Raw genomic sequence first — 144,179 nt, forward strand, 5'->3', positions numbered from 1 at the left:
TTAGATCCGTTTATGCTGTGGCTCCCAAGGATGCTTTCAAGGTTGTCTGTCTGTTCTGCAGTAATAGGATTTATATCGTGGAGTGTTTTTTGTCTTATTTATAGGTATTACATTGTTTATGCTGTTAAGTTGCAAAAATGGTATTTACTCTGTAGTGATTTATAATTTCTTGCCCCCTTTTAAAGCGGTCTCTGGTTTTGATGTCATGTGAGACTTTTGTTTAGGAATAAAATCACGTAGGCAAGAAGAAACAAAGATATTTACTGTATGTTTGTTTGGTTCGCCTTCATGTCTGGTTTCTTCAGCAAGCTCTTGGTTCAAAGCATGCATGGGGTAGAGATGGATGGTGAAGAAAAATGCTAATGGGACGCCTAGTGACTGGATGAATTTCAGAAAGCTCTTTCCTATAATGGAAAGAAGATTGCTCAACTCAGAATCTTTCAGGAGCCCTTTTAAACACGCTCTATCCTTCCTAAGAAATTATGTCCCACAGGTGCCTAGAAGTAGGGAGAAAACAGTGAGGCAAATGAAGCATGGGTCTCCCCTCCTCACCTGCACACAAGGAGCGCTTGGGGGATAGATTCCACATGTGCTTTTTCACAGACGCAAGTGGGTCAGATCCCTCAGGGATGATCAGGAGGGGACTGGGGAAGTTTGAGAACCTATGTTCTAGGGTGCCTAGTATTTCTTAGAAATCACAAAATTTTTGTGTCAGAAATGATCACCTTGAAAACTGTTCATAAGGTAGAGAAGAGTATTTTGAGCTTCTCTGTTTAGAGGTAATTTGAAACTGTGGAAACAAATATATATGGTCTAAATATCATGTCAACTGGAGTAAAAAATTTTCCCATTTCTTATAAAACTGGCTTAATTATAGGAAGTGAGAGCACATACTTTAGGGTCTTCAGCAGCTAAATGAGGCTTTTCAGGTTATTAAAAATAGAAAGAAATACGGTGCATCTCTTTGTCATTACTCAGCTACAGAATTGTTTTTGCAAGAGCACGTGGTCAATGGTTAACTTGTTAATTAGCTTTTCCCTTGGATCCTTAATCTTTCTTCCTCCACTTCCTTCAAAAGCAATGAAATTAAGTGTTGAAGGAGTACATTATGAGGAGGATCTTTTTTTATTATTATATTTTAAGCTTAGAGAAGGAAGGTGTCAATTTTTAATAAAAATCATATTGTATTTAACTACAGATTTTTGCAATCTCATGACTGTGCTATCTAGAGAGTTTTCAAAGTCTTGACTTGAGTGCAGGCAGTAATTAGGAGGTATTACTAGGTTAATTAGAAGCTGCGCCTCTTAATGATTCAAAATTGTTCAGGGGAGAAAATTGCTAGAGAAGGGAGAGTTCAGGGAAAGGATTTGTCCCTAAAAGCTGTTCTCCCGTGAAGGTCGTGCTATTGTCACAGCAAGATATGCCTGTGTTTTTGTTAGGCGTGCTCATTATGCCTGCTTTGTATCAGCTGTGTTAAATGAACAGTGATGTAGTAAAATAATTTCTGCTCATTGACTAAATTAAAGCTAAAATACTAAACCAGCTTTGACCCTACATTACTGGTTACTTAGTCTCCTTGATATTCACACTTGTCCAGTACTCCTTCTACTTCCTGGACTGGTGTCTCCTTTGCTGGATCTTCTTCCTCTGCCTGTTCTTGCTGCGAGGCTGGACCTGCACGCTCTCTGCATGGTTTAACACCACTTATGTCCTGATGACCAGAAACCGCTTTCCCAGCCCAGACCTTTCTCCTGAGCTTCTGATCCACAAATATGACTGATGCCTCACTAGCCTCTCAAACTCAGTAGTTCCAAATTGAATTCATATTTGCCCCACCTTCAAATCTGCTCTCATTTCAGTAGAAATAAGGGTATCAACTTCGACTTTTCTCTCTCCCACATCCAACAAACCCATTCAGTCACCAAATCCTGTAGATTTGGTCTCCACAGCTCTTTTAGACCTATCCCCCAGCTTCAGTTCTGGTGACGTTACTGCCAATCCCTTGTTCTACTTCTGACACAGGCTGCTTAGACGGCTTCAACCCCTGGCCAACCCGTAAGGCCTCAGGAGCACGACTATTCCTCTTGCCCCTTCTTTGGTTTCTTCCATGCAGTGAAAGCATCTAGTAAACACAGCCTGGCCTTGTGGATATGGTTTACTATCTGTGGACTGGCTTGGAATCCTTTGGAGAGTGAACAGAGCTCCAATGCCCCGGGACTTGTCTCACACGTTGGCAGTTCCCATCTGGGGCCTTCCTCTGGGTGGTCCAACAGAGTTAGTTGCTTGTGTATGAGGTTCTACCTCCAGCGATTGTGTTTCGTATTTCACAGAGGGTGTGGCTTTATCCTCATTTAGCACCTGTCCAACTCTTCCTTGGTCATACCTCTGATAATCCAAAGGGCCAGCTGATTTCCTTCCAAATGGTTTGCTTCTGTGACCAAAACTATAAGAACTGGATACTTCCTTCTCATTATATTTCTCAAATGTTAGTTGCAACTGACCAGTCTTTTTTCTTTTTGTCTTCTTCTCCTTTTTCTTCTTTCTCTTCCTCTTCCCACTTCCCTGCCTTCTCCTCCCCCTCTTCCATGCCCCTTCCTCTCCCCACCTCCTCCTCCTCCTTCTGTTGGTACTACTGTTACCTCTTCAACCTCCCCTCCTCCTCCCCCCTCCTCTCCTCAGTTATATCCTCCATCCCCCTTCCTCTCCCCCTCCCCTCCTCACTTATATCCTCCATCCCCCTTCCTCTCCCCCTTCCCCTCTTCCTCACTTATATCCTCCATCCCCCTTCCTCTCCTCCCTCCCCTCCTCATATCCTCCATCCCCCTTTCTCTCCCCCCTTTCCCTCTTCTTCACTTATATCCTCCATCCCCCTTCCTCTCCCCTCCTCCTCCCCCTCCTCTCCTCACTTATATCCTCCATCCCCCTTCCTCTCCTCCCTCCCCTCCTCACTTATATCCTCCATCCCCCTTCCTCTCCTCCCTCCCCTCCTCACTTATATCCTCCATCGCCCCCTTCCTCTTCCCCTCTTCCTCACTTATATCCTCCATCCCCCTTCTTTTCCCCCCTTCCCCTCTTCCTCACTTATATCCTCCATCCCCCTTCCCCTCCCCTCCTCACTTCTACTCCATACACTTTTGTTTTATGTTTTTGTCAGAGGCCCTTTTGAGGGGAGTTTATATTTACTCCTTTCTGAGGTATGTTTAGTTTTTCTTTTATGTTTTCCTTTAATGTCCACCATTCTCTCACTTATTTTCCTCTGTCAAATACTGCATATTCCATAATTTTGTTTAATTTGCCTCTACTTTTATCTTCCATTATGACTACCTCATAACTTCCTATCCTCTTCTTCCTATGCTGTTAATAACTGGTCTTCCTATCTTGGGTTTTGCACCCTCTTCGCCCTACATTTTATAGCAAAAGGAATCTTTCTGAATTGCAGATCTGATTAGGAGGCTCCCTGTATAGTATACAAACCCCTTTATCCCTAAACCCTCCTGTCTCTCTCTCCAACCCTCATTCTTGCACTGACCTTCTTTGAAACTTATGTTTCGGCCATAAAGAATTATTTGTGGTTCCTCTTATTTTATAGCTGATTTGATCTTTCTGGAGCCCCTGGTGCTCAGGCTTTCCCTCTCTTGGTGGTAGTGCTCTTTGCCATCCTCCATCCCATCCAGTTGCCTTAAATACACCTACTCAGTTTTCAAAAGTCATCTCAAGTGTAAACTCAATAATCTTTTGCCTTAAAGACTTTCCTGCTTTTGCTTCTCCCGCAGTAGAATTGACCACTCTCCCTTTTAAGTCCCCACTCTGCCCTGGCACATTCTTCTCAAGAACGTTAGGCAGCACCATTGAGCTTAATAGACTCTAGCTCTTCATGGTCCCTACTATGTTCCAGACTCCATTCTGAGCACTTTACACAAACCACTTACTTGATTACTTATCTGTCTCCCTTTATGGACAGGGAATGTCTTAATAATATTTTTAAGTTATTAGCTTTCAATTATAGGAATGAAAGATGCAATTAGAGGAGAACTATCAATTCCTACCGCAAATCCTAACTACTTGTTATATACTCTGTGTACCATCTACTTTTGTTGCTAAGACCCATCCCTCTGGAGCCCACTGTCTCTCACCTTTTCAGGGACTACTTTTCTATAATTATTTGCTTTCTTTCTTGCATCTTCTTCTACTGCAGCAGTAAAGAGCTCATATTGCCAGTTTTCAAATCATAGCTTTGCAACTTACTAGCGGTGTATTTTTGGGCAAATTAATTGACTTCTCTGTGTCTCAGTAACTTTATCTCTAAAATGGTGATACTTCGATAATTAAAAAAGCAATACAAGAAAGTATGTGGAACAGTGCCTGGCACAAAGTAAATGGTGAACAAATGTTAATTATCAGATTATTTAAAATTATTTGCAACAACATATGAAATGCTTTATCATCATATATTAACAAGTATTCCTTGGGCTTTTGTCCCCATCCAGCTACTGCCCCATTTTTATCTCTGCTTCATAACAAAATTACTCTAAAGAGTTGCCTATGCTTGCTGTCTTTCTCTCATTTTCCTTCTTAACTCATTGGAGTGGGGTTTTTATCCAAAGCATGCCAGTGAAGCAGATCTTATGACACTTATCAAGGTCACCAGTGATTTATACCATGTCAGAGTCAATTGTCAGTTCTCTCTCTTTGTCCCAATCGACCTCTCACTAGCAACTGACATGGTTGATAACTCCCTCCTTGAAAAGGTTTCTTCTTTAGGCTTCAGGGACATGGTAAGCCTGGTTTCCCCCACCTTTTGGGCCCCCTCTCTCAGTCTTGTTGCTGGCTCCTCTCCTGTCCTTTCTTCTACAAGATCCCTGAAAGTAAGAGTCCTCCAGGGCTCAGTCTTTGGTATTCTTTTCTTTATCTATATTCTCTTCCGACCTGATCTGACCTGGTCCCATAGCTTCAGATGATATCTATATGTTGATGAATCCTCAAATTTATATTTCCAGCTCAAGTCTCTTCCCTGGGTTCCTCACTCAGATATTCAGCTGGTTACTGGGCATTACTACAGGGATGTCTAGTAGGCAACTGGGATGCAACATGCCCAAAATAGAACTATTAACTCCTCTTTTCCAAAGTTGTCCCCCCCAGTTCTACCCCAAGTAAATGGCATACCATCCATACTAAGCTGCAGCCTCGGATTCATCCTGGATTGCTTTCTTACTTTTATTCCCTATTAGTGAAAGTCCCCTGATCTCTCTTTGCATTATTTCTACAGTCCCTGGCTCTACTTTTCATTCCTCCTTTAGTCTTCCTGATGAATCTTTCTAAAGCTTAAATCAGATCATGTCACCCTTCCTGAAAACGCTCTAAAACTTCCATTATGCTTAGAATAAAAGCCAATCTCCTTGACATGGCCTAGAAGGTCTCTCATGATCTTGTTCTTTTCTAGCTCTGGGACCTCATCTTCTACTTTCTTCCTTGATCTCTTCACTATAGACACATTGGATTTCTTTGACCTTGAGCATGCTGAGCCCATTCCAGTACTGGTGCCTTGCACTAGTTTTTCCTTCTATAGTGATGTTCTTTCCTCAGATCTTTTCATGGGTGTTGCCGTCTCATCATGCAAGTATCCACTCAAATATAGTAATAAGTATCAACAGAATTACCTATGTTTATTTAGAATTCCTAATTAAAAGATTGGCTCTTTTATTGGTCTGTATTTTGTTTTTATAACTGTTCTGAAATAGAGGTTTAACTTAATTTTCTCCCAAAATTTAGCCAATTGTTCTAACACCATTTATTTAATAGGCAATTATTTTCTCCACTAATTTGAAATGCCAATAGTGGACACCTAGACTGCTTGTACTGGCATTTCTTGTGAAAGAATTGGTGAGTGTACTTAACCCAGATCTGAATTTCACAGGATGGCCAGCAAGTCCTATGGATTGTGGCCAAGGTTTATATTTGGTTGAAAATTCTTCTGTCTTCAAGAAATTTTAATTTTATGCTGGCATCTACTATCCAAAGGAATTTATTTGTGAACAACTATCACTATCTTGTGAGCATTATAAGAAATGTCCAAGTTAAGTACCTGTTAACTACCTCCTTATCTGTAAAATATTTTTCTAGCCCCTTTAGCTCTAAATCTCATGATTCTAGGCTTGGGCTTTTTAAAAGCTTTTCTTATATATTTTTGAATGAACTCTACCCACATATACTGATATTTAAGATATTCTGTGTTTCCATACTGCATTTTTTGCTTTAGAGATTAAGTTCAACTGTTTCTAGGTATTTCTTTTTCTGGAAAAACATTTGTCAACATCAAAGACTTAGTGTTTGTCTTTAGCATTTTGAGCTTCTAAAGTTTCCCTCACATCTATCTTTGTTCTCTTTTTAGCTCAGCTGCTACATTTCTTTTTTAATATATGACCAGACAAAATGTTGATAATAGTGGGGCCCCTGGGAATACGCTGGAGTTGTGTAAGCTTTACTCTTTTACTCCTATTAATGCAGGAAATTTCTGATCTTTAGAAGAAAACTGAAATGCAGAAATATCAGTGTTTGCTCAAGGTCTTTTTTTCCCAAATAGCTGTGCTGAATTTGTACCTTATTTGGACAATTTCCATATTGAAGGGCTCAGAATGCTCTACTATGTGACTCCTCTTTTGCCCTCTAAGGAAAAGGTCTAAACATTTTAAATGGAAATAGCAAGGCTATTATGTGGGAAGTGTGGTTGTAGAGCAGAATGTCATTTTGATAACAGAAAGCAGGAAACTCCTGAACAGAGCCTGGCTTCCTTCTTCTCAGTGCTAAATAAATAATGCATTTCTCAAAGCCTGTATCTTTGGATGCAAACCTAGGTTTGGGTAAAGAAGAAAAGCATTTCAACTCTATTATTGGCCTTCAGATTGTTTCTGTTTTCCACCAGTTCTGAAATTGCAGTCAATTAGGTACTTTTTCTTGTGACAGATTGGAAACCAGAAGGGAGCTTTATGAATTCAAACAGAGAAATTTGAGCTAAAAATGTCTGTAAAGCACTCCTTTGCACATTTTCTCTTTAGAATTTGCAGAGTACATTAATTTTCTGATATAAGTAATTATGAGATGTTTTAGGCTTAGCCTTATATCAAGTTAATAGAAGGCATGCTTTATTTTGAATTCCTAACTATTTTAAAATGTATTTATTTTAATCATTTGCATTCTGTTACAGAATTGGTAGACTGATTGGAATGGGACTTCTTAAACCTGGATTTCCACACCTTCTCCTTGATTGTCAATTCCTGTGTTTTTAGACTTGATTCCATGTTGATGATCTATGAGAGCTAACTGTTTTTGAGTTTGTAGCACCGTCCAGGTTTCTCATTCTAAGTCCATGGAGTGAAAATGATATATTTCTTTTTATGGTTGGCCATAATTTTTTTGTTTGTTTCTGATGAGCAAAACTCCCATTTCAGTATCTTCATTTTGAAGAAGATATTTCAAATCCAGCAAGTATCAATCTGGGAAAGTAGTGCTCATGTTTGAAACATTTAGTGGATGGGGGATTTGGTAGACAACTTTGATGCCCTGCTCAGCTCCCCTTTTTCCATGAATTTAAATCTCTGGTTCAGACCCTGCTTCTAGAAAAACTGACCTATGATGGTTGGTACCAGAAGAAGAGTCCTGGGAAACAGATTCTAAGGGATTCTGAAGTTGGCTCTGTTCCCAGGTGGCTGGCAATGAGTCCCTATCACTGCTGGTAGGTGAGGTACTGATAGTCCCTGGTATGTAGCAGCAGTGCAGTTATTAAGCCTTTTACTTATGGTGAACTGGGGTAGGAAGGAGATGCACTGGCTTGTGTAATATCTCTGGCATTTGAGAGGTTCAGAAGCAAAAGTATTATAAGGACTGAATTGGGTGCCTGTTGCTGAATGCCCTTCATGCTCATGGCAATCAGTCACCAACTCAAAAGAAAGTGTGACAGTCAGAGAGCTACCTTGGCAGCACTTAAATGTATGGCAGAGTTAAAGACCAGACTTAATTGTAAGAGTGACAGAACTTTGGAGAAGGCTGAATTCTCAACTCAGGCAAGTCTTCTATGACAAAGTTAGTTCCCCTTAGGCAGGGAGTAGGACTCTGAGATTGAGGTTGGAGATACCTGGGTAGATATACTTGAATATGTGTAATTGCCAGATTCCTCTGAACTCGTGGAACTCTCCTCCTGCTTGCTGGAATACTGTAGAGGAGCTCTATACGATAGAAGTGCCTACAGGACTATGCTGGCCTTCTCAGAATCTGCCTCCATCTCTCTCCCTAGCCACCCGACCCATAACTAAGGTCAAGTGTCAGCATGACCCATGGAGGTCATGAAGGGGAAGTGCTATATGCAAAAGGAGCTGTAGGACCTGCCAAAAACCAGGAGAGTGTGCTGAGATGCTGGATTAAAGGTGATGGAATTTAAAGCTGAATAAGGGAGGTTTTTGAATCTATGAGATGCTTTCTTTTGAGGCAGGATTTAACACCCTGGCAAAGATCCTGGAGCTAGTTCTATTAGTCTGCTGGGATGTATCTTGGAAGCTTGGGAAAAATGATAGCCCCCATTAAATTGGGTTGAAATGCCAGTGCTGCCGTGGCAAACCGTGGAGGTGTTGCAGTAATGCCCCTTCCTAGCTCACACCTGTGACTTCATGGGAGCTGCTAAAGGTGGGAAAACCTGAACTTGATTCATGGATGGGTAGACCTGGTATACTGATTAGAGTGAAAATTTACTGATACTGTACCTCATCCTCATTCAGGGGTGGTTTGGAAAGACTGGTGTGGGGAAATACTCCCTATGGGCAGAGCGTTGGGCAGTGCACTTGATCATCCACTGTGTGGGAGGAGAAGTAGCCTAAGGTAAGGTTATACATGGATTCATGAGCAGCGGCAAATGGCCTAGTTGATCGGTCAGGGGTCTGGAATGAGTAAGATCGAAAGGTGTGAGAGAAGGAATTTTGTGTAGAGGCATATACATAGATATATGGGAGTAGTGATGAAGTGTGAATATCTTTGTATCACATAATAATAGACAACAGAAAGTGTCTACTGGGGAAGAGTCAATAACCAACCAAATGGGCAGAACGCCTCAGCCAGTTGATGTTAGCCAACGTCTGTTCTCGGCCACCCCTGTGCTCATACAATGGGCTTTTGAATGAAGTAATTATGGTGGGAGATATGAAGGCCATGATGGACCCATTAGCATGCGGTCTCTCCATTTGGGCTTATCTAGCTGCTGCTGAATGGTTGACCTGTCAACAAGTCTGATGCTGAACTCCTGTTACGGTAGTATCCCTCAAGGTGAACGATCAGGTCCTTGGTGGCAAATTGGCTAAACTGAATCCCTTCTACCCTGGAAAGAGCAATAGTTCATCTTGGCTGAGATAGATACATAGTCTGACTATGTGTTTGTCCTTTCCACCGCAAGGCCCAGTCAGAACCACTAACCAAGGGCTCACCCCCAATGTTTGACTCACCAACATGGGATTCTGCACAACATCACATAGGACCAGGGACATACTTTACAGTAAAAAATGTGGGCGGGAGGCATGTGGCCATGGAATCCACTGATCATACCTCATCCCACATCATTCATAAGCTGCTGGAATGAAGGGCCACTTGAGTTCTCCAGGAAACAGATGCCGAGTTGGAGCAGGAGTGCAAGAGGGTACTGGAAGTGGCTATAATACCTTTAAAAGATTAAGGGGGCAAGAAGTGGGCAGGGAAAGCTTTCAGACTATGATGCAATTTGACATTTGTGAAAAAAGAGAGGAAGCAGGTTTGGGGAGAGCAAGACAGACCACAATGTAGATCTGACAGACTCAATGGGGAACATTCTAGAGTCCCTCATGGGGCAGAAATGCTTAGTCATTGGCTGAGGGCAGCTGAGAAGAGTGTGGCCTTGACTCAAAGGCTGAGGCAGAGCTTGAAGGTGCTAACAGGTGGACACTGTCACCTGGATGCCCTCCTGGCAGCTGAACAGCCAGTGTTTTTCTTGAAGGGAAGCTGGAGTGGCACACTTCCACTGCTGCCACAGTCCACACCTTGTGACCCCTGATCCACATGTTCAGGGAGCAGCTTCTTCCAGGTTTCAGTGGCCTCTGTTCATGAAGGGAAACTTAGAAGAGGGAAGTTAGGGATGATCTACAGCCCTCACTGCTGCAGTTGATCCTGGGGCTGCATCTGGTGCTCGCGGTTTCCCTCCTACACCATCCATTCTAAATTCCCTTGCTTTCAGTTAGCATTTCTGCTGGGTTTGGTGCCTTACCTGGTGGTGGTGGCTCAAGCTGTCATTCCTGCGGAGTTTGAGCCCCTGATAATTCTACCCTTCTCCGGTTAGTGCTGTTGCACTTGTCCGTTTACAGTCAAAATTAGACAAAGGAGTACCCAGAGATGTCCAAGTGGATCACTTGAATTCCACACATATTCCTCCTGGTCTCCACCTCCACCTGCTAATCAGGGTCAATTATCCCTGCCGTGATGGTGGCCATTCTTTTTGTCTCTTGGTCCCTGGTCACAGGAGTTCGAAGTATCCAGGTTACAGTCTTGGCTTGTGGTTCAATGAGCCCTTTATTGTGTTTCCTGACAAGAGCGTTCTCTCCCATTTTTGGACTGGGACTTTAACCCTGCAGAGCACAGAGCTGTGAGAACAGGAAGCACAAAATATCCCAGTGAGACATTGGGAATGATGACCAGTGGGGCTATTTCTATTTCTATGCTTTGGTCCTGGACCCATGTAGTCTTTTTAGTGAGGAGTAAAGGTCTCTGATTTGGTGTGTCTACATCCTCAAGGATGACACCCATTGTCACAGAGTATTGCCTCTGAGCTGGCATTCCAGCCCAAGCGATACACAGTGGAAGGCAGAGGTGAAGCTCATTGTTGAATACAATAGGTTTAAAGAAAAGACTGCATACTGAGAATGGGGCTCCCAGTTTCCTTCTCAGGATGGGCTGATTCTCGGGACAGATGTAGCCAGAGAGGAGATGGGAAGTTTTGATATATTGATATTTGATAGCACCTGAATAAATGTCCAGTTCTCTGCTGGTGGAGAGATCTCTTTTAAAATCAAATAATCTGAAATGTTTGAGCATTTGAAAAATAATAATTGTAGGCATTTGGTAGATATGATGGGGCACACAGAGAAAAGTTAAGCATAGTACATAGGAAACTAAGAAAATAGGTTTTTAAGAAAAAACTACTTACTAACTTCTAAATTTAATTATTTGTTGTATTTATTGTCTCCTACTGGAATATCAGAGCCAAGGGGCCCAGGAACTTTGTTCACAAATCTTCCGGATGCTTAGAATGGAGCCTGCCACTTAGGGGAGTTGAAGAAACAACAGTTGAATAGTTGAACAACAACAAAAAAAAACAAGCCATGTTTAGCTCTGGTTTTCATTTTCATAACCCCGTGGTGCCTTGGAATATAGTAAGTGTCAATAGATATTTGTTGAATGGGGTTGAATTATTTGATAAATGCTGAGGAGTAAAATATACCTTAAGCTTATATTTTATCCTTTCAGTGTCACTTTGACCTCTTTAAAAATTAATTTAGTTATCGCCATATATATATATTGTAATAACATAACATTTAGTTAATATAATACAATCCAACTATATGACAGTAATGGAAAAGGAATTCTTTCCAACAAAGATATGTTGTTCAATATAAACACTTATTCTTAAAAGCATTTGTTTTATGAGTTGCTTGCTTGCAGGCAACACAATGATGTAGCTGTGAAATTACAGGCATACCTCGTTTTATTGCACCTCATTTTTTAAAATTGTACTTCACACATACTGTGTTGTTAACAAATTGAAGTCTTGTGGCAACCCTGCATCAAACAAATTTATTGGCGCCTTTTTTTCCAACAACGTTTGGTTTGCTCACTTTGTGTCTCTGTCACATTTTGGTAATTCTCAAAGTATTTCAAACTTTTTCACTATTATTATATTTGTTATGGTGATCTGTGATCAGTGATCTTTGATGTTACTCTCTAATTGTTTTGGGGCACCACGAACCATGTCCATATAAGATGGTGAACTTAATCAATAGATGTTGAGTGTGTGCCGACTGCTCCACCAACCAGCCATTCCCCACGTCTCTCCTTCTCCCTGGGACGCCCTGTTCCTGAGTCACAACAATATTGGAATTAGACAAGTTAATAGCACTACAATGGCCTCTAAGTGTTCAAGTGAAAGGAAGAGTTGCACATCTCTCAATTTAAATCAAGAGCTAGAAATGATTCAGCTTAGTGAGGAAGGCATGTTGAAATCCAGGCTCAAAGCTAGGTCTCTTGCACCAAACAGTTAGCCAAGTTGTGAATGCAAAGGAAACTAGTTCTTGAAAGGAAATGAAAATTGCTATTCCAGTGAACACACAAATGATAAGAAAGCAAAACAACCTTATTGCCCATATGGTGAAAGTTTTAGTGGTCTGGATAGAAGGTCAAACCAACCATAACGTTCCCTCAAGCCAAAGTCTAATCCAGAGCAAGGCTGTTAACTCTCTTCAATTCTATGAAGGCTGACAGAGGTGAGGAAGCTGCAGAAGAAAGGTTTGAAGCTAGCAGAGGTTGGTTCCATGAGGTTTAAGGAAAGAAGCTGTCTCCATAACATAAACGTACAAGGTGAAGCAGCAAGTGCTGATGTAGAAGCTGCAGCAAGTTATCCAGAAAAGCTAGCTAAGGTAATGAGCATGGCTACACTAAACAAGAGATTTTCAATGTAGAAGAAACAGCTTTCTGTTAGAAGAAGATGCTATCTAGGACTTTCATAGCTAAAGAGAAGAAACCCAAGCCTGACTTTAGTGCTTCAAAGGACAATCTGACTCCCTTGCACCTGGTGACTTGAAGTAGAAGTCAGTGCCAGTACTCATTGATCATTTTGGAAGTCCTAGGGCCCTTAAGAATTATACAGATCTTTTCTGCTTGTGCTCTATAAATGGAACAACAAATCCAGAATGACAGCACATCTGTTTACAACATGGTTTACTGACTATCTTAAGCCCATTGTTGAGATCTATTGCTCAGAAAAAAAGATTCCTTTCAAAGTATTACTGCTCATTAACAATGCACCTGGTCACCCAAGAACTGTGATGGAGATGTACAGTGAGATTAATGTTGTTTACATGCTTGCTAGCACAACATTCATTCATTCTCTAGCTCACAAATCAAGGAGTCATTTGGACTTTCAAGTCTTATTCTTTAAGAAGTACATTTTGTGGCGGCTTCCCTGGTGGTGCAGTGGTTGAGAGTCTGCCTGCCAATGCAGGGGACACGGGTTCGAGCGCTGGTCTGCGAAGATCCCACATGCCGCGGAGCAACTAGGCCCGTGAGCCACAACTACTGAGCCTGCGCGTCTGGAGCCTGTGCTCCACAACAAGAGAGGCCGCGACAGTGAGAGGCCCGTGCACCGCGATGAAGAGTGGCCCCCGCTTGCCACGACTAGAGAAAGCCCTCGCACAGAAACAAAGACCCAACACACCCAAAAATAAATAAATAAATAAATTTAAATAAATAATTAAAAAAAAAAGAAGTACATTTTGTAAGGCTATAGCTGTCATAAATAGTGATTCCTCTAATGGATCTGGGCGAAGTAAATTGAAAAGCTTCTGGAAAGGATTCACCATTCTAGATGCCATTAGGATCATTTTTAATTCATGAGAAGAGATCAAATATCAACATTAACAGAAGTTTGGAAGAAGTTGATTCTAACCCTCATGGACAACTTTGAGGGGTTCAAGACTTCAGTGGAGGAAGTATCTGCCGATGTGGTGGAAATAGCAGGAGAACTAGAATTAGAAGCAGAGCCTGAAAATGTGACTGAAATGCTGCAGTCTCATGATAAAATTTTAATGGATGAGGAGCCACTTCTTATGGATGAGCAAAGAAAGTGGTTTCTCCAGATGGAATCTACTCCTGGTGAAGATGCTGTGAAGATTGTTGAAGTGACAACAAAGGATTTAGAATATGACATCAACTTAGTGGGTAAAGCAATGGCAGGTTTTGAGAGGATTGACACCAATTTTGAAAGAAGTTCTGTGGGTAAAGTGCTCTCAAACAGCATTGCGTGCTACAGAGAAATCGCTTGTGAAAGGAAGAGGCCATTGACGCCGCACACTTCATTGTTGTCTTATTCTAAGAAATTGCCAGTCACCCCAACCTTCAGCCTCCACCACCTTGATCAGTCAGCAGCCAGCAACATCGAGGCAAGATGCTCCATTAACAAAAAGATTTCAACTCACTGAAGGCTCAAATTATGGTTAACATTTTTTAGCAATAAAGTATTTTTAAAATTAAGCTATGTACATTGTTCTTTTTAGACATAGTGCTATCACACACTTAGACTATAGTATAAGGTAAAGATAACTTCTGTATGCACTGGGAAACCGAAAAATTTGTATGGCTTGCTCTATTGCGATACTCACTTTATTGCAGTGATCTGGAACCCAACCCGAAATATCTCTGATGTATGTCTATACATTTTCCTCAACAAGTTCAAAGCACTTTCCATGCTTAAAATTCTCAGAACAGAGTGACAAAGGCATTATGTCCCAGGAATTCTTATGCATATTTTATAGATGGGAAAGTACAAAGGCAGAGCCAGGCACTGGTAGAGGTAGAGGACTCCCTAGTGAGAAGTGGGGTACTGAGTTGTGAAAAAATGTAGCATTTAGGACACTCTGAGGACAGAAAGGGAATGATAAGCTAAAACATCCAAAACCTAGTAGGAAACCCATATGAAAAAGACTCAGCTTCCTCTGGATCCAAAGGGCAGAGAGATACAATTCTTGCCTTGCAGTAAAGAGTGAACCAATAAGGAAGGACAGATCTGTCCAATCGTAGTTTATAGCTGAGAGTTTCCTGAGTTGTAACAAAGCAGATTGTGTAATTTAAGTAGCTGATTCTGTTTGCTTTACTGTAGGAGAATATAGGTAAAGTGGAAGGGGATAATGCTGTGGATTATAGGGAAGGCATCCTAGGATGGACAACTTCTCTGCACTTCCTGTGCTACAGCAGTCGAAAGACACCAAAGTTGCAAATTCCTTGAAGACTTGAAAGCGAATCATGCAGGGAAGTAGCCTGAACTTCCTGAGATGTATGTTGTCTCAAGAACCTATTAATTCTGTACTATAATTAGCAGTAGATGATTTTGAGTAGAGCCAAATTTGATTATCTTTTCTTTGCTAGTGCAGATAACAATTTCCAAGTTGGTTAGTGGAAACGGGAGTCAAGAAGGAGGGTAGGAGGCAGATGGACACCTGGACACCCACAGTGACCACCATTTGGTGGAGATCCTTCTATTTGAGTATTACGCTGCATCAGATGTTCAGACATATTTCTTTTATAAAAGAGGTCTAACATCATAATAGCCTAATAAATCTTACTTCTCAAGGGATTGATATTACTGAATAGAGTAAGAACTGTTCTAAAACAACTCCTGAATAGGTTCCCTTTTGAAGATGTGCAAATGTGGAAGTAACAAAGAATAATGTAGAATTTCTTTTTAACACTCAGACTGAAGATTAGCTTCCATTTTGCAACTGCATCTATTTATTTGATTATATTAATTAATTTGTGTTTACATATGGAAACAAAATCTATGCTATTGAGATCGGCCCACATCTCCTCAGAATCGGTTCCATTTCCCTGTGTACTGTTTCCTTTGTGATTTCTCTCTGCAAGGGCTGCCCTCAGGCTGCTGAACATAGCTTTGCTTCTGTGCAAAGAGAGCAGGGAGTGCCTGGGAATTTAGTCCCCAGAGCCAGCCCTTAACCAGTGATGGACAGGTGTGAGGTAATAAATTTCAATCTCCCTTGCCCTTGATGGGACAGCGGGCTGCACTAGCTCCAGAGTTACCCTGCGGGATTGAATGGAAGCTACATCCTCTCAGACTTGGCTTGAAATCTCACCCTTGCATAACTCCCTTTCCTGTCCTGTCTCCTTTCCCCATATCCCTATTGTTTATTTCAGAATACTTCCTAATAAATCAGTTTCACATGAATCTGCATCTCAGGGTCTCCCTATGGGGAACCCAACCTCAGACACTTGCTGTATGGAGTTAGAATTGGAATGCCATAGAGTGGAGGATTGTTGCATTATAACTCTTAATGTTTCCATTCTATTTCCATTCATTCCATTACTGACTTTCCTCTTACCACCATTCCTGCTTCCTTTTTCTACAGAAATTGCCCACTGGTCTTCTGTAGGGTTTAGGATAGGTATGCATTGTTAAAGATTCATACTGTATTTAAGCAAATCTCCAAATTTGCCTATTAGTAGGTTACCTGCTAATAAATGAGAGACTCGATATATTTTTATACTTGGGAAGGGAATTCCTCTTTAGCATTCACATCCATGAATCTGCTTTGTAAACAAATTACTTCCTATAGCATAATTTATTACAGTGCGTTGGAAGCAGCACTAAAAATATATCTGATATCTGCATAAATCTGTAAATAGAAGAGGGAAAAAGAAAAATGAGAGGTGGGGGAAGGTTGCTAATATTTATTGAGAATCTTCCATGTACCAGACACTGTATATGTGAACTGAAGAATGACAGGTTAAGGAACTTGCCCCAAGGTTACACAATTAGTGAATAGCCAGACAGGAATTTAAACCCAAACAGAACAGAAGTGAGTGAAATTAAGCTCCTGTGTTGTTTGAGGGAAACCTGTACTCTTACGTATTATGATCATTCTGCTTCTCCCATCTTCATGCAAGCACATCAGTCTTCCTGGTTTAATTGCCATTGATCCATTTTTTTCCCATTCTTACAGCCAAAAGCCTATATCAGTTCTCAGTGGACTGCTGCCACCCTCTCTGCTTACTCCCTTTTGCACGGGAGGACCAACATCATCTTTTCAGAGTGCTGTGGCATCTCCAGAGCACAGCTGTCATTCCCCAATTCCTTTTTCCATAAAATCAAAAATTTTAAATTATGGTCTTATAGACTCTCCATCAGGCGAAGCAAAGTCCTTCTTTTGCCAATTGCTGTCATTGCCCATTTGCTTTGGCACACACTTTTGGCTTAGGAGGATAAACCAATTTGCTTTTGAACAATGCACAAGCCAAACATGGGCTTTGGACACCATCTAAATTCTTCTTTTCCTCCTGCCCCTGCTGAAACCTGTGCCCTTTCCACATGACGTCCACCAGGCCCTGGTACCTGAATCCTTACCAACAGAGAAGAGGCCATGGTCTTTATTCACCCAGGTCCCCACCTGGAATACTCCTCCCAGTCCCACTCATACACTAGACTGAGGGTCTTCCATGCCTGTCACTGGCCCTGCTCTCTGTTTTCCTCTTGTGAATATTCATGCATTATTATTCGTTCTTCTCAAACCTTCCATCACTTGGTCAAACCTCTGATTTCCTTGTAGCTTTATGCTATTTTGATAATTTTGTGTTTTTTTAAGTGAAATATCCGAGTTTAGAACTTAGAACTGGGAGCACCATTCGAGGTCCTCTAATCCAATCCTCTCAATTTAATTTGTCCAGTTTATGATATAAAGCATTTTGTAATTTCAAAAGTCATATAATTTTCAGTTCAGGAAACTTTGAAGACAGAAAGGAATAACAAAAACAAGGGTCACATGTAATATTACTGTCCAATGATAACTGTTACCGATATTTTGATGTACACATTTAAATATTGTTATGCCTGTTATTAAGTATAACAATATAAATATTGTTATACTTTTAAAAAATGTAAGTATGAACATTTTCTGTCCTTCATGTATGTTTTTCTTTTAAGATATTTTAATTAAGCATGTAATAAATAAGTGCATACTCATTAAAAATTTTAACAATGTAGATAAATTGAAATTTCTCCTTGATTCCTTTTCCCTGTTCACCTCCCCAATCTGTTTTCTCCTCAGACATAATAGCTGTTATCAATTTAGTGTGTATCCTCTTATGTCTGTTCCTCTATATTTATATACACATATATACATATAGAAATATTTAGTTTTTCTTACATATATATTTACATTAACTGTGTCATTATCTGTGCATTGGTCTGAAACTTGCATTCTTCACTTAGTAATATGCTCTAGACATCTAACCATGTCAATCTATCATTTCACTCTGGATCCTGACAGAGAATAAACGGCTCAAATAAAATTCAGTTATTTCAGGAGAGTTTGATAACCTGAACGTCATGGCCAGGGTGTAGGGAGACCATGGGGGACAGTGCAGTACCCTGAGATGAGTAATAATGAGAGCATTGTTGTCACCTCTAGACCGGGACAGAGGAGTTATAGGGGGTGAGGGAGATGGGGTGTGGGGATGGCGGGAGAGAGAGAGAGAGAGAGAGAGGTGTGGAATAGCCTGCTTGGCAGGACCGAGATCTTCAGTGGAGGGAGGCAGTCAGTATGCACGGATTCCATAGGAAGAGAGCCAGGGAAATAAGAATCCTTCCCTCTCCCTCCTCCCTCTCTATTATGGATTAAACATCGTTTATCCCCAAATTCATATGTTGAAGCCCTAACCCCCAACGTGACGGTATTTCGACATGGAGCCTTTGGGAAGTAATCAGTGTTAGATGAAGTCATAAGGGTGGGGTCCTCATGATAGGATTAGCACCCTCATAAGAGAAGATGAAAGGGCTTGCTCATTCTCACTCCACACACAGGCACTGTGAAAAGGCCATGCTAGCACACAGTGAGAAGGTGGCCATCTACAAGCCAGGAAAAGAGCTCTCCCTAGAAACCAAACCCTGCTGGACCTTGATCTTGGACTTTCCAGCTTCCAGAACTGTGTGCTAATAAATGTCTGTTATTTAAGTCACGCAATCCATGGCATTTTGTTATGCAGCCCCTCTGATCTTGGAGGGAGGTCCTTGTTGGCTGAATCCATTGGGAAGCTGGAGAGCTAGAGAGTTGTTGATGCAGCCCATCTATGTCAGCCTCCCAAGACACAGCAGGCACATTCATGCAGATTTAACTCTTCTGTAAATTTTCAGTGCCTGTAGATGACAGACATTGTTCTAGGGGCAAGAGAATAAGGTAAAAAAAAAAAAGCCACTGTCCTTCAGGAGCTCACATCCATTAGTATTGGAGTCAGTGTTCCATAGAATGCAGAATATTTCTTAGCTTGCATGTGTGAGTTTGTTAATGATTTGTTACTGATAGGAATTTATGCCACTTTAACTTTTCCTTATTTAAACAGTGCTTCATGAATATTCATGTTTGTGCATCTTTCTCTACATGTAATAATACTTCTCTCTGGTAGACACTAAGAAGTAGAATTGCTGGATTAAAGGAAATAAGCATATTTAATATTAAATAGGCTGATCTAAATTACACTTCTACAAATAGGGTATGAGTACTTACCCCTCTTCCCTCAGCGATAGTTATTGTCATTCTCTCAAAGTGTACCAATCTGATGCAAGGCAGAGGGAGGCTGGGGACCGGCATAGTCAGTGATTGTTGTTTGAGTTTGAATTTTGCTGACCTCTGGTAAGAATTAGAACCTTTTGATGTATTTATCGCTGTTCGTGTTTCCCGTTTTGTGAATTACCTTGTTTGTTCATATCCTTTGCCGATTTTTTATAGAGTCATTGTCTTATTTATTTCAAAGAGTTCTTTATCTATTTTAAGTTGTTCTTACTTTAAAGTCTTGTTCTGTTTGCTTTAGTAACACTGTTTAGTCAGGCCTTAGGTGGTGCTTATACGTGGGGTCTCTCAGTCATTGTGCTGATTTTCCTCAAATGTTAGTCAATGTTTGGCTGAATTCATCTTGTAAGTAAGATTCCCTCTTGACTCCCCTGTGAATGCTTCATCTCTTTGTGACACTGGTGGGTAGACTATGCCAGCAGCTACTCTCCTGGGAATGCAATCCCCCTGTTTTCCCTGGGACGCTGTTCTACTGCCCTGACTCATGTACCCCTCTTCCTGCTCCGTCTGGGGCCGTTGCGTTTGCTGCCTCAGCCCGGCATGGTGGGGTCTGTGGGGGGCAGGCTCCTAACCAGCCACACTGCTGGCTGCCCTCTGTCTGTCCTCTCTGTCCTGCTCCTGTGGGCTGGGCCTTCCTTGGAGTCACTGCCGCCTCCCACGGCTGTCCCTTCTTTTATTTATTTATTTATATATTTATTTTTAAGTAATAGACTCTTTTTTAGAATAGTTTTTGGTTTACAGAAAAACTGAGCAGAAATTAAAGAGTTTCGATATACCTCTCCCCCACCCTTCCTCTCTCCACACATTTTCCTCTATTATTACATCTTGTATTAGTGTGGTACGTTTGTTACAGTTGATGAACCAATATTGGTACATAATTGTTATTAACTAAAATCCATAGTTTACATTAGGGTTCACTCTTTGTGTTGTACATATTCTATTGGTTTTGCCAAATGCAAAATGTCACGTGTCCACCATTACAGTGTCATACAGGATAGTTTTACTGCCCTAAAAATCCCCTGTGCTTCTCTATTCACTCTCCCTCCCCTAACCTGTAGCAACCACTGATATTTTTACTGTCTCTCTAGTTTATTTTTTAAAATTTTTATTGAAATGCAGTTGATTTACAGTGCTGTGTTAGTTTCAGGTGTACAGCAAAGTGATTCAGTTATACATATAAAAATACATATATATTCTTTTTTTATGTTCTCTTCCGTTATAGGTTATTGCAAGATATTGGGTATAGTTCCCTGTGCTATACAGTAGGAACTTGTTAGTTATATTTTAATCCCAAACTCCTAATTTATCCCTCCCTCCCCTTTGGTAACCATAAGTTTATTTTCTATGTCTGTGAGTCTATTTCTGTTTTGTAAATAAGTTCATTTGTATCATTTTTTTTTTTTAGATTCCACCTATAAGCCATATCATAGGATATTTGTCTTTCTCTGTCTGGTTTACTTCACTTAGTATGATTATCTCTAGGTCCATCCATGCTGCTGCATTATTTTATTCTTTTTTATGGCTGAGTAGTATCCCACTGTATATATGTACCACATCTTCTTTATCCATTCATCTGTTGATGGACCCTTAGGTTGCTTCCATGTCTTGGCTATTGTAAATAGTGCTGCTATGAACACGGGTGCATGTATTTTTTGAATTATGCTTTTCCCTGGATATATGCCCAGGAGTGGGATTGCTGGATTATATGGTAACTCTATTTTTAGTTTTTTAAGGAACCGCCATACTGTTCTCCATAGTGGCTGCACCAGTCTTTATTTCCACCAACAGTGTTGGAGGGTTCTTTTATCTCCACACCTTCTCCAGCATTTATAATTTGTAGACTTTTTGATGTTGGCCATTCTGCATCTGTCCCTTTCTTGTATGTACCATTTCCGTCTACTGCCATTTGCCTTCTGTCCTTCAGGGAGTCCTCAGAAATTTATGTGTCCAAGAATACCCCTTCTCATTTTTCAGGACTATTACAGAATTCAAATACGTTTTTCATATTGTGTCATTACCAGAGATTTGGGATTGGAGGGAGAAGCCTGGAGCATGAACTAACTTAGCGGTTGCCAAACTTTTGCTGTAAAGGGCCAGGCAGTAAGTATTTGAGGCTTTGCAGACCAGATGGTATCTGTCACAAGTACTCTGTTCTGCTTTTGTAGTACAGAAGCAGCCACAGACGATAAGTGATGGATGGATGTGGCTGTGTTCCAATCAATCTGATTCGCAAAACAGGCGTTAGAAAGAATCTGACTCTCAGGCACTGGTTTGTGGACACCTGACCTAGACGCCTTCTCCCTTTTGTAATAGATGAAGACTCTGAGCCATAGAGGAGGTCAAGAGATTTGCCCAGAGCTGCTCCACTTGTGAGGGGAAGAACTCAATTGATCGCTTCATCCGCTTACTCATCTGTGATCTTGCCTCCACTTTGCTCTTTTTGCAGTGTTAAAGTGACTCCTAAACATAGCCAAGTTCCCCCAGAGCCTTGGAAACAAGGAAGTTGCTTTCAACTTTTTACTTTTTGTTCTGTGACTTGAAGGCAAATAAAGCCCAGGCCAAGTTGCCCAGCTATGGAGCGACTGGGGAATCAGAGAGCTGAGGGTTGTATGGGCTGTTGGCATTAGGACTGAGAGGAGGATTACTGTCCACATTTTAGTCTTGCCTTTTGTCAGCTGTAGAGACATTATGCAAGATTAATGGAGCATAAACTATTTGAGCTCTTCAGAGACAAGTTTCTTTGTTATGATGTGATTTCTTTTGTGTTGTGATTCCTACTCATCTTGTGTGAAACTGATAGGATTTAAGCTATGTTACTTAAATTCAAGATGGAGTCGCAGAGGCCAGTGTGACTCCTACACTAGTTGTTTTGAAACATCCGGTCTAGGACTGCGAGTGATAGATTAAGAGTGTTACTTTAGATAAGGAACTTGTTTAGTAACATCCTTGGGAAAACTTCACGGGAACGGGAGGGGCAATTGATAGAGGCCAGACTCCCTGGTGACTAACATTTACCCCATACTGGCAGACCCTTTCAAATGAGACCACTGAGCCCAGTAACCTGAAGGCCCTTGGCTGTAGGACTGACTCCAGACTGCTGGAGCCATTCCAGACGGATGCTGCTGGAGCAGAGGGCCACTTCCTGCTTATGCCTGTTGGAAGACCCAGAGCTGGACCAGGGACCCCTGCTCGTCCTGAGATGCCTGCTTTCCACACTTCTCCTTGGAGTGGTTCGTGACCCCCTTTCTATTTTTTCTACTTTGATAACCTGTGTGTGCGCTAATTGTATGCGGTAAACCAAGTGATTCATGAATTGAATATGGGCTCTGTTTCATATATCTCCAGTCCTGTGATTCTTACCTGGTCTTACTACTGGGCCCTGCAACAAACACATTCTAATTTAACTATAAATATTATTCCCAGTTTTAGTCAATGGGTCCACCAGGGGTAGAATTTGATAGGGTTGAAAGCTGTTTTTCTTTTTGTCTAGCTTTAGGGCAATAGGAAAGGGATTATGCTTGGAGTCTGTTTTGAGGGTTGATCTGTATTCTGTCACTTACAAGCTGTGTGACTTTGAAAACATTGCTTAAACTCTCTGTTTTCCATTCAATTCATCCTAAAATGAGAATTATAATGCCCACCTCATAGGGTTGTTTTGAAGATTAATGAGATAGTATATAAGAAGGTAATTTCTATGTTGAAAGGCATTGTAAAACCTGAAGTTAGTAGTAGCTGGTTGGAGAATAGAAGCCTTGATATAGATAACAAATTAGTGCCACTTGCTGTGATTTGTTATTTGAAATGCAGGAAATGGGCGATATAACTGACACAGTACACTCAACACGTTAGCTAGCAAACCAGTGTAACGTTTAATAGGAAACTAAATGTTAATTTATTTCTGTTTAAATTTTATTATTCCTAGGAGCTTTATTTCAAGTTAGTGCATCTACTTTAATCTTCTTACAGTTATCTAGGAGAATAAATTAAATCTTCCTTCCATTGGGGGGAGTTTAAATGAAGTGTTCCATTTAAAAATGCACTTGTACAAAATACAGTACTGCTTTGATCTGAGGAATGTGATGGTGAATTTCACCTGTTTATTTGATAAAGTCATTCTTCATGTTCCTTTCATTCAAAACGAGACAATAGGACATCATTGTCAGAGTACAGGAGTTTAGATCTAGACTACTTGGCTTGAATTCCAGCTTTGACATTTACCAGCTTTGTCACTTTGGACAAGTTACTTACTCTCTCTGTTTCTCACCTACTTCAGCCATAAAGTTGAGATAATAATAGTGCATACTATTTTTTATTTGCTAGTTTTAAGAATTGAATGAGTCATTGCATGTAAAATATTTAGAGCAGTGCTTGGCGGATAGTAAGAGCTCACTGAATATTAGGTATTATTACTTATTGCCAACATTATGCTAAGCATGGTGCTAAGGATCTAAGAGAGCTGATCCATGTGTTAAGAGCAAAATGAGTAGATCTGGGATATTGAAAGAGTATTCTACTCTGAGTGATGTGGGGAGAAAGAATTGGAGGTGCATAGAGGCAAAATGGGGAAATGCTTAAGGTATGAAACTGATGCTTAATTTTAAGAAAACCTTCTCAACAAGGCTTCAAGGCATATGTCATGCTTTGCATTTCCTTTTACAGCTAAGGAGACCAAAGGTCCACAAATTATGAGTGGCAAAGCCTGGTTTTGACCTCAAAAATCTGTCTTCCACTGTGGAAGGTCATTGCCAGGCCTGCTCTATGGAAATATCTGACAGCCCAATGGCATAGCAAGGAATAAAACGTGGCAGTAGCTATGCTATACAAAGTGCTTTGTCAGTGCTATTAGCTGTGTTATGTTACTGTCATGCAGTGATACATTTTGAACCTGAACCTGCATAGTAGCTCACTTGACACATGATAATAAGGTATACCCTTGAGTGCTGGTGCCGATGTGTCCTGCCAATCTCCAGTGCAAACTCCCAGGTCTAAAATGAGACAAAGAAGGTGAATCTGCAGTTCTTGGCCCTTCTGGATCCCAGGCAAGCATCCCTTGACCCATGCAGGCTGCTGAAAACACTAAAACTCAGATGCACCTTCTTGGGGAACAAGAGAGCTGCAGGGGAGTTGCATCCATACACAGTATCATAAATTCTTGACCTTGTATGTACTGTTGCATCATTTGTTTGCTTGTTCAGTGATAAAACAAAGTGGAAGGAATGAAGCTCAAAGCCAGTCATTGTTCCCACCAGTCCTTGCACCCTGAACCATCTTTGGGCTGGCCTGTTTCCTACTTTAGTGCCTAGTACTGCACTTCTATTGAGTTCAGACCTTCCCAAGACTCTTCATGTTGGCGAAGAGTCTCTCTTCACTACTGCAAAGTTGTGATGTTCACCACTGGCAAAGAGTTCAGAAGGACCACCTCACTGTGGGAAAGTGGAATTAACTGAACAAGAAACCTGACCCTCTCCATAGTTAACTTTCTCTTTGGAGCTTTCTCTATGGACCCTTCTTAACGATCTGAGAATGCTACCCTTAAACCTGGGTCCAAATATGAGAGAACTAACATTTTTGTTGCTTTATTCTCTTTGCATAGCTGAGACCAACTAAAATTTTCTAAAAATATTAATACTTATAAACTAGGGGAGGTCAGTTTCCAGTTATGGCAGGATGAAGATCACGGTGATTCCTTTCTGCAAAAACAAGTACAGAACTGGAAAAAGTTGCCCAAGATATCCATTTAAGGGCACTAGAAATTGACCAAAAGCAGACAACAAATTGAGAAGAGTTTATCCTTGAAAATGAGAGAATTTAACATAAGAACAGCAGGCTTATGTGGCCTTCCTGCGTGAGGTTCCCTCTCACAATAACCCTAGGGTTGCTAGATAAAATACACATTGCCCAAATTTGAATTTCAGATAAACAACAAGTAATTATTTTAGTAAGTATGTCTAAAGTATTGCATGGGACATACTTATACTAAAAAATTACTCATTATTTATTTGGATTTTAAATTTAACTGGATAGCCTGTGTTATTATTATTGTTATTTGCTAAATCAGGCAGCCTTCCATTTCTATCCAACCACACCCCCTCACCTCAACAGCTGAAGCAGCAAGAATGTGGGGCTAGATGGGACAACCAGTAGCTTTGCTGCCAGAGGGGGTAGATTTGATTTGGGGTGGGAGGTGGGAGTTAAAACCTGTGGCTTTGTCTGCTAAAAGCGATGAACTTGATTGGGAACTGGAAAAATCATCTGCTTTACTGACCTGAGGTTGCAATTCTTATTGGGGTGAGTGGGTTTTTCTCAGCGTTCCCAATTCACCCTTATGAATGCCTGTGTCACAAAAGGGTTTCTTTCTACGCTCTTACACCTCCCACACTGTATGCTGCCATTATTGGTTATTTGGTGGGAGGTTAAAAATGGTGATGGGCTGTTCTCAGTTCTCTTGGTTCAGCCTCACTTAGATCCTGGGTACAGAGATCTCAGGAGTGGGGCTTTTTCATCATTCTTATCCCCCATATGGTACCTCAGGCTCTGCCTAGTATCTGTGGCGAGCTGGGGGCAGGAGTGAGCTCCCTGGTCTTCTCCCACTGGTAGCTGACTTTGTGCCAAAACAGAAGCCTGGACCCTGGGGGATTTCCTGCCCCGTCCCCGGTGGCAGCAGCTATAGCTTTTAAGCTTCCCTCAGCAGCGGTGATCCTTTGCTTGAGATCAGACGAGTGGTTGCCCTGTACCACTGCGCCCCAACCCCAGTGGTAGATTGGTATCTCTGTGCCAGCTCATGGTTACTGGTGGGCTTGAAGGGGGCCTCCTGCCTCTGCCCTCAGAATTTACCTTTGCCTGGGCCCCAGGGAAGGATGAGTCATGTTGACTTCTATCCCAGCCCAGAGGCGATGAACCTTTGTCTGGCCTCTGAGGTGGGAGCACTCCCTGCCCCAATCCCCAGAGACCTACACTTCTTGGCTCTTACTTTCAGAAGGGTCTTCTTCAAGAAGGGAAAGTGGGTGGGACTGTGTGTGCCAGAGGGCTGGGGGGTGGGGCTGGGATGGGGTGGGAAGAGCTTTGACAGAACGGGACTTCCTGTGTCAGGATTAACCAGGGATCTCAACATCACTCTAGCCTACACTTTAAAGAATGAAGAATTCCTTAAATTTTACCTGTTTCCTCACTATCCTCTTTTAAGGTGGTCACCTCTTCATGCTGTACTTTGCCACAGGTGAAGCAGTTTGTGCATCTGGCCTCTCCTCAGAGAAGTCTGTCCTGTGAAAATTAGTTCACCTGTCTGCCTTGCTGTCTCGGCTCTCTGATGAGCTCAAGGCAAATCATGATTTTATTAATTATCCAACTTTTTCTTGCTTTCAAGGTGGGAGTCATTTTTTGGGGGGTTTTTTCTGGTTTGTAAGTCTAAAGGGGAGAGAAACAGGATCCCTCTTTAATTAGTCTTTATTATTTCTGACTTTCTTTCTTCTTGGCTCTCCTATGCCACAGAAAGGTAGCAACTCCTCATACTTTTTGGGAGAAGATATCATTAGGATTCTCTGTACCCAAAAAGAAACTGAAGCCATGAAGACACTTTATCTCTTCTTCTTAAGAGTTGAATGAATAGCTAAATCTTCTAAAGTTCATACATATTCTCATGTTTAAAATTGTACTGTTTCAATACTAAACAGTTAATTTCTTTTAAAAAGGGGGTTATGAAAAAATGTGGGACATGGCTGCAGATTTTGACTGGCTCTTGCTTTGAATAATTTTAGATTCTTAAAAGATGCTTAAATTTTACTGCCTTGTAATATATAGAATATATGTTTTAAAATGTTAGAACTTTTTGTATGACTTGGATATATGCACCATAAACATTTGGAAAAGAGTGGATGAAACAGCATTTGGAAGGGATTTTAGCCAGTAGGTGGAATTTTATTTGATCTTAATATCAAATGACTTTTAAAATGAAATGAAAAGTTTCAGTTTTCCACTTTTCAATTCTTTTGGCAAGATATGATTAAAAGAAATCCAAGAGGAGTGCATTGAGTGGGATGATGTACTGTGAGATGCCAAGAACACTAATGACTTAAGAATGGAAAAAATAGGAAACCGTTTTGAGGCAGAGCAATTTAAATATTAAGAAAAATATCTCACTCGATTTGATGAGAGGGAAATTCTGGTGATTTTATTTCTCTCAGTAAAGAATGGGTCAACTTTAGCAATCTGTCTTTCATCTGGGAGTACAGCTCTACTTAACAGATAAAACAAGCATTTCACATGAACCTCCTACCCATTTGTAAAGATTTAGGTGTAGAGAAAGAATGGTAAACCAACAAGCAAAAAACTCATAAAATTAATCCTAAGAAGGAAATATTGGGTTTAAATGCCTACAAGGACTTGTGGATGTCCGAGTCACCATTGCACAGTAGGGCAGTTTTTTTCTGCAAATAAGAAATGTTTATTCAAAATACTCACAATAGCTCTAGCTCTTCAGTTTTTATGTGTGAGGCCAGGTTACATCTGCATGGGACTGTATCTGGGTGATGGCTATGTAAAGTTGAACGCTGAAGTTTTATTTAGATATAGAATAAACATAATCTTCACAAAGGACCTTATTTTTAAAATTGTAAAAATTTTTACAATTTTACTCCTTTACTCTCTAGGTTTTATGGAGCCATCTAATACTCTTACCTACAAATTTTCTAGAATCCTCCTAGAATAAGACTCTTCTTTACTGTGCATGTGACATGTAAAAATTACATAGAACTCAAATTTCAGTGTCATAAATAAACTTTTATTGGCACACAGACACCTCATTTGTTTTGGATCATCTAGGTCTGCTTTGCTGTACAACAGCAAAGAAGTTGGATAGTCTTCTCAGGGACCATGCAGCCTGTAAAACCTAAAATATTTACTCTCATTTTCTACAAAGTTTACTGACCCTTACTACAGATCACTATGTCTCAAACTTTAATGTACATACTAATCAGCCAGGCATCTTATTAAAATGTAGATTCTAAGAATCGGGGTAAATGGTATTCTGATGAGCGGTTAGTGAGAAGGCCTGGAAAGGAGTTACAGCCTTCACCACCTTCTCTCCTGGAGGCTACAGGCCTTTCCCTTCTCACTTCTATTCCCTTATTGGTCACCTGGACCCAGAGGAATGTGGGTCAGCCAGACAGATCTAGGCTGAGTGCAGTCACATGGAGAGAAGAAGAGCAGCCAGCACAATCCCCTTGGTCAGCCCAGCTAGCTGAGGGGACTGGGGCAGGATGGAGTAGGGAGTGAGTACGTGGAGGGAGCTGCGTCCTACTCTGACACACGCCCCCACCTGCTCCATATGGCATCCTCTCCTCCCCTCCTCTCCCTGGCCTAACGCCCCCATCATTACATCCCTGTAGGTATAGAATAGGATTCCTTTTGGTCTCTGTAGCACAGGCTGACAGGGTGAGAACTCCTGGCTTTCTTCTCTTTCACAGTCTTCTTTGCTTTATCCTTTTCCTCTATTCCTTCAAGCTTCTGTCTTGTTACTCTTCTTACTCCGTATTCTCTTCCCAGGCAATGTCACCTGTTTCCATGGCTTCAATTGCTATTTTTATATTGAGAACTTCCAAAACGTTTGACCAAGATTTCTTCTGAATATTGGTTTGCCTGCTTGAGATTTCTACTTGGATGTATCATATTTAATATTCAGGTTTCATCAGTTCAAATGGGATATTCTCCCAAATGCTTCTCCTCCACTACTCTCTCTAATAGTAAATGGTTGGCACCTCCCACTCAGCCGTTCATGCCAGAGACGTGACAGTTGGCTTTGCTTTTCCCTCTTTCTTAACCTCCTCGACCTATCATTATTAGCACCTCCTAAATATCTTTCGAATCCATCCATTTCTTTCCTTTCTTATTGTCACCATTCTAATCTAAGTCAGCATCATTTGTCACCTGTTCTTCTGCAGTAGTTTTCTGTTGAATCCCCTATATTTAATTTTACCACACTAAAATCGATTGTCTTCACTGTGGTCGGAGTAATCTGTTTAAAATGAAAACATGATCATATCTCACTTCCCTAGAATAAGGTCCAAACTCCTTATTATGACCTGCAGGTCCTGCCTACCTGGCCCCATCCCAAGTCTCTGGCCTCTCTTATTACTTATTCCCTTGCTTCCTATGATCCTGCCATATTAGATTTTCTTTCATGTTCTTTTTCAGCCAAGTGCTTTAAACATACATTGATTATAATCTAACATCACGGCACTGTAGGTAATCCATTTGAACACTCATATTACTCTGGCCCCCCGTAGGGCATAAATGCTTTCCATGGGTGCACTGTGCAAACCAAGGTTAGGTGCAGAATTTCCTGGCAGGAGATAAGCTTCCTGCTTAGACATGTGACATGCTGTGGGCTCAGAGGGAAGAACAGCATAATAGAATTTCCAGATCTGTGTGGCCCTCATGTTGCCAAGTTGCCCAGCTCTAGCCACACTTCTACATGAGGCTTTGAGACAACATTCATTCTCAGACACAATTCCATGACATAGATTTTCCCTTTAAGGATTTTTTGAGATTTAGTTGTTCTTTTCAGGCATTAGAGACATTGTCTCAAGGTGTCTCAGCTTCAGTCATGCTTGTACTTCCATTCTAATGGAACACAGTGGTACACCCAATGTAAGGTGGCAATTTATTGAGAATTTACTGTGGCAGAAAATATTAATCATAATCCTAGATATTAATAACATCAAGATTTATTGAATGATCACTATGTAATTCTTATCCAACCATATAAGATACATACCATTGTTAACCGTGTTTTCCGATGAAGAAATTGAGGTTAAGTAACTTGACCAGAGACATATGGTTATTATGTAGAGGAGCGTGGATTTGAAAAACTTATTGGGAAGTAACTTATTTTCCTGTGTACGCTTACACTGTAGAGCAATGAGAGATTTTGCAGCCTCTTCGTCAGATGTCACCCCCAGCCCACCTCCCCATCCCAGGCTAGGCCAGTCTTTCCTTGTGCTCTGAGCTCCTCATCTGTGTCTCACCCATCCCCTCAACACCCCACCGCATCTTGTAGTTTACCATCTGTGTGTTCCAAGGTGAAAGTAGAATACTCTCACCCTGAGGCAGGCCAGGTGGGCTAAGTGTGGACTTGTTCTTGAGGGCTTTTTGCCCATATAGAATATTAACATGGATTGATTGGATGGGAAGGGGATTGCAGACTTAGCACTTCAAGGGTTGAAGGGAGAAGCATCCATCCAGGAGAGCTGTGAGGATTCTGCCAGGTGGAATGGAGACAGGTGGGAATCTTTGAGCGCTTAGTGCCACCGAGGTGGGAGGAATGATGGCTGCGTGGTGAGCCCACCAAGAGTGGAGGCAAAGGTCCCCAAGGCCAAACTGGGCCTCGAGTCCCCAAATGTAAATGGATCCTGGCTTGGGCCAGCAGCAGGTCACTGGTGACCACACAGGCTGAGTAACAGGCCCTTCCCTGTGACCCAACATCCCATAAACCCTGGGATGTTGAAAGGTACAAAGTGCATGGAGAGAGGCTTGAAAATTAACTAGCATATTTGCCTTCCAGCCTTTCGTGGTGGGTTGGAGCTGAAGTGGACACAACTGAGTTGTATCTACACATTTACAATAAAGAGATGTGATGTTATTTGCATCTTGAGTGCACAGGAACAACTTGCCCTTGTTTCAGCAGGCCTTGCTTAGTCCCCATCTTGCAGGTTGGCCCCATTGAAAATCTCAGCTTCTGTATAAAAGTTGGCCAGCTAGCCATTGCTGAGTAAGCTTATATAATGAGAGAGGAGATCTTGTGAATCTATCCTGGGACAGTGTTCTCCGAAGGACCAGACCTTTGGTATTGCAGTTATATGTCTAGGCTCTGGAGTAATTGCTGGAGTTAACACTGTTTTCTCAAAGGCAAAAGTTACTAAATTTAGTTGAAAATACTTCATGTCAGCTATAGAGGGAGAAAATACAACCTTTGAATTTACCTGTAGTACAACACAATGTGATACGAACAACTGTGAAATCTTATTTTTATTTAGCTTTATCTAGTCCACGAGTAATTTCCATCAGACTGAGAATGCTCCCAGTGTAATTTCCTGATGTTGAATTATCTTAGATCAATGATAACTGTACCTTTTAAAAGATGTCTAGAGGACAGTTAAGCATTCTTCAGTTTAGAAGATTAAAAAAAGACATAGATTTTTCACCAGGGAAAGTTAAATAATAGACGGATTTTTTTTTTTAAAAGGTGACCTGAGATCTTTGTGTTTTATCAGTTGAACCTCTTCATGCAAATGTGAACTCTTTCACATATTTGTAAAGTATAATTTTTAAAGAGGTAAAATAATGATTTCCAGGCAATAATGAAATGAACATGTGTCATTAATTTTATTTAACTCATTAATTAGTGAAGGAACCAGTTAGATGTTAATACTAGTTGAAAGAACCTTTAAGAATCTAGGACATTTATAGGTGACGTGATAAAGAAGTATTATGATAAGATTGCTGAGTTAGTTATAAAACTCTTTAATGTATAACACGCCATAAATCTTTGGGGGTTGTCTGTTATACTGAATAGAAGTCTACAAGTTAATAAGTTCATTGTATCTAGAACGTTTAATCTGTGGTAAACAGTATATTCCTGTGTACAATGCTTGGGTGGTCATTGCCCCCCTATGATTCTGAAAGTATGGGATGTGCACCCCTTTTCCCTTTCTGATATATTATTTCAAAAGGACTATTGACTCAGCTTATTTCCATGACTGCAGTCATGGAGTGGGATTGCTGGATCATATGGTAATTCTATTTTTAGTTTTTTGAGGAAATTCCGTACTGTTTTCCATAGTGGCTGCACCAGCTTACATTCCCACCAATAGTGTAGAAGGGTTCCCTTTTCTCCACACCCTCTCCAACGATTTGTTATTTGTAGACTTTTTATTTATTTATTTTTTTACTGGGGTATAGTTGCTTTACAATGTTACGTTAGTTTCTGCTGTACAGCAAAGTGAATCAGCTATCTCCTCTTTTTTAGATTTCCTTCCCATTTAGGTCACCACAGAGCACTGAGTATAGTTCCCTGTGCTATACAGCAGGTTCTCATTAGTTATCTATTTTAAACATAGTATCGATGGTGTATATATGTCAATCTATACCCAGAGAAAACCATAATTCAAAAAGACACCTGGACCCCAATGTTCATTGCAGCACTATTTACAATAACCAGGGCATGGAAGCAACCTAAATATATGTTAATCTTATATCCTGCTACCTTGCTTAGTTCGTATATCAGTTCTAGTAGTTTTTGTGTGGAGTCTTTAGGGTTTTCTATATATAGTATCATGTCATCTGTATATAATGACAGTTTTACCTCTTCCCTTCCAATTTGCATACGTTTTATTTATTTTTCTTGTCTGATTGCTGTGACTAGGACCTCCAATATTATGTAGAAATGGTGAGAGTGGGTATCCTTGCCTTGTTCCAGATTTTAGCAGGAAGGCTTTCAGCTTTTCACCATTGAGTATTGTATTAGCTGTGGGTTTGTCATAAATAGCTTTTATTATGTTGAGATATGTTCCCTTTATACCTACTTTGGTAACAGTTTTTATCGTGGATGGGTGTTGAGTTTTGTCAAATGCTTTTTCTGCATCTATTGAGATGATCATGTGGTTTTGTCTTTTGTTGGCGTGATGTGTCACATTGACTGATTTGCATATGTTGAACTATCCTTGTGAACTTGGGATGAATCCCACTTGATCGTGGTGTATGATTGTAGTTGACATTCTTAATGACTAAATTCAATTAATTATGTTGAGACATCATGTATATAATCATTACAAGTAGGGAACATTTTTAGCTTTCTAAAAGAAATTGCTTGTAGGAATATGAAATACTATTGTCACTATAAGACTATCTACCAGAATATTCATGTATTTATATATGAATGTACATATATATGTATAGGTATGTATACAGAACATTTAGAACTGTAAACCCAGATTTTAAATGAATGAGAAACCTAAGAAGAGTTCTTTAGCTGAAAGTGTTGTATATTGCTCTAAATCACTTAAATATGCCCGGGGAGGTATATCATTCCTTCTTATAACAGCCTTCAGTTTGACTTTCAGGAAAAACAATTAAAAATGGCTCAGTAAACTCTGAAAAAACTCCGTGTGATGGGTGATTGCACCACTAAATAAGAAACCATTACCTGTGAAATAGTCTAATTGAATTCCTGATGCCATGGGTCAGCTTTATTGTTTTTCAAAAGAAAGCTACATTTAAGATAGATTGAAGCTTTAAAATACTTATTAAGCTACCAAATATTTTTGCTTCTTTGTATAGTGAACATAAAACATTTGGAAAACAAATAAAATGTTTGTGAACTCAGTCTAATAACAAAATACATTAAAATCTTTTAAATGATGGAGTCTTAAATCACTTGCTTTATGGCAGACTGGAAATTGTATCCTTAACCCTTTTCAATATTTTCAATGGCATCTGCTTTTAAAATTATTATTGGTTCACTTCAACTGCCATAGTGCTTCAGATTCTATTCTTGGTTACTATGAGACATAAAAGATATGAATTTCTTAAAGTATCAGTTCTCAAACTTTTTTTAAAAAACTGTTACAACCTTCCAGTGGAAATTAGACTCATTGATAACAGAGAATTGATGATGAACAAAATGGTATAAAAATTCATGCATAATGGAGTTATTAAAGGGTTTGTTCTTTGGTAGGATTTGTGGAGTGTAAAATGAAAGTATTTGGAATTATAAATTATTCTCCTGTAGTGACAAGGGAAGGACTTGCATTTTTGGTTTAGTTTTCAGTTCAGAAGGAAGACCCTCATCTCTTCCTAGCAGGTCGTAGACTGTGCTTTTCAAGTCACTAGTTTAAAGCAACAGAAATAATTCCAGTGGCAGACCTGTTCAGTACAGAAAAAAGAATGACAGAACTGAGATGGGAAGACATTTTTCTGTCCCAGAAGAACAGTAGCAATTTTGGGGACACTATTGGAAAGCCCAGGATAAAAGACTGCAAATGAATACAGTGTTAAAGATTTGGCTTTTAAATATTGATGGGCCGGAATGGTTTTCTTTCTGTCCTGCCTGATTTATCTGTGCATGTGTATTTGGGGAAGGAGGGACAGGATAGAGAGGAGGAAGATGGAAAAAGAGATGAGGAGAGGATAAAGAATTTCCAGGGAGACAATCAGATCATTTGTCAATAATAACAAGTTTGTCTTCTCTTTTTAAAATTGGTGTTTATACCTTTCATTTTTAAACTTATTTCAGAGGTAAATAACAGTGGAGTGAGCAATTTTTCCCTAATCCTTGATAAGGAGATGCCTCTGAGTTTTCACCATAAAATGAAGAAAAAATTGCTCTTGCTTTAAGGTAAATATTCTGTATCAAATGAAGGAATCATTGTTTATGCAATCATTTGATAATTATTTATTGAATACTTCCAACATTGTAGGCGCTCTGCTAGGGGCTTGAAATATCCTTCTGGGTCTAGTTTACTAACAGTTTTTAACGTACATATTACAAAACCAACACTGAATGCTGAGTTTTATTAAATATCTTCTCTGTACTTGTTTCAAAAGACTTAGAACTTTTTTTCAAGTTCAAGTATGTGATAACTTACATGAATACATCTCATTTTAGAAGTAATTAGAAGTGGTGTACATAGATTCAAATGTACATAAGTAATGTAAAATTCCCATATAGGGAATATAGTTAATAATATTGTAACAACTTTGTATAGTAATAGATGGTAACTGGTCTTATTGTGGTGATCATTTCATAATGTATAACTATTTGAATTACTATGTTGTACATTTGAAACTAATATAATATTGTATCTTAATTATAACTCAATAAAAAAGACACCAAAAATACATCTCGTGTTAAACACTGTAACATTTTTTCAATAAATTGATTTGGCCAGTTTTTAAAAAACATTTTCCTAGATTTGACTTGATATATTTTTATTTGGACTTACTGACTTTTGTGAATTACTGAATTATAAGTATGCCAACTTTATTTTTTATTGAGATATAATTGATGTATTACATTATATTAGTTTCAGATGATTTGCAAAATGATGACCATGGTAAGTCTAGTTAACATCCATCACCACACATACTTACAAATATTTTTTCTTGTGATGAGAACCTTTAAGAGCTACTATTTTAGTGACTTTCAAATATACAATACAATATTATTAACTATAGTCACCATGCTGTACGTTATAGCCTCATGACTTACTTATTTTATAGCTGGAAGTTTGTACCTTTTGACCCCCTTCACCCATTTCGTGCATATCCCAACCCCACCTCTGGTAACCACCAGTTTGTTCTCTGTGTCTGTGAATTCCATTTTGTTTTTTTGTTTTTTTGTTTGTTTAGAGTCTATATATAAGTGAGATCATAAGATATTTGTCTTTCTCTGACTTATGTCACTTAGCATAATTCCTTCAAGGTCCATCCATGTTGTTGCAAATGGCAGGATTTTCTTCTTTCTCATGGCTGCATAATATTCCATTGCATATATATGCCACATTTTCTTTATCCATTTATCCATTGATGGACACTTAAGTTGTTTCCACATCTTGGATGTTGGAAATAATGCTGCAGTGAACACCAACTTTATTTAAAATGATTGAATCCATATTTATAAGAGAGACAGACATAATTTTCTTTCTCATTCTATTTTGGCAGATTTTGTATCAGGAATTTGCTACTTTTGTATGATTCACTGGGGAGTTTTTCACCTTTTTTATGTTCTGGAATAATTTATATGATAAGAGTATTATCTGCTCTTTGAAGGAATAAAGAGCTTACCTATAAAACTGGGTCTAGTGTTTCTTTGTGGAGACAATTTTGGAACATCCTTTTAATATTTTTACATTGTTACTGATATATCTTCTTTCAGCAATTTTGGTAATTTCTGGTTTTTTTCTAGAAAATTTTTCAGTTCATTGAAAAATTTCAAATTTACACTCTGCATCTGGCCAGAGACAGAGAAGAGGGGATTTAAGAGTCATGTAGTAAGCCAGGCTTAGAAATGGAGTATATTACTTTTGCCAGTTGGGTTAAATATTCTATGAGATTTTCTTTTAAACTTAATACTCAATGAATTAATTATTATTACCTCTGATTTATAAAATATTTACAAATATTTGTACTATAGTATACATCATACTGTTTTGCAACTTGGCTCCCCCCTCCGCCCCCCCTTAATATATCAAGGGAATCTGTCTTTAAAGTCCATGTAGAGCATGATTTCTTAAACTTGGCACTATTGACATTTGGGGCTTGATAATTCTTTGTTGCAGGAGCCTGTCCTGTGATTATAGGAGTTTTAAAAAACTAATTAATTAATTAATATATATATTTTAATTTTGGCTACGTTGTGTCTTTGTTGCTTCGTGCGGGCTTTCTCTAGTTATAGTGAGCGGGGGCTACTCTTTGTTGCAGTGCGCGGGCTTCTCATTGCGGTGGCTTATCTTGTTGCAGAGCATGGGCTCTAGGTGCGTGGGCTTCAGTAGTTGTGACCCATGGGCTCAGTAGATGTGGCTCGCAGGCTGTAGAGTGCAGGCTCAGTAGTTGTGGCTCGCGGGCTCTAGAGCACAGGCTTAGTAGATGGGGCACACGGGCTTGGTTGCTCTGCGGCATGTGGGATCTTCCTGGACCAGGGCTTGAACCCATGTCCCCTGCATTGGCAGGTGGATTCCTAACCACTGCACCACCAGGGAAGTCCTATAGGATATTTATCAGCATCTCTGGTTTCTACCTGCAAGATGTCTGTAGCCCGTCCCCTCCACAACTGTGACAACCAAAAGTGTCTCCAGATAAATGGCCCTTGGAGGGAGGGGCAAAATTGCCCCCAGTTGAGACCCACTGATGTAGGACCATGCTACTCTTTTTAAATTTTTAAATTTTCATTTTTTTGGCCACACGGCATGTGGCATCTTTGTTCCCCGACCGGGGAGCGGACCCGTGCCCCGCTGCGTTGGAAGCGTGGAGTCTTAACCACTGGACCACCGGGGAAGCCCCAACTACTCTTTCTTTAAAAGCTGCATTAATAACCTACTGATGAGTTTTTAGTTTCTTTTCAATTTTCCACTATTACAAATACATTGAAATCAATAGTCTTTCACTCTCTTGTAAGTATTTTTATGGGATAAATCCTAGTTCTGGAATTGCACACACGATTTTCACTTTAATATTGCCAAATACCATCAAAAGAGGTGATTCCGATAAACACTATCGTCAGCCAAGTATTACAGTGGTTTCCCCCTTATACTCTCTGAAATAGATTATCAATCTTTCCAATTTTAGTTAATCTTACTGCTTTAATTTGCATTTCTTTGCTTAATGTATGTTGATCAAACTTTTGAATCTTTTCCTGTGAGGTATCGTTGTGTTCTTCACCCCTTTTCGTATTAGGTTATTAATCTGTTTATTTTTGATTTGTAGGAATACTTTATGTGAGTATTAATACCCTCATTTGTTGAATTTTCCCTCAGCTCATTGTCTCTTATTCTTATCGAATTTATTTTTGCATAAATAATTTTACCTTTTACGTAGTCAAATTGATGTCAGTCTTTAATCACTTCCCTGCCATGCCAGGAAAGACTATTCACAACCGGAGATGATTAAAATATTTACTCATTTTCTTCTGGTACTTTTATGTTTTTATTGTTTATATTTAAATCTTTGATCCGTCTGGAATTTATGCTACAAGTTGTCATATAAAAGTGAACTTATTTTTTCCTCAAATGGTTACTCCATTTTTTCATAGCATTTATTTAATAGTTTGTCCTTTTCTTTCTATTTAAAATATTGCCTTTATTATACACTTAATTCCCAAGTACCTATTCTCTTCCATTTATTTATCCATTTCAAATCCCATACTGTTTTAATTACTAAATCTTTAGAGTAAAATTTGGTATTTGGTAGGAAATTTCTCTTTTGTCTTTCCCAAAATTGTTAAGGATATTCTTGCACATTTGCTCTTCTAAGCATTTTGGAACCCATTTTTTTGTGTGTTCCATGAAAAATCTTGTTGGCTTTTTACTTGGATTTTATATATTGTTTGGGGGAGGATTAAAAGGTTGCGATATTCCCTTACCTTCCATTATCATGTTTTACCTCTCCATTTATTCAGGTCTTTTTTTAAGGCCTTTAGGAAAATTTTTCTTCAGTAGTTTTGTTCAGTTGGTTGTATCTCCCTCAGGCTACTGACTTTCTTTAAATGACTGGTTATTTTCAGTTTTACATTTATTATGCTGATTAGAATAGGCAATTGATATTTGTATGCTCACCCCAAATACTGATCCCTTGCTCGAGTTTACACACTAGGTTTTGTGGTAGCAGGTAGGTGCTGCTTCCTAGGTGGACTTCCCTTTGGTGTGTGTGGAAGGTCCCCTATGATCGCCAAGTGACTGTGCAGGTGGGGTGTGTGTTTCACTCCTGGAAGAGCTGGATCAGGCTCTAACTAGAAATTGACTAGCCAAGCACAGCTTTCCCTTTGTTTAGATTTAGGAAGTAGTTCTCAGCATTCTGGCTGAGGGCAGGTGCTGCAGACAGCTGTTCTGTATCCACCCAGCAGAGGATGGACCGCCTGATCCAGCCATCAAAGGCAATCCTTTACTTAATTACCTTTAATGCTGCTCCACAGCCCATCTGGCTTCTGTTCCTGCCAATTCTGAGCCTAGAGCTTTCCTGGGAGGAATAACCCCTACTTCTGCTGAAACCTTATCCTGTGCTTATTTTGCATTTTGGTTTTCTCTGCTCTGGTTTATCTCTCATTACGATCTGTTCTGCTTTTTATTTTCCAGAAAGCCATCAACATTTCTGAAAAAAACAGTTCTTACTTTCACTATTGCTCTGGTTTATCTTTGTTAGTATGGATTTACTGCCATTTAAATGAAATTTTAGTGTGTATGTATGATTGGGGAGGGAGCATCTAAATCAGAAATCTGTAATTTAAAAAAAATTCTCTTTTCTAATAAGTTGCTTTTCCTACACAAGAAAGTAAGTGAGTTAGGTAGATTATATATGTAACTAGGCACCTTTCTGAATGTTCTTTTTATTTCTAATGGCTTTACTAGTTCATTCTTTTGTGTTTTAGGAGTTGCTTTCCATTAATTTAGTCATCTTGATTTGCAGACTCCAGACTTTCTTCTTCTGAGGAACATTTTCTTCTGAAACTGCTTCTGCCTCATCTATTCTGTTACCCCTGTCTGGAAAAAATATATATGTACATATAAATACATACCTATATTTTGTATCTTCTAGTCTCTCATTATTTTTATCTCTTTTCATATTCTGAGTTCTGGGTACACAGCAGACGTTTATTGAAAAAAATATATGCAGTAGTTACTACAGCAGCTTTGCCAAGCAGCAACTCATGCGAATTCTTGACTATTTTTCATAATCAGTAAAATTCTAAACATGTAGGTAATTGATTGCTAGGTAGTTTGAAAATGTCATAGTAATACTTTTAAAAATCATTCTTTTATTTCTCTTTTCCATCATTTTCACTTAAATATAACTTATTGTTTCAATTATTCAGTCTCAGTTTTCTCAAAAGGAAGCAAGAGGATATTTACTGAATGGCCACTCATAAGATTTTCCAGAAGAGGGAAAGTGGGGCAGAGTAGACCCATCTCTCCTCCAGTCCCACCACTACGTGGGTCTCTGCCAGACCAAAGTGTATGTGTATGAAGTACTTTACTGAAGGGTTAGACGTACCCAAAAGGGTATTGCATGGTAGGAGGGTCAGCAGTTGAAGTGTTAGTTGGTCTAAATGTTTATCTTTATTGCACAAGGGAGCATATTTCCAGGCTTTTGGCCATCATATGTTCAGTGTCCCTTGCATGTTTTTTCCATCGCTGACCTCACTTCTCTTGCATGTGACCCTCTCCTGTAACACACACATTTCTCAGTTTAACAACTTCAACATCTCTGAGGAAATTCTACCCTTTTCCAAGGAAGCCTTTATGCCTTGATGTTTTCTGGTGCTGCCTTTAACTGGAGAACATAGGGTGAGCATGGGCGTTCATCTCTGAGCAGTGGTACAGAATCCAGAGGTCATGGGCTCCAGTTCCAGGAGGGGGAGTGAGTATGTTCTCCCACCCTACTCAATTCCACTTCGCCCCCTCTGTTAGTGAGTGTATTAGGCAGGGTCCAGTTAGGCAAATAGCATGACATGTGCTTTTAACAGAAACAAGAAATACAGGGAATTGGTATTGGAGGACAGAAGGATAATAAGGGATGAGTGGGGTAATATAGAGATAGGCACTGCATGGAGCTGCTGTCACCCTAGGGCAGGGGAAATGGAAGAGGGTGAGGTTAATAGGACCCTGAAGGTTGGCAGTTGGGGCCTTGTGGAGCTGGGACCCAGAACTTGAAGAAGGGGAGCTGCCTGGTGGTATCTCTGAGGGAGTGCATTGAGGCCAGCTCTGGGAGTGTGGAAATAAAGCCAAAACTGGAACCATCTGTAATTAAAACCAATTGCTGCTGCTGCTATAAAGAACCATGGCTGGGCAAGACGGATAGGAATGATGGGTAAACAGGAAGGAGAAAGTTCTTTGTTCTTCCTCCAGCTTCACATTCTCCCTCTAGTGATCTCTGTTGGCAGAAACTAACAGGGAGCTGCTGGGACAGGAGAACTGTCTACAGAATCCGAGCCCCAGCGTCACACAGCTGAGTAGAGAAGGGAGGGTTTCGAGGTGAAACAACAGTTAATATCCTGCACAGTGAAGTCAGTGAGGGTTTGACGTTAAGTGAGGTAAATTTACATTCATCAGAGATGCACAAGCTAATCCCACCTCCTGGAAATAACATTTTGGTGCAAGGATGGATGAATAGAGCAGTGGAACAAATAGGGTACAGAAATAGAGGTGTACATATATGGTTACATGGTTTGATAAAAGTACCATTGTAGTTCAGTGGACAAAAGATCACTCTTCAATAAATGGTGCTGGAGAAAGTAGTATCTGTTTGGGAAAAAAATGAATCTTGAACCTGACCTTACATCATACATAAAAATGAATTCACGGTGGATCATACTCTAAACGTGAATGGTAAAACAATAAAGACTTTAGAATGTAACAAAGAAAAATGGCGATGGAGTAGGCAAGATTACTTAAATAAGACCCCAAAAGGCATTAAGTCATTAAAAAAAAGGGAAAAAGATAAATTGGACTTCATTGAAAGTAAGAACTTCTGTTCATCAAAAGACATCATTAAGAAAGTGGACAAGGAAAGATAATCATCAGTAAAGATATATATATGTATATATATATGACAAAGGACTCATATCCAGTATGTATAGATGTTAAACATCTGTAAATCAATAAGGATAAGACATAACTCAAACGAAAGCCGCAGTGAGAGAATATTAGAAACGCATAGAATGGCTATAATAAAAATATTCAAAACACTGGTGAGGTAGCAGAGCAGCTGGAGCTGCTGATGGGAGTGTAAATTGGCTCAGTCACTTTGGAAAACTAGTAGTTGTTCTTTATTGAACCTAAACATACTCCAACCTTGTGATGCAGCAATTCTACTTGCATGTATATTTCCAAGAGAAATGAGTGTCTGTATCCACCAAAAGGCAGGTCAAAGATTGTTGTTTGCAGCTTTAGTTATGATACCCCCAAACTGGAAAGAGTACAAATATCCAACAATAGAAGAATGCAGAAGCCAATTGTGGGATAGTCATGAAATGGACTACTATGCAGCCGTAGAAAGAAGGGACTGATAAACACAGAAGCATGGATAAATCTCAAAAACATTCTGTTGGAGAAGTAAAACCAAACATGTATTTACTGTGTGATTCTGCATATGTGAAGTTAAAGACAGGCAAATACAAATGATGATGATGAAAGTCAGAGTAGCGGTTGTCCTTGAGGAGAGTACTGCACTGGGAAGAGGCACAAGGGAATTTTCTGGAGTGACAGAAATGTCCTCTATCTTGATCTGGGTGTTGGTTACATAGTTTGCATACACAAGTAAAAATTTACCTAACTGTGCAGTTAAGAATGTACACTTTACAGTAGGTAAATCATACCTCAAAAAAAGAAAGAGACCCTAAAAAGGAAAGAATATTTCTTTTGTTAGCACGTTCATGGCTTAGCACGTTAGGAGGAAGGGGATTCCCATTGATTGTGCTGAGGAGTATTTGGCTCTTTTCTGTCCTGTGGAAGGCCTAGCATCACACAAAACAAAACAGAAATCATAACAGCTTTTGGGTTGACCTTTTTGTGACTTGCAAGGAGTGGCATCACTTTCAAATTCAATTAATTTTAGGACTCCTTCTGAGAGAGAGCAAGGGGGTGGGGAGTTTGTTCATCACACCCTGGCCTATATAGAAAGATGAAAAAGACTTCACAGCACATAGAGGATGAAGTGCCCAGAACACCTTGGAAGGAAGGACAGAGGGAAGGCAATGAAGCAATACAGGGAGCAGTGCTATAGGGCACAGGTATGTAGTGAGATTACCTCACACAGAAAGCACTTGACAAGTAATAGCTACTCATTCAAATCTTAGGCTTTTAGTAAAGCCAAGAAATAGCATCTTTGAGCAAATGGTGAAAAATTGTCTCCCTTATTTTAATCTTTGGGCAACTGTATGTATGGGAATATGTGTGTGTGTGTGTGTGTGTGTGTGTGTGTGCGCGCGCACGCGCATATATTCACTTATGCACTATGAGAAGAGAACTATCTTTGTATTAATCCGATGATCCTTTCCTATGAGAGATCACCTCTGCTGGATTTCTGGGGGTGATAAGTAGCCTGTTTGCATCCTAACGCTTGCCTGCAAGGAGCCCAGTGGAGAGTCAAGCCCTTTTGTTGGAGAGGTCATGGGCATTCTGCCAGAGAAATTTGGGCACTCTAGGGGAAGGGTGATTGTAACTGTAATTAAAGAAACAACAGAACTGGAACGACCATCATTTGGAAGCAAGGGGAAAAACCAAGGAGGAGTGAATGAAGACTAATGATGTAATGCTAGCCGAAAGCTAAGTTTCTAGCATAGCCTGAATAATACATAAACTTGTAATTAAGATTTAAGATGATCCCCTGTGGGAAATGTTCTTTTGGGCCAGAAGAATTCAATATTTCTTGTGACCATTAAAGGCAAAATGATAAATCATCTTTTCATTCTCTGTTGGAAGTAGGAGAGTGGTAACTTAAATCACAAAGTAAGTGCTAAGGTATTTAGAAGAAGAACTGAGACTGCTGGGGTCAGTGCCAAGTGGATAGAAATTCATAGGAGTCTTGGTGAGTCCCATCAGCTAAACGTGGCAAAACTCAGAAGAGTTGTGACTTTTTGGTGTGGGTGTGGAGCGGAGGATGAGGAAAGAATTGACTTGGAGTTTTGAACTTTTGGGAGTTTTTCTTAGGAGAAGATGAACTAAACATTTTCTGGTCTGCCAGTCTATATCTGTTGGGCTGAGATTTTAATTTTGAGATCTTTGCCATGAAAGGGTGAGACCATCTCGATTGCATTCTATAGAATAACTGTGAAATAATTGGCCCTTGGGTGGATGCCAGTTCACAACAGTCAGGAAGGTGAAGAGGGAGCTGCAAAGGGATGGAGACTGGAGTTGTAAAAATGAACTAGCTCACTTGCCTCTTTTTATACACAAGGAACCAGAGTAAATTGTCCAAAGTCACACGGCCAGTTAACGGCAGGGCTAGAACTTGAATGCACATTTCCTGACTCAGCACCTAAGGTCCTGTCCATTTTGCACAAAGCTCCACAAAGGAATGCTGTCCACCAGAGACACTGCCCAATGCAGGAATCATCATTTTGTCATGAAAAGGTATTTTCTGGTGCCTTCTTGCCTTCTAATAGATGGGGGTACTGTGCATAGATGGAGAGAATCATAGACACCCATTTTTTAGGCTACAGGTTTAGGGAATAGAATTTTATTGGTTTCAGTAAGTTATGAGATACAGTTTTATTATATTGTCAATAAGGAAGAACATGGAGAGCTTTCCTCCTTCAGTTTTGTTTGTCTGAAAATGTCTTTATATTACTCTCTTTTTCTAATGATAGTTTGGCTGCATTTAGAACTTTGGAATGATGCCTCTTTTTCCTCAGCGCTTGGAAAATGTTACTGAATTGTTTTCTTCTGTTTTTTACTATTGAGAAGTCTGTTGTCAGTCTAATAATTAGTGTCCCTTTATAAATAACTGATCGTTTTACTCTGGCCTTTTCACTTTTTGTCCTTGGTTTCTTGTAGTTGTACCATGAGGGCTGATGTATAGATTTAGCTGTATTAATTCTACTTGGGACCCACTGGGGTTCCTGAAACTAAGGTTTCCTCTTTTATCAATTGTGAGAAATTCACAGCCATTATCTTTTTCAATATTACCTCTCTCCCATTTCCTCCATTCCCTCCTCCCATCTCTTTAAAGACACATGTTGGACCTTCTCATTCTCTCTTCCGCTCCCTTTAACCACACTTTCATGGTTTGCATCTCTCTTTTTATCCTTTCTTCACATCTATCTTCCTCTTAACTGATTTTCTCTTCAGGTTTTGAATCTGCTGCTCTATCTATTCATTATGGTACTCATTTCCTAAAGTTCTATATGTTACCTCAACAAATATGTTTGTCCTTTTGTTTGGATGGTTAAAATGATCTCTTTCTAATCCACTCTTTCTTGAGGGTGAATCCCTTTGAAGATTCCAGGTGTGTGTGGAGTCTCTTCCATCACCCTGACTTGCCCAGGCCAAAGTTTATCACAATTTGGCTGTTAACATGCTAATCCTTCTAGAACCACCCCTTCATTCTCTATTTCCTGATATCAATGAAGCTTCAGCTCCCATTTACCATTTCAGCTTTCTACTGAATTTCAGTTTTATAGTTTTTCTCTTCATTTTGGGCTTTTCTCTTACTTTAGGGTCCTTTGTCATGCATGTAAGTGGAATGTTGTTGTCAAGCTCCTCTAGATGCTTTGCATGGAAGGGTTTTTTTTTTTTAAATTTATTTATATTTATTTTTGGCTGTGTTGGGTCTTCGCTTCTGTGCGAGGGCTTTCTCCAGCTGCGGCGAGCGGGGGCCACTCCTCATCGCAGTGCGCGGGCCTCTCTCTGTCGCGGCCTCTCTTGTTGCGGAGCACAGGCTCCAGACGCGCAGGCTCAGTAGTTGTGGCTCACGGGCCTAGTTGCTCCGCGGCATGTGGGATCTTCCCAGACCAGGGCTCGGACCCGTGTCCCCTGCATTGGCAGGCAGACTCCCAACCACTGCGCCACCAGGGAAGCCCGGAAGGGTTTTTAATGTTATTCAGACCAGGGTTTCTTAAATTTAATATACATACACATCACCTGTGAATCGTGTTAAAAGGCCAGTTCTGTTTCAGTAGATCTGGGGTGGGGCCTGAGATGCTGCGTTTCTCACAAGCTCTCGGATGACACCATTGCTTCTGCTCCCTGGACCACCCTCTTAGCGGCAGCATCCGAGATCACATATTACTGCAAACAGAAATCCGTGGAAATTTACCTCTTTTTCAAAGAAGTAAAGGACTAGAGGATAGAGAAAAAATTCTAGTACTTCTATTGGTTAGACTTGTTTGGCTGCAAGTTATGTCATACAAAAACTGAAGAATCTCTTGGAATCCTAAGACAGAATTTTCTTTTTTTTTGTCTGTAGAATGACCGGAAACAGGAACTTGAATGTGATCAACTTTGCTTCTTTGCTTTCTGCATTATTATTTTCTCTCTCTTATCTGCTTCCTTGTTAACGTGGAGGGCACCAGCCACTGGAGAGCTCTCTCCTCTTCTCTCTCTCAAAATCAAAGAAGTAGTATATCATAGTGGACAAAGGAATGGCTTATTGAACTAAACTGTCTGGTTTGAGTTCTGGCTTTGCCATTTGCTAGCTGTTTAACTTTGGGCAAGTCACTTAACCTATGTTCCCCTTAGTTCTCTTATATGTAAAATGGGGGTATTAACAGCTCCTACAGCATGGGATTAAATGAGTTATTATATAGAAAATGCTTAGAACAGCTACTGAAATAGAGTAAGCATGCAACAAATGTTGCAATTTTTATATTTTCTTCCATTTTATATCTCATATATCTTCTAGAAAATGACTCATTAGTTCAACTTGGTTCAAATACACAGACTTGGACCTATCAGAGGTGGCTAGGAGTTATATTGTATGAAAAGACTTCACCTGCAGTAGTCATGTGGATGAAGGTGCTGGCAGCTCTTTGGAAAGAAGACGGTCTGATCTCATGGACTAAATAATGGGCTCAGTCAGTGGTCCACAATACAGTGCCTGTGAACTAATTTAAATAAACAAGTATTTCTTTATTTCTTCCAGGTGAATTATATTAATTCCGTAGCCTTTCGTTTTTAAAAACAATTAGAGGCTGGTTACTAGAAACTAAGTATTATTTTTGATTACTAATATTTTATTTTTATAATTTAAATTGGCATGTTTCTCAGGGCTGTTCTATATGGCATCATTCTATATTCTATATGCATGTATAGTCCATGCATATTTCCAGAGGGTGTTATTCATATGACTCTGATATGGCTGGTCACCTACCTTGATGTCTGCTAAAACACAGTGTTTTGATGTCTGCAAAAACTCTGGCATTCCTGGAGCTGACTTGGGACACTCTTTCTGTATGCTTTAAGAAAATTGGATCCCATAATTCTTAGCACAGTTGCAAAGGTCCTATTGCACATGTACAAATGCAAATAGTTGGATTTCTTGTTTTTTTCAGGAAGGACTCTTTTTAAAATCAAGGCACCCATCAGTCACCAGTGTTGTCTTGAGTGGTTCACTGCTTTCTATTACAGTTATTCTGGTTTTTTAACTGTAAATAATTATTAGCTTATCTTTTTATACCAATTAAAAATTTTTTGTAGATTTACTGGTTAACCTTAAGTATGTATTGATGCAGTAATTTTCTAAAAGCTAGATATTTAAATATGAATATCATGTAATTCAGATATGAATCACCCACAATCCTATTGCTAATGTAAATTTCTACATAATTTCCCTAAACTCTATATTACAGTTACATTCACTATTATTACTGACTTCATTTGCCACTTGAATGTGGGAATGAGTGGAGCCAAGGGCCTATGGTTTCTCTTTAACCTGCTAATATGGGACTTTATGAGAAAAGTTGGAGAAGATAGTGTTATGGATTGAACTGTTCTGTCCCACACCCCGCCACCCCACCAAAAGATGCTGAAGTCTTAACCCCCAATACCTGTGAATGTGACCTTATTTGGAAATAAGATCTTTACAGATGATCAAGTTAAGGTGAAGTCATTAGCATGGACCTATGTCCTTATGAAAAGGAAGAATTTGGACACAGAGACAGATACATACAGGGAGAATGTCATGTGAAGATGAAATCAGAGATCAGAATGACGCATCTATAGGCAAAGATGCCAAAGATTGTCAGCAAGCCACCAGAAACTAGGAGAGAGGCATGGCCAGATTCTCTCTCACAGCCCTCAGAGGGCACCAGCCCTGCTGACACCTTGATTTCATACATCTAGCCTCTAGAGCTGTGAGAAAATAAATTTCTGTTGTTCTAAGCCACTTAGTTTGTGGTACATTTTTACAGCATCCCTAGCAAACTAATATAGAAAGGAATATAGGTAAACAGGAATATAGATATATAGGAAGATAGGTAGATACATAGGTAGGTAGATGGTTGGGTGGGTGGATGGATGGATGAATTGATAGGTAGGTAGGCAAATAGATAGATAGAGAGATAGATAGATAGATAGATAGATAGATAGATAGATAGACAGACAGACAGACAGACAGACAAACAAAGAAGAAATCAGGAGAGCTGAAGAAGGTGAGGCCCTGTTCTATAAGATAAGAATGAATACTAAGGCTGTATGTTTTGCCATGAGCTGTGGATTTGCTGTTTGCAAAGTCTGTCACAAGTCACCTGCTTTGACTTGCATGAAGAGCTGGAAAATCATAGTGGTCCTATGTATCAAAAAGACATCCTGTGTGACACTATTCTCCTGGGGAGCTCCTATCTGTGGTCCAGAAGTTCAGTCAGGCCTACTGGGCATTGCAGAGTGACAGTTATTGGCTGGAGAGTAGCAGATGATTTCCATTTCCTGAGCGCTATTAGGAATTTGCTACTAAAACACCCTGAGCTGGGCTGTCATTGGTTCTGGTTGCTGGTGGGACTGAACATTCAGGTGCCGCCTTTTGGTATGTGCTAGTTAGCAGAAATAGCCAGTATTGGAGTAACAGTGGGAGAGAAGTGGTTATGAGGATATAAACTTACTCTTTCCAGGTAGGTTGGCTATCATGAAACTTAGACTTTAAAAGGCCAGCAACTTCTGGGGTTGGGATTGCTGCTCTCCTGTTGAGGGGGAATAGGCGGTGTTGGGAGTCCATTCTTTATCTCTTGCTTAGCTTATAGAAATCTGGGTCCAGATTCTGAAGTTTGGTTCTGTTCCCCACGTTCATGATGCCATTCCTGCCTTTGTGCCTGGCTCAGTGTGTGGCGTCTTTGTTTTCTGACTTTCTGACTTGGGCCCTTTCAATGCATTTGCATCTTTGACTCATTCTGCTTCACTCCCTTTGTATAGGACCCCTCACCCTCAGGGGACCAAGCCCTGGTCCTCTGACTAGAGACCCAGCTGGCCTTGCTCAATCTTTTGTGTAACTATGTCAAAAAGGAAGATTCCACTGAATGCTGAGGTAGGATAAATGTGAAATTCCAAAGTGTGCTGCCAATCACCTTAGAGCAGACTTTCAGAGGAAATGTCTCGAAGCGGATCCATGGCTCGGGACTCCCTCACCCACTTCAAGAATTGAGAAAGTAGAAGAGGTGGTGGTGTTATGGAGGTTTCTTTGGAAAGCGCTGTTGCTGTGAACGCTCCTTTCTGCACAAAGCTCTGTGAGGGTAGCCTCCACAGGTGCACTCAAAGAAATGGGGATGTGCTGGGCTCTGCATTTAGGAACCACTGTAGACCAGCTATGACTCCAGCCTGGGAAATCCAGATAGGGAAAGCAGGGTTGGCTCACTGCTGCTGTGGGATCAGCCTGCTGTCCCAGAGTTGTTAGGGCAAAGGATGTAGAAGTGTGTCTGTGGACAAGATGGGGGCCATGCGGGAGGGGGAGTAAGCTTGGGGTTTTCAATAGGCTTGCCTAGAAGGGCAGAGAGACCAAAGCCGCAAGCCAGAGGAGGGAGCCATCTGGTTACTGGGGGCTAAGGAAGAAGTTGCAAGGGTGTGGAAAAGCTAGGAGGATGTGACCTATAGGAGAGAGGTTCCCATGGTGGAATTTTCGTGGAGTCCATGGAGGTGTCCTGTGAGCGTGAGAGAGAGTTGGTTTAAATATCTGCCAGGTCCAGAGAACACAAGTCTCACTTAGACAGAACCACCTCAAGCGAGACCTTTCCTAGGACCTTCCAACCAAGGTGTTGGGAGCCCTGGGGTGGCGGGCTTTCTGCTGCCCTGCTCTGTCTTGAAAACTGCTCACAGTGGCTCCAGCCTACAGCCAGTCCAGGTGCAAGAGGGGAGAAGATGGGGTGTTAAATTATAATATTGATGAATGTGGTGGGCTGCATGGCCTAATTTCTCAAGTGTAGAACTGTCTGTTATATAAAAGATGAGACAAGTCATGGGTTTGTCCAAATCTTTATCCAGGGGCTGGAGAAGAACTTTCCCCACTGAATAAATTTTCAAGGGACAGTGAGAGACTAAAGTCATGTTTTGATTACTTTCTAATGGTGTGTGTACCAATTACTGGTTACCTCTGTGGGATGGTGCTTCTTTCAGGGCACCACTAGGAAGAAATTCCTCAGATACTTTAAAGTCAGAGGAGGAGGATGGAAAGACACTCATGGCCTTAAAAAGTGTAGGGCATTTGGAATAATGCTTATGGGGTTACATATTACCTTCTGTTTCATAACAATTTTTAAAAAATCCAGTAGGTGAAAATTGGGCACTGGATTTCTTGGATGACTCATGATGATTCGTGGCATATAGGTTTCATTTATAGGGGCAAGCACTGTTGTTGTTGGCACACAGCACTGCAGCAGAAGGCGTGGTTCTCAAAGTGTGGCCCCTAGACCAGTAGCGTCAGCAACACCTGGGAATGTGTGGAAACTAGATTATTAAGCCCCACCCAGAGCTACTGAATCAGAAACTCAGGTCTGGGTCCAGTAATCTGTGTTTTAATAGGCTGTTCTGGTGATTCTGGTGCAGGTTTAAGTTTCAGACCCAGCTGACATTGAGGTTAAGTTTCCTGGCTTTGGTGTTCAACAGCTCTGTCTTGAATATGCCATTACAACTGTGTAACTTTGGACACATTCCCGAATTTCAATCTTTTTGCTAATCTGGAAAATGAAGATGGTAACTTTATATCTTTCATTGGACTAGTGTCAATATCAAATGAGACAACATAATTGAAGAGCTCTTTAGTACAGTCTCTAGAAAATAAACTTTTTGAATTCTTGTCTGCTATGAGTATGGATTATTAGTTCTTCCTAGGGTTACTGGAAATAGCAAATAAAAAGAGAGGACTCCCAGTTAAATGTACATTCCATATAAACAGTTGTATGATGTTGCATTTTTTAACATTAAAAAGTTTAAAAGAAAGTTTTTTAAAAATTTTATTGAAGTATAGTTGATTTACAATGTTGTGTTAATTTCTGCTATACAGCAAAGTGATTCAGTTATACATATATATTTTTTCATATTCTTTTCCATCATGGTTTATTGCAGGATATTGAATACAGTTCCCTGTGCTATACAATAGGACCTTGTTGTTTATCCACCCTATATGTAATAGTTTGCATCTGCTAATCCCAAATTTCTAATCTATCCCTCCCCCACCCCCTCCCCCTTGCCAAGCACAAGTCTGTTCTCTATGTCTATTAGTCTGTTTCTCTTTTGTAAATAAGTTCATTTATGTCATATTTTTGATTCCACATATAAGTGATATCATATGGTATTATCTTTCTCTTTCTGAATTACATCACTTAGTATGATAATCTCTAGGTCCATCCATGTTGCTGCAAATGGTATTATTTCATTTTTTATGCCTGAGTAGTATTCCATTGTATATATATACACCACATCTTCTTTATCCATTCATCTGTTGATGCACATTTAGGTTATTTCCATGTCTTGGCTACTGTGAATAGTGCTGCTGTGAACATAGGGGTGCATGTACCTTTTTGAATTATAGGTTTTTTTCTGGGTATATGCCCAGGAGTGATTGCTAGATTATATGGCAACTCTATTTTTAGGTTTTTGAGGAACCTCCGTATTGTTTTCCAAGGTGGCTGCACCAATTTACATTCCCACTGACAGTGTAGGAGTGTTCCATTTTCTCCACACCCTCTCCAGCATTTGTTATTTATAGACTTTTTAATGATGACCATTCTAACTGGTGTGAGGTGGTATCTTATTGTAGTTTTGATTTGCATTTCTCTAATAATTAGCAGTGATGAGCATCTTTTCATGTGCCTATTGGCAACCTGTATGTCTTCTTTGGAGAAATGTCTATTTAGGTCTTCTGCCCATTTTTCGATTGGGTTTTGTTGTTGTTGTTGTTGTTGTTGAGCTGTATAGTATGATTGTATATTTTGGAAATTAAGCCCTTGTTGGTCACATCATTTGCAAATATTTTCTCCCATTCCATGTATTGTGTTTAAGTTTTATTGATGGTTGCCTTTGCTGTGCAAAAGCTTTTAAGTTTGATTAGATCCCATTTGTTTATTTTTGCTTTTATATTCATTACTCAAGAGGTGGGTCCAAAAAGATATTGCTTGATTTATGTCAGAGAATGTTTTGCCTATGTTCTCTTCTAGGAGTTTTATGGTTTCAGGTTGTAAAATTAGGTCTTTTAAACTGCTTTGTGTTTATTTTTGTGTATGGTGTGAGGGGATGTTCTAATTTTTTTCTTTTGTATGTAGGTGTCCAGCTTTCCCAACACCACTTGTTAAAGAGACTGTCTTTTGGGGCTTCCCTGGTGGTGCAGTGGTTGAGAATCTGCCTGCCAATGAAGGGGACATGGGTTCGAGCCCTGGTCTGGGAAGATCCCACATGCCACGGAGCAACTGGGCCCGTGAGCCACAATTACTGAGCCTGCGCGTCTGGAGCCTGTGCTCCGCAACAAGAGAGGCCGCGATGGTGAGAGGCCCGCGCACCGCGATGAAGAGTGGTCCCCACTTGCCGCAACTAGAGAAAGCCCTCGCACAGAAACGAAGACTCAACACAGTCATAAATAAATAAATAAATAAATAAATAAATAAAAGAACGTGAATTTCTTAAAAAAAAAAAAAAAAGCCCACGCGCATCAACGAAGACCCAACGCAGCCAAAAATAAATAAATAAATAAATTAATTGATTTAAAAGAATCCCTCAATAAAACGGCACATCTATTTAAAAAAAAAAAAAAAAAAGAGACTGTCTTTTCTCCATTGTATATTCTTGCCTCCTTTGTAGTAGATTAATTGACTGTAGGTGCCTATGTTTATTTCTGGGCTCTCTATTTGTTCCATTGATCTATACGTCTGTTTTTGTGCCAGTGCCACAGTGTTTTGATTACTGTAGCTCTGTAATATAGTCTGAAGTCTGGAGGGGTTATACCTCCAGCTTTGCTCTTTTACCTCAGGATTGCTTTGGCAATTCCTGGTCTTCTGTGATTCCATATAAATTTTAGGAATATTTGTTCTAGTTCTGTGAAAAATGTCATGAATATTTTGATAGGGATTGCATTAAATCTGTATATTGCTTTGGGTATGGCCATTTTAACAATATTAATTCTTCCAATCCAAGAGCACAGGGTATCTTTCCATTTCTTTGAATCATCTTCAGTTTCCTTTATGAATAATTTATAATTTTCAGCATATAGGTCTTTAACTTCCTTGACTAAATTTACTCCTAGAGTTTATTTTTTGATGTGATTTTAAACTGGATTGTTTTTTTAACTTTCTCTTTCTGATATTTCATTATTAGTGTAAAGAAATACAACAGATTTCTGTATATTAATCTTCTGTATAATCCTGCTACCTTGCTCAATTCATTTATTAGTTCTAATAGTTTTCATGTGGAGGCTTTAATGTTCTCTCTATAGAGTATCATGTAATCTGCAACTAGTGACAGTTTTACCTCTTCCCTTCCAATTTGGATACTTTTTATTAACAGATTGCCATGGATAGAACTTCCAATACTGTGTTGAATAGAATCAGTGAGAGTGGGCATCCCTTCCCGAATTTAGGGGAAAGGCTTTCAGCTTTTCAGTGTTGAGTATTATGTTGGCTGTGGGTTTGTCATAAATGGCCTTTATTATGTTGAGATCGGTCCTTTGTATATCCACTTTCGTGAGAGTTTTTATCATGAATGGATGTTGAATTTTGTTGAGTGCTATCTCTGTGTCTGTTGAGATGATCATGTGGTTTTTGTCTTTCCTTTTATTAATGTGGTGTATTACATTGATTGACTTGTGAATGTTGAACCATCCCTGTGATCCTGGGATGGATCCAACTTGATCACAGTGTATGATCTTTTTTTATGTATTGTCGGACTCAGTTTGCAAATATTTTGTTGAGGATTTTTGCATTTATATTTATCAGTGACATTGGCCATTAATTTTCTTTTTTTGTAGTGTCTGTCAGGTTTTAGTACCAGGGTGATGGTGGCCTCATAGAATGAATTTGGGAGTGTTCCTTCCTCTTCAGTTTTTTGAAATAGTTTGAGAAGGATATGTATAAGTAGTTCTTTGTATGTTTGGTAGAATTTTCCAGTGAAGCTGTCTAAATCTGGACTTTTGTTTGGAGGGAAATTTAAAAAATTATAGATTCTATTTCACGTCTAGTGATCAGTTTGTTCAAATTATCTGTTTCTTCTTGACTCAGTCTTGGCAGGCTGTGTATTTCTAGCAGATTTTCCATTTCTTCTGGTTGTTCAATTTGTTGGCATATAACTATTCATATTCATATTCTATTATGATTTTTTTTGTATTTCTATGGTATCGGTTGTAATTTCTCCTCTTTCATTTCTTATTTTGATTATTTAGGTTCTCTCTCTTTTCTTCTTGGTGAACTTGACTAGGGGTTTGTCAATTTTGTTTATCTTTTCAAAAAACCAGCTCTTGGTTTCATTGATCTTTTCTATTTTATTAATTTTGATTTCTATTTTATTTGATTTCTATTTTATTAATTTCCTCTCTAATCTTTATTAATTCCTTCCTTCTGCTGACTTTGGGCTTTGTTTATTCTTCTTATAATTCTTTTAGGTGGTAGACTAGGTTGTTAATTTGAAATTGTTCTTGTTTCTTGAGGAGGCCTGTATTGCAATGAAATTCTCTCTTAGAACTGTTTTTGCTGCATCTCATAGATTTTAGAAAGTTGCATTTCCATTCTCATCTGTCTCGAGTTATTATCTGATGTCTTCTTTGATTTTATCATTGACCCACTGGTTTTATAGTAGCATGTTTTTTGTCTCTCTGTGTTTGTTCTTTTGGTGGTTGATCTCCAGTTTTATACTGAGATACTTGAAATAATTTCTATCCTCTTAAATTTGTTGAGGCTTGTTTTGTGACCTAGGTATGTGGTCTATCCTAGAGAATATTCCATGTGCACTTGAAAACAGAGTATTCTGGTTTTTTTGGACGTAGCATCCTAAAGATATCATTAGTTCCAACTGATCTACTGTGTCATTTAAGATCTCTGTTGCCTTATTGATTTTCTGTCTAGGTGATCTATCCATTGATGTCAGCAGGGTGTTAAAGTCTCCTACTATTATTTTATTCTTGTCTATTTCTCCCTGTATGTCTGTTAGTATTTGTTTTATATTTCTAGGTGCTCCTATTTTGGGTGTGTATATGTTGACGAGTTTAATATCCTCTTCTTGTATTGATCCCTTTAATATTATGTAATGCCCTTCTTTGTATTTCTTTATGGCCTTTGTTTTAAAGTCAACTTTCGTCTGATATAAGTATTGCTATCCCCACTTTCTTGTTTCCATTTGAATGAAATATCTTTTTACCTCCCCTCATCTTCAGTCTGTGTCTGTCTTTCTTCCTGAAATAAGTCTCATGTAGGCAACGTATTGCAGGTTCTTGTTTTTATCCAATCTGCCACTCTGTTTTTTGATCAGAGCATTTAGTCCCTTGACATTTAAAGTAATTACTGATATGTATGTACTTATTGCCATTTTAATACTTGTTTTCCAGTTGCTTTTTTAGTTCTTTTCTGTTCATTTCTTCTTTTTGTTTCTACTCTTGTGGTTTGATGATTTTCTTTGGTAGTATGCTTGAGTTCCTTTTTTTTGTTTGTTTTTGTGAATCTATGTTTTCATTTGTGGTTACCATGGAGTTTATGTATGTTAACGTATAACTATATCTACTTGCCATAAACTGATAGTCATTTGAACTGAAAGTTCAAACACATTTTAAAAAATCACATTCCTATACTCCCTTCCCACACATTTTATGATTTTGATGTCCTCTTTTACATCTTCATGCTTATCCTTTTACTGTTTATCATACTTATAATTGCTTTGACAATTTTTTGACTTTTTAAAAAAAGTACTGGTTTATTTAAGTGATTTTCAATCCTTACTATATATTTATTTGCCTTTCCCATTGTGATTTTTCCTTTTCCTATAGATTCTTGCTTCTTTTCTATTTAGAGAAGACCCTTCAATATTTCTTTTATAGTAGGTTTAGTATTGCTGAATTCTTTTAGTTTTTGCTTGTCTGAGAAATTTTTTTACCTCTTTTTCTATTCTAAATGATAATCTTGCTGGGTAGAGTATCCTGGGTTGAAGGTTTTCCCTTTAAGCACTTTGAATATATCATACCACTCCCTTCTGGCCTACAGAGTTTCTGCAGAGAAATAAGCTGATAGCCTTATGTGGGTTCCCTCGTAACTGACTCTATTTTTCTCTTACTGCCTTTAGAATCCTCCATCTTTAAATTTTGCTATTTTAATTATGATGTCTTGATGTGGACCTGCTTGGGTTCATCTTGTTTGGAACTCTCTGTACTTCCTGTACCAAGATATCTATTTCCTCTTTAGGTTTCAGAATATTCAGTCATAATTTCTTCAAATACATTTTTTTAACACCTTTATTTGGTTATAATTGCTTTACAATGTTGTGTTAGTTTCTACTTTATAACAAAGTGAATCAGCTATACATATACATATATCCACATATCTCCTCCCTCTTGTGTCTCCCTCCCACCCTCCCTATCTCACCCCTTTAGGTGGTCACAAAGCACTGAGCTGATCTCACTGTGCTATACTACTGCTTCCCACTAGCTATCTATTTTACATATAGTAGTGTATATCTCTCAATGCCACACTCTCACTTTGTCCCAGGTTTCCCTTCCTCCTCCCTGTGTCCTCAAGTCCATTCTCTACGTCTGTGTCTTTATTCCTGGCCTGTCCTAGTTTCTTCAGAACCATTTTTTCTTTTCTTTTTTTTAGAGTCCATATATATGTGTTAGCATATGGTATTTGTTTTTTCTCTTTCTGACTTATTTCACTCTGTATGACAGTCTCTAGGTCCATCCACCTCATTACAAATAACTCAATTTCGTTTCGTTTTATGGCTGAGTAATATTCCATTGTATATATGTGCCACATCTTCTTTATCCAGTAATCTGTTGATGGACACTTAGGTTGCTTCCATATCCTGGCTACTGTAAATAGAGCTGCAGTGAACATTGTGGTACATGACTCTTTTTGAATTATGGTTTTCTCAGGGTATATGCCCAGTAGTAGGATGGCTGGGTCATATGGTAGTTCTATTTTTAGTTTTTTAAGGAACCTCCATACTGTTCTCCATAGTGGCTCTATCAATTTACATTCCCACCAACAGTGCAAGAGGGTTCCCTTTTCTCCACACCCTCTCCAGCATTTATTGTTTGTAGATGTTTTGATGATGGCCATTCTGACTGGTGTGAGGTGATACCTCGTTGTAGTTTTCATTTGCATTTCTCAAATGATTAGTGATGTTGACTATCCTTTCATGTGTTTGTTGGCAATCTGTATATCGTCTTTGGAGAAATGTCTATTTAGGTTTTCTGCCCATTTTTGGATTGGGTTGTTTGTTTTTTTGTTATTGAGCTGCATGAGCTGCTTGTAAATTTTGGAGATTAATCCTTTGTCAGTTGCTTCATTTGCAAATATTTTCTCCCATTCTGAAGGCTGTCTATTCTTCTTGTTTAAGGTTTCCTTTGCTGTGCAAGAGTTTCATTAGGTCCCATTTATTTATTTTTGTTTTTATTTCCCTATCTCTAGGAGGTGGGTCAAAAAGGATCTTGCTGTGATTTATGCCAGAGAATGTTCTGCCTAAGTTTTCCTCTAAGAGTTTTATGGTGTCTGGCCTTACATTTAGGTCTCCAATCCATTTTGAGTTTATTTTTTGTGTGTGGTGTTAGGGAGTGTTCTAATTTCATTCTTTTACATGTAGCTGTCCAGTTATCCCAGCACCACTTATTGAAGAGACTGTCTATTCTCCATTGTATATTCTTGCCTCCTTTGTCAAAGATAAGGTGACCATATGTGTGTTGGTTTAACTCTGGGCTTTCTATCCTGTTCCATTGATCTATATTTCTGTTTTTGTGCCAGTACCATACTGTCTTGATTACTGTAGCTTTGTAGTATAGTCTGAAGCCAGGGAGACTGCTTCCTCCAGCTCCGTCTTTCTTTCTCAAGATTGCTTTGGCTATTCGGGGTCTTTTGTGTTTCCACACAAATTGTGAAATTTTTTGTTCTAGTTCTGTGAAAAATGACATTGGTAGTTTGATAGGGATTGCACTGAATCTGTAGATTACTTTGGGTAATATAGTCATTTTCACCATGTTGATTCTTCCAATCGAAGAACATGGTTTGTATGTATCCATCTGTTTGTATCATCTTTAATTTCCTTCATCAGTGTCTTATAGTTTTCTGCATACAAGTCTTTTGTCTCCTTAGGTAGGTTTATTCCTAGATATTTTATTCCTTTTGTTGGAATGGTAAATGTGAGTGTTTCCTTAATTTCTGTTTCAGATTTTTCATCACTAGTGTATAGGAACGCAGGAGATTTCTGTGCATTAGTTTTGTATCCTGCTACTTTACCAAATTCATTGATTAGCTCTAGTAGTTTTCTGGTAGCCTCTTTAGGATTCTCTATGTATACTATCATGTCATCTGGAAACAGTGACAGTTTTACTTCTTCTCTTCCGATTTGGATTCCTTTTATTTCTTTTTCTTCTCTGATTGCTGTGGCTAAAACTTCGAAAACTATGTTGAATAATAGCGGTGAGAGTGGGCAATCTTGTCTTGTTCCTGATCTTAGTGGAAATCGATTCAGTTTTTCACCATTGAGAATGATGTTGGCTGTGAGTTTGTCATATATGGCCTTTATTATGTTGAGGTGAGTTCCCTCTATGCCTACTTTCTGGAGGGTTTTTTATCATAAATGGGTGTTGAATTTTGTCAAAAGCTTTTTCTACATCTATTGAGATGATCATATAGTTTTTCTTCTTCAATTTGTTAATATGGTTTATCACATTGATTGATTTGCATATATTGAAGAATCCTTGCATTCCTGGGATAAACCCCACTTGATCATGGTGTATGATCCTTTGAATGTGCTGTTGGATTCTGTTTGCTAGTATTTTGTTGAGGATTTTTGCAACTACGTTCATCAGTGATACTGGCCCATAGTTTTCTTTTTTGTGACATCATTGTCTGGTTTTGGTATCAGGGTGATGGTGACCTCATAGAATGAGTTTGGGAATGTTCCTCCCTCTGCTATATTTTGGAAGAGTTTAAGAAGGATAGGTGTTAGCTCTTCTCTAAATGTTTGATAGAATTTGCCTGTGAAGCCATCTGGTCCTGGGCTTTTGTTTGTTGGAAGGTTTTTAATCACAGTCTTAATTTCAGAAGACCACAGAAGACCAATGAACCATCTGTGCTGTTTATATTTTCTGTTTCTTCCTGGTTCAGTCTTGAAAGGTTGTGCTTTTCTAAGCATTTGTCCATTTCTCCCAAGCTGTCCATTTTATTGGTATATAGTTTCTTGTTGTAATCTCTCATGATCCTTTGTATTTCTGCAGTGTCAGTTGTTACTTCTCCTTTTTCATTTCTAATTCTGTTGATTTGAGTCTTTTCCGTTTTTTTCTTGATGAGTCTGACTAATGGTTTATCAATTTTGTTTATCTTCTCAAAGAACCAGCTTTTAGTTTTATTGATCTTTGCTATCATTTTCTTCATTTCTTTTTCATTTATTTCTGATCTGATCTTTATGATTTCTTTCCTTCTGCTACCTTTCGGTTTTTTTTGTTCTTTCTCTAACTGCTTTAGGTGTAAGGTTAGGTTGTTTATTTGAGATGTTTCTTGTTCCTTGAGGTAGGATTGTATTGCTATAAACTTCCCTCTTAGAACTGCTTTTGCTGCATCCCATAGGTTTTGGGACATCATGTTTTTATTGTCATTTGTTTCTAGATATTGTTTGATTTCCTCTTTGATTTCTTCAGTAATCTCTTGGTTATTTAGTAGCGTATTGTTTAGCCTACATGTGTTTGTATTTTTTATAGTTTTTTCCTGTAATTGATATCTACTCTTACAGCGTTGTGGTCGGAAAACATATCATACCTGATATGATTTCAATTTTCTTAAATTTACCAAGGCTTGCTTTGTGACCCAAGATATGATCTATCCTGGAGAATGTTCCATGAGCACTTGAGAAGAAAGTGTATTCTGTTGTTTTTGGATGGAATGTCCTAAAAATTAAGTCCATCTTGTTTAATGTATCATTTAAAGCTTGTGTTTCCTTATTTATCTTCATTTTGGATGATCTGTCCATTGGTAAAAGTGGGGTGTTAAAGTCCCCTACTATGATGGTGTTACTGTTGATTTCTCCTTTTATGGCTGTTAGCATTTACCTTATGTATTGAGGTGCTCCTATGTTGGCTGCATAAATATTTACAGTTGTTATATCTTCTTCTTAGATTGATCCCTTGATCATTATGTAGTGTTCTTCTTTGTCTCTTGTAATAGTCTTTATTTTAAAATCTATTTTGTCTGATATGAGAGCTGGAGTACCAGCTTTCTTTGATTTCCATTTGCATGGAATATCTTTTTCCATCCCCTCACTTTCAGTCTGTATGTGTCCCTAGGTCTGAAGTGGGTCTCTTGTAGACAGTGTAGTATGGGTCTTGTTTTTATATCCATTCAGCCAGTGTATGTCTTTTGGTTGGAGCATTTAATCCGTTTACATTTAAGGTAATTATCAATATGTATGTTCCTATTATCATTTTCTTAATTGTTTTGGGTTTGTTATTGTAGGTCTTTTCCTTCTCTTGTGTTTCCTGCCTACAGAAGTTCCTTTAGCATTTGTTTTAAAGCTGGTTTGGTGGTGCTGAATTCTCTTAGCTTTTGCTTCTCTGTAAAGGTTTTAATTTCTCTGTCGGATCTGAATGAGATTCTTGCTGGGTAGAGTAATCTTGGTTGTAGGTTTTTCCCTTTCATCCCTTTAAATATATCCTGCCACTCCCTTCTGGCTTGCAGTTTCTGTTGAAAGTCAGCTGTTAACCGTATGGAGGTTCCCTTGTATGTTATTTGCTGCTTTTCCCTTGTTGCTTTTAATGTTTTTTATTTGTATTTAATTTTTGATAGTTTGATTAATATGTGTCTTGGTCTGTTTCTCCTTGGATTTATCCTGTATGGGACTCTGCTCTTCTAGGACTTGATTGACTATTTCCTTTCCCATATTAGGGAAGTTTTCAACTATAATCTCTTCCAATATTTTCTCAGTCCCTTTCTTTTTCTCTTCTTCTTCTGGGACCCCTATTATTCGAATGTTGGTGTGTTTAATGTTGTCCCAGAGGTCACTGAGACTGTCCTCAATTCTTTTCCTTCTTTTTTCTTTATTCTGCTCTGTGGTAGTTATTTCCACTATTTTATCTTCCAGGTCACTTATCCGTTCTTCTGCCTCAATTATTCTGCTATTGCTTCTGTCTAGAGAGTTTTAAATTTCATTTATTGCGTTGTTCATCATTGTTTGTTTCCTCTTTAGTTCTTCTAGGTCCTTGTTAAACGATTTTTGTATTTTCTCCATTCTATTTCCAAGATTTTGGATCATCTTTACTATTATTACTCTGAATTCTTTTTCAGGTAGACTGCCTATTTCCTCCTCATTTGTTTGATCTGGTGTGTTTTTACCTTTCTCCTTCATCTGCTGCATATTTCTCTGTCTTCTCATTTTGCTTAACTTACTGTATTTGGGGTTTCCTTTTCACAGGCTCTAGGTTCGTAGTTCCCATTGTTTTTGGTGTCTTCCCCCAGTGGGTTAGGTTGTTTCAGTGGGTTGTATAGGCTTCCTGGTGGAGGGGACTGGTGCCTGTGTTCTGGTGGATGAGGCTGGATCTTGTCTTTCTGGTGGGCAGGACTGCATCCGGTGGTGTGTTTTGGGGTATCTGTGAACTTATTATGATCTTAATCAGCCTGTCTTCTAATGGGTGGGGTTGTGTTCCTGTCTTACTAGTTGTTTGGCATGGGGTGGCCCGCACTGGAGCTTGCTGGTTGTTGAGTGGAGCTGGGTCTTAGCGTTCAGACGGAGATCTCTGGGAGAACTCTCATTGATTGATATGTTGAGGGGCCGGGAGGTCTCTGGTGGACCAACGTCCTGAACTTGGCTGTTCCACCTCAGAGCCTCAGGCCTGACACCCAACCAGAACACCAAGACCCTGTCAGCCACACGAACCTTGGCCCCAGTTCATGTGCTTCCCATCACTCTGCCAGCTCCTGCCTCTGCGCCTCACTCTCTTTCGGTTTGACATTTACTTCCCACACCGGGTGGGGGGCAGAGGGCAGTACAGAGGATGCCAGTGGGCAGCTGCCCCACTGCATCTTCGTCCGCACCCCACGCTGGGTTTGCCCAGTCCCTTCCAGTCATGGGGTGGGGTCCACAAAGACAGTCTGATCACTGGACAGACCCACAGACCTGTCAAGGAGGGAGCCAAATACATTTTTGATCCCCTTCTCTCTCTCTTCTCCTTCTGAAACCCCTATTATGCATAGCTTGGTATGTTTTACATTATCCCACAAATCTCACATGCTGCTTTCATTCTTTTTGTCTTTCTGTCTGCTGTTCTGATTTGGTGATTTCCATTATTCTGTCTTCCAGATCACTTATTTGTTGTTCTGTGTCATTTAGTCAGCTATTCATTGCTTCTAGATTGTTTTTTGTCCTCAGCAATTTATCTGTTTTTGATTGGTTCATGTTTGTAGTTTGTAGTTCTTTGTTACAGTGATCTGCTTTTCTATCAATATTTCTTTAATTCAGTTAGCATTTTTATTACCACCTCTTTCCACTTGGGGTCTAGGAGACTCGTGAGCTCTGTTTCATTATTTGTTCTTTTAGGGGATTTCTCTTTCTCTTTTAATTGGGAGTAGTGCATCTGTCTTTTCATTCTACTTTCTCTTCCTCTATGAATTTAGGAGAAAGTTACCAATTGTGGTCTTGTAAGGGTGTTTGTATGTGGAAGTGTCCCTGTGTAGACTATGTGTGTGCAGTGCCTTTGGTGCGAGGGCTGGTTTTGATATGGATACCAGACACATCTTTCCTCTGGGTGTGCTGGCCACTGTCCTCTTGATAGGAGGTGTGGTTGTTGTTAGGGTATCTAAAGCCTGTGCAGGGTGTGAGGCATGACTTCCTCTCTGCTCCATGGCTGTCACCACCCTGTCAGGGGTGGGTTTTGCTCCCGGTGTGAGAGTAGAAGCCCTGAGGTTTGATCTTGATCAGGCTCCATTCCCCTGAATGCATGCCCTGCCCCCAAAATGGGGTGGGGGGTATTGCTGTGGCAAGTGGAGCCGGTGCCCTCACAGAAGACCAATGAACCATCTGTGCAAGCATCTGGGGCTCTGCTCAGATGCAGCCCAAGGTTGTGTCCTTTCCCCTGAGTGTCCCCCCCCAGCTAGTGCAAGGCTGTGTTGTGGAGGGGGCTGGGGCTGGGGGTTGGGGAGTTATGGCTGCAGGAACTGAGGTGGCTGCACTGCCACCAGAGATCTGGGCTGCCTCTTTGGCAGTCTTCTCCCAGGACCTGTCTGTCCCAGATCTAGCACTAAGCTGTGGTGTGGAGTGGGCGGAGTCAGAGTGCTGTCACTGAGCAACAACTTCTGTGTACTCCTGTGGTGCCATCTGAGTGCATGCTGCCTCTAGGTTCATAGTTTTTTTGTTTTTTGCTTTTTTAAATTAATTAATTAATTAATTAATTAATTAATTAATTTTTGGCTGTGTTGGGTCTTCGTTTCTGTGCGAGGGCTTTCTCTAGTTGTGGCGAGCAGGGGCCACTCTTCATCGCGGTGCACAGGCCTCTCACTATCGCGGCCTCTCTTGTTGCGGAGCACAGGCTCCAGACGCGCAGGCTCAGTAGTTGTGGCTCACAGGCCTAGTTGCTCTGCGGCATGTGGGATCTTCCCAGACCAGGGCTCGAACCCGTGTGCCCTGCACTGGCAGGCAGATTCTCAACCACGGTGCCACCAGGGAAGCCCCTAGGCTCATAGTTTTTTAAAGTTTCACTTCTGCCTTAGTTATTGAAGATATCTTCTTTCTGAATCCATATATGATGCTGTCAGTGGACACTTTATCTCAAGTCATGAGCACTCATTTGTATAACATTAAGGAAGTTATTTTTAAAATTTATTTTCAGTGTGTAGTTGAGATCTGTACAATGTAACTACTCATTGTGTTGCTTTTTAAATTATCTTTAAAAAGTTTGTTTACAAAAACACCTAACTGAATTTGTGTTAAATTTATTATTTTCCCTTTTAAAACCCAGTTCTGTCAGCTGACCACTATTACACATTCCAAACACTGGCATAGGTCATATCAGGCTAATGGAGCAGAGACCATAAAGCTCACAAAATATTACTTTTCTTTTCCTACACTTTCCAGCCCCCTTACAATTGGATGAGATTAAGTGAGGAGTTTTGGCCAATGCAGCATGTGAGGCAGTGTTTGGGTCTCTTCCTACCTAAGGCAGGGAAAAGTCTGTGCGCAAGTTTCTAGTACCATTGTTGACAAGACACATATTCCACATGGAGCAGTTACAAGATGGCAGAGACTCTAGTGTCCTGGATTCCTGGGTGACCACATGGAACTGAGGTCTACCAACCTGTGAGGGGCAGGTAGTGTGAGAGAAATAAACAAGTTGTGTCAAGCCACATGGACTTCGGAGCTAATTTGCCATCACAGCATGACCTTGCCCTCCCTTGCTAATTATATGTCTTCTCTGAACAAGTAAGATAAAACAAGAGAGACGCCCTATCATATGAGCCATTGTCTAGGCTTGGCTATAAAGTCACCCCCCCCTTTTAATAAGGAATAGTTTGAGAATATACCTCACTTTATAGTTGACATATGTCGTATGTCTCTTGCTGAAATAGGTTGACTGTTTCCTTAAGGTCATGTCTTTAAAGAGCCCCAAATTAGCATCTTTTGTCATTATTCATTATACTCTAATGAATTATATTGACACTGATACCATTTCCAGCATGTCCACTATTTTTCATGTGGCAAATAACATCAACAGCTGGTCACCATATTGTCATTTAGAGCAGATTTAGTATAGGACTCTGAAAAATAATGGTCTCTATATTGTTGGCATTGGGAGCACACAGTTTCTCAGGAGGTCTCTATAAACATTTACTGAGATTCATATAGGCTTAGAGTTTGATGGTTAAAAAGCCAGAATCATAATTAAAATAGGCCTAGAGGCAATCCTGTATGTACTAAAGACATTGTACCATCAGATAATATTCCCCACCACATATTAGCAGAATCTTATTTCTCCTAAAAGTGTTCACCACTAATTTCCCAAAAGATGCCTCACATGGGTCCCCACAGCAGTTGGTCACTTGTGGGCACCACGTCACATCTGCCTTCTTTCCTGCTCGTGCTCTAGCCCTCTCCATCCCACAAAGCTGCTAGAAAAAGGAAGAAGGCCACCCACGCCATTACCCATCAGAAAGATAGTTCTGTCTGTGCTTGGAGATTGTCTTCAGTCTCCAAAATCCTCAATGCTGGATTTTTTTCAGAGGTGAGAAGGTCTTCCCAGGTCTGGGGCATACTATGCCATTTGGGCCTTGATGCAACTCTGGTTATCTTGAAAATGTCACAAAAAAGTCTTTAAACAGTATTCTATATTATAGTCCTCAGTCTTCTAGTAGGGGGTCAAACCCAGAATGTTTAAAGAGAAATAGACAGCATACCATACTCTTTACCCTCCTCCACCAATTTTGTTGTAAGATCTCAATGGAAAACACATTCCTTCTTTAATTATAAAACAGAGCTTAACATGCCTTTCACCAGACATCAATATGGAGTGTGTGTGTGTGTGTGTGTGTGTGTGTGTGTGTAAGGCGGGAGTGTCCATACCAGCAGAAGAAGTTGTGCCCTATTAAAGCTGAAGCCTGCACTGCACATGGTTTTACTCCTCTATGACTTGCTTTTCATAATATAGAGCATTGTATTCATATCAAGGAGGCTGAGGACACTTGAAAAAGACTGATCCGGGTTTCTCAAACCAAAACAAATACAGAGGTTGTAGAAATATGAAAAAGATAGATTCCCTTAATAAAAAACCCCCATTCAAAAGGTGAAATGACTTGTGTCCATCAATAGATGAAAAAATAAACAAAATGTTAATACATGCAATGGAATATTACTTGGCTTTAAGAAGGAATGAAATTATGATATATGCTGTAACATAGATAAACCTTGAAAACGTTATGCTAAATGAAAGAAGCCAGACACAAAAGGACAAATATCATATGATTCCACTTATATGAGGTACCTAAAATAGACAAATTCATGGAGACAGAAAACAGAGGGGAGTGGGGATTGGGAAGTTATTGTTTAAATGGGTACAGAGTTTGCTGTTTGGGATGATGAAAAAGTTCTGGAAATGGATAGTGATGATGGTTGAACAACTCTGTGAATGTACCTAGTGCCACTGAATTGTACACTTAAGAATAGTTAAAATGGTAAATTTTATGCTATATATGTTTTACCACAATAAAAAAAAAATCCAAAGATTCTAAGAGTAAATACATTAAATAGAGGGTAAATGATGGGATTGAAGGATGATGATTTAGGTTTGCTAGATTATAAACTTCTTGAGGACAGAAACATTATCTTATTGTACAGTAGATGCTACAATATCTATTAAAGTGTCTTAAACACATCGCAAGACTCAATGAATTCTAGCTGAATAGAATTAGATGATGGCCTACAGGATTTTTCTATTTAATTTGTCCTTGGAGGAGGGGAATAAGTGGATTTCCTGATCAAATACAGGGAAATGCTTTTAAAGGCTTGTTTTCTTGGAACAGTTTGTTTAGATCTGCCGGTGTTTGACTGCAGGCTGGCTGCTTGAAAAGCTTGGGAAAGAGCCAAGCAAAGCAATAAGAGAGAAGTGATAGGTTGAGGTGCAAGTGATCGGAATTCAATCTGATGTGCAGCTCTGGCAAAGGGATGCTCAAAGGTTAATAGCACAAAGATATTGGCTTTGAAAAAGAACATTCTTTGAAAGAATGCAAAAGGACACGGAACAAACTGGATTGGAATTGATTGTACAGAATCTCTGCTGTGTAGAAAGAGGAGACAAGTGGAAATCACTTAAGATGGATAATATTCCTCTTTCACGGCAGCAAAGTACAAGTGACAAAAGCAGCCAATGTCTATAGCCACTGAACTTTTCCAAACACTTATTCAAAAAGACTCTTTTCTTGGATTATTCCCTTTGACACAAATGATATCTCTACATGCAAAAAAAAAGTTTCTTCTGGGAGGTTACATTCTTAGGGAAGACAGTGAAACATCTAGATTTTGCAGTGTAGACCAAAACTTTATTTTATAATTGGAATTTAATCCAGATAAGTTTTATTTTAGATTATTTCTTGTAAGTAATATGTAAATACATTCTCACTTCATTAAAAATTTGAGCAATGGCTGAAGTATCAATACATAGAGTTAAAATGAAAAGCATCTTCCCCTTCCAGTTATCCCACTTCTTTTAACAGAGGGGTCCACTGGTAAGGTTCCAGATGGTTCTCTTCGATTTGCACACATATGTGTAAATATATACATAGCTTTTATTTCCATTAATTTTTTTTATATAAATTGGATCAAACTGTCTTTTTCTGAAATCTGCTTTTTGTTGGAGTTTTTCAAAGCTGTGGAATGACTGAAATGAAGGAGACTAAGAACAGAGACCTTATGTCATCTACACACCAAAAAAACCAATGTTTGTATAATGAGGAACTGCCCACATTACTTAGATATTTAAAGAAACAAAACTCTACAAGGTGATTTTCAAGCTATTCGTGTGAAAGGTGTGGAAGTTTATGTGACCATGAAGTAATAGGAAAAAATTCACACACCACATATAAAAAAGTCTCACCACTGCAAAGTCACATCTTTATACTTACATACAAAGAGTGCAGGCAACTTACTTGTTTTTTCTTTGGCTGGTTGATACCTTAAGAAATTAACAACTTTTGTATACGTGTTAAATTTTGCATTTCCCTTCATCCTCTGTTGACTAAAGTGAAGAATCACAGCTAGTTGAATTAATTATCCAAACTAGAACATGCGTAAAATTAAGCCAGATATTTTGGAGATCTAAAACCTGGAGTAATTTAAATTAGCTACAGAATTCTCATTGAAGTCATAACCCTCAAATTAGAGCTTGGCAATATAAATGGCTTAGTGGGTAAGGAAGAGAGAGGGGGTGTTGCCTTCTGATTATTCTCTAATTACTATGTTACAGATTAAAAAGTATTTTGTTAGTTTTGTTTCATTTGCAAAAATCAGATGCTTTAGGTTGTTGCTTGTTGCGTTGTCTGCACAAAGCCATCTCTCTTTGAGTATTTGATCTATAGACTGTCAGAGGCTGCTGTGCCACCCTCTGCCATGGGATTCCTTCCCCACTTCAATCATGGAGCATCTCTCCATCTTCTATGCCTCCCTGCATGTCATTCTTCCTCAGGGTTCAAAGGGCTTATTGGGGAAGCTCAAATGGATTTGGGGCCTCAACTCCTACTGGGACCTTTGGAGTCCGGCAGATAAGTCACCAGTCAATTCTCTTCCCTTCTTTTTTCCTCTTCTCTGTAATTCCAGTACAAGTGGTTGCCAACTGGAGGTGCCCTATGTTTTTAAACAAATGTGGGTTGCTAATAATGAGGTGTATGGTCATTTTTAATTGTTTTAAAGGCAGACCTTATTATCAGCCAACATTTACTAAATTCCTCCTTTGTGTAAAACACTCAGCATTTATTTCCAATTCTTTTTGACCCAGGAGAAATTCATGCTTTTGTACCCTTAGCTTTGGACTTTAGCAGGATCAGATAATCAAAGATGTTTGGATGTGTCAGGCAGGAGACTGGGTGTTTTATGGCCTTTTTTGTCCTTTAGCCAAACTATCATTAACGGACGTGATTCTTGATGAGCTGGTTTAAAGCAGTCAAGGTTTAGGAGGCCAGAAAGAGGCAGATCAAGCAAACAAACAAGCCTGTTAATGATCTGTGCATATGGGGTTTTACACCTTCCAAAATGCATCTACTGGCTTTGATTTTTGTGAGCTAGAATTTAAAGGATGGTGGCAAAACCAACTTAGGTGCCAAGAGTTGGAGACTGTATTAAACCAAGTAGGTTCTTGAAGTCTGAAAATGCAAATTACTACTACATTTGTTAATGAGGTTGCTATTTTTAAAGACACACACTAATACAGCCAATCTGTTTCACAGCACAAAGTGACTCTTATGTTATTGCTCCTTCACTGGATTTTTTTTCCTTTTTCTTATCTTCCACTTAAACTTATTTTTCCCCCTCTTTTTATTCTGGTAGGATCTACTCAGCTACTGCAACTGGGTTAGGAAGTGCAGATTAGGAAATGCCCTTGGGTTTCCTAAACTGGTCATTTATCAAGAAGTTTCAGAGATCATCCAGTTGGATTCTTGGAGGTCAGCACTGGCCAACCTCTTATTCAGAAAGATTCAGAAAAATAGGAACCCTGGTGTGGAACTTATAAGACTTAGGTGTTAGAGCCTCATGTTCATTAATGGGTTGGGTGAACTAAGCAGATGATTTGATCTTTCTGGGCTGCAGTCTTCTTAGTCTATAAAATGGGAGCTGGTAGGAGAGTGAATTGGCACAAGCCCTGTGGAGGTCAATTCAAAATATCTGTCAGAATTACACATTCACATACCTTTAGATCAATCCCATTTCCGAAAATTAATCCTTCAGATTGTGAATGACACATGTAAAATTACATTCATTGCTGTACTGTTTGTATTATTAGAGGTTTGGGAGCAACCCAATAGTGGATTGGTTAAATAAATTTTGGTACATCTGTAGGTACTATAGAATGTTACACAGCTGTACTCTCCATTATTGACATGGAAAGTTGTCCAAGATATGTTGTTAAATCAGAAAAACAAGGTTCAGAAGGATGTGTGTAATGTGCAATCGTTTGTTTAAAAGAAGAGAAGACAAACAAGAATATATACTTGATCTCATTTGCACAGAGAAACTTTGGCAGGAGACACAAGAAAGTAATTGAAAACCAAGCCCATCTACTCCCTTACTTAGCGTGGTCACTGAGATGGAAACCATATTTTACATCTACACTAATGTGACTTTGCTTTTCCATTGTCTCCAATACCACTTCATTCCCTTCTGGGACAATTTTGCCCAATCAAATGCCTTGAATGTTCATTATAGGAACTTCCCCAAACATCAACCATTTGTGCCTTAAGGTTCTTTGAATTCTTAGGTCTTAAAATCCTCACCTTGATGATTCCATTAATCCTGGACTGTTGTGTGGAGATTCTTACCCAATTCCAGTCAAGTCACTGCACCGAAAGACAAGCCTTAAACCAAGCTTCTAATCCTCAATAACTTTTGACCTTACACTACAAAGTTTTGCAATGTGATGTCCTCTTTTACTGCAGTAAACAATACACTTATTAGCTTTGTCTTATTAATAAGTTGTGCTGGTGATTTTAGGGGAACCAGTGTTTGACAGAATAAAAAGTGATTACCTAATGGGGCAGGTATATGTGTATAAGGACACTGGACAGATGATGAAAGGGAGGCAAGACCCTTTACTGAATATTTTCATACTGTAAAATTATGTGAATACATTATCTATCTAAAATTAAATGGAATAAAAGTAAATCTTATTTTGAATAAATAAAAATATAAAATAAAGTCAGGGGTTAACTATTAAATAACTAAGTTTTCTTTCAATGCTCTGATTCTATTACAATTTCATATTGTCAGCTAAGAAAATGATTCCCAAAATTGGTGTGATATTGAAGATGCCTGCTCAGTTTATATACCCATTATAATGGGATAGCTTTCAAATACCCAGTTCATTGATTCATCCATGTTTCTAATGCTGATTTCAATTAACATTTGTCAGAGCTAAAAATACAGATTTATTCTAGAGCCCAGGTCTATTTTGACAGAATGATTTTTCAACATTGTGACTTTTTAGCATAGGAGACTGTGGTTTTAACTCGAAAACCAATTACTTTAAAAACTGTTCTGCTCCTGCCCTTTAACATGATTTATATCAAAAGAGGCCTATATTTTTGGAAGGCAAAAATGATTATTATGATTAGTGACTGACAGAAAATCCAGTGTCCCAGGGTGAACTGGATCTAACTTCAGAGGACTCTGAAGGTATTCTCAGAGCCTCAGCTGACTGGGGTTTAAAGGTTTGTTGTTACTGAGGAGTTGAAGTAACATAAAAAGGAAAGAAAATTGGCAGAAAAGAAAAAAGAAACAAATTTTAAAAGTAGTGAGAATGAATAGCAAAACTAACTTTGGCAGGTTTTTGTAGGATTATGGTTTGTTTTACCTTTTTTTCCCCCCTTTAAATAATATATGGAAGGAATAAGCTAAATTAAAAGAAGAAGATGAAAGAAAAGGTGGAGGAGAAAGAGAGGAAGACAAAGAGAGGAGGAGGAGGAGGGGGGAGGGGGAGGGGGAAGGGAGAAAGGGAGGAGGAAGGGGGAGGAGGAGCATGGGGAGGAGGGGGAGGAAGGGGGAAGAGAAATAATACTCTGTGAGGATGTGCCATGGTTAAGCTTTATGAAAAAGTAAACATGAGTCCTTCTTTTTGTAATCTAAGTGCTAAAAGAAGGAGAGATTAGGCAGAGATAATTTAAAACGACCCTGGAGCACTTACATTTATTCCTAAGTAGCCACATTCTTTAGGTACTTCCTTTTTACTTTATTAAATCTGAGTGTAGAAAGAAACTATTAATTTTCAAAGTATCGTAACATAGATTTTGCATTTACATAGTAATATATTTTGTTTGAATGACATTTACAATTTACCAGAGACTCTCAAATGTGTTCTTATTCCTGATTTCCTGATATTATTCACTATTCTCTATGTATGGCACATTGAACAAAGAATATGTTCTTTCTTTCTCTCAACGGTATTCTTTTTCATTCAATTAATATTGACATTTACTTGCATCTTTCAGACATAAGTAGTTATCATATTTATCACTCAGCATTAAACCCAATTACATATTCAAGAGAGCTTTTTGAAGCTGGTGTCCATCTGTTAAACATAACCTCAGCTGACTGCATCAGTTTGATTTTTTGCTTATGAGCCTTTTTCTTCACTCATACTCATCTCATTTTTTCTCTGTTGATTGACAGAGGCTGACAATTTTATATTGGCAGATGGGACTGAAATTTCTAAAAGTTGGGTATCAAATTTTTCTTTGTGGTTAGAGAAAAGGTTGGATTGAAATTCTATTTATCCTGCCACTGATTTTGATGAAAACATGGAGTGCTGGGGCCCCAGTTGAGATGAAAGAATGCCCACTGCTAGTTGGATGTGAGCACACCTGGGGAACAGGTAGGGTGGCCTGCCAGGAGGGCATACGCATGAAGGACTGAGGCTACTCCTGGGAGAGAACTCGTCCTAAGGTGGATTTGAATACTCCCTATCATCTGTCCATCAGCTCTGTTCCCTCCCCAGCCCCATCAATATACAGCTGTGTCTGTTAATACGAGAGAGGTTGGTAAAAGCAGAGAAAGAAATGTGTGGTACAGTTCACCACTGAAGCTCTGTACCTTGGTGGACCCATAGGAGGTAGTGCAAGTGCCTTGAAGATACCCTAGGTTTTGCATAATTAGGTGGCACTGCCTGGTGGCCACCACAGTCTTGACTAAAAGCTCAAGTAGTATTTATGAGGTAGTTAATAGGACCCAATCTTGAGCCTTGGGAGAAGGCTCTCTGGCGTCTCCCAGAAATAAATGTGCGAAGCCTGTGTTGGCAGAAGAGAGCTTAGAGCAAAGCATTAATTAAGATGATTTATTGTCATAAAAAGAATTCTTTAGATGACATCCTTTGTATGGGATGTGGGTTGCGCTGATTTACATTGGTCTGAAAATTGGAAAGATTTCTGAATAGGAATCTTTACTGTCTGGATTTGGTGAATGAGATGACCCAATTAATGTTAGCTTCAGTGCTAGCCCACCAAATTTTTAACTGTTTATCAGTCATTTCCAACAGAGTTGTGGCTCATTCTCAGCGTGATTTCAGCGAAAGTAGTAGTGAAATCCCAGGTAGTTACAGAGGAGTAATGTGGTTTCTTCAGGGAACATTTAGAGGTAAATTGAATTCACCAGACCTGAAGCAGACTCTCTCTCCATAGCACACGGTGCTTCCACTGTATAGAACTACAGTGAGCAATAGTAGAGGTTCTTTAGCGAGAGACACTGATTCTGGCTAACTTTAGCAAGAATATATACTTCAAATACTATAAAAATAGCTGCTAAATTTTTAAAGGTGGAAAGAACATAGGATCTCTTTATTATAGACCTTTCTCACTTCGAAACTGAATTTTTCAGCTCTTAAAAAAAGGCACCTAGCTTTTATATCCATGAGAAAAAGTATTCAGAGCTCCCAATATTTGATGAATAAATGAATGGCTATTGATCCCTGAAGGTCTCTTCCAAATTTGTCTGACACAAAATTGTAATAAGAAGCTTATCGTTGCTGGCCTTCTTGTATAAATTTGCTCTTCCTTAGAATCAAGGTTTTATATTGGCTGATTTAGGTATTTCAGTGCTTGAAGCTAGGAGGTGAGCTAGATGACAGTGAGATTTATTCTGGTGCTGTAACTCTAGTATTTTCCTAATAAAACCCAATTTCTGTGCCACTCTTAATCCCCAGGGTTCAGAGGCTCCTTCCTCCCTGGTAGGGAGAGATTTGGAATTTTGGCCAATTTTGGGTTCTTTTATTCATGTCTTACCAAATGGCTGGGGGAAAAAAAGTCAACTGTAACTTTATGTATTTATTGAAAAGTAATAGAAATATGGGAGTTGAGAAATTATCATCAAAATACAAAAAAAGGTTGGCTAACCAAAGATTAATTTATTTATGATTTCTTAGTCTTTCTACTCTCGAGATAACCTTTTTATTTCTCTCATTCTTTTGTTCAGTCCTCCAACAATTATTAGTTGAACATCTACTATGTGTCAAGAACTACGCTGTGTGTGTGTCTGCTGGGGGTTGTGGAAACCCCCCTGCTGGAAACAATGGGGACATGGTCTCTGCTCTCATGGAGTATTCAGCCTAGCAAGTGAGGCAGTTAAGGACTTCTCTACCATCTACTAACCTAAGGTTGTGCCTCAGTTTCCTCTAGTGTACAACAGATGAAATAATGCCCAACTCATACTGTTTGGATTACTGTAGCTTTGTAGTACAGTCTGAAGTTAGTGAACATGATACCTCCTGCTTTTCTTTTTTTTTTAAAGTAATGCCCAACTCATAGAGCTGGATGTATAAAATGAGATAAAATATGTAAAATACTTAGCAAACTGTCAACCACAGAAAGCTCAGTAAATGAGGGCAGATATGTGTACAATCCCTTTCCTGACTCTTTTGAACCAAAGCAATCTATAAGACAATAACATTATGAGTAAACCTGAAGATAAATTACTATGGAAACATTACGAAAGTAGGTCCATTCTCCAGCCATCCTCCTGCAGAAGATTGCCTCTTTGTGTTTGTAAAACAATCATGGTAGTTGGGAAGAGAGAATGAGGAATGACCTATACCCAAGTCTTCCGTTGTACTTTACTTCTTCAGTGATTGCAGGCTCCCCGTGGCAGGACTAAGGAATGGAGTTACCCTCATTTAACAGAAAGCCCGGTAGCCTGAGCTGACTCATCCAGGTTTGCACCTGCCATGTTCCTCTGCAGAGCCACCTCGTGGACAAAATCCATCCACGCATCATGGCATGAGGTTGAGAAGTACTTTCCTATTACAGTGCCACCGTGGGTAAAATGTGGCAGAATTCAGACAGAGCCTGTGAGGACACTCAGACTCTTGCAAAAGAATCTGAGGTTTCAAATATGTATCTGACAGTTCCCTCGGAGTGAAAAGTCAGTCTCCCCCCTCAAATGCCCCAATAATTGTGGGGTATAAAGAACACAAATAGTCTTGAATTCAAGGAACTGGAAACCTGCTTGGGAGTTGGGAGAGATAATGCGTATACCGTGAAAAGTGAAATAGCTAAACAAGCCAGCTTTAAATAACAATACTCTTTAGCAAGTATTGTTGATTGGGCCTTGTGTTAGGTATAAGGATGTAGAGATAAAAATATTTTTTGTTCTCAAGGAGCTTACAGTTGAGGGAGGAAGACAGGAATAAACCAGCAGTGAAAATAGAAAGGTCGAGTCTTCCATATGGTAACAGCTATGTAGGTATTTAGCTGTTAGCTATATCGGAGAGATTACAGGAGAGTGCAGACTCATAGCTAAAGATGAAAGGGAGAAATCATTACTGTTATGCCAGAGGAGAGAGAGTCTGCAGTAAGTTGTAAACGGCAGGGAACATGTAAGGTAGACCGTGAAGGATAAACACTTTAGCTGGACAAATGAAGGCAGACCCCCCCGCTGTCCCTTCAGTCTGATGAGGGAGACAGAGCAGGCCTGGCAGAAGGAGGTGAGATGGTTTACAGAGGAAACCTGAAATGGAACCATTGGGTCCTAGTCTGGGGACTGATATGAACGGCTCTGTTGGATTGTGTTGGTCTCTTCCCTCCTCTGGGCCTCTTTTCCTTACCTGTTAAATGAGCACTTTGGGTTAGATGAGCTGCACATCCCTTCTCATGTTCACACCTTTGTCCAGTTTCTTCACTTAGAACACATGGAGAATTCAGATGATGAGAATTTGAATGAGGCTCATCACACTTTGGAAAATACTATTTCTTTTCATGCCAGAGGAAGCAATGTAGGAGAATAAGCAATAGCTTCTCAACGTTACCATGTTAAGTGTGTTTCTTTGTAGTTGGAAATTTCTTTTTAATCTCTTGCAAATATTTTACTGGTATGTCCTCCTACTCATTGTATACTGCAGAAGGGATATTTCTGTCCCATGTAGCACCTTCTCTTTGTTGTTTTCATTTCCTGGGGAACCAGTCATCAATGATGACTAGCTTAGTTTCAGGTGTGCAGTAAAGTGATTCAGTTATACATATATATGTATATGTATATTCATATATATATTCTTTTTCATATTTCTTCCCTTTATGGTTTATTGCAGGATATTGAATATAGTTCCCTGGGCTATACAGTAGGACCTTGTTATTTATCCATCCTATATATACTAGTTTGTCTCTGCTAATCCCAAACTCCCAATCCGTCCCTCCCCGGAAACACTGTTCTTTGGAATTCTCGACTCAAAGACTTTCCTTCAGTTTTGAAAAGGTAATATGCCATATACCAAAGAGCACTATGGCATGAGGGTGGTTTGGCTACTCATACAAAAATATATTGTGCTTGCAGTGATGGAACTGAAATTTTAATTTTTGTAAAAGAATGAATTCTGTTCTTAGAGTACTTTCCTTCAGTAGCATAAAAGGCTGTGTCTCTACAGAATCAAATTTAATGAAGAGCTGTCCATGATACAGCTATTCTGATCTATGTAGAAAATCAAAATGCTGAAAACCAAAAGGCTGAAAATCTTTCTTATAGTTTTGTTACTGGAATACCCTGATTGGTTGCTTGCGCTGATTAGCTTCAACAGAAAATGAGTAAAACTCTCCTTCTCTTGTTTTGTGTGATAGTTACAAAGTGAGTTACATGACATTTCTTTCTGCATTTCAGATAGATGTGGGAAAAGGTTTCATTTAAGCACTAACAAAAGGACTATCTTTTATCCATCCAGGATTTCTTTCACTTTCTCTCCTGTAGTTCTGCCAGCTTGAGAATGGTGGTGCTGCTGCCTTATTCTTGTTTCCCTGTTAAAGATGGCTTAGGGCTTTCCCTCCCTGGATCATTAACAACATTAGCAGCGAGGTAAGGAAGAAAGCACCCTTCAACCCCATGACTCAGGACACGAGCCAATGACTTCTAAAGGTCGGGGGAGGGCCTGCCAGTGTCTTCCTGGCTCACATGCCTGGTGTCCCACCAGGTCACCAGGTGCCTTGGCTGGGTCGGTGTCACTTCTACAGAGAAGCATCGGATACCAGCCTCAGCTGAGAAGGCAGAGCTGACTGCAACAGACTGACAGTCTGGTCTGCGGAGGCAAACTCGAGGCTGATGGAATTCATTTCAGAAAGCTCTCCAACCTTCCCCAAAGCTCAAATCAGGCCAGAGAAAACATGAATTAACTCTTGAAGAAAAGCACAGGGAAAGGAGAGCTTTGCGAGTGGGTGGAGAGGTTTCTGTATTCCCAAAGACGAGGAGTAGGGAACCTTAATAGGCATTTTGCACAGAAGCATTCCCAAAACAGACTAGAGGTGCATATGCCTGCTTCCAGGTGAAAACTACACGTGTCCTGGGTGGCCCAAACCCGAGGACAATTTCCCATTTCTCCTCCTCCGAGGACTCACCCTTGAATCTGTGGGGTGCACAGGGCTCCTAGTGCGCCTAGCTCCCTCTCCTCCTCTCTCCTGGAGCCTGAGGCAGGGGAAGTCCTTCCCGCCCTGGTGCCCAGAGCTGTCACTTGGGCCCTGGGTTGGTGAAACCTGGCCCCCAGCAGGACAGGTGGCTGTGTCAACAGCCCAGCCATCAGCCCTAGGGGCCCTGTTTCTTTTCAGTTCACATTGCTCAGTGATCTTTGGAGGGTCCCTGCTTAAGCATGGAGACAGACAGCTTTGGCTGGCTCCCACGTCCCATCAGCTTGTCTACAAGATGCCATCCTTAGCTGTGTGCGTCTCTGAATTGAGGCAATCAGTGCTCTTCTAGGGTTAAAATAATAAGAAAACTTCCTGACAGCTTTGAAGGCAGACCCTCCTGCTAGTTTTAAATCACAGGCGCTGTTCTCTGGCTAGCTGTCTGGAGCAATAAAAAGGAAAAATACAAAAAGCCAGGCTGGGAAGAAGCGTGCGCTCCCGCGCGTGGGCAGGATCGTCTGGGGAGTGTTTCCAGGGATCTCTGGCAGGAGGCTTCTAGTTCGTGAAGGATTTCCCCGGCACTGCGCCAGGACAGGATAACAGATGGGCTGCTCTCTACTGCAGGAGGGAAAACACCTTTTGCGGTCGCCAGTGCCCTTCACTGCAGGCCAGCAAATAGCAGAGCCACGCAGGCACCACTGCTGCTCCTGGATGCAGTCATGAGGCATCAGATTTTTCTGTGTAAGAATAGAAATCGTATTTTCCCAGTGCTCGGCTCCTGAAAGCTGTCAGCTGTGAAGAGTGCCCTGTCCTTCCTGATTCAGAGGCGCAGCTTCTGGAACGCTCCAGCGAGTAGCCAAAGGCGTTTTCATTTTTAGATTGTCAGACATCTTCACAGGCTTCCTGTTTAAGACACCCCCCCCCCACCCCCACCGCCCTTTGCGAGGTTGCTGACCTCATTTTTTCTATCTTCAGGCTTGTACCATGTGTGGAGACCAGAAACCCCAGGGATCACAATTTGAAAAGGTTTCCTTTGTTAGCATGGGAGTCTTAGCATGCTTAGCATGGAGGTTAAGAAAAACTCAGCCACTGCCGAAATTCTCCAGAGTAGCCTGCACTTTGGCTTGTCATTTTAATGTCATATTGAGTTGCTAAATTTCTGACCTCCAGCACAATTTCCTGGAACGATTAAACTGAACCAGAATTCTTCATTGAATTCTCACAACAGGTAGGTGAGGTAGATGTTTTTGGTTTCCGATTTCTTCTGAAAAGGCCAAATCAAATCAAAGAGGAATTGGTTAGTATATTTCAGAAAACGCAGACCCTGGTTTGTCTTCTGCCACGTGATGCCTTGGGGTGAGGGCTGGTTCTGCTTCCCCTCCTCTCCAGCTGCCTCCCGCCTGGCATCGGTGCCTTTCCTTCCAGAAGCGGTGGCTCTTGCCCCTCTGAGGCTGCTAAGCAGACAGGAGCTCAGGAACTACAGCTGAACCTGGTTGTTTTAAGTGCAGATTTTGGGCTTATAAGTGTGCTGTGTACACACAACGTTTGTAACTGCTATTTCTTTTTGAGAGTTGTGATCCTTTTATACCTGCTCTTCTTCTTCCTTTTCCTCTTTTTTTACTTCCTGTTCCTTCTCTTTCTTGTCTAGTTTTTTTTTTTTTTAGAACAATGTACTATTTTCAATCTGTGGGTTTTAAAACCAACAAATGACTCATTTTAACTGTTGTTGCTGTTTCTGAGAGAGATGTTTATGTGAATTTGGTCCCAAAATGCTAGGCTGGTTTCTCAAACTACCTGATCTTAAGAGTCTTCTAATCTATGTGGAAAGCAGTTTTGGTCCTAAAACAGGTGATAGAAACAGCTTCCTGGTGTAATCATTTGCTACCAATGACTTTATGTGCTTGTGCTTTTGTGATTATTGGGTAAACGGCTGAGTTATCTGTCCTGTCCCATCCTGCCTACTTCTTGGTGGCAAGGATGGTGTCACTCATTTTCATATCCTCTGTGGTGCCTAGAAGACAGATTGGCATTTCAGCTAATTTAATTTAATCCTTGTAAAAAGTGTGCGTGTGTGGGTCAGAGAGCTAGAGGAGATGATTCATGTGCAACTGAGAAGGGTAAAACCTTTTTACTGTGGATCTCTAGCTACTAAACTGTTGACTGAAAGAATTAATCTTTCCAGATACTTACAAACTAGATACAGAACTGGATCCAAAAAAGGAATCCAAGATTCTGTTATTTCCACAATGCTGCCAGGCATATTTGGAGAACTGAAAATTCTTGGGCACCTACTGGCTTGTGAAAGGAAATGTCCAGAAAAAAATGTTTTAAACATTTAAAAACTTTTTCTTAGCTCTCATAAAGCCTGAATACAAAATAATGTGTTTACGACAAAAAAGTTTACTGAGGACCGTGATAACAAAAAAAGCAATAAACTTCATTTTTTGAGAGGGACAGAAATAAGAATTCATTTTTGTGAAATTTTGTAATTTGTATGGAGTCTTTCTATGAAGTGTAGGATTCTTTGCTTTTTTCCAACTTCTTCAGTGGGCAAGTTGTTGAGGACTATGAAGAGAGGTACAAACAATTATTCATTCACTGTCAGGGTTTTATTATGAAAATTCTTATTTTACTTAGCAGCAGATTCCTTCCTAGGAAGAGCTGTGTTTGTCGAGTGAATCAGCTAGTACAGAATCGGAGCTGGGGGGTGAAACAGCTTGCTCAAGGCCTGATAGCGTTCTTTCAAATTACTTTCAGAGGATGGCAGGATTAGGTAACCACAAGGATTTTGTTTTGCTGACTAAAATTTGCAAACTTGGTGCAAGAATTGAGTTGCTTGTGACAATCGTGAGGATTTTCGAAGAGTAAAGGAGACAAAGGTGATGAAGGGTTTAGTGACTAGAGGAGAACTGCAGGAGGGGGAAAGCATTGTCTCACGAAGAATTTCTTAAAATGAAAACTTGTTATGTGTTGTGAGTTCTCTTTTCTACCATCCTTCTCCCTTCCCCTCCCGCCTTCAGTCTTCAGTAAAGTTTGTGCTACTCATTAACGAAATTGGTTGGTAGTGTGACAGAAGTTTGGTGTGACCTCATGGTGGGACCATGAGCCAAGGCTGCTCATGGGAGATGAGATACATCTGTATATTCAAGGAAATCAGTTCTTTTAATCCCCTGTCATGTGTCAGAGATCAGGAGAAAACCAACTTTGATCTATAGTCAGCTACCATTGGATTCCAGGAAGCATCCATTACTTGAACCCTCCAAAGTAGTCTTAATTTATTTACACTTTTGCAGAGAAGATGTGGTAGGCTGAATAATGTCCCCCAAAGGTATTGGGTCCTAATGCCTGGAATCTGTAAATGTTACCTTACATGGAGAAAGCATCCTTGCAGATGTGATTAAGTTAAGGATCTTGAGGTGGGGAGGTTATCCTGGGTTATCCAGGTGGGTTCTAAATGCCATCACACGTATGATTATAAGAGGGAGGCAGAGAGAGAGATATTACACAGACACAGAGAAGAAGGTGTAATGAAAACAAGACAGAGAGATCTGGCCTGGAAGATTGAAGAGATGTGGTCATAAGCCAAGGACTGCCAGCGGCCACCATAAGCTGGAAGAGGCAAGGAATAGATTCTTCACTAGAACCTCTAGAAGGAGCATAGTCCTACTGACATCTTGATTTTGGCCTGATTTCAGACTTCTGGCCTCCAGAATTGTGAGAGAATAAACTTCTGTTATTTTAAACCACTTAGTTTGGGGTAATTGTCACTGCAGCCAGACCTTGGTATTCTGATGGTTGGTCTGAGTTTATTGACTTTTATTATTTTTTACATCTAAATGATACACAACTCAGAATGGTATCAATAATATTAATTACCAAGATCCAAACATATACTCTCCCACCAATGTGTACCCTAGGCTGATTGCCAATGGCTTAGTTCAGTTCAAATTTTTAGAAGTATTGAGTTAGTTGAAAGTGGCTCCCTTGTGGAATATAAAATGTGAAAAGGAAGGAGCAGGAGAAAAACAATAAGGACCGACTGAAGGAGAGAACTTGAGGCTATACTACCTAGCTGTTTGATGTTGAAAAAGTGTAGTAGCAAACTTACAACCCTGTTGTATATTAACTAAAACATGTCTCATTTTTGGGCAAAGGATTTTCAGAATTCTTGATGGGCTCAAAGAAATATTTGGCTTACATCTAGGGACCAAGTCATAAAATGACACTTTTTAACATTAGGGTCATAGCTGGTGAGACTTGAAGGAATGTAGATAGACAGGAAAAAGAGGGTAACCTGTCTCATGTTTTATTTACTTCTAGGATGTGTTCATTGTGTGAATGATGGCTGGCATCTCCTGCCATATGTGCATCGTGGTCTGTATCTTCGTCTTTTCGTCAAGTGTGTCTAGTGAATCTGAGTTAAGTGCTCTGTGATGGGATGACATTTTTGCCATTTTATTTGTTCATTCATTCAACATTTACTAACAGCTAGTAGAGTAGAGTAGCAGATATTGCTGAGGAAGTGAAAAGGATAAGGTGTGATTTCTGCTCTTAAGGAAACTACTGTCTACTGGGGAGATAAAATATGCACATATTTTGCTTTATGACATATTAGAAGGTGAACATTGTCAGCCGAGTTCAGAAGAGGGAGAATACTTCTGGTGGGGGATGGAGGAAAGACTTCATGGGAGAAGTGGTATTTTAGCCGGGTCTAACCTGAAGGGTAGGAGTTGAAGATGTGGACAAAGGTAGGAAATAACTTTCTAGACAGAGGTAAATTGTGAGGAAGGCACAGAATGCAGGTAAACTTCAGGCTTTCTTGGGAAATAACAATTTTTAAGAGAGAATGAGAAATTCCCACCTCCAGTAAAGGTCCAGTAAAGGGATAAGTTTTGCATTTCCACCTGAAACAACTAATAAATGGGACAAAATATATAAAGCAATGGTTCTCAAGACATCAAACATCAGTCAGTGAAGGAGAGTGATCCTTGAGAGATGGTAAACCAATGAGGTGATCCCTGTAATTGTCTCAGGTGACTACCTGGTGAGAGTTTCTAGGCAATACTGCAGATATGGGTACCCAGGCTGAGCCTGGCAGTCTCCCTAAGTGGCTGAGATGGAGCCGTGAGTTCAGTGAGCCTAAGAGGGGTAGAATTCTTAGAGAAGAGTACTGGAAAGGAGAAAGCTGCACAGAGGAGAACTCCAGAGCTCTGTAGAAATTACCCTTAAATATTCAGTAGAGAGCTGATCAGCACATATGCGTAAGGGAACAGTCATGGCTGGGAAGGAACCATCCTAAAGGATCAGAAGGAACAATGTTCACATGAGGGCAGGGAGAATAGTGCCTGTTCCCAACAGCCATAGTGGAAAGCCTCATAAATCACAGGGCTTTGGGTCAAATACTCAGAGGGATCTTGCCCCAGTAATAGGGAAAAATTAACTTTAGAACACACGTTGCTCTGGCTTTGCCAAGCAAAGCTTAAATGTAAGACCCAAAAGGTTCAAAATACTACCAAGAGACTTAACTATACCTCAGAATAAAGCTCAAGAGTATTTATAGAGATACCAAAAGTATTCAACACCCAACAAAGTAAAGTTGTCATCTTGTCCTCTGTTCTACCAGAGCTATCTCCTCCTTCTCCATCCTCTGTCTGACTCAGAATGGTTCTAGCTTCAAGGTGCTGTGCGTACCTGACCCAAGGAAGCCCTGGATTAATGTAGATGGCTTATTTTTAGAAATGGTGACACAGACTATTTCTGCTGTGGGCACATTTCCTGGTTAATGAAATAGATTAACATTCCCTTCATTTGTTCTTGGCTTCTGCTACCCTGCAGAATTTTATAAGAAGCTGGCTCACAGAGGTGGTGTCCTCTGACAGTGCTCCAGAAAAGGAACATTTAATTTAGTGATTTTTTGGTCCTGGGGATGAAGGATGCTCTGGTATAGCATTCTCATTTCCTTTTATTATTCCAACTTTACAAGCATGCAAACCATCTGTCTTCACAAGCAAAACTGAATGTAGAATCCTGAACAATTAGGAAGTAATGAAGATCTTGTAAAACAGCTATCAGTAAAACACAGGCGAGGCAGCACTTGTAAAATTGGAATAAATATGAATCAGCAAGCCTGCAGATGTGTGCTCTTCAAGCCTGAGGATGCTACTTAGCTAATTTACACACTTGTTGGCAATTCATTTCAAAAATATTATGGAACAGAGAGCAGTTTGAGATATTTTTAAGTAGAATGGTTCTTGGCAGGTAGGTTCTAATAAATCTAACTCCATTGACTATGGAGACACATGAACAGATGCTGAGACAAACATGAGGGAAGGAAGTACAGAAGAGTGGTTAGAACACAGATAATGGTGAGTCCAGCCTGGCTTTGAGTCCTTGTACTATCATTTACTGTGTGATCTTGGCCAGTTTATTTAATCTTGCTGAGCCTCAGTTTCCTCATCTGTAAAATGAAGACATTAGTATCCACCTCAGAGTATTATTGTTGTAGAGATTCAAGAGCTGCTACTAATAAAGTACTTAGCGGGAGCCCTTTAATAAATGGGATGTAATAATAATTAATTACAGAGAAATCAAACAAGTCCACATTAACTGATAGTTTTGCATGAAATTACAGTAATAAAAGATAAAGGGCTTCCAATAGTGTCTCATGTAATTTTACTAACATTGAACAATTCAAATTCTCTGGATATCAGGCTTTGTTACATGCACCATTATAAACAAGGCAGAAGGGGTAAACCTGGTGGAAATGCTTTTCTTAAATCTTTGTTGCTTTGTTTTAAAAATTTTATCTTAAAATGAACCCTGTTATGGAGTAGAGCAGGTGTATGGTCCATGTCGTTGCCCTAGTAGAGGTCCAGGACCTCTGAGATGCTCATTAGGGCTTGTTATTTAAGAGAAACACTGGTACATGAGGCAGATGTGCCATCACAGGTGCCAGACTTATATTTCAACAGTAATTCCAACCCAGATTAGAACTATGGGGAAGTGATAATATGAGATTTCTAGTGAACAAACGAATCTAGACTACTGCCTCTACAAAGACTCAGAATCTACACTTTCATGAGAGAGAACTGAAAAAAACAAATAGACCAGAGGACTTGACCTGAGGGGTGGCAGATAAGACATCAGTTGTAAATGTCCTGTGGCACGGAAATAGTTAAGTTCAATTTGGTTGGATCTCAATATGATTTTTGGAAGCTGGTGTAAAAACTCCTAAAAATTAGGCTAATTAATTACTTGATGTTCCTAGTTATTCTTTCTTTCCTGTTCAATATGAAATGACATATCTGGCAGTTGAGGGAAGGTGATCCTTTTACCTTTCCCTATTTGTAATTAAGGAAGGTTCCAATATGTCACCTTAGAATGGAATCTAAAGTGACTACTTGGCACCCCGCTTCCAAAACTTCACCTTGGCTGGAAAAGGCTTCTGAGAAGAGCAATGAGACTCTTTGGGAAATTAGGAAATTAGGAAGGTTGGCTTGTGAGGACAAAGGAAAAGGATGATCTATTTATAAGCTGCTAACAAAAGATTTATAACTTCTTGAAATAGTGGAGAGACATGATTTATCTTGCCAAGCACAAAAAAGTGGGAGTTTTCAGGAGGGAGCATGGATTAGCAGACCTGAGGCTAATGACAAGAGCCTTGGGAATACATGACCAGAGTAAGATGTGCACTTTCAGGAAACAGCTAAGGCAGTAACAGGACAGGTTTTGCCAGTTGGGGTTTGTCAGCTGTTTAGTGATGCAGAGAAGTTCATTTTGTCAGAGAGAAGCAGGCATAGTAAGTTTGCAGAATCGAGGACAAGTGACTGGGGGTCAGAGAGGTTTTAGAAAAGCAGCATGGGGACAGGTGACACTGAAATAAAGCCCTGCTCTGAAAGCAGAGGCTGTTCATTCTCTGGGCTGTTTACTAATTCCTATTGGTCATGGTGGCTTTGGGCCCGCAGCTGTTAACTGTGGCCAGACATGGGGCCGTCCCCTCAGAAGAACTTCATCCCTTATCAGGACAGAGGGGCAGAGCCACATTTCTGCCATGACTGAGAATCCTGGAATTTGTAAATGGCTCCTCCTTTGAGACCTGGATAAGGCATAAGAGTTCAAAGTTCACGCTCATGTACTTGTACCTAACTTGAAGCCAGCTGACCATTATTTAGGTCTGGATTTTGGTGTTTGTAGGGGAAGTGGAAAGTTTATATATTTGTTTTGAATTATGACTTCTATTCTAAATATCTTGTCTGCTTATTATAGTTTTAGGACCACAACATTTCTGGTCCACACGTGTCACTCATATTTTCCTATTGCTGTTATTGATTTTTAAAAAACTCAACTTTTTTTCCCTCTAATTTCTAGGGATTTTTAGATATGAAACAAAGTAGGTGCCATCTTGATCCAATCTGGTTTAGCTACTTAAAGCTTTTTTTTTTTAATTTAAAAATAATTTCAAACTTCAAAAGTTATAGAAATAGTACAAAGAATTGCACTACACCCTTTACCCAGATTTTAGCCCATTTGGACCTATTTGCTTTATCATTTGTTCTCTCTCTCTCATACATTCTTTTTTGGGAACCATTTGGAAACTGAAAACAATATAACTGTTTATCCCTAAATACTTCAGTGTAGATTTCCAAAGAAGAAGACCTTTTTCTTCATAACCTTAATACAATGATGAACCTCAGTAAAGTTAGCAGTGGTATGATACTTTTAGCTAATCTACTTTCTTACAGACAAGTTTTGCCAATTCACTCTATAAGGTCTCTTATAATATTTCTGTACATGTATGTGTATTTTTCTCCTGTGCTACAGGATCCAATTTAGGATCAAGTATTGCATTTAGCGGTTATGTCTTTTGAGTCTCCCTGATCTGGAACAATTCCCCAGTCTTTCTTTTTCTTTTATGGCATTGACACTTTTGAAGACTGTGGTAGTTTCTTTTAAAAGTAGAATGTCCCTCATTTTGGGTTTATGTATGTTTTGTGATGATTTGTTTTAGGTTATACACCCCTAATCAGAATACTGCATAAGTGAGATTGTATCCTTCTTAGTGTATGTTGTCCAGAGGCACATGATTTCCACTTACCTCCCATTTATGATGTTAATTTTGCTAGATTTCTCCCCTGTATAGATACTGTTATTTTTTCTTGCTCCTAATAAGCAGCCTGTGTTGAGACATTTTAAGACCTTGCAAATGTCCTGCTCCTTATCAAAGTTTACTCCCCAAATGAAAATTAAAACTACCATTAAATGTACCACTATCCACCCACTAGAATGGCTAAAATTATAAAGACTGATCATAACAAGGTTGTGGAGCAACTGTAATTCCCATACTTACTGTGGGAATTTAAAATGGTGCAACCACCTTGGACAATATCTGACAGTTTCTTATGAAGTTCAACATTCACTTCCCATATGACCTAGGAATTTTGCATTTAGTATTAACCCAAGAGAAATGAAAGCACAGGTCCACACAAAGACTTGTGCACGAATGTACATGGCATCTTTATTCACAATAGTCCCAAACTGGCAACAACTCAAATGTCCATCAACAGCTGACCACATATACAAATTGTAGTACACCCATACCATGAAATACTACTCAGTAATCAAAAAGAACTACATTCTAATACATGCAACAGAATAGATGAATCTCAAAAACATGCTGCTCTGAGAAAGAAGCCAGACACAAGAATAGGTACTGTATGATTCCATTTATGTGAGATTCTAGAAAAGGTAAAGCCAACATCTAGGAGAAGAAAGCATATCAGTGGTTGCCAGAGGTTAAGAATGGTGGGGACGTGTTGACTGAAAGGGAGCACATAGCAGTTTTTAAGGAAATAGAAATATTTTTAGTCTTGATTTATTGGTAGCTACACAGGTGTAAAAATTTGTTGAAAATCATCTAACTATACAAATAAAGGGTACCTTTTATTATGTGTAAATTTTGCTTCTCTAAAGTTGGTAATTTCCCTCCCATATTTAGTATCTGTTTATGCTTCTATCCTGAACCAATCCCTATTGTAATGGTTGCAAAATGATGATTTGTCAACTCCAGCAAATGAAGTTTGTCAACTTCACCCCACTTTACCAGTTGGTACTTGGCATTCTTCTGCAATCAAGTGTCTACCTTTCTTCTTGTATCTTTCTTTTCTTGTTTGTGTCATTACAGATTCATGGAGTCCCAGTTTTTTCCCTAAAGCCTTATAATTTACTAAGCCTTTAATTATTTGGCATTTAAATTGTTTCATAGTTGTCCTGAGGTAGCCCCTTCAAGCTGGTGCCTGTAACCTTGTGACACGCCTCATCATTTATTTTTGAGCACTTCCTTACTCTGAAGTGAACTGAAGTTCCAGGTACATCTTGTATCTTCTCTGCCCCTGCCCTAGAATAGCCATTTCTCAAGATGTCCTGGTTTCTATTAGCAGGGAATGGTAATAGAAACCAAGATCTGACTACTAGATGTGCTCATGGATCCTGGGGTACTGTGCTTTTAGGTCCTTTCAGAGCTGTTTAGTTTACCAGAGTCACTAAAATGAAAGGAATAGGGATTAATTACTGGAACTCTCTGAGAGTGGAGAAAACAAGCCTTTAAAAAACTAGCTTTTTTCTTATAAAAATAATACATCCATTCTTAAGACATGGAAAATCATTTTGACAAAATTAAAAGAACGAGAAGTCATCCAAAGTACAAAATTAAAGTAAGAGCCATGTTAATATGTGAGGCTCTAGACTTTGATTTAACCCCTTTTACTAGCTGTTACCACCTTGTAGTCCTCGTTTATGTTGTGGAATTTCATGTTTATTCTCTTGACCAGAAAAAATACCATATTCCCATTGGAGCTCTGTTGGTTATTATGCTTCTTAGGAAGGCAGCCGCATATGTGGATATGTGTGTGTGCATGCCTGTGTGTGTGACTTAGGAAAGAGAAACAAAGTGAGTAGAAAACCGAGGTGGGATCTAGGAGAGTAGATCTCTTTTTCTTAAATGACCATTTATAATTTCGCAAGCTTCTACATAGGGTTAGCAAGGCAGCGTGGCCAAGAATATATGAATACTAAAAAGTGGTCCTCAGATTTTCTTATTGTTACTGAAAATATCCACTAATGAGTCTAATTTGTAGTGTCATTGTTGCTTAATCAGAATCCAGTGAACTGTGGCCTGGCTAGGAGGTCCTCAGGCAAGGCCCTATTAGAACTCAATAATAAGGTATAATCTTTCCTCACATTTTTAGGAGGTATTGTCACCCTGTAGATGTAAGCGAAGAGCTGGCTTTTGTAATGTGAAATAGGTGAAACCCTGACACTTGAGTCATTTAATGCTGAACTAAAAGAACCCAAGAGAATACACCACAGGAAACATTGACAGGAGATGGGGAGGACTTCTCCAGCTCTAATTTCTATTATTGAATGAGAGGAAGACAGGGATGCCCATTAAGTGTTTGGAATGGCTGTCTCATCTCATGTTTCCTGTTGTAAAATTATATTTACAGAATGGAAACTCCATTATACTATTTTCTTTGACTCCTCCGACAGACACACTGAACACATTATAGTGTTATTGCTATTTTTTTTTCCTCTTTTTCTTCTCATTTCCCCCTATTTTTATTTTTCATTTTGCATACAATGAATTATATTGGTTTTGTAAAAAGGATATAAAATTTATAATAAATTCAAGTAATAGGGGCTTCCCTGGTGGCGCAGTGGTTGAGAGTTTGCCTGCCAATGCAGGGGACACGGGTTCAAGCCCTGGTCTGGGAAGATCCCACATGCCACGGAGCAGCTGGGCCCGTGAGCGACAACTACTGAGCCTGCGCGTCTGGAGCCTGTGCTCCGCAACAAGAGAGGCCGCGATAGTGAGAGGCCCGCGCACCACGATGAAGAGTGGCCCCCGCTTGCCACACCTGGAGAAAGCCCTCGCACAGAAACGAAGACCCAACACAGCCATAAATAAATAAATAAATAAATTCAAGTAATAAACAAAAGGAAAAGAAACTGGAATCCCTCAAAAGTCCATTCAGAAATAACATTCTTAATATTTGATGAACCCTGTTCTACAGCTATTTTAATCTATATATTTGGGCAGGATAGGTAGAAATAATTTAGAAAACTGAGATCATATAATACACACTAATTTAAATAAAATATATTAAATAAAACTCTCCTTGACTCTCACTTGATTTTTGCAAAAGAAGACACTGAATTTTTTTTTTAAATTGAAGTATAGTTGATTTACAATGTTTTGTTAGTTTCAGGTGTATAAAAAAGTGATTCTGTTATATGTATATTATAATATATATATGTAATATGTATTATAATATATTATATATGTAATATATATTATAATATATAATATATGTGTAATATATATTATATGTGTGTAATATATATTATATATATGTGTAATATATATTATAATATATTATATATATATATATTCTTTCTCAGAATCTTTTCCCTTATTGGTTATTAAAAGATACTGAGTATAGTTCCCTGTACTATACAGTAGGTCCTTTTGGCCATCTGTTTTATATATAGATGTATATGTATATGTATGTATATATTAATCCCAAACTCCTAATTTATCCCTCCCCACCCCACTTTCACCTTTGGTAACCATAAGTTTGTTTTCTATGTCTATGAGTCTATTTCTTTTAAAAAGACACTGAAATTAAACTGAAGGAACTGCTGAAACCCACTAAATATTTTTTTACTGTATAAGATATTTATTCTTAAAGATCCCCCTACAGTTAAAAAACAGGATTTAAAAAACAAGGTGTACGTGTGTGAATGTCTTTGTGCATGCACGTGTTGTGTGTGATATGTTTGTTTGCAAGAGTGACTATTTTACATGTGCATGTATGAGTGTCTGCCTGTGCTTGTGTGCACATGTATGTGCCAGTGTGGAAGTGTGTTTCTGTGTGTGTGTGTGTGTGCACGCAGGTGTGCAGACATGTGTGTTTGTTTGTAAACATGAGTCTTTGGGATTGGAATCCCTAAATTCTTACCTCAATTGAGAATGTCTGTCTTGCAAGAGGAAGTCTTGAATTAAACTTTCTTTACCTTGGAAATTTGGAGACATCACTACACTTTCTTTCTGTTTATTGTTTGGAGAAATCTAGGTATACTCTGATTTTTTTTCACCCTATATGACTTGCTTTATTGGTGTAAATGTCTATAGGTTTTTTTAATATACTTGAAGCTCAGTAACTTCTTCAACATATGTTTTAGTGTTAATCAGTCTTTTTTCTATCATATAGCATTGCCTATTGAGTTGCAGACTCAAATTTTGCTTGGTTAGAGGAGCAATACTAACATATATTTGATAAGTCAATATTGATTTTGGTAGAGAGTCTTCATCATATTTCAGGAGTTTTCTTCTACTTCTATTTGACCCACAGTTTTTATCCGAAATGAGTAGTGAATTTTACACATTTTCTCTCCTTTACTTTGATGATATGTTCAACTATGTTGATAGATTTCCTAAAGGAGCTGTCTTAACTCCCCTTGAAACATACTTCTTGGACTGAACCAGGAAGAAATAGAAAACAAAAACAGACAAATAACAAGCACTGAAATTGAAACTGTGATTAAAAATCTTCCAACAAACAAAAACCCAGGAAGAGAGGGTTTCACAGGAGAATTGTATCAAACATTTAGAGAAGAGCTAACACCATCCTTCTCAACCTCTTTCAAAATATAGCAGAGGGAGGAATACTCCAACACTCATTCTACGTGGCCACCGTCACCCTGAGACCAAAACCAGACAAAGATGTCACAAAAAAAGAAAATTAAAGGTCAATATCACTGATGAACATAGATGCAAAAATCCTCAACAAAATGCTAGCAAACAGAATCCAACAGCACATGAAAAGAATCATACACCATGATCAAGTGGGGTTTAACCCAGGAATGCAAGGATTCTTCAATATACACAAATCAATCAATGTGATACACAATATTAAAAAATTGAAGGATAAAAACCATATGATCATCTCAATAGATGCAGAACAAGCTTCTGACAAAATTCAACACCCATTTATGATAAAAACTCTCCAGAAAGTGGGCAAAGAGAGAAACGACTTCAACATGATAAAAGCCACATATGACAAATCCACAGCCAACATCATTCTCAATGGTGAAAAACTGAAAGCATTTCCTCTAAGATCAGGAAAAAGAGAAGGGCACCCACTCTCACCACTATTATTCAACATAGTTTTGGAAGTTTTAGCCACAGCAATCAGAGAAGCAAAAGAAATAAAAGAATCCAAATTGGAAAAGAAGAAGTAAAACTGTCACTGTTTACAGATGACATGATACTACTATACATAGAAAATCCTAAAGATGCCACCAAAAAGCTAATCGATGAATTTAGTAAAGTAGCAGGATACAAAATTAATGCACAGAAATATCTTGCATTCCTATACACTAACAACAAAAAATAAGAAAGAGAAATCAAGGAAACACTCCCATTTACCATTGCAACAAAAAGAATAAAATACCTAGGAATAAACCTACCTAAGGAGACAAAAGACCTGTATGCAGAAAACCATAAGACACTGATGAAAGAAATTAAAGATGATACAAACAGCTGGAGAGATATACCATGTTCTTGGATTGGAAGAATCAACATTGTGAAAATGACTCTACTACCGAAAGCAACTTACAGATTCAGTACAATCCCTATCAAACTACCAATGGCATTTTTCACAGAACTAGAAAAACAAATTGCACAATGTGTATGGAAACACAAATGATGCTGAATAGCCAAAGCAATCTTGAGAAAGAAAAATGGAGCTGGAGGAAGCAGGCTCTCTGACTTCAGACTATACTACAAAGCTACAGTAATCAAGACAGTATGGTACTGGCACAAAAGCAGAAATATAGATCAGTGGAACAGGATAGAAAGCCCAGAGATAAACCCACGCACATATGGTCACCTTATCTTTGATAAAGGAGGCAAGAATATACAATGGAGAAAAGACAGTCTCTTCATAAGTGGTGCTGGGAAAACTGGACAGCTACATATAAAAGAATGAAATTACAACACTCCCTAACACCATACACAAAAATAAACTCAAAATGGATTAAAGACCTAAGTGTAAGGCCAGACACTATAAAACTCTTAGAGGAAAACATAGGCAGAACACTCTATGACATAAATCACAGCAAGACATTCACACACGTACACCTTGTTTTTTAAATCCTGTTTTTTAACTGTAGGGGGATCTTTAAGAATAAATATCTTATACAGTAAAAAAATATTTAGTGGGTTTCAGCAGTTCCTTCAGTTTAATTTCAGTGTCTTTTTAAAAGAAATAGACTCACAGACATAGAAAACAAACTTATGGTTACCAAAGGTGAAAGTGGGGTGGGGAGGGATAAATTAGGAGTTTGGGATTAACATATACATACATATACATCTATATATAAAACAGATGGCCAAAAGGACCTACTGTATAGTACAGGGAACTATACTCAGTATCTTTTAATAACCAATAAGGGAAAAGATTCTGAGAAAGAATATATATATATATATATAATATATTATAATATATATTACACATATATATAATATATATTACACACATATAATATATATTACACATATATTATATATTATATATTACATATATAATATAATACATATTACATATATATTATATATTATAATATACATATAACAGAATCACTTTTTTATACACCTGAAACTAACAAAACATTGTAAATCAACTATACTTCAATTTAAAAAAAAAATTCAGTGTCTTCTTTTGCAAAAATCAAGTGACAGTCAAGGAGAGTTTTATTTAATATATTTTATTTAAATTAGTGTGTATTATATGATCTCAGTTTTCTAAATTATTTCTACCTATCCTGCCCAAATATATAGATTAAAATAGCTGTAGAACAGGGTTCATCAAATATTAAGAATGCACATATATGGAATCTAAAAAAACGGTACTGATGAACCTAGTGGCAGGGAAGGAATAAAGACGCAGATGTAGAGAGTGGACTTGAGGACACGGGGGTGTGGCAGGGGAAGCTTAGATGAAGTGAGAGTAGCATTGACATATATACACTACCAAATGTAAAATGGATAGCTAGTGGGAAGCTGCTGCATAGCACAGGGCCATCAACTCGATGCTTTGTGACGACCTAGAGGGGTGGGATACGGAGGATGGGAGGGAGGCCCAAGAGGGAGGGGATATGGGGATATATGTATATGTGTAGCTGATTCACTTTGTTGTACAACAGAAACTAACACAGCATTGTAAAGCAATTATACTGCAATAAAGATATATATAAAAAGAAACTTCTTGGTCATGGTGTATTATTTTTTTCAATATACTGCTGTGTTTAATTTGCCAATATTTTTTTGAGTTTTTGTATCTATATTCATGAATGGAATTTGCATACTTTAATATTGCTGTTAAGGTAACATTAACTTTATAAATAACTGTTCTTTTTTTGCTGTGGTCTGAAACAGTTTAACTACTATAGGGCTAGGCACTATCTGTTTTATATTAACTTGCCTATAAAACCTATCCATTAAAATGTCTGGGGCAAGTGGTTTTTTGAAATGGCAGATTTTTTAAACTGCTTTTGCAATATGTTTTACTATGTTTATTGGTGCCTCCAAATTTTCTACCTTGTCTTGGACCAATTTTAACATCTTCTATTTTGCTAGAAAACCATCCATTTCCTCTTGTTTTTCAGAAATGTTGATATGGAATTGCATATGATATCTCTACAGTCTTTTGATCTCTTCTATACTTTATATCATTGTTTTTACATCTAATATTGTTAATTTTTGTTTTCTCCCTTCTCCAGGGGTTGATCAATTTAAATTTTTTAGAAGCAGCTTTTGTTTTATTCATTTTTCCTTTTTATTATTTGTATTTTCTCTTTCATTAAAGTTAGTGCTTAAAAACTTTATTAATTTCCTCCTATCTATGTATACTTTTTTGCTTATTTTATTGATCTATTTCCAATATATTATTTTACATACTTAAATTATACTTACTATTTCTTTTATTTTTTCCTATATATTCTAATTGCTGGCTTGATTAATGAACACAAGGTCTGCTTCTGTTGGATATGGTTTATATGTGGCTTATCTTTTACTATTCTAACTTTTTTCTTCCATTTCTTTCTCAAATTCTGCCTGTTTAATTTTCATCCATTCATAATAACTCGTAATTTCTTCTTTGAACAATTGAATCTATTGTTTGAGCTCTTTTAAAATTGTTAATTAGCTTCCTGCAATTTCTTTCAGACTATAAATGACTGTTACTCTGAACTCTTTCTGTGATTCTTTTTGGTGATTCCCCTTTGAAATGTGTTCTCTATTTGCCTGTTGCTTCTATTTTATTCTACCTCCCTCTTTGTTTAGTTTTTTTTTTTTTTTGGCAGATTTTTGATGTATATGTCCCAGTTGGTTCCTTTATGAATTTTCACTCATCTGGGATTTTGCCTGGCCACCTGTGTACAGTGTGGGGAGGGAGTGGGTTGGTGGAAAAGAGGAGGAAGAATGATCATGATCGTCCTAAACTCCCACTTTGTTTTTCTGTCTTAAATCTCTTCTGTTAAATCTGTTAGTTCCTTTTCCTGATGAGTCCTTTAGGTAATAGACTTCCCGAATTGTGATTTAGCAGCTCCTGATTCCTGCCCCTCCTTCCCTCAGCTTTACCAGTGGGAGCTTCCTTGGCTTAGATGCTACATCATGGGCAGCAGGAATGGCCTGGCAACATGGTTCCTCCTACACCTCCCCTGCTTTTCTGCATTGTTGGGACGAGTCTCTATAGCAACACTCTCAGTTGCTCCAGGATACTGTGCATGTCCCTACATCTCAGCAGTCAATCACAGGATCAGTAGCAACACATCTGATGGCTGTAAACTTTTGAGGAAATCTGTATCCTGCTCAAGGCATGGGGCGGGAGCTCTGCTCACCCCTTTGTCTTAATCCAAACCTCACAGAATTTGGCTGGAAGGCCTCATAGTTTATTGTTAGTGGTTCTGTGTTCTTTCCCACTGAACCTTTGAGAGAGCAATGGAGAAAGCAGCTGAATGGGCTTTCACTGATGCATTTCCTTTTTAGAGGAAGTGCTGAAGAGAAAAGAACGAGTGAGAAGAAAGGAAAGAAGCTCGGAAAATCTACTAATGAGCCCAACTGTCCTTGGCTTACTGAGAAATCTGCATTCACTTTAGAATTGAGAGGCGAGGCAGACCTTCATACTCGGAGAAAATGACTTATTGGGATTGATTTTGTTATTCTGAGAAAGTTTGGCCCAATTCGTATTTCATCAGCTAAGATGCTTCATATGATCAAAGTTGTGTTTATTCATCTATGGCATTGGCTTGACTGCTTCTGTTAGTGGAAATATAGTGGGTGACTTGTGTGCTCTGTTTCAACACTAATAACCAGAAACCCATATCTGTTTCTAGAGAAGACAAGTTGAATTCTTCAACTGAGCAGCCTCGAGTAGATGCCAAGTGGCAAGTGGAGTGAACACATCACTGAACCCTGAGGTCAAGTGGCAGAGGTTGTTTCTTGGCTCCAAATCCACCTGTCTATACTCGCTTTGTAATGCTGGGGCTCGGACTCTGCAAAACAGCTTTCTCTTTTGCGTGCTGGCTTTTAGTGAGGTCCACCTGTAGGAGGCACTAGAGAGTGACTAGAAAGCTGGAGGGAGAAGAGGCACACTCTGTCCAGTTTGCTCCCTGCTCCTGCCAGCAATGCCCCTTCATCCTGGCAGTGCATTTGGTTCAAGTCTCCAGTTTTTATTTCCACATCCTAAGAACCAGCCTTATCATGCCTTCTTGAATGTAGTCGCACCAGCCAAGCAGCATCCCCTCCTCAGAGGTCTGAGTAAACTTGGCATTGTGCATTCACAGGACATATGTATTTTAAGCAAAGTTTATCGTTGTTTAAGCAATGTAAGTCAAAGGTCATGATTTATCTTACGTAGTCATGCATAGGGAACTCTAAGATAGAGAGTATTAAATTAGTAAATATTAAGGGAGAAAAGGGAGGAGGGTTGTAGGATTCTGTATCAAAATTCCTCCCTTTGGATGCTCTTCAGCTGGTTGTGGTACAAACACAATGAACAAAAGCTTTCTATATATACATATATATATTTTGCTGATAGCTACTAACAATTGAATTGCTGGATTTCTAGGCTTATATTTGATTATACTCTGAAACAAATGCAACCTTACAGCTGAAGGTGAGTACAGCATGTACAATGAGAGGAAAAGGATCTAGATTCGGAAACAAAATTCTCACGTACTAAAAATATGAAAAGCATCAGTGATTTCACAGGTTGACCCCATGTATGAAAGACTTGACTAAGACTCTAGGGTCCTAGATCAGGGACTGCACACCCTCTCTGGGAAGCACCTGGGTAGCAAAGCTCACCACTTCATGTGGGACTGGCCATCCTGTGACCCACATCCATGATGCCAGTGAGAGAGAAATTGAGGCATGAGAGCCCAAGGGTCTTATATGCCTGGGAGTTTAATGTTATTATTGTTACCTTTAAAAACATATATTAAGCATTATCCTTGTAAGTTAATTTTTTTTTCAACTTTCAACGTATGTGAATACTGCAGTTTCACAAACGTAGAATTTGCTACGTGCTTTTCTCTAATTGGGATATACAGCCTTTTTTTTTTTTTTTTTAAACAGTGAAGTTTGTCAGATGTTAGTTTAAGGTTTTCACATAATTGGTGCATCTCTTCCTTCAGTATCTATACTGCTGTTGTGTTGTAACCTGGAAATTCTTCAGTCGTGTACATATACAGATGCAGATACAAATACACATATATATTTATTTAATGGCCATCCAATGACTTTTCCAATTGCCTTCCTTTGATAATACATTGTTATTATTTAACTTTCCTACAGGGTGTATTGTTTACATAATCTTTTAGAATAATTTCAATTTTACTTCTTTGTAATTTCCACTTTGGTGGAAGTGATTTAGAAAATGTTCACTTTTGCAAAAAGCATCCAAATTCAATCTGTGCTGATACAGAAAGGGGACTGGTCTGTGTTATTTTCCTGGATCAACTTGTGGAGTACAGACAAACTACATTTATCTGGCAAACCAGGTTATTTGTGTGGCTTATTCAATGATGTCAGCGTATTGGCTAATTTCTGTGTCCCGCTCCATTTCAGAGCTTGGGGAGCTGATATCTCTGTTTCTGTTTATTGGCTCAGGTCATGTGATTACATTTGAAATTTCTGGAAGATATACTTTGAATAATCTCTGCTTGTGGAGGATGTCTTGCTTATATGAACTTCTTCCTTCATTAATGCAACAAATGTGGTCAGTCGCTGTCATGTGCCAGGTACTGTGAGGCTCCGGCGGCAGTGAAACACTGCAGATAAGACCTTGGGCTCATGGGAGCTAGCATTCTAGTGGAGAAAGACAAAGTTGCATAAAGCATACTAAAAAGATTAATGATGATTGTAAAAAGTGCTCAGAAGGAAAAGAAATAGGCTCATGTGAAAATAACTCGTGTGTGGGTGAGAAGTGGGCTAAGGAGGTCTCTTTAAAAGAGGTGGCACTTGAGCTGAGTCCTGAGAATAAGAAAGAGTCAGTCATGCTGCAAAGCCTTAAGGAAGAGTGCTCCAGTGTAGGCTGAAGAAAGAGCGAGTGCTAAGGCACTGAAGCAGGAAAGAGCTTGGGATGCTTGAATGACAGAAAGGAGGTCAGGGATAGGGCGCATAGGAGCCAGGAGGAGCATGGAAAATAACAACCATCATGGAGGGACTTCTTCTATTATTATTATTTTTTTTTTTACTTGATATGAATATTTTATTGAGTGAGAGAGAAACTGTTTGCAAACAGGAATCCTTTAAGCTTGAAATATTGAAACTGGTAAGAAGCTCAGAGACATGATGTCACAAGATGGCTTATAAAGTGAAAATGAGGAAGCTGTCTAATCTTTACAATGATTGCTTATTGGGGGGGGGGGGGGGAGGAGTGTCCAGACAGCAGGCGATAAGTTAAAAGTGATTTTCTTATACCATTTTAGAAAGATGACTTCGATTTAATTGATGAGTGTCAGAGGCATTTACAAGAAATAACTGCTTACATGGCTTAACTGATTTTGTATACTCAGGGAATCTTCAAGCTTCGTCTCCATTTTATTTTATTTTAATAATTATAACCCATTTACTATCTCAAATATTGAGAGGCAAGGTTTACTCACATTATTGGTCTTTAAAAATAATTATTTTGACATGGAGGGACTTTTAGAAATTTAGATTTTATTCATGGTGCAATAAGTTGCCAATAAAGGAGTTTAAGCTGGTGAAAAGACTAAATCTGATATATGGTAGTGGTTACGTTCCTAATCAAAGCAGAATGGTATAAGGTGGATATTTGTCCATTCTTTCCATAATCTAGTAACACAACTCTTTAAGTTTCTATTCCCTAAAAAGTGCTTAAGATTATTATCATTTCATTTAAAACCTAAAATTAGATTAAATGAGATCTTGGGAAACTGAGGACTGCAGGTAATACATGAATTGCTTTTTTTTTCCCACCTCCTATATTCTGTCTTTTATAAAGAGAAAACATTTATTATAGAGCAGTCAGTGCTAATGCTTAATAATTATGAAACTGATCAGGACCTCAAGGACTCATATTAGAAGCCTTGGATGGATCTAGAATAACCTAGTTTACCTGTGGGTTGAGTGTGAGGGTGGGAAATGACAAATCTATCCTCTCATTGGCAGCTGCCCTGGGCTCAGAGTGTCCCCTTGACGTGACTGGTAGGACTTTGGATCAGGACGTTATATCAACACCCCTTTCCTTCTTCCTTCTTCTTCTACTAGGTGATACCCAGGCCTTAGACTGAAACCCTTGAACAGATGTTGCAGTGTAGAATGTCAGGCAAGGGAGACATGATTTAGTCACCAAACAGTTTCCCAGGAATCTTATATATAAAAAAAAGGAAGCTTATTTCCTGTTTCTTGTTGTCAGGCACAAAAATATGGACATCAGGGTGAGGTCCTATTGGGGAATTAGGTTGTACTGGGGAGTTGGGAAAAGAAGGAATGTGACCAGTAGTCTACCACCCAACTTTGGCAATGTGAAAGCATAATTGCATTATGAAAACTTTAGTTATGGGAATAGTTTTCCCTTTTGAAAACCCCAAAGGTAAACATTTCCAACATATTTAGGGGATGCAGAAGAAACAGGAACAGCCCACTGATTCTTTCAGAACAGGGTTTTTCAGCCTTGGCATTATTACATTTTGGGCCATATAATTCTTCATGGGGGTGAGGCTGTCTTATGCATTGGAGAATACTTGGAAGCATCTTTGGCTGTACCCACTAGATGACTGTAGCATCCACTTCAGTTGTGACAACCAAAAATGTCTCCAGACACAGCCAAATGTCCTCTGTCAGGCCATATAACAGTTCATCGAGAACCACTGCTTTAGATTCTCGGCCAGATTATCCTTAGGCTCACCCTTGTTTCTCTTGTGCCTTGACTCCTTAAGTCATCACTTGGGAAAGATTGCTTAGGAAGATGTTGAGTGTTATCTGTGATAAACACAAGGTGAGAGCAAAGATACAATCAAGAAAATAGGTAGGGAAGAATCCTTTTTATCTTATCATATAATTCCTCAGGGTGAATAGAACCAAAATTTTATTCTTATAGACTTAAGTTCTAAGAAGGGAGAGAAAGAGCATACAACTTGAAAGATGTGGTATTTTAAGTTTCTAAAATATATTGATAAAACTTCCTAATTTAATAGCAACAACAAACAATTAGTCTATGAATGTTTAGAAATTTATGCCATTCAACTGATGACCTTAAATTTGTGATTTGAGGATATTCTGGAATGATGAAATGGGAAAAACCTGATTCTGGTAAGATGTGATTTGGGCACTTAGTAGCTGACTGACCTTGGGTTTTCATTCTTCGAAAAGATGAAAACCTTGGGTTTTCATTCTTCATTTAGGGGAAAAAAATGTTATTCGTTAGGTATACATATACATAATACCTTCAATTTGGATAACCATCAGCCCTTAGTGGAAATCATATATATATGTCATAACTCATGAGTATATAATAAGATAGAGAGAAATATACCTCCTCTGTATTTCAGGAGGAGAAATCCAAGGATTTAGTGTTGCACTGATTCATAGACACAAGTCTTACTGGATCAACTCAATCAGATCAAACTTCAGTTTTGCAATTACATAATTTTTGAACTTAATTATCTTAATAGGTGTATAGATTTAACTGATAAGCAATCCAGGTGAGAGATATAAATTTTTGCTGGTTTCAAACTAGATAACAAAGTTTAAATAAAGCCGGTAGGTTGTTCTGATTCTGAAAGAGCCCTACTGCTATTCCCAAGGTACTCTTACTTCATTCGAAGATTTAATCTTTCCTTTCTTAACAGGATAATTAGTTTTGTAAATATGGAATGTGAGGCATCCTGTAGTCTACTCACATCCAAGTTGCGTTTCTAGTTGTCTTAAGGAAATTTGTTTTCCATTATGGTGACACTGCTTTGTAAAACCAGTGAAATCAAATGGGAACTTGATCTCTTATTGACTTGTCAACACTAGTGTTGTTAAGAAATAGCCCCACCTGACACTGTTAAGAAATTGGCATTGGGTAAATGAAACTTGCCTTACTGTAAGCATTCTGTACTCTATGCTATTCCCTCTCAAGTGGCTTGGTTTCCCAGTCATGGCTTGTTTTATGAGTGCATCATAGCTATTCCAGTGCCCCATTACCTTGACAGATGTTTTAGTCTCTCTCAGCTACCACTTGGTTCTCCTTCTACCACACTCTTACCACCTCCCTTGTCTCCCCTCCCTCTCCTTCCTCAGTCAGCTCTGATGCTACCTTTCATCCATGGCCTATTCTGGTGACTGTGTAAAGGGAACAGGAATTCTCACCACAGTGGCCTAGCTAGTCATTCATTCATTAAATATTTATGGGTTCTTACCTGTTTTAAGCCCTGTGGGTTATTTAGTAGTGAATAAAACTGAGATGGTCCCTGCCCTCCTGGAGCCTGTAGGTAGTGGGAAAAGCAGAAATCAAATGAGCACACAAATAACATATATAATTACAAAATGTGTGGGAAGAGGAGAGGATCACTCCAGAGGAAGTAGTACAAATAATAGCCCTGAGGTGAGGCAGAGTATGGCTTGACTCAGGATAAGGACAGAGGCCAACTTGTAGTGAACAGGGGAAAGAGAGCCCTGCTCCACTGTAGACTTTCCCCCCTTACCCATTTTTCCTTGTTGTCAGTCAAGCACCCTATCAACAAAGCACAAGGAGGTTTTGAAGGATGGACCAGTGCCCTGTGAGACGTAGCACCTTTGGGGAGCTCTCCTTGTGGTTCTACAGGGCTCTGCTTTTTTTGTGAGGCTTAACAATCTTGGCCAAATCTCCTCAATGATATATCCTGTCTACTTTGTACTACACATGCCAATTCCATTTCTCTATTGCTTTGTCCTCTAACCTGATTGCCCATTCTGCAGGTATTGCTTGCTCAGCTCAACACACTTTCTAGGTTCCTAGCAGTGACCCTGCTTTTCTGGACTCTTCCCATATATTTGTGTCTCTCCTCTCTGGTATGGTACTCTTATGGACTGCCCACAGGAGAGCATCACCCTCCCACTAGACTGTTCCAAGGTCCCATCTTGACATTATCAGAACTCTGATGATAACATGACTCTGATGTTCTTGGGATGTTACAAAGACATGTACTCTTTCCTTCTTTTCCTTCCTTCCTTCCTTTCCTTTCCTTTCCTTTCCCTTTCTTTCTTTCTTCCTTTCTTCCTTTCTTCCTTCCTTCCTTCCTTCCTTCCTTCCTTCCTTCCTTCCTTTCTTTCTTTCTTTCTTTCTTTCTTTCTTTCTTTCTTTCTTTTGACAATAGCTGAGAATTTTCTAGAATTAATGACAGAAACCAAACCACAAATACAAGAAGCATAGAGAACAAGGAGAATAAATACTAAAAATATCTAGGCCTAGACATATATTCAAACTGCAGAAAACCAAAGACAAACAGAGAATCTTGAATGAAGCCGGAGTGGGGGAAACCTATAGAGGAACAAGCTTAAGAATTTCATGAGACCTCTCATCAGAATCTATGCAAAGAAGAGAGTGGAGTGAAATATTTAAAGTGTTGAAAGAAAAACCCACCAAACTAGAATTTAGTATCCAGCAAAATTATCCTTCAGGAGTGAAAGAGAAATAGAGGCTTTCTTAGACAAACAAAAACTGAGGGAATTTGTCACTAATAGACTTGCCTTGCAAGAAATGTTAAAATAAGTTCTTCAGAGAGAAGGAAAATGATATAGTTCAGAAATTAGGATCTACAAAAAGGAAGGAAGAGCATCAGAGAAAAAAATTAGTGAAGGTAAAATAAAAGTTTATTTTTCTTAATTTTATTTGACCTAATAGTAATAGCTCAAAATAATTATAGCAGTAACATATTGGGTGAATAGAGCCTATGGATGAGTCAAAGGATGTGTGTTGTGTAAAGGGTGGGAAGGAGGAATCGTGAATACTCTGTCATAAGGTACCACCCATAAGTGGTTTTTGAAAGTGGACTTAGATTAGTTGCAAATGAATATTGCAAACGTATATTGCAAACTGTAGGGTAACCAATGAAAAAATTTAGGAACCAAAAAAGGTGATATAATTCATATGATTTATTTTATCTGTTGCTCATTCAGGAAAAATACCTTGAAATTCAAGTATGAACTGTTATAAGAGTGAGGCCTTGTTGGGGAGCTGAAAGTGATGCACCTACCTGTGGACAGCTTGGGTTCCTGTCTGAAAATTTCTTTCTGTGTGCTGTGTGTTGTCACTTCACCTCTCTGAGCCCTGTTTCCTCCTTTGCCAGTGTTGTTATAGAATTACCTGCTTCACAATGCTGCTGTCAGCTTAAATGAAACAACAGATATTTAAGGTTTTTGGAATCCTAAGATTTATTCCAATTCCCTTTTTAATTTTATAACCTTTTTATTTAAAAAAAAGAAAGGTATCTTTCAGGCAATGGGAAACCCTCCACAAATAAGCACCAAACTTTATAATTTTTATGAGTGATAAACAAATGTTAGTTATTACCCTTAGAATGCTAAACATGGAAGCAATTCTACTGCAAGAAATGAAGTATTTTGTCTGAGCATTTTTGCCACCCATTAGTCCCTCAGGTTAAACTATAAATACTCAGGGTCCTGAGGTCTAATATTCTAGTTATTGACTTTACTGCAAAAAATTTTACTCCTCATTGCCTTGTGCAGTATGTGATGAGAGTTCAAATGGGCTCTAAAGTATCTTAAGTGTCCAGTGCGATTTCAAAGATAAATTCCTCACTTGTCAAAGTGAATCAGGAATAACTGCTCTCATTGTTTGTAATGGAAATGAAACCTTTTAGGGAGCACTTATTAGTCATCAACACTCAGCCACCCCCACCCCATTAGAAATATATTTTGTTTCTTGACTATGGTGGTAACATCCCAAAGATATTTAAGTCCTTGCAGAGTTTGAATTAGCCTTTCCAAGCAGATGGAGCCATTGGGAATTTAGCAGGCTCTGCACCTAGAAGTTGAAGGAGGATACTGTAAGGTAGGTGAGTCAGTGAAGATTTTTGCTCATCTAGGCAGCTTTAAAGTCAGAACTCATGGGCCAGCAGACACTAAGTTAGTCCCATCTCCATATTCCATTGAAGAAAGTGAGGTAGAGAGTGACCCCGAGCTGGGCAGAGCTGCTCTGCTGTTTCCCCTTGATAACGGGCAGACAGAGAGCTGCCAGAGGAGGGGCACCCAGAGATACCTGGAGATGCCAAGTACAACTGGAGGTCATGGTCTCCAGGAGGGTCTGACATTCCACAAAGGAAATGGAAATATAAAACTGCCCCATTCAAAAGCCCTGGGGTATCAAGGTATCCCGACAGATGGAGTGTGAAGAGTTGAGGAATGTCCAAGGCTCATCTTGTGAAACAGAGCTCACGTGGGAATAACTGTGGAGCCTGAGACAGTGCAGAGGGAACAGAGGGAGGATTTTAAGTATTTCTTATTTTGTAGTTTTGACGTGTATGTGTTTAAAAAGAAAACTGTGTTTCATCCGCTAAATAGACACCTCATTTTATAAAATGCTGGAGTGACTTAAGTAAGCCCATGGTTTTTAATGTTCAGTGCTAGAAGAGGTTTAAGTTATAGGCCTTGATTATAGGAGAAATTACAGCTAGAGTCAGAGACCTAGGAAGTAAATACAAGTTCTGTTTATGATATTCCCTAAAAACTGTGGGAAAACAAGGTGTTTGCAGGATGCATTCAACTTTATTAACAGGGAAATCATTCCTTATTATGAACACAGACCTGAGTGCCATAGCATGAAATAACTACAGCTTGCCCAACTGCCACAGTGACTGCGAGGGTCACATAATCCCCAGGGATCTACCGTGATCCTAAACATTAGGTGACTGATAAGATCATCTCCACAGTTTTTTAAGCAGCCTCCCATACACCTGGAGAACTGTTTGGATACAAGACATAATCAGACTCATGACATAGTACCCTTTATTGGCAATACTGTAAATTCCAAGTTGCATGATCATCCCCCGAACATAGTACCCAGGATGATTCAATGATGAGATTCTCCAAAGGCAAAGAGAACAGGGTCAGCTGATACATTTAGTCTCTTTCCTCTTTACATTTCAAATGGATACAGACCAGCCAGCGCTGGAAAACTGGCGCTGGTTCTCCTCCTCACTGTCTGCTTCCTGCTGTGCCCCGATTCTGGGAGAAGGAGAGGGTAGTTGGCCCACCGGCTCCCCTGGGGTTTCCTTTATCATCGCTCCTTTTCTGACTCTTCCCTGGAGTGAGAAGTCCCAGTACTCTAGAAATTCAAACTAGTTCACAAACCTTCTTTATACCTATTCTGCTTGTGTCCACCAGGACCCAAACAACCTCCAGTTGTCAAGCTGGCCAGTGCTTTGCTCTGTGATCTTCTCATAGTGCCCTCTTGCTTTCCTGTCCCTTCTCTTATTTTAATCTCCTGTCAAAACTCAGGTCTGCCAATCAATTCCTTTCTAACTCATTTTATCAGTCACCTGTTCTCTTCTATAGTCTGGATGAAATCTAATTTGTGTCTGAATGCAGATCTTGTAGAACATGTATTTTAAGGACCTACCTCCCCCTTTTCATAAACCAGATTCTGGAAATGTCAATTATCTCTATATACTCAGTTCTCTATTTACAGCCTGAACCAATAAGAGACAATGTGCTGTATCATAATGTTTTCAAGAAAATGATATATCAGTAGCTTTGTGGAATTTTTTTTTTCCATCCTGTCAGTTCAGTCTTCTGATGAAGGTTTGGATTTATTTTTCCTGAACTGTTACCTACATATTTAATTACAAGTGAATCCTGTATCATTTTCTTCTGCCTTGCTTGTGGGAGAGTGATGTTTGCCATCTGCAGCAAGAAAACCACAGGAGAATTTTTCTCTGCTTTAAACAGCAGCAAGATTAGGAAAGGAACCCACAGGCTTCTCCTATCTCAGGGAAAAGGAAGAGGGAAATTTTACCAGACCAAGCTTTTATATCAACATTGGTACAGTATTCATTAGAAAGAGGATTTTTTAGTAGTATACTTGAAGTTATTTTCCTCTTCATATAATATTAAGGAAGGTATCATGCACTCAGGAACTTGCCCTCTTTCTCCTCAGGGTTTATAAGCTATGCTAGCTGCTGTTAAGGTGATTAACAACATTCCCCAATATGTAAAATATTAGGCAATATGGGAAATCAGCAATCAGAGACTATTTTTGGCATAGCCTTTTAGGCCATATTGTAGAAAGAGCAAAAGACCGAGAAGATAAGAAATGTAGTCTCTTCTTACATCTGTCACTAAAATGCTATGTGACCTCGGGCAAGACATTTAACCTCTTTGAGACACAGGTTTCATAGATGTATGAAATTCAAGATTCCCAACAATTCCAAAATTGCTATGACATTTGAAAGAGTTAAATTTGTTCTTCTGATCATTTACAGAGGCCCTCTTGTTCAGTAGAAGACTTCAAAATTATATCTACCTTCAAATAGAAATGACTTTCTAAATATATACAGTGCCCAAATTTGGGGGAACCCCTTTCCCTGTGTCAGACTGCTCCAGTTCTTTAAATCTCATTGAGAATAAACTCTCTTTCTTTATTAGTAGTGCAATATCTAAACAATACTTAAATATTACCTCCTTGCTTTCAGCCTCTGTCTGAAGTGGAAAGTTTGAATGCTCTCAGCCTCTAGTTGAGCCTCTGCAGAGCATTTCTGATAACGGATCCTTGTGTCTTTTCATGATCTTTCTGAGCATCAGAAGGCAGCGTTGGTAGTTTAAAGTTGAAATCTATTCCTCTTCCCTTTGGGCTTAAACCTGTTAGGTAAACACCGTCCAAGACAATCTTATTTGACAAGCAAAGGAATTCACCTTTTCCTAAATAGTGTAGGGGGTAAATGTTCACGAGGGCAATAGTTTCAAACATTTTATTCTTATATATCTACTAAAAGACTTTTGAAATATTATGCAACTCTCTCCCCCCCAACGTTAAGTGGGTATCTCTGTTTTTCAATATAAGTTACAAATATTTGAAAAGAATTATAATTTCTGGTGCACTGTTATATTATCTCAAATGTTTCCAGAGGAATCTAAATACCTTGAAGGGTTGATACCCTCCATCCTCTGCTTACAAAATAAATAAGAAGTTTTCTTTAACAGAAATTTTACATCACTCCATTTATTCTTGGATTTATATTTGAATTTCAGTTCCTTCAGAGAATTTTATCTCAACGTATTTTATGCTTAGAGTTCTTTTATTGATCACTCTACCATATGTCTCTGCAACAAAAATATTTATATGAATTGAAATTAATTTTTTTCTAAATTTGACCTTACCATAATATTCTTTCTAAATTATTTTTGGAAAAAAAAACACTTTCTTCTGGATTGAGTTACCATGACAATGATTATCCCTGCACAATTAAAGTAAAATAGATAATTTAAAATTTTGATGAGTGACTTTTAAACATGAGGTAAACTTTTAAGGAAATTTTTCTCCTAATAAAACGAATGGAGTTTATGTCCAGTTAATTTATAAATCCATAAATAAATATTGCTCATTGCTTGAATAAAATAGGACTGAGCATCCCTTTTATTTATATTTTTGTTTTCTAGATATAAGCACCAAAAGCCATGTTCCCACATGAATATGTAGGAGTGGAAGGAATTTTGTTATATCAATGGCACTGAATTTTTGGACTTCTTCCAAGTTATGCATGTAAATCATATCCATATCATATGTTTGGTAACACAGTTTTATGTTATCACAAATTATTTTTGATAATATATCAGCTGATAACTTGATTAGGTCCTCCTTCAATTTTGTTGAAATTAAGGAATGGAAAACCACCTGGTTTCCAAGTCAATTTATTATGCAGTCATTAGAGCAATCTTCTTTCCCAGTTTCTGGAATGTATATCAAAAAAGCTTTATCAAGACTCATCAACCGATTATTAATTACACCCCTTATTCTTTACTTTTATGGACATTGTTGAATATGATATATTCAGAAAGGGCTGGAAAACGGAATTATTAATTTTAAAGCACTTTTGCCAACCCAATACTTTTTAATAAAATGCTTTAGTTTCTTCTCCTCACATATGTGTGTGTATGTGTGTGTGTATATATATATATATGTCACAACCTTGAAGCTTTAGACTTAGCTTCTTCAATTTATGGAAAATGTCCGCCTTATAACCAATTTGCAAAGCCAGTATTGACTGTCAAACATTTCAAATCAGGCTTTTTCTCTGTAAAAACATTTACTTTGAATCTTTTGTTCAAATACACTTTCATTCAGAAACAGGGACAACTATCTTCTCTCTACATTCTGATTCTAAAATATATAGGCACTTAAGGCATGGAGTCTTGCCAAGGGTTCGTGCTAAGCCTCTGGGCTCTGCAGTCTTCTGTAAGTGTGCTCGTGGCTTTGATCTCTAGGGACTCTCAGATAGGAGTGATGATTGTGGGTTATGGAAGAGATGATGTCCTTTGGCACTCTGGAGCTTTTTAAACCCTGAAGCAGTGCACCATAGTAGGATTAGGGTAACTGAAAACTGCCCTTCTCTATTGTAAAAGGAAAAAGGATGACTGGGAAGGGGAGAAGGGGGACGAGGAGAGGATCAGCATGATGTCTCCACTACAGGGACATTCTCAGATGATCTATTTTTTTATTGAGGTGTAATTGACATATAACATATTAGTGTCAGTTGTACAACATAATTCGTTATTTGTATATATATTTCAGTCAGCTGATCCATTTTTGAAGAAAGAGGTAAGAGTTGAGTCTGGAATTGATTCCCTCAAAACCAACCATGCTTGTATTCCTTTGAGAAAAGTTGGTAGACCCCCAGGAAGTATGTATTTTCAAGTTTGAAAGCTACTACCCTAGGGCAAGCCACCAATATCCTTAATATCTTTATTTGGTATTTGTTTTCCTCAATGTAAATATGTAATTGTCTTTCATAAAAATGTTTTGTGTGACCTTGGTCATACTTTGCTTAGGAACAATGACCAGTGCTTACAGAATTAATCTTGTTTTATGAGAAGGAAAAATGGTCTTATTCCTGGTACCAGAGGGATTTCAGGTTCCCAGGGGGGAATTAACCCTGAAAATGCCCCTATAACAATATCTAAGCCTGTCTCCTGGATGAATGACTGCAAACGTGAATCTCTAACCCCTCTCTTTTCAACAGCCCTGACCCTCAGTTTTATTAGCTTTGATGATCTGCACCACTAGAGAGTCATAAGGAAGTACAGTGTCTGAGTGAGACCTTGGCCCAAGTCCCTCATTTCACACAAAGTTTCTCACTGGCAAATTACCATTTGCTTCTTGATGTTTCAGGAGACGTAGTATGTCAGCAACCCTGAGCCACCCTCTAGCCATTCTCAGATGCTCCTAACAACATCCTAGCCAAGCTTATTTCAATAAACTCCTGACTCAGGGATTGTCAAAACTGTTTATTTTATTTTAGAGCAACAAAACCTTTTGCTTTCTCTTTAACTGACTATCTGAAAAGATAAAAGCATAACTGTTTTACTGTAATTATGGAAGTGGGAGTCCTGCTCACTTGTCTATCCTTGAATTCTGGGCAACCAGATTTGAGAATCACCATCTCAACTAGCTCTCAACTTGCCTCCAACACTTTCATCACAGATCACCAATTGGATACTTATTGAAACCACCTGTGAGTTTAAAAAATACTAATACTCAACTCTACCCCCAAGAGCTTCTGTTTACTTGCTCTGAAGTCTTTGCCTGGGTGATTGTAGTGTGCAACCAAATTTGAGAACAACTGCATCAGATTTTTTTAAATGTAAATTTGATTGTGTCACACTCACTCTTAACATTTTTAAGCTTCTCAGTGGTTCTCAAAGTGTGTTACCCAGACTAGTAGTTTCAGCAGCACCTAGGAACTTGTTAGAAATACAAATGATCTAGCCTAAACCCAGACCTATTAAATCAGAAACGCTGGGAGTAGGACTCAGCAATCTGTATTTTAACAAGCCTTCCAGGGTATTCTGATTCATGCTTAAGTTTGGGAAACACTGACCTACAAAATAAAGCCCAAACTTGGGAGCCTAGTGTACAAGAATTTTCCCTGTCTGAACGTTGCCAGTCCCTGATCGAATGAACCTTTTACCCTAGTCATACTGATAAAGTACCCACTCTCTAATCTCTGTGTTATGTTAATAAGATTTTATGTTTATTATAAAAATATTTAAATCAGAAAATTTCATGTAATCACATTTTAATATATCCACTCTTCTGGTGGTTTTGGAACTTTATTGAGTAAAAGAGTCCCTTGGAAAATTTGTTTTAAATGCAAATTCCTGAAGCCAGCTCCAATGATTCTAATTCAGTAAGTCTGGGTGTGACTCAGAAGGGCATTTTTAAAAGCATCACAGCTGGTTTCTGATTGTAGGCAAAACCACCACTCTGAGGGTCACTGCGACCACCAGCAAGTTTAGCTCCGTTCTCCTGATGACCATATGGGAAAGTCTGTGAGTTAGTTTAAGAGAGGACGTGTGTATCTGCTTCACCCTCTACCTGTTTCCATGAAAAACTAAGCCTAAGAAGACATATCCTTCAAGACTGTAGTAACTTGTGAAAATACCTGTTTACTCAAGCAGGTTGCCTGGACCCAATTTTATTTGAATTAAAAAAAAAGCAACAAGAGAGAATGTGTGTAAAAGAGACATTAAATTCCAAGTAAGTAAAGCCTAGTTAAAAAACTTAGCAAAGTCTTTCTGTTTGAACTATGTGAGAATCAGGTTTAAGTGATTGGAGCTGGTTCTTGAAGTCAAAACTGGTTTTGGAAACAGATCAATGAGTGTGAGGTAAGGGTCAAAGCTCTTTATTTTTATTTAAAAAATGTTTGGCATGTCTAATTGTTTTTTTCCGTTGAAGTACCTTTCACCTTGGTCAAATTCAAATGATCGTATGTATATAGGTCTGTATCTGAACTCTGTTCTATTGATCTGTATGTTGTATCTTTCCCTGATCCTAAACTGTCTTGATTAATGTAGCTTTTTTCATAACTCAGATAGTGTAAGTCCTCCAACTTTGTTCTTTTTTTCTTTTTCAGAATTGTTCTGGCTACTCTAAGTCATTTACATTTTTATGTACAGTTTAGAATCGGTTTGTCAATATCTACAAAAACAGCCTCCTGGCACTTTGAGATGTTGAATCTATAGATTAATTTGTGGAGAATTGGTATCTTAACAACATTGTATCTTCCAATTCATGAACATATCATAGCTCTCTATTTATTTAGATCTTTAAAAATTTCTTATAGAAGTTTCTGGTTTCCAGGTACAGCTGTTGCACATAGCTTGTTAAATTTATCCCCAAGTATTTCTTGTTTTTTGATTTTGATTCTAGTGTTAATAATATTTTAAAATTTCCATTTTTCATCAGTTTGCTAAATATACAAAAAATGATTTTCATGTATTCACCTATCCAGTAATCTTGCTAGCTTGCATAATCTAAAAACTTTTTTGCAGACTTGTTAGGAATTTTTATGTAGACAATACATTGTGAAAAAAAGTTTTACTTCTTTCTTTCTGATCCATATGTCTTTTTTTTTTTTCTTGCCTTGTTACACTGACTAGAAATTCTAATACAATGTTAAATAGGAGTGGTGAGAGCAGGCATCATTCTTTTTCTGCCCTTATGGGAAGAGTATTCAGTCTTTCACCATTAAGTATATTAGCTGTAAGTTTTGTGTGTGTGTGTGTGTTTCTGATAGTTTTTATCAGATTGAGGTGGTTCCCTTATATTCTTACTGTGCTGAGAGATTTTTACCACTAATGGGTGTTGAAGTTTGTCAAACACTTCTTCTGCATCTTTTGAGATGACCATATATTTTTTCAGTGTATGTATATCATTGGTGTTGATCTAGCAACTTTGTTTGGGTAAGAGAAATTACCTTCTAATATGGGGAAATTTTTAAACCTGAACTATCATTTATGATTTTTAAAAAACCCTTTGTGTCTTGGAATATTTCCCTCTCATGTGCTTCATGGCATTCAACTATTGCAATGAGTAGAGAAATAGTTGATTTTTCCTTTCATCTATGCTAATGCTTTCCATTAGGAATCAATGAGTTTGGATTATATAAATTGAGTACTGGCATTTATCTAGGCAAAATAATGAAATGTAGTCTTTCTTTGATGAAATGTAGTAGGAAAGGAAAAGGGAATTAATGTTGATTAAGGATTCACTATTCTTAGGCTGTCTGTGTGCAGTTTATCATTTAAAATTTTTCTTACATATGCCTCATAGCTAAGAGTCATCTTCATATTTCAAATGAGATAGACTCAGAAATTTAGTTATTTACTTCTGCAGTGAATCTGATTCATGCATTTTTAGTTTTAAAAACAATATTACAACATTACAGAATGTTTGGAAAAATGGAGGAGTGAGTCTCTCATCATCCCAGCATTCTATGCAATAAGTATTTTGGAGAATTAGATGTTGACTTTTTTTTGTCTAGAAGTCTATAGCATCAATATGAAGAGCAATTTTATTAAGTGTTTATATATACTCTTTTAATAATTACCATTTACCCAAGGGTGTATAGAGGAGAATGTAGGTACAACTGGTACCAATAAATAACTCGTACAATATCTAGCACTTCATACATACCAATAAATGATAGCTATTGTTATCATTATCATTGCCATTTGTGTCCTGACAACGCTATGGTCTCCACAAGGGTGTAGATGATGTTCTCAACACCTTCTGTAATACCCCGCAGTAATCATCATAGTGCTGAACATGAGGTAAGCGTTTTAAGAAATACTTGGGGGTTGATGGCCTAACCTAGGACCTTAGTTTGGCAGAGCAGTAATTCAATCTGTCCAGACTAAGCATGGAGGAGGAGGAGGAGGAAGAAGAGGAGGAGGGTAAGAAAGAATGAAATATTCTGGTGATGGCAACAAACAGAAATTTGGAGCACATGGGATTGCCTCTTATTCCAAATATCAAATTCAGGACAAAGGAAATGCCCATTTGGTTGTAGGAACAGAGCATTACCATGTGTGGCTTCATGCTGTCAACTCATTCTGAGAATGTAGCTTCCTCTAAACCACAGGCATCATCCCCACTCTGCTCCAAAGTCAGATCCCAATCCTGACCCATCAGTGAGAGTCCTGTTTATTCCAAGGAGGAAGAAAAATAACATTGCACAGTAGGAAAGCAAGTGGAACCCCAAATCTGAAGGGCTGCGTTTGAATTCTGGTTCTGTGTTTCAGAGTACTTTTAGAGTGCTTTTGGCGACACGTTAAAATAAAAACCAGAACTCACCAAAACCCTCTTAGTTGGTCTACCAGGAAGTTAATTCCTTATCTCACATGATGGAACTTCCAGGATTGAGAAGGGCTTCAGAGGTGGTTGTTAGCTCCTCAAAGATGGGTAGAAGAATAGAGGGATGGAAGGCTCTAGTTTCTTGACTACATCTTTGAGGAGTTAACGACCACCTAGGAATCACAAACCCTTTTTCAGGAGTCCCCTGACAGGCATCACAACACAACTGGATAAAATTGGGTGAACAGTCTGTTCCTAATCCAACTGCCAGCAAGGGAAATGGGTTACCCCCAAACCATTGGTCTACCCTGGACCTGGGGTGAGACTAGATTTCCATAAGGTCCATCTATGCACAAAACCCTGGTTTTCAAGATTAAAAGTGGGGAATGGATGCAGGATAGGAAACCCTGTGCTTACTATATGTTGCCTCTTCTGACCGGGGTATACTCAGGCTAGAGTCAGAGTCCTAAGTGCTTTTGAGTTTTGGTTTATCACCTGTCATTGGGGATAATAATACTGCTCTCACAGGTCCCTATGTAGGTTAACTGAGATTATGTATGTAAAAGAGCTTTGAATAGCATTTTTATTATTGTCTGATCTCTTTAGCTCACACTGATTTCCTACAGAATTTAATAGTTCAGTAGTGGTTTTATGTGCCTTAGTCATATCTCTAAGCACACTGTAAACATCTTGCAGGTGAGAACCATGCTTCTCCTTCAGTGTTTTTATATTCTCTAGAATATTGGGCACATAGTATATTCTACATGTTTAATTGACTGTAGTATTCTCTATTTGAAAAAATATTACAGATAAAAGGGAAGTGATACTTGTTTAAAAAATCATTTATTCTAGAGTATATTTTTTCATTTTTCTTTATGTTTCATAGTGTATTGATTCATTTATTAGCACTTGTGCAAAAAAATTCAAAATGCATTTCGTTTTTCCATGATTTTAATGGCTCTGTATAATTTCTACTAGGATCAGTAATAAAGTACTGAATGGAAATGATGATCTATAGACTGAAAATGATTAGGTTCAGGGCCTGAGTATACCACATGGTATGTTATCTAACCTCTAACATTTTAATTCTGGTAAAATTAAAGTTAATGGTAAATATAATTAATGATAAACCTGATGCATAGCACTGAAGGGGAAATGAGCTCAAGTGGAAACCCACCAGGCTGGGGAATGTATGTGGATACAGAGTTGGTTGTGAAAGTCACTTTAGACTATATGGGTTTTAGCTCTTTTCTCTTAAGCTTTTTGTATCAGCGGAAACATTTTCCCTCCCTACCCTCAGAGTTACTATCCTACTCCAGAGTCACCACCCCATTTCAGTTTATCTAGTATCTTCTCAGCTTTGGATCCTTTAAAAATATCTTAATTATTTTTAATCTAATATTATACTTATTTTTCATGGTACCTAGTGGTACCTAGTAAGTTGCTAGGCACATGTAATAATAACTGCCATCATAATTAATGGAGAACCTGTGCCAGGCTTGAGGTTTAATGTTCACATACACTTTAAAATGACTTTCAATGAACTTCTACTAGTCCCATTTTATAGATGAGGAAACTGAAGCTGAGAGCTTTTAAGTAACTTGCTTAAACTAAGTGGTAGATGAAGGATTTGAATCCATGTACTTTTGGTTTTGAAGCTTCTGCTCTCATTTGACTATATCTTAGATGAGATCTTCCAGGTCTCCATGTCCTTTTATGTTAAGCTAAAGTTGGACAATATGATACCAAGATTTTTCATGCCTTGAGACTTTGTAAATGTTACGAATCCTAAGATTAATTAAAATCTTGTAGGGCTATATAGTTCTTGGTATCTGTACTCTTGATTCAAATACACTGATCAGGTAGGTATCTTTAAAAGAAAAAAGCCTTTACTTACATGTGATTTTGTACATAGGTGTGTATATGAATATACATAAATGTGATATCGTCTTTAGTGTTGAATATTTAGAAGCTTAACAAAGATGTTAGAAGTTGCGAGGTATAGAAAATCCCTCAAATGTGCTGTTAATTGTAGCTTTCTTTGAAAATAAAGAAAATATTTTGATTATTGTTTGATAATTGACATTACAAATATTAGGTACATTTTCCAAGTGATGGATAAATAGGTACTCTCATTAATGATTATTTCTATTAATTGGGTTGATGGGCTTTCCTAAAGGCCAAAATTTAAATGCTCTAATTAAAAAAAAAATTATTTCAACAAATCACTATTAAATGAATCTCAATTTTTCTGCAGTTTGCATAAAACATGATCATGAGCTGTTGAGTTTACTTTGGTGGAGGAAGGCAATGTATCCTGCTAACCCAGGAAACCTTATCTTTCATTTTGAGAAGTAAGTTGGTGAGCAAAGCCAAATTTAAGCTGGAATAACTTCTGTAGTCAATGAAAAAGAAAATACAAATCCTACCTCGGAGGAAAGTATATTTAGTGATGACTCAGAAGAATGCTGGGGCCTGATAAGAGGGCTCCTTCAGGTTGTTAATTGAAATGTAACTACCACAAGGGATTGACAAAAATCACCTCTGATTTCCAGATAAATGCACAAATCCAATGTCAATGAAAGCCGATGAGACAGATTTGAGAAAAGTGATTTTAAAAGTACCTCCCGCCCTGCTTATTTCAAAACAGGACAACTCCAATGCAACTTCATTTATCTGACAACTGAATTTTTAATGGCTATCTGGGTGTCATTGGCACTAAAGTAGGATTATTTCCATTTTCTCAGACTTTTTAAAGCCCCTTTGTTCCCTGTAGCTATCTATCTAAATGAGAAGTAGTAAGATAATATTAATAGCTGGCATAAGGGTTTTTCATTTTCGTTATTACAGCAGAACACTCACCTCTAAGGTTTTTGGTTTCCTAGTGTGCTAAGAAATGTATCTTTCTGAGCAAGATATTTGCAATCATCTCACCCTTACCTCTACACCTCAGGGCAAATGTTGCACAGCATGACACACACATTAGGAAGGAAACAGAATGGGTTTCTCTACTAATTTATTCCCCATGAAAGAAGCTTCTGGTTCTTGATGCAAATCAGAACTAAATGTCTGCATGGTATTCTGTTACTTCCTCTCTTCAGTGTGGTCCCTGAGACTACTTTGTTTGCAACTGCAGGAAGGAAAATACTCAGTGGGATTTAGTGGGAGGAGCTAATTAACTATGAAGACCCAGGAAGAGGATCTTATTTTGGGAAGAAAAGACCAATGGCCTCAGCCTTTCTCTTATACTATAAATTGAGTTCTTCACCCATGTCTCAGCAGATTCTCAGATTAATATTTGTTTGTGGGAGATTTCTTAGGGAATACTCTTGGGATCAACATCTGGGGAAGGGAAGGGAAGGGGAAAGAACCAGGATTGGTCAGAGGAAGTTGGGCAATCTCAAGGATATTCTCAGCTAACTTGATGGGAAGTTCTAAAACTGGATGCTATTCCACATTGCAACAAGGGGGCTTGACTTTTATGCTCCTGTGTTCACTGTCACTGGATGCAGGCTGCCCCCAGGATGGAGGTGCAGCCTGGGGTAAGGAGCTGTCATTAGCTGAAACAATTTCTGGAGAGAGGTGACAGTTGAGAGCTGTAAGCCACAGTGCTTCCTAGAACATCAGATCCTTCAGTCCTGTAGGAAAATGTGTGGAGCACACCACAGTGCTCAGTTCTCCAGGTTATGGTGGGACACCAAGGCCATGAGTTTTGGACTGAGCCTCAAAGTGGGAGAAGTGGGTGAGAAGAATGTATTTTTTCCAGAAGATTCTACAAGAAAAATCTGGAGATAAATATATATATATTTTATAAATATATATTATATATTATAAATATATATCTCCTAAGTGTGCTCTATTTTGAGATAAAATGGTAGAACTGCCTTTCCTTGTTTCCTGCCTATTTGATTGCATATTACTGTCCTTTCATGACTTCTTTACTTTTTCAAGTCCCAGCTTGATTTTTTTTAACCTAGCTTTACCTGTATGAAAATATTGAGGAAATAGAGAGGTTTCTCCTGGGCTTCCCTCCAACCCCAGAGATGTTCTGAGGCCCCTTTTAAGACACTTAGAAGAACTTGGAGTAAGTTCTCAAAAATTTATCATTAAATTGCCAGAATCAGAAATGGTAGCCAACAATAATAGGAGTTTATGCATGTTCTAGGCTTGGGATTTAACACATTTTCTAGGTAAATCTTATATGTGGTAAAGTTTGTAAGCCCAAAAGAATATTGTGTCCATTAGATATTTTTGAAATATGCATGTAATGGTTAATTTTATGTCTCAACTTCGGTAGGCCATGTTACCCAGATATTTGGTTGAACATTATTCTAGATGTTTCTGTGAAGATAATTTTTAGATATAGTTAACATTTAAATCAGTGGGCTTTGACTATCAGAGTGGCTTACCCTCCATAATGTGAGTGGAACTCATTCAGTCAGTTGAAGGCCTTAATAGAGAAAAAGCTGGCCTCCCCAGTAAAGAGGGAATTCTGCCAGCAGACTGCCTTTAGACTGAAACTGTAACTCTTCCCTGGTGGCTATATATATATATATATATATATTTTTTTTTTTTTTCTCTTTTCCCCACAACTTTGCCAACATTTGTTATTTGTGGTCTTTTTGATGACAGCCATTCTGACAGGTGTGAGGTGATATCTCATTGTGATTTTGATTTGCATTTCTCTGATGATTAGTGATGCTGAGCATCTTTTCACGTGCCTGTTACCCATCTGTATGTCTTCTGTGGAAAAACGTCTATTCAGATCTTCTGTCCATTTTTTGATTGGGTTATTTGTTTTTTTGATATTGAGTTGGATGAGATATTTATATATTTTGGATATTAACCCCTTGTTGATCATATCATTTAGAAATATTTTCTCCCATTCTGTAGGTTGTCTTTTCGTTTTGTTGATGGTTTCCTTTGCTATGTAAAAGCTTTTAAGTTTAATTAGGTCTCATTTGTTTGTTTTTGCATTTGTTTCCTTTGCCTTAGGAGACAGATCCAAAAAATATGTTACAATTTATGTCAAAGAGTGTTCTGCCTATATTTCCTTCTAGGAGTTTTATGGTCTCAGGTGTTACATTTGGGTCTTTAATCTAACTTGAATTTATTTTTGTATATGATGCTAGAGAATGTTCTCATCTCATTCTTTTATATGTAACTGCCCAGGTTTCCCTGCATCACTTATTGAAGAGACTATCTTTTCTCCATTGTATAGTCTTCCCTACTTTGTCGTAGATTAATTGATCATAAGTGCATAGGTTTATTTCTGGGCTCTCTATTCCATTCCATTGGTCTATATGTGTGTTTTTGTGCCAGTAGCATGCTCTTTGTTTACTGAAGCTTTGTAGTATAGTCTGAAATCTGGGACTATGGTATCTCCAGCTTTGGGTTTTTTTCTCAATATTTCTTTGGCAATTCAGGGTCTTCAGTGATTCCATATAAATTTTAGAATTATTTGTTCTAGCTCTGTGAAAAATGTCATGAATGTCATGGATATTTTGATAGGGATTTTATTAAATCTATAGATTTCTTTGAGTAGTATGGCCATTTTAACAATATTAATTCTTCCAATGCAAGAGCACAGGATATCTTTTCATTTTTTTGTTTCATCTTTAATTTTCTTCATCAGTGATTTTCAGAGTATAGGTCTTTCACTTCCTTGGTGAATTTCATTCCTAGATATTTTATTCTTTTTGATGTAAATTTAAAGGGGATTGTTTTCTTGCTTTCTATTTCTGATAGTTCATTATTAGTGTATAGAAAAGCAACAGATTTCTGTATACTAATCTTATATCCTGCAACTTTACTGAATTCATTTATTGTTCAAATAGCTTTTGGTGGAGACCTTAGGGTTTTCTATATTTAGTATCATTGTCATCTGCAAATAGTGACAGTTTTATTTCTTCCCTTCCAATTTGGATGCCATTTCTTTTTCTTGTTGGATTGCTGTGGTTAGGACTTCCAATACTATGTTAAATAGAAATGGTGAGAATGGGAAAGCTTGTCTTGTTCCTGATTTTAGAAGAACTGCTTTCAGCTTTTCACCATTGAGTATGATGTTAGCTGTGGGTTATAGATATCTATTAAGTTCAGTTGACCTAGTGTGTCATTTAAGACCACTGTTCCCTTGTTGATTTTCTATCTGGATGATCTGTTCATTGATGTAAATGGGGTGTTAAAGTCCCCTACTATTATTGTATTATGTCAAGTTCTCATTTTATGTCTACAAATATCTATGTGTTATATTTAGGTGCTCCTATATTATACATATATACGTATGTTATAATATACATATCACACACGTATATGTTATATATTATACAAATATATGTTAACGAATGTTATATCCTCTTCTTGTACTGATCCCTTTGTCATTATATAATGCCCTTCTTTGTCCTTTGTTGTAGACTTTGTTTTAAAATCTACTTTGATGTGAGTATTGCTACCCCCACTTTCTTGTCATTTCCATTTGCTTGAAATATATTTTTTCATCCTCTCACTTTCAGTCTGTGTTTTTCTTTAGCTCCGAACTGAGTCTCTTGTAAACAGCATATAGATAGTTCTTGCTTTTTTATCCAATCATCCATCCTGTGCCTTTTGATTGGGGTATTTAGTCCATTGACATTTAAAGTGATTATTGATAGGTATGTAGTTATTGCTATTTTGTTTCTGGTTGTTTTTGTGGTTCTTCTCTGTTTCTTCTGCTTGTTTCTTCTTTTGTGGTTTAATGATTTTCTTTAATGGTGTGCTTATGTTCCTTTCTCTCTAGTTTCTGTATATTTATTTTAGGTGTTTGACTTGTGCTTATCGTGTGGTTCATGTTAACCTATAACTATATCTACTTTTTTAAAACTGGTAGTCATTTAAGTTCAAACACACCCTAAAAGATCTACATTTTGAACACACATGTTCTGTGTTCTTGATGTCATATTTTATATCTTCTACATGTCTATTCCTTAACTATTTATTGTAGTTACAGTTTATTTTACAATTTTCATCTTTTACTCTTCATACTCACTTATTTAAATGATTGATCCACAGACTTTACTATATATTTGCCTTTACTAGTGGGAGTTTTCATTTCCTATAAATTCTTGCTTCTTCTTGTAGCCTTTTCCACTGGGAGGAAACCCTTTAACACTTCTTGTACAGGTGGTTTAGTATTGATGAAGTCTTTTGGTTTTTCCTTGTCGGAGAAGTTCTTTATCTCTCCTTCAATTCTGGATGATAACCTTGCTGAATAGAGTACCCTAGGTTGTAGGATTTTCCCTTTCATCACTTTAAGTATATCATGCCAGTTCCTTTTGGCCTGAAATGTTTCTGCAGAAAAATCAACTAACAGCCTTATTGGGATTCCTTTCTATATGACTGTTTTTCTCTTGCTTTCCTTAGAATTCTCTATCATAAATTTGCCATTTTATGATAATTATGATATATCTTGGAGTGTGTCTCTTTGCTTCATCTTGTTTGCAACTCTCTTTTCATCCTGTACCTGGATATCTGTTTCCTTCTCCAGGTTTGGGAAATTTTCAGGCATAATTTCATCAAATACATTTTTGACCATTTTCTGTCTTCTCCTTCTGGGAATCCTATAATACGAATGTTAGTATTCTTGATGTTTTCTTAGAGGGCCCTTAGTCTATTCTCATTTTAAAAATTTTGTTTTTCTTTTTGGTGTTCTGACTGTGTGATTTCCATTATTCTATCTTCCAGATCACTTATGTGTTCTTGTATATCACCATATCTGCTCTTAATTTCTTCTAGTGTGTTTTTCATTTCAGTTATTGTATTCTTCATCTACGACTGGTTCTTTTTTATATTTTCTAGTTCCTTGATAAAATTTCACTGTGTTCATCTTTTCTTTCCCCTAGTTCAGTTAGCATTCTTTTCACTAATGCTTTGAACTCTTCATCTGGTAAATTATTTATGTTTCATTAGTTCTTTTTTTTTCAGGTATTTTTCTTGTTCTTTCATTTGAAACAAGTTCCTCTGTCTACTTAGTTTGCTTACCTTTCTCTCTTTCTATGAAATTCAGTAAAACAGTTACCTATCCCATTCTTGAAGGGGTATCCTTGTATGGGAGCATCCATATACAGTCTATGTGTGCCCAGTGGCTTTGGTGGGAGAGTTGGATCTGAAGTGAACACAGGTCATATCTTACCCCATGGTGTGCTGGCAGCTGTTACCTTGGTGAGAGGTGAGGCTGGGGGTGGAGGGGCTAGATCATGACCCAGGTGTCAGCTGGGGCTTCTCTTATGCTCAGTGGCCAACATTGTCTTACTGGGGGGTGGAGTTGTGTTACAGTGTTCTGGAGCAGAAGCCCTGAGGGTTGGGTCCCATTTGTTTCTGTTCCCTTTAAGTGTGCACTCTCCCCCATCCAAGAAACGATACCTTCACCCCCAGGTGGAAGCAGCGCTTGAGCAAGATGGGCTCGAGCAGGTGCTTGATGTGGGCCAGGATGCACTCTGGGGCAGTCCTGGCACACCAGCCAGAGATCCAGACCTCTCCCAATCTGCTGCTTCTGCAAGAGCCAGCAGTGGTTGCCCTCTCCCCATTCAGATGCAGTGCCAGGTCTGAGTGGCACTGTGCCCCACAACTGTGCACCCTCCTCAGCAATGGCAGGCTTTCACCCTCGTGAGGAGCTGCACCACAGAGCAAGAGGGTCTGGAGCAGTTGTTTGGTGTAAGCCAGTGTGTGTGCTTGATAGGTGGCAGGAAATTGGTCAGAGTCCCAGGCAGTTTCAATTTGCTTTTTCCACCTTATCTCAGGAGCAAGCAAGTATGTGCACACTCTTCAGGATTGGAGTTTTGGTTTTCTACAGCCCTCCTGTTAGTCCTATTGGTTTTCAAACCAGCTAAGGGGCTCGTCTTTCCAGTATCATACTCCAGGGCTGGGGTGCCCAATGTGTGGTTTGAACTGCTTACTCTCCAGGGAGGACCTCTGTGTCCATGTAATCACTCTCCTCTTCTGGGCCCCCTTCTAGTGTACAGGCCCCAAACCCATCACTTCACTTCCCTTCCTACCTGACTCTGTGTGTATCTTTCTTTACAGCCTTGGTTGTATAAGAGTCTTCCTGCCTGTCTCCGGTTTGTTTTCAGTGAGAATTGCTCCACATGTAGATGTACTTTTGGTGTGTTTGGGGGAGGGGGGGCTCAGTGTCCTTCTACTCTGCCATCTTGATCCCCTATTAGCTGTAAACCTTTAACAAAAAAGAAAGAATAGAAATGATTAAGCATTAAACTCAAGAAATTTGAGAAAATATACCATGGGAAATCAGAAGAAAAGATGTAAAAAAAAATTAGAGCAGGAATCAATAAATTAGAAAAGAGAAAAATAATGGAACGCATAAATAATTCTGAGAACTGTTATTTTTGAAAAAAGAAAAAAGAAAAATATAATAGGCAAGCAAATATTGAAAAATAGGAAAGAGTAGTTCAGATTTCAGCAATGTTGCTGGGTTGTTTTAGGTAACAAGAATTTCCTTCTCACGTAGGATAACTAGAAAACCTAGGCAGAATACATGTTTTTAAAAAATTGTTTGAATGCATCTGTGACAGCAAGGCAATGAGGCTTTGCTGAGCCAAGATGCAGAAGAGGAAGAAGGCCAAGAGAGATTAGCCCAGGATTAGGGTTCATCATGAGTAAGCCTTCAAGTGAATGTTGATTTCAAAAGTGGCCACTGAAGGGCTTAGAAGCTCAATGGAGCTTTTGAAAATCAAATGGCCTAAGGAAGAAAAATTGGAATCTAGGGACTGCCAAGGAGAGGGAGACTTGGTAAACACTCCAGGATCCTGGATGGGCTCCTGAGGGGTGAAACTAGACCATGTCTCACAGTGACTGAAGCCCAGTTTTGAATCATCTTAACTCTTGATTAAATTAGAACTTTCTCTTCCTGGCTTGGCTGCCTGCCAAAAGCAAAATAAATCGTTTTGTAGGAAGATAATTTAACCCTCAAATTACATCTTATTCTTAATAAATAATATTCTTTATGCCACAGAAATTATTAGTCATGCAAAAAGATAAGACCACATGTAAAAAAATGAGAGAAAGAGAGAACATAGAACATCAAATGTTCATTAGAGCTGATCAACAAAACCAATTTTATATTTTGAAGTGATTATTAAAATTGATAAACCTTTGGTAAGAGTTATCAAGGAAAAACTAAGAAAGTTATACATAGACAATATAGTGTATGAAAAAGGGAAAATCACCACGGATCCTATAAACATTGAAAAGATCATGAGAGGATACAACAAAAATTGTGCTATTTATATAAAAATTTACATTACTTCCTAGAAAAATACAAAAAGAAAGTTGAGGGAAGAAATATAAATTTTATACAGTCCAGTATCTATTTAAGAAATTTGATTAGTAATTTAAAAACTCTTCACAAACACACAGAGTAAGAAAAAAATAAAGGGTCAGTCCCAGATTCTCTGTTGGCTTCTTTAGTGAATACTTCAGAATATTTAAGAAACAATTAACATCATCTTATTTAAACTCTTTTTGAGACTCATAAAGAGAAAACATATCCCTACTTGAGTTTAAAGCCTGCATATATTTGATACCAAAATATGACAAGGATATGACAGGAAAGAACAATTATAGGCCTTTCTCATTCATGAACATAGATTTAAAAATTCTAAATAAAATATAATTGGGGCTTCCCTGGTGGTGCAGTGGTTGAGAATCTGCCTGCCAATGCAGGGGACATGGGTTTGAGCCCTGGTCTGGGAAGATCGCACATTCCGTGGAGCAACTAGGCCCGTGAGCCACAACTACTGAGCCTGCGTGTCTGGAGCCTGTGCTCCGCAACAAGAGAGGCCACGATAGTGAGAGGCCCACGCACCGTGATGAAGAGTGGCCCCCGCTTGCCGCAACTAGAGAAAGCCCTCGCACAGAAACGAAAACCCAACACAGCCAAAAATAAAAATAAATAAAAAATAAATAAATTTTAAAAAATATATAATCAATCTAAATTCAGCAGTTTAAAAAATATATATATATATATTTATTTATTTATTTTTGGCTGTGTTGGGTCTTCATTTCTGTGCGAGGGCTTTCTCTAGTTGCGGCAAGCGGGGGCCACTCTTCATCGCGGTGCGCGGACCTCTCACTATCGCGGCCTCTCTTGTTGCGGAGCGCAGGCTCAGTAGTTGTGGCACACAGGCCTAGTTGCTCCACGGCATGTGGGATCTTCCCAGACCAGGGCTCGAACCCGTGTCCCCTGCATTGGCAGGCAGATTCTCAACCACTGCACCACCAGGGAAGCCCCCCAGCAGTTTTAAAATAGATAATATATTAAAACTGATAAGAATCTATTCAGGAATGCAAGGTTGGTTCAGCACTTGAATATCAATCAGTATAATTCACATGAACAGAATAAAGGAAAAGAGATCAAGTGAAACGTTCAACCTTCCAAGACTGGAGCATGAATAATTAGAAAGTCTGAACAGATCTATAATAAATAAGGAGATTGACTCAGTGATTCAAAAACTTCCAATAAAACAAAGCTCTGGAATATATATGAGTTGGCTGGCAAATTCTACCAAACACTTAAAGAATTAGTAGTATCAATCCCTCTCAAACTCTTCCAAAAAGTTCAAAAGGAGAGCACAATTCCAAACTCATTTTACAAGTTCAACATTACCTGATACCAAAGCCAGACAAAGACATTACAGAAAGAGAATTACAGACCAACGTTCCTGATAAACATAAATGTAAAAATTCTCAAAAAAATGCTAGCAAACAAAATTCAACAGTACTTTAAAAGAATCATACCCATGAACAAGTGGGATTTATCCCTGCGATCCAAGGATGTTTCAACATAAGCAAATCAATAAACATGACTCACCACATTAATGGAATGAAGGATAAAAATCACATCATCATTTTATTAAATACTGAAAAATAATTTGACAAAATTCAACACCCTTTTATAATAAGAAGCCCCCAAACTGGGAAAAGAATAAAATTACCTCAACATTATAAAAGCCACATATAAAAAGACACAGCACATACAATGGGGAAATAATAGTCTCTTCAATAAATGGTATTGCAAAAACTGGATCCCCCTAACTCAAAATGGATTGAAGGCTTAAATTTAAGACCCAACACTGTAAAACTCCTGGAAGAAAACATAGGGGGTAATCTCCTTGATGTCAGTCTTGGCATTGATTTTTTGCATTTGATACTAAAAGCAAAGGCAACAAAGCGAAAATAAAAAAGTGCGACTACATCGAACTAAAAGCTTTTGCACAGCAAAGGGAACCATCAACAAACTGAAGGCTACCTACTGAAGGTGAAAAAATATTTCCTAATCATATATCTGATAATTATATTTCATATATCCAAAATATATAAAGAACTCATACGACTGAGCATGAAACCCCAAACACTCCAATTTAAAAATGGGCAGAGAAACTAAATAGATATTTTCCAAAGAAGACATAAAAAAGGTCAACAGGTAATGAAAAGATGCTCAACATCACTATCAGTGACATGCAAATCGAAGTCACAGTGAGATATCACCTCACACCTGTTAGAATGACTATTGTCAAAAAGACAACAGATAACAAGTACTGGCGAGGATATGGAGAAAAGGGAACCCCTGTGCATGTTGATGAGAATGTAAATTGATCCAGCCACCATGGAAAACAGTATGGAAGTTCCTCAAAATTTTAAAAATAGAACTACCATATGACCCAGAAATCCCATTCCTATGTATATATTCAAAGGAAATAAAAACAGGATATCAAAGAAATATTGGCATTTCCATGTTCACTGCAGCATTATTCACAATTGCCAAGATACAGAAACAACCTAAGTATCCACTGATGGATGAATAGCTAAAGAAAATGTGGTATATATACACAATGGAATATTATTCAGCCATGAGAAAAAGGGAAATCCTGACGTTTGCTACTACATGGATGAAACTTGAGGGCATCATACTGAGTGAAATAAGCCAGAAAAAGACAAATACTATATGATTCCACTTTTATGAGGTATCTAAAAAATTCAAATTCATAGAAACAGGGTAGAAAAGTGGTTGCCAGGGGCTGGAGAGTGAGGGAAATAGGGAGAGGTTGGTAAAAGTGTACAAAGTTTATATAGATAGACAGATGATAGATAGATAGAGATAGAGATATATAGAGATAGATACAGTGAATAAGCTATATATATTATATATATACTTATATATATGTAATATGAATAAGTTCTGAGAATCTAATGTATACCTTGGTAACTATAGTTGATAATACTGTATTGTGTAACTGAAATTTGCTAAGAAAGTAGTACTTAAATGTTCTCACCAAAAATAAATAAATATATGATGTGATGGATGTTTTAATTAAATGGGGGAATCCTTTCAGAATGTATATGTATATCAAGTCATTACAATGTACACTTTAAATAACTTACAGTTTTATTTGTCAATTACACCTCAGTAAAGCTGAGAAAAAAGAGCCCACAGCTATCGCCATAGTCAAGGTGAAAAACTGAAAGCTTTTCCTCTAAGATCAAGGAAAAAAATAAAGATGCCCACTCTTACCACTTCTATTCAGCATAGTACTTGGAGTCCTAGCCAGAGCAATTAGGCATGAACAATTAATAAAAGCCAGCCAAGTTGGAAAAGAAGTAAAATTGCCCCTATTTGCAGATGACATGATCTTATATATAGAAAACCTTGAAGACTCCACTAGAAATGGTTAGAACTAATAAAGGAAGTCAGTAAAGTTGAAGCATACAAAATCAACATACAAAAGTCAGTTGTGTTTCTATACGCTAACAACAAAGTATCTGAAAATGAAACTAGGAAAATGATTCCATTTACAATAGCACCAAAAAAGAATAAAATACTTAAGAATAAATTTAACTAATGAGGTGAAAGATGTGTACTGAAAACTACAAAACAATCATGAAATAACTTAAAGAAGATACAAAAAATGGAAAGACATTCTAGTTCATGACTTGAAAAACTTAATATTGTTAAAATATTCATACTACCCAAGGTCATCTACAAGTTTCAAAGCAATCCTTATCAAATCTCAATGGCATATTTTACAGAAATAGAAAAACACAATTGTACAAGTCATATTGAACCACAAAGGGTCCTTAATAGCCAAAGCAATCTTGATAAAGAAGAACAAAGCTGTAAGTGTCACAATTCCTGATTTTAAACTATATTACAAAGCTCTAGTAATTAAAACAGTATGGTACTGGAATAAAAACAGACACATAGACCGGTGGAACAGAACAGAGAGCCTAGAAATAAACCAATGTGTATATGGTCACCTGATCTTTGACAAAAATGCCAAGAAAACACAATAGGAAAAAGATAGTCTCTTCAACAAATGGTGTTGAGAAAACTGGCTATCCCCATGCAAAAGAATGAAATTGGACACTTATTTTACACCATACACAAAAAAATCATCTCAAAATGAGTTAAAAGACTTAGATGTAAGAACTGAAACTGTAACACCTCTAGAAGAAAACACAGGAGGAAAGCTTCATGGTATTGGTCTTGGCAAAGATTTTATGGATATAACACCTAAAGCAAAGGAAACAAAAGCAAAAATAGACCTGTCAGATTACATCAGACAAAAAGCTTCTACGCAGCAGACATGACAATCAACAGAGTGAAAAGGCAACCAAAGAATGGTAGAAAACATTTGCAAGCCATATATCTGATAAGGGGTTAATTTCAAAATATAAGGAGCTCCTACAACTCAAAGCAAAAAACACCTGATTAAAAAATGGGCTAAAGACTTGATTAGACATCTCTCCAAAGAAGACATACAAATGCTCAGAATGTATTTGAAAAGATGCTGAATGTCACTGACCATCAGGGCAATACAAATCATAATCACAATGAGATATCACCTCATATCTGTCAGTATGGCTATCATCAAAAATACAAAAGACAGCATGTATTGGTTAGGATGTGGAGAAATTGGAACACTTGTACACTGTTAGTGGGAATGCCGAACGGTGTAGCCACTATGGAGAACAGTATGGTGGGACTTCCCTGGCAGTCCAGTGGTTAAGACTCCACGTTTCCACTGCAGGGGGCACAGGTTTGATCCCTGGTCTGGGAACTAAGATCCCGCATGCTGTGTGGTGTGGCCAAAAAATAAAATTTAAGGCAATAATCATTCATCCATTTAAAAAAAAAAAAAGGAAAACAGTTTGGAGGTTCCTCAAAAAATTAAAAATAGAGCTGCCATTTGACCCAACAATACCTGATTTTTTCCTGGGTATTTATTCAAAAGTATTGAAATCGGAATCTCAAAGAAATATTAATACTCCTATATTCATTGCATCACTCTTCATAATAGCCAAGATATAAAAACAATCTAAATGTTAATCACTGGATGAATGGCTAAAGAAAATATGATATATATATAACCTATTATGTATATTTAAATACATATAACATTTTGTATATATTTATTTATAAATTCAGTCTTAAAAAGAAGGAAATTCTGCAATATGTAACAACATGGATAAAAACATTCTATTAAGTGAAATAAGGCAGTCACAAAGGACAAATATTACATGATTGCACTTATATGAGGTATTTAAAATAGTCAAACTAATAGAATCAGAGAGTATAATGGTGATTGCCATTGGGAGAGGAGGAAATGGGGAATTGCTAATCAACTGGTATAAAGCTTTAGTTATGCAAGATGAATAATTTCTAGGGATCTGGTGTAAAAGATTGTGCCTATGGTTAACAATACAATATTGTACACTTAAAAATTTGTTAAAAGGGTAGATTTCATGTTAAGTGTTCTTACCAGAATAAGGTAAAATTAAAAAAAATAACAAGGTAAAAGAGCGGTAATTGGAACCAGAAGAAGAGAGTCATACAGAAAAGGCCACCTTGAGATGATCTGTAACTTCCAGTTCTACCTCACAAAAAGAAAGAAGGAAAATACCTATTCCAACCTCACTTTCCTCCCTGAATATCATCTCTTGCTAGGACAATCTATTTGCCAAACCCAATGAGAAGCAGAGAGCAAGGGAGCCCACTGATGTAGCTCAACAAGTCAGTATCTGGGAGCAGAGAGTGAGGTGGAGAAGGCTGGAGAGAGGACAGTAAGAGGCAAGTAGAAGATATACAGCACTGGTAAGACCTCTCAGTATTGTAGTCTTGCTTGGATATTCTTTACATCTTTCTTTGCCACCCCAGGGAACTCACTTGAATGAAGGTGCTCACATGGATAGATTGAAATAAAAGACCAAAAGACCTCACTTGGTAAGGTTTCCTCTTTAGGGCTTCTTCCTGAGGGCTGACACAATTGAACTGAATCTGACTCAACTCAGCTAGTGACGGCAGCTGGGGCCAAAGAGGATGATATGGGCCCAAGACAGTCTTGTTGAAGAAAGAATAGTTAACATTATGGTTATGTAAAAGTCCTTTGTTCAAATAAAGTCTCCTCTTGAGCTCCAGGTCTTCACATGTGGAGGTTGAGCTGCCCTGGATGAAGGGAAAGGGGAGCATAGAGGCCTCCAAGAACTTTCGGGCTTGAGTTTTGAAGGATACAGTTTTAAAACAGCTGATGCTTTTAAAGGCTCTCATCATGCACACAAGGAAACCAAGACCTATTGAGCAAAAGTCTATTGTCCAAGGTCAACCCAGGAGCTAGTGGCTACTCCACAACCAAAGCCAGTTCTCCTCAGTCCCAATCTCATGTTCTTTCCATCTTCCCTTGCTGCCATATCATAGCCTGGACTGTTTTGGGTTTTTTTTTTTCCCTTTAATTGCAGATGTTCTGTACACATGGGCTGCCTCCTCCATAATATATTTACATCTTCTGGTGCTGAGGCAGGAGAGCTGCCCATGCTGTTTGCTCTTAGATGTCAAGAGTGTATAGATCCCGTGTGTCCTTGAAGTTGTGGGTGGTTAACTCTGGCATGGCAGCCTTTGATGTAGTGTCCTGTAGGTTGATACGGCTTGTAATCGCCACTTTTTTCCTCATAATAACTCTCTTAATTATATTTTCTGGGTCCTCACTGACTGTGACATTAGCTGTCATTTTGTCATATTAATTTTGAAGATATTGCTTTCAGGGAGCTGCTTCTGTGATTTCCTTGTGCTGAATGGAGGGCCAAATGGAGCCCCCGTGGTATAGGTGCACAGCCAGGCCTTAGCCCTCCTGAAGGTTTGGGGAGTGACCTCCTACATGAGGGGCGGTTGCTCCTCTAGATCTTCACACTTAGAAATACTTATTTTTTGAATGAAAAAACTACATGTACCCAACTGTAAATAAACCAAGATGATGGTTTTAGAGTAATACTTCATAGAAATGAAATTCTGAGAGACAATTATAATTTGCACCATATTCCAGCCAAAAAAGGATTTTTTTTCTAATATTTGTTATTATTTATATTACTTTATTATTAAGATGAAAGATAAGATATTTTATTATTAAGCTAATATTTTCATAAATGAATGAATAAAAAGATCATCTCTTTCATTTATAGCCTTGTATATTTGTGTATGTAGTTGAAAAGAGAAGCTAATAGGTTTTTTTTTTTCCCCTCACTCCTGAAATCTTTTAGCATTGTGTTAATCTAGCCAGGTTTCTGTGCAAAGCAGGCATAGGAAATAATTCTTGTGATGCCCGTCTACTTTATCTTCTAAAAAGGGACTCTCTCAGGGAATTTTACCTGCATGTGTCTTTGCCATTCATCCTCTGTTCTCCAGGAAGATGAGTAAAGTCCTCAGGGTCATATTGGAGGTAACCATAAATCTCCAGAGCCTTCTGTGAATCCTACCAAAGAATTTTACCCTGTTGTCTTAAAATTTGTTAATCTCTTTGAAAGGAAGTCATTCTCAATCTATACACTCTGGTATTTTACTCATTTATTTACTTGTTTAACAAATATTTTCCAGAGCCTATTAGATGTCAGAAACTGTGCAAGGTGCCAGGGATATAACAGTACAAGATGATATGAGACTGGTTCCCGGGGGATCTAACAGACTATTCGTCAGTTGGGCTACACTATGTTTTGGTGAAAAATCCCAAGGTTTCAGTGGCTTAACTCCACAAGGTTTTATTTCTCACTCATGTTACAGTCTTACAAGTCTACCATCATGAAGTTCTCTGCTTTCAGCTACATAAACAAGAGAGAGCACACGGAGAAGTTCTACCCAGTTGTAAATCCTTCAGATGAGAGTGATGTATCACTTCCAGCCAGTGGACTGAAGGTAGTCACAAAACCCTATCCTGCAACAGGAAATCCTGGGAAAATTTGGGGAGCACTGGGACTGTGTGGTGGGCACTCTTGTCTTTGCCACACTCAGTGCAGGGATCGAGAGATACGTTTCTGAGGAAGAGACATTTATTCAAGCTAACACATTAAGCAAGAGTGAGCGTAATCAGAAAAATAGGTGGGAAAGCATTTCAGGCAGAGGGAGGCTCTGAGATGGGAAAGAGCTTGATACACCTGCATAATTGAAAGATGACCAGTGTGGCTGTAATGTAGAAAGAGGGGTAGTAAGAGCTCATGTCAGAAAACAGGCAGAAGGCAGATCAAGCAGGACCAGATCTTGCAGGCAATGGTAAAGATTTCCGATCTTTCATACTAAGTGTAATAGAAATCCACTGGAGAATGTTAAGCAAGGGAGTGACATTGTGACCTCTGCATTTTAAAATATCACCCTCACTGCATGCAAGGTGAAGAATTTATTGGAGAGGATATGAATAGGGCTGGGAGACCAGTTAGGCAGTTCTTCAGAAGTCCAGGAAAGAGGAGGGATAGAGGAAAAAGCAATGAAAGTCAAAATAAATGCATTTGAGAAATCTAGGAAGCAGAGGTAGGTGATTGATTGGATGTGAAGGATGAAGGAGAGAAGGTCTCAGTGATGGCAACAGGTTTCTTGCAAGAGCAACTGTTGAGCTAGGAAATGTAGGGAACACAACAAGCAGATTTTTCAGGTGTAGGAGTGAGAAGTGGGGAAGTGAGTAATCATATATTCAGTCCTAGACATAAAGGGTTGGGGATTGCCTGTTAGATGTCTAAATAGAGATATTGATGACTAAAGTCAGATATATTTTTATGGAGCTTCAAATAAGGGTCTGGACTGGAATTACGCGTTGGAAGTCCTTGATTTATATGTGTGGTCATTAAAACCATACGGGAGCTGGGAGTGCTTCAAAAGAAGAGAAGATGGCTCAAGATGACTCTGAGAAACCTTAGGAATTAGAGGTTAGGAAGAAGAAGGGGAGGTGTAGGCCAAAGAGAGTGAGAAGGGATAGTAGAGAGGGAAGAGGAAAACCCAGAGTGTGAAGTTGCACAAGGGAAAGGGAGAGCCTACTTCAAAGAAGGCTTCCTTTGGGGATGGCTGATGAGGGGCCAAGTAAGATGAGGTCAGAAAATGTCATTAGATCAGGCAGACGGAGGTCCTTAATGACCTAAGAATGATTAGAAAAAGAGTGGCTTTGGCAGACAACAACTCTGTTTTCAATGTCAAAGTTAACTTATAGCCATATTTGGTGAATTCCCTGAGTATCTCTTTTAATAACTGGACTTTTAAATTAAATGTTTCAGAAAGTTTTCTATAGAACAGAACATTGTTGAACAGAATTGAAAATGTCACTGTTCCAGGACACAGCAGATTCATACAATTGATATAGGTTTCCAAAGTTCAGCGAACAGTGACATTTTAAAGAAAGTTTCAAAATTAGTATGCCATTGGTACAACTGTGATATGAAAGTGAAGCCGTGTATCTTCTTAGTCTACTTTTTATTGGTCCTAAACTTACTGATTCCAGTTTGCTTTTTAATTTAAAATGAAAGTGCAGAAAATCAGAGAGGCTAGAACAGTAGAAATTGTCAAAGGGATGAATTGGAGAAATGGTCCTATGAGGCAAAATTAATGATGTTGTCTAGGCTGAGTAAGAAGATGAGAAGGGGTTACCCTGTAATTCTTTAGTCATGACTGTAGAGAATTACAGAGCCTGCTGACTAGTGGTTCTGCATCTCCATGGAGGGCCAGAGGAAGACGAATTGAGCTAGAATTGCTGTGAGAGATAATTGGTTTAATAATAAGAGGTTTTTGACTGTAAGTGATTTAAAAACTGGAGAAGGTTATGAAGAGAAGTACCAGATCTCCCATCTTACAACACATTTAGCAGAAGAGTTGGCAAGTCATTTGTGTTTCTGTCATTCTTTAATGGGGTTCTCTGGTAATGGGAGGTCATCATGCATCTTTGAGGGACGTCACTGGTAAAAGAAACAAGCAGGGGAAGGCCCTGACTAGGATTGCTGACTTTCTTCTCATAGCATCCTTCAGCCATGCCTTTATGAAGTTTAAAGACCCCGAGAAACTCTCTTGGGGGAGGGAGGCCTGGGATTTGGGTTCTTCTGAACTTTTTCTTATGCCCTATTTAGTGAAGTTAGTTCAGTATGCAGTGGATTGCATTCTGACCTTCTCTTATACACCTGGAGCATTTTCTTCTGTAAGAACTTTTCTCCTGTGCCAATTTCCCCAAGATCTCTAGTGTTCTGAGTTGCTTCTTTCCTTTAATATCAAAATAATAATAATCTGAGTCAGCAGCTCTTGTGAGCCTAGGAAGTTGATCCCCCCTTCCAAAGACTTCTGAGGATCCCAGGGAATGCTGGCCCTTCTTTATTGGCCATACCTCCCTTTGAACCACTGCTCTGGGCTTCTGCACTTTTTTTTTTGCTGCCTCCAGAAAGCTTTTCCAGATTGTTGAGCTGCTTTCCTGCTCTTCTTAACCCTGTGGGTGGATATAGTCCTTCCTTTAAATGTTCCTCACCCAATGGACACAAAATCTCAGACTTTACTGAGTTTCAGGGCAACTCAAGTCCTGTTGATGTTGCCTCCTTAATGTCTCTCAAATGTGTCTCTTCTATCCATTCTGCAGTTACCTGCTTGAAGGCAGTCTCTGCTATTTTTGTATTCCCAGCTCCTAACCAAGATTGGCAAATAAGAGGTACTCATTCAAAGATTGTTGCGTGATTGGTTGCATGGAGGGATGAATGAGAAGAAAATAGGCTAGAAATTTGCGGGTGGAATCCTAGGCAAGAAGGACTGGAGGGACTGCCTTTTCTTCTATGCAGAAGGCTGGAAGAGAGCAAGGGAAGTACATGTAGGGCTCAGAAGAACAAAGTGAAATTGAAAAAGCTAGAATGTAAAGACTGCAATGGATTTTTAAAATCAATTAGACAGGAGAGGGGAAGTTCCATTTTATTTATTTATTTATAAGCTAAACAGGAGCTATTAACAGGATGAGAGAACCATTGTTTATTAGTGCTCACTTTATGTAACATAATACTAAGCATGTCATGAATATCTTACTTCGTCTTTATGTCAGCTCTGTACAGGTAGATATTAGTATTATCCTCATTTTACAGATGGAGAACTTGAAACATGGAGAAATGAATTAACTTGCCTAGGGTCACATGACTAGTGAAGGATGGAATCAGGATTTGAACCCAGATCTGTCTGAATCTAGATATTGTGCTCTTAGCTTCTGTAGCATGTTGCATATAAATACTGCTGATACATTGTATCTCCCTAATCTTACTGTAACTTAGTTATGTTTGGAAGAAGGAGACAGCATAAAGACAGGGGTGTAAGTTTAAAAAAGAGTAAAAAATGTAGGGAGAGAAGGGGCTCTAGGCAGTCTCAGCTCATTTCACAACCTTGCCTAGGGTTGTCTTAATTACTCTTGGGTGTAGGCTAAGTGTTTTATGATAACTATATACCAGGTAAACACTTAATTCCCCCCTCTCCCACATTCATTTTATAGATGAAGAAGCTAAGGTTCAGAGAGCTAGCACCTTGTACAGACTCACGCAGCTAATACCTTGAAACTGGGATTCAACCCCTGACCTGTCAGTCTTTTTTTTAACTTTTAATTTTATATTGGAGTATAGTTGATTAACAATGTTGTGTTAGCTTCAGGTGTACAGCAAAGTGATTCAGTTATACATATACATATATCCACTCTTTTTTAGATTCTGTTCCCATATAGGTCATTACAGAGTATTGAGCAGAGTCCCCGGTGCTATACAGTAGGTCCTTGTTGGTTATCCATTTTAAATATAGTAGTGTGTACATGTCAATCCCAAACTCCCTAACTATCCCTCCTCCCTGCTTTCCCCTGGTAACCATAAGTTCATTCTCTAAGTCTGTGACTCTGTTTCTGCTTTGTAAATAAGTTTATTTGTATCATTTTTTTTTAGATTCCACATATAAGCGATATCATACAATATTTGTCTTTCTCTGTCTGACTTAATTCACTCAGTATGACAATCTCTAGGTCCATCCATGTTGCCTCAAATGGCATTATTTTATTCTTTTTAATGGCTGAGTTATATTCCATTGTATGTATGTACTACATCTTCTTTATCCATTCATCTGTCTATGGACATTTAGGTTGCTTCCATGTCTTGGCTATTGTAAACAGTGCTGCAATGAACATTGGGGTGCATGTATCCTTTTGGACCGTGTTTTTCTCCGGATATATGCCCAGGAGTAGGATTGCAGGATCATATGGTAGCTCTATTTTCATTTTTATAAAGGTCAGTCTTAAGGCTATGTTCTTGCCATAACTCCATAGGAAACTTTTGTGTAATAGCAAACATTTATCATAGGTGGATTCATAAAATGTTATAGTGAAAGGATAGCATAGAGATCGTGTAACTCAATTGCTTCATTCTGAGGAAATGAAGTATTGAAGAAGCAAATTGACTTTATAGTGATAATAGATATAGTTAATCACAAAGCTCTACTAGGAGCCACGGTTCTTGGGTTTCTTTGAGATTTCTTTTTGCCACCAGAATAAACTGCCTTTTAAAATTTCCGGGACATTCTTTGACCAAGGCTATATCCATACCTGTAAACCAACTCTAGTTGAAGGGTGAGCCTTAGGGCAGCTCTCTCTTTCGGGGAAAGAGCATCACAAAGGACCCCACCTTGGGCTCTGATCCATTTTCTTTGGCGGTGCCAGGTGTGTGGGCTTAGATATTATTGACTTGCCTGCAGGCTTTCTGTGAGACTTTGGAAAAACTGTCTGTTCACTGCTTTAAAATGAAGTCGAATTATTCTCCATTCTGCAGTGACAGACATCACAGTGATCGTGTATTTGCATGCAAATACCACAAATATTTAACATGAATTATATACTAAATATTTGAATTTGCACAGGCAAAATTGTGTGTGTCCCTGGGATATCTCATATCTGCTGAATTGTAGAATTCTGGGGTTTTATGAAGCAAAGGGAACACTGACAAAATTTAACTTGGGAACAACAGTTAGACTGTCTAAATTATATATGTATTATTATCATTTGCATGACCAATTGTAGGGAAGTTCCTTATTGTGAGATGCAATAATTTTATACAATTGCAGCAGTTTCAGCAGTCCTCAAGGAGGTTTCCCTAGTAGAACACTGTCTCAGGGAAAACAAATTATGTTGATTTACTAGCAATTCTGCAAGTGGGCTGTCTGGGGGAATCAGGAGGAGTCTTTTTATGGAGCACAAAGAAATGGCTCACTATTTGACATTTTAAATTGCTTGCTTGGAATATGCAAAACTGCAGACACCTAATTGCATGTTGTCGCCTCTGAAGAGCCACCATTTTACGCTTGGATTTGGAGACTTGCTGTGTGATGATTAAGGCGGAGAAATAATACCCTTTTTTCCAAGTTGTAGAGGGCAGGGTAGAGACTATGAACATCCAGGAAAAAGGAAAGAAGAGCGAGCCTGTTGTAAATTCCTATTTAGGATAGTGCTAGTAGCTCTACGGTTTTACTGAAATTAGCTTATATGGATGTTTCCATCAAATGAGCAGTATGAGAAGGAAAGGCACTTGGCAACTTAGAAATCTCTTAGTCTCATAAAATCCAGGACAAGATGGGTTTAGAGATAATCTAGGCTATGCTGTTGTTCACTGTGTAGGCAGGAACCCTGAGAAGTGAAATGCAGTGTCCAACAGGCACCAGCTATGTGCTGGAGGAGCCAAGGCTGAACCTCGCTGGCCAGGGTTTCAGGTCCCATCAGGATGGGCAATTCCTGGCAGTTTGATGATGTTGAATAGGGTTTTGTAGCTCTGGATGGCATTTTATTTATTTTCTGTAAGATCCAAGAAACTGACACAGGCATTTTTTGGGTGGCCAATTGTGCCCACCAGCTGAAGCAGACTGCGGAGCTGCTTCCTTGACAAAGAAATTTACGCTGTAGATGCCCATGAGGAGGTGTGGCCTGGTAAACACGTCTTGTGGTTTCCAAAAGTGAAAGTGCCCTTCTTCTATTTTGTGCTGAAGATGTAAATAGGGATATAAGGATTTGGGGCTGCTGCTCATTCTCTGACTAAACATTTAAGAAAATTTGACTTTCTTTGGGAAATTTCTGGCCTGGAGTAGGGAAGCAGTAGCAATAAACTTGTGCTATTTCTTTAACCAAAATCAAGTTTTTCAAAATTAAAGAATATTTTTTTTCTGTCTGCTGCACGTTTTTAACTTTTTACTGTATTACTCTTGTGGGACTTTGACATGACATTTTATCCTATTTTTGTTTTACACCAGATTAGAAAATTATAGAGGATAGAGTATTCATCTGAAATCTCTTTTATCTCGTTGCCTGCTCAGCATGGCAGTGTCTTACACATAGAGGGTCCTCATGAAACATTGCTAAATGAATGGACACATCCCTGACCATCTCTGGACCTTTCACTCCCTAGATGTTTCCCAGTATGTATGGCTACGTGACTAGGTGTCTGCTCCCAATTTCTTTCCCTCCTGGATGTGGTGGGTAATCGGCATGGAGATCTCTGCTTTGTCCTTGCCATCCCTTTACTTACTCACTAGTTTCTTTTTCCAAGACTTGTATAGTGAAGAGAAATCTCAAGGCTGTCCTCTAGAGCTGTGTGCACAACAGTTTTCTCATTTCTAAGTTCAGAAACTCAGTAAAAAATTTATTATCACTGTTCAGACAGTGCTATTTCTAGTGAGTTTGCTTAATGGGAAATATAACTGCCATCAACTTTAGAGAATTAGGCCCTTTTTTCATGACCCTGCAATTTTTGTTGTTGTTTTTCCAAGAATGTTGCCAAAACAATGAACTGTTTTTAGTTTTTCTGGAGCTACTACCATTCTTCTACCCTTAAATATTTAAATATTGTAGAGCCTTTATTGTTTGTTTTTGGCAATCTCTCTGTGAGGTAAATTTAAGGCTAATATTCTGGAGGCCAATTTTGTTAATTTTATTCTTAACAAAACTTAATCTTAGATTCATAAATAAATTTTGTGATAAAATGCAAAATCCTCCCAAATTCAATATGTATTCTGTGTATACATCTATTTGAGATCAGAGTCATTTGATCATATCCTTACTTTATAACTAAAAAAGAGAATTTTAGTAAGTCTTTCCAATGCAGATGGACGAGGAGGAATTTGAGGAGGTAGAGCTGAAGACCAGGTTGGATAAACATGCTACCAAAAGCAGGAAGTGAAGAAAAAAGCTTAAGATTGAGGAGAAGAGAGAAATGAATAGAGAACAGGAGGAAAGAGGATGGTGTAGAAACTGATTCAGACTGTGTGCATACGACACATTAGGAATTACAGCAAGTGTAAGACACGTGATGTGGGAGAGGGGAGGAACAAGTTTGCCTTTGTTAGATAACTACTGAGGTGTGCAGTTGGACTGGAACTTGGGGGTTATGTACAGAGCTTAACCAAAAAGGACTTGGCATCCTATCAGGTACTTGGGCATTAAAAATGGTGCAGAACTGTTGAAACTCCTTATTCTCCAGGCAATAAAATGGCTGAAATCAGTCCATTCTAATAATTTTATAAACTGGAAAACATAGGACTCCCAAGGAATAAACATTCATCCTTGAAGATGAGCTCATGTTTAAAAACTACACATTACATAAGCAAGATTGAGCAGATGCAGTCAATAGAATAATAACTGTCCTAAGATCCAAACATTTTAAATCAGAAAGAAACGATAAAATAAGAATATTTAAAATAATTGTAAAAATAAACACAAAAAACAGTGAAAGAATAAAACTGTATAAAAAAGAATATGTGGACCAGAGGGCAGACAGCAGAAGCAAGAAGAACTACAATCCTGCAGCCTGTGGAACAAAAACCACATTCACAGAAAGATAGACAAGATGAAAAGGCAGAGGGCTATGTACCAGATGAATGAACAAGATAAAACCCCAGAAAAACAACTAAAGGAAGTGGAGATAGGCAACCTTCCAGAAAAAGAATTCAGAATAATGATAGTGAAGATGATCCAGGACCTCAGAAAAAGAATGGAGGCAAAGATTGAAAAGAGGCAGGAAATGTTTAACAAAGACCTAGAAAAATTAAAGAACAAATACCTAGAAGAATTAAAGAACAAAGAAACAGAGGTGAACAATACAATAACTGAAATGAAAAATACACTAGAAGGAATCAATAGCAGAATAACTGAGGCAGAAGAACAGATAAGTGACCTGCAAGACAGAATGATGGAATTCACTGCCGCAGAACAGAATAAAGAAAAAAGAATGAAAAGAAATGAAGACAGCCTAAGAGACCTCTGGGACAACATTAAACGCACCAACTTTCACATTATAGGGGTCCCAGAAGGAGAAGAGAGAGAGAAAGTACTTGAAGAGATTACAGTCAAAAACTTCCCTAACATGGGAAAGGAAATAGCCACCCAAGTCCAGAAAGTGCAGAGAGTCCAAGGCAGGATAAACCCAAGGAGAAACATGCCGAGACGCATAGTAATCAAACTGACAAAAATTAAAGACAAAGAAAAGTTATTGAAAGCAACAACGGAAAAATGACAAATAACATAGAAGGGAACTCCCATAAGGTAGCAGCTGATTTCTCAGCAGAAACTCTACAAGCCAGAAGGGAGTGGCATGATATACTTAAAGTGATGAAAGGGAAGAAGCTACAACAAAGATTACTCTACCCAGCAAGTATCTCATTCAGATTAGATGGAGAAATCAAAAGCTTTACAGAGAAGCAAAAGCTGAGAATTCAGCACCACCAAACAAATACTAAAGGAACTTCTCTAAGTGGGAAACACAAGAGAAGAAAAGGACCTACAAAAACAAACCCAAAACAATTAAGAAAATGGTAATAGGAACATACATATCAATAATTACCTTAAATGTGAATGGATTAAATGCTCCAACCAAAAGACACAGGCTCACTGAATGGATACAAAAACAAGACACAACTATATGCTGTCTACAAGAGACCCACTTCAGACCTAGGGACACATACAGACTGAAAGTGAGGGGATGGAAAAAGATATTCCATGCAAATGGAAATCAAAAGAAAGCTGTAGTAGCAATTCTCATATCAGACAAAATAGACTTTAAAATAAAGACTATTACAAGAGACAAGGAAGGACACTACATAATGATCAAGGGATCAATCCAAGAAGAAAATATAACAATTATAAATATATATGCACACAACATAAGAGCACCTCAATACATAAGGCAACTGGGAACAGCTATAAAAGAGGAAATCGGCAGTAACACAATAATAGTGGGGGACTTTAACACCTCACTTACACCAATGGGCAGATCATCCAGACAGATAATTAATAAGGAAACACAAGCTTTAAATGACACAATAGACCAGATAGATTTAATTGACATTTATAGGACATTCCATCCAAAAACAGCAGATTACACTTTCTTCTCAAGTGCGTACAGAACATTCTCCAGGATAGATCATATCTTGGGTCACAAATCAAGCCTCGGTAAATTTAAGAAAATTGAAATCATATCAAGCATCTTTTCCAACCACAACACTATGAGATTAGAAATCAATAACGGGAAAAAAATGTAAAAACACAAATACATGGAGGCTAAAAAATACATTACTAAAAAATCAAGAGATCACTGAAGAAATGAAAGAGGAAATCAAAAAATACTTAGAGACAAATGACAAAGAAAACATGATGATCCAAAATCTATGAGATGCAGTTCTAAGAGGGAAGTTGATAGCAATACAATCCTACCTCAAGAAACAAGAAAAATCTCAAATAAACAATCTAACCTGACCCCTAAAGAAACTAGAGAAATGAGAACAAACAAAACCCAAAGTTAGTAGAAGGAAAGAAATCATAAAGATCAGAGTAGAAATAAATGAAATAGCAACAAAAACACAATAGCAAGGATCAATAAAACTAAAAGTTGGTTCTTTGTGAAGATAAAGAAAATTGATAAACCTTTAGCCAGACCCATCAAGAAAAAGTGGGAGAGGACTCAAATCAACAGAATTAGAAATGAAAAAGGAGAAGTTACAACGGGCACTGCAGAAATACAAAGCATCATAAGAGACTACTACAAGCAACTCTATGCCAATAAAATAGACAACCTGGAAAAAAGGGACAAATTTTTAGAAAGCTATAACCTTCCAAGACTGAACCAGGAAGAAATAGAAAATATGAGCAGACCAATCACAAGTAATGAAATTGAAACTGTGATTAAAAATCTTCCAACAAACAAAAGTCCAGGACCAGATGGTTTCACAGGTAAATTCTATCAAACATTTAGAAAAGAGCTAACACCAATCCTTCTCAAACTCTTCCCAAAAATTGCAGAGAAAGGAACACTCCCAAACTCATTCTATGAGGCCACCATCACCCTGATGCCAAAACCAGACAGAGATACTACAAAAAAAAGAAAATTACAGACCAATATCACTGATGAACATAGATGCAAAAATTCTCAACAAAACATTAGCAAACAAAATCCAACACCACATTAAAAGGATCATACACTATGATCAAATGGGATTTATTCCAGGGATACAAAGATTATTCAGTAAATTCAAATCAATCCATGTGATACACCATATTAACAAATTGAAGAATAAAAACCATATTATCATCTCAATAGATGCAGAAAAAGCTTTTGACAAAATTCAACACTGATGTATGATTAAAAACTCTCCAGAAAGTGGGCATAGAGGGAACCTACCTCAACATAATAAACGGCATATACGTCAAATCTACAGCAAACATCATTCTCAATGGTGAAAAACTGAAACCATTTCCTCTAAGATCAGAAAACAAGACAAGAATGTCCACTCTCACCACTATTATTCAACAAAGTTTTGGAAGTCCTAGCCACGCCAATCAGAGAAGAAAAAGAAATAAAAGGAATACACATTGGAAAAGAAGAAGTAAAACTGTCACTGTCTGCAGATGACATGATACTATACATAGAGAATCCTAAAGATGCCACTAGAAAACTACTACAGCTAATCAATGAATTTGGTAATGTTGCAGGATATAAAATTAATGCACAGAAATATCTTGCATTCCTATGCACTAACAACGAAACAGCAGAAGGAGAAATTAAGGAAACAATCCCATTTACCATTACAACAAAAAGAATAAAATACCTAGGAATAAACCTACCTAAGGAGGTAAAATAGCGGTACTCAGAAAACTATAAGACATGGATGAAAGAAATCAAAGATGATACAAACAGATGGAGAGATATACCATGTTCTTGGATTGGAAAAATCAATATTGTGAAAATTACTATACTACGCAAAGCAATATACTGATGCAATGCAATCCCTATCAAACTACCAATGGCATTTTTTACAGAACTAGAACAAAAAATCTTAAAATTTGTATGGAGACACAAAATAACCCAAATAGCCAAAGCAAACTTTAGGGGAAAAAATGGAGCTGGAGGAATCAGATGCACTGACTTCAGACTATACTACAGAGCTACAGTAATCAAGACAATATGGTACTGGCACAAAAACAGAAATATAGATCAATGGAACAGGATAGAAATCCCAGAGATAAACCACCACACCTATGGTCAACTAATCTATGACAAAGGAGGCAAGGATATACAATGGAGAAAAGACAGTCTCTTCAATAAGTGGTGCTGGGAAAACTGGACAGCTACATGTAAAAAATGAAATAAGAACACTCCCTAACACCATACACAAAAATAAACTCAAAATGGATTAAAGACCTAAATGTAAGACCGGACACTATAAATCTCTTAGAGGAAAACATAGGAAGAACACTCTTTGACATAAATCACAGCAAGATCTTTCTACCTACTTCCTAGAGTAATGAAAATAAAAACAAAAATAAACAAATGGGACCTAATGAAACTTAATAGCTTTGGCAGAGCAAAGGAAACTATAAACAAACGAAAAGACAACCCTCAGAATGGGAGAAAATATTTGCAAACGAATCAACGGACAAAAGATTAATCTCCAAAATATATAAAAAGCTTACACAGCTCAATATTAAAAAAACAAACAACCCAACCAAAAAATGGGCAGAAGGCCTAAATAGACATTTCTCCAAAGAAGACATACACATGGCCAAGAGGCCCATGAAAACCTTCTCAATATAACTAATTATTAGAGAAATGCAAATCAAAACTACAGTGAGGTATCACCTCACACTGGTTAGAATGGGCATCATCAGAAAATCTACAAACAGCAAATGCTGGAGAAGGTGTGGAGAAAAGGGAATCCTCTTGCACTGTTGGTGGGAATGTAAATTGATACAGCTGCTATGGAGAACTCTATGGAGGTTCCTTAAAAAACTAAAAATAGAATTACCATATGACCTAGCTATCCCACTACTGGGTATATAGCCAGAGAAAAACATAATTCAAAAAGCACCCCAATGTTCATTGCAGCACTATTTACAATAGCCAGGTCATGGAAGCAACCTAAATGCCCATCAACAGATGAACAGTTAAAGAAGATGTGGTACATATATACAATGGAATATTATTCAGCCATAAAAAGAAAAGAAATTGGGTCATTTGTGGAGATGTGGATGGAACTAGAGACCGTTATACAGAGTGAAATAAGAAAGAGAAAAACAAATATCGTATATTAACACATATATATGGAATATAGAAAAATGGTACAAATGA

The sequence above is a fragment of the Balaenoptera ricei genome, chromosome 3 (genome assembly GCF_028023285.1).
Source record: "Balaenoptera ricei isolate mBalRic1 chromosome 3, mBalRic1.hap2, whole genome shotgun sequence".
Taxonomy (NCBI): Eukaryota; Metazoa; Chordata; class Mammalia; order Artiodactyla; family Balaenopteridae; genus Balaenoptera; species Balaenoptera ricei.